This window comes from Schistocerca piceifrons, chromosome 9 (genome assembly GCF_021461385.2).
Source record: "Schistocerca piceifrons isolate TAMUIC-IGC-003096 chromosome 9, iqSchPice1.1, whole genome shotgun sequence".
NCBI classification, from domain to species: Eukaryota; Metazoa; Arthropoda; class Insecta; order Orthoptera; family Acrididae; genus Schistocerca; species Schistocerca piceifrons.
In genome coordinates this window covers 174,607,161-174,751,339 of record NC_060146.1, presented here as the reverse complement: position 1 = coordinate 174,751,339, position 144,179 = coordinate 174,607,161, and the positions used below count along the sequence as shown (strand labels likewise).

Genomic DNA, 144,179 nt, shown 5'->3' with positions numbered 1-144,179 from the left:
ACTTAATGAGCTCTGCAAGACGTGCACCAACTTCCCTAGGCAGCACGATCTCCGGACTTGTTACCAACTGAGCACTTGTGGGATATGATGGGATGAGAAATGACATGTGTGGCTCGTCAACCAACAACACTTACAGAACTACGCGACCAAGTCGAGCAGGCGTGGAATAACGTATCACAGGACTGTATTCGCCATCTGTACGATCGATTGGATGCCGCAGTCAGTGACAAGATTGCCAGCTGTGCGTGATCCAGCTGGGGTCGATACCTGGTACCTCAGAACCGTTTATGCTATTGACGTGTATAAGTGCTCATTTCACTTATTCCAACAACATGGTTGCAACAATAAATCTTCAGTGAATTGGAAACCTCTACAATAGTGTACTAATTTTTTTCCGGCTGTGTGTTAGGTAAACGTATATAAAATAATTATAGGGGAAATATGTATGAAAATCTAAATCATCGTTCACTTAAAATCTTAAATCTCCGAAAGCTCTTCACTGAATGGTTTCTAAATTACGACACAACGTTGCATTCTAATACGTGCTTATTTTTTGTCACTAATTATTTATAATTAAATATGTAATATGTAAAGGGGAAACACTAATAACAAAAATTTCGATAAATTCTTGACCGATTTAATTAAAATTTTTACACAATACTCTAGTGAATATATTGACGGTCATAAGCGATATACTTTTAATACAAAAGTATGTATATGTAATATGTAAAGCGGAAACATTCTAACCAAAAATCTCAAAAAAGTGCTCCAGTGATGTATTTTAAATATTTACTTGCAACTGTTATAAACGGTTGGAAACGGACAGGATATATATTTTGACACGCACAGACACACACACACACACACACACACACACACACACACACACACACACACACACGTATATATACACTATGTGATCAAAAGTATCCGGACACCTGGCCCAAACTGACTTACAAGTTCGTGGAGCCCTCCATCGTTAATGCTGGAATTCAGTATGGTGTTGGCCCACCCTTTGCCTTGATGACAACTTCCACTCTCGCAGGTATACGTTCAATCAGGTGCTAGATGGTTTCTTGGGGAATGGAAGCCTATTCTTCACGGAGTGCTGCACTGAGGAGAGGTATCGATGTCGGTCAGTGAGGTCTGGCACGAAGTCGGCGTTCCAAAACACCCCAGAGGTGTTCTATAGGATTCAGGCCACTCCATTATGGGGATGTTATTGTCGTGTAACCACTCCGCCACAGGCCGTGCCTTATTAACAGGAGCTCGATCGTGTTGAAAGATGCAGTCTCCATCCCCGAATTACTCTTCAACAGTGGGAAGCAAGAAGGTGCTTAAAACATCAATATATGCCTGTGCTGTGATTGCGCCACGCAAAACAACGAGGGGTGCAAGTCCCCTCCATGAAAAACGCGACCACACCATAACACCACCGCCTTCGAATTTTACTGTTGGCAGTACACACGCTGGCAGATGACGTTCACCGGGCATTCGCCACACCCACGCCCTGCCATCGGATCGCCACACTGCGTACCGTGATTCGTCACTCCACACAACGTTTTTTCACTGATCAATCGTCCAATGTTTACGCTCTTTACACCAAGCGAGGCGTCGTTTGGCATTTACCGGCGTGATGCGTGGCTTATGAGCAGCCACTCGACCATGAATTCCAAGTTTTCTCACCTCTTGCCTAACTGTCACAGTACTCGCAGTGGATCCTGATGCAGTTTGGAATTCCTGTGTGATGGCCTGGATATATGTCTGCCTATACACTTTACAGCCCTCTTCAACTGTCGGCGGTCTCTGTCAGTCAACAGACGAGGTCGGCCTGTACGCTTTTGTGCTGTACGTGTCCCTTCACGTTTCCACTTCACTATCACATCGGAAACAGTGTACCTAGGGATGTTTAGTAGTGTCGAAATCTCGTGTACAGACGTATGACACAAGTGACACCCAATCACTAAACCACTTTGGAAGTCCATGAGTTCCGCGCAGCGCCCCATTCGGCTGACTCACGATGACTAATGACTACTGAGGTCGCTGATATGGAGTACCCAGCAGTAGGGGGCAACACAATACACCTAATATGAAAAACGTATGCTTTTGGGCGGGTACCGGATACTTTTGTACGCGTAGTATATGTGCAGTGTTGTTAGCAAACTGGTAACTTGTACTTATCGCTTATCAGTTTATGATTACAAGCTATACAGAAACTGACTTTGCAGTAACATGGCTCAAACTCAGAGAGAAAAGGGAAGAGAAAATGGACATACAAAGCGGAAAGCAGCAGATGGACAGAGAGAGGAGGCAGTAGGAGATAGAGAGAAGGTGGAGGAGAATATGAACAGACAGAGGGGTGAGCATGTGATAGAGAGATCGGTGTGAGAGGAGGCAGTAGCAGATAGAGAGAAGGTGGAGGAGAATATGGGCAGAGAGAGGGGGGAGGAGGGGATTGACAGAGAGATGGGTGTGAGAGGGGGCAGGAGTAGATATAGAAAGAAGGTGGAGGAGAATACGGACAGAGAGAGGGTGGAGGAGGTGATGGACGGAGAGATGGGTCTGAGAGTAGGCAGGAGCAGATAGAAAGTGGAGGAGAGTATGGACAGAGAGAGGGCGAGGAGGTGAAGGACCGAGAGATGGGTGTGAGAGGGGGCAGGAGTAGATATAGAAAGAAGGTGGAGGAGAATGCGGACAGAGAGAGGGTGGAGGAGGTGATGGACGGAGAGATGGGTCTGAGAGTGGGCAGAAGCAGATAGAAAGTGGAGGAGAGTATGGATAGAGAGAGAGGGCGAGGAGGTGATGGACCGAGAGATGGGTGTGAGAGGGGGCAGGAGGAGATATAGAGAAGGTGAAGGAGAATATGGGCAGAGAGAGGGGGAGGAGGTGATGGAAAGAGAGGTGGGTGTGGGGGGAGCAGGAGGAGATAAAGATAATGTTGAGGAGAAAATTGACAGAGAGAGGGGGGAGGAGGTGATAGAGAGATCGGTGTGAGAGGAGGCAGTAGCAGATAGAGAGAAGGTGGAGGAGAATATGGGCAGAGAGAGGGTGGAGGAGGTGATGGACAGAGAGATGGGTGTGAGAGGGGGCAGGAGGAGATAGAAAGAGGTGGAGGAGAATATGGGCAGAGAGAGGGTGGAGGAGGTGATGGACCAAGAGATGGGTGTGAGAGGGGGCAGGAGGAGATAGAGAGAAGGTGAAGGAGAATATGGGGAGAGAGAGAGGGGGAGGAGGTGATGGAAAGAGAGGTGGGTGTGAGGGGGAGCAGGAGGAGTAGAGATAATGTTGAGGAGAAAATGGACAGAGAGAGGTGGGAGGAGGTGATAGAGAGATCGGTGTGAGAGGAGGCAGTAGCAGATAGAGAGAAGGTGGAAGAGAATATGGGCAGAGAGAGGGGGAGGAGGTGATGGACAGAGAGATGGGTGTGAGAGGGGGCAGGAGGAGATAGAAAGAGGTGGAGGAGAATATGGGCAGAGAGAGGGTGGAGGAGGTGATGGACAGAGAGATGGGTGTGAGAGGGGGCAGAAGGAGATAGAGAGAAGGTGGAGGAGAATATGAGCAGAGAGAGGGTGGAGGAGGTGATGGACGGAGAGATGGGTCTGAGAGTGGGCAGGAGCAGATAGAAAGTGGAGGAGAGTATGGATAGAGAGAGGGCGAGGAGGTGATGGACCGAGAGATGGGTGTGAGAGGGGGCAGGAGGAGAGATAGAGAAGGTGAAGGAGAATATGGGCAGAGCGAGGGGGAGGAGGTGATGGAAAGAGAGGTGGGTGTGAGGGGGAGCAGGAGGAGATAGAAAGTGGTGGAGGATATGGACAGAGAGAGGGGGGAGGAGATGATAGAGAGATGGGAGTGAGAGGAGGCAGTAGCAGACAGAGAGAAGGTGGAGGAGAATAAGGACAGAGAGAGGGGGAAGGATGTGATGGATAGAGAGATGGGTGTGAGAGGGGAGGACTAGATACAGAGAGATTGGGAAGGAGATTATGAAAAGGAAGGGTGGAGTAGGAGAGGGAGAGAGGGGGTAGGACGAGGAGGAGGACAAGGAGAGGGAGGAAGTGAAGATGGACAGAAAAATGGGAGGGGGGAGAAGAAGATTAGAAGTTATATCCAAGTCTCCGTATATTAAAGACGTCTGCCTTCTCTTTTCTTCATTTACCATTAGTGCAGACAGCCACCCAAACACGTGGCCGAGAACAGCTTGTTTCAAATAAAGTCGTAGCGAAAGATGAAAGGAAAATATTTTAATAAAGGTGAATTAACCACGTTGTGAAACAGGAGTAAAAAAACTAGAATATTCTGCTAATCCCATAATCTGTGGTTGTGAATTTTTAACAGTTATGGAAATGGAAATGCCGCGTGGCTAGGACCTGCCGTCGGGTAGACCGTTCGCCTGATGCAAGTATTTCGAGTTGACGCCACTTCGGCGACTTGGGTGTCGATAGGGATGGAATGATGATGATATAGACAACACAACACCCAATCCCTGAGTGGAGAAAATCTCCGATCTGGCTTGTAATCGAGCCCGGGCCGTTAGGTACGACATGCCGTCGCGAGACTACTCAGCTACCAGGGGCGGACCTTAACAGTTATGACAATACTTGTAAGACTTAAAACGTAAAATGCAGGAAGTAAGAGGTGAGCTATTCTTGCATCATTTAGTAAACAGTGCAATATTAAGGATGTGAACTTCTCATGCATCAACTATGTATTACACAGAGCACACATTTTTCGTTTTAAAGCTTACAGATGTTTTCATTGCTATTAGAATATCACAATCACAAATATTCAGGAATGTCTGTGAGGGGCTACGAATCTGTATGGGGCGAGGAGAAATTATTTCATACTTTTTAGTCCAATGTTAAAACCTGGTACATTATCAAATGATTTTTATTTTAATTATTAATTTCTGTTTTTAGTCTTGATTATCTCAAATTTTTCAAACGGTGTTACACACTTTGATGAGGTTAAAGAAATGTGGTAAATTTCAGATTTGTTTCAGTTTCTCTTCAACTGACTCAGCCAATATATTGCTCCCTCCTATGTATGTCTCCCAGAAAGCCCATGAAGGTAAAAATTAGAGAGATTCGACTACACAAGGAGGCTTATCAGCAATCGTTCTTCCAGTGAACCATTCGTGAATTGAACAAGAAAAGCGGAATTCGTAAAGGTAAATGAAGTTCCCTCTGAAACACCAGATAAGAAAACGAGTTAGTAATGCACTGTACTCCAGTTCTGAGCTGTGTTTAAACTTTCAGCTCTCCAAGTTTCTGGGAAGTGAAGCCTTCAATGATTACCATAGCAGAATATTGTCAAGTAATCTTTCACAAAACCCAAGTAAATTCTTGTCGTATGTAAAGGCTTATCTCACTAGGGGTAAGATAGATACTGCCCACAGGAAAATTAAAGAAACCTTTGGGGATAAGAGAACCACTTGTATGAACATCAAGAGCTCAAATGGAAACGCAGTTCTAAGCAAAGAAGGGAAAGCAGAAACGTGGAAGGAGTATATAGAGGGTCCATACAAGGGTGATGTACTTGAGAACAATATTATGGAAATGGAAGAGGATGTAGATGAAGATGAAATGGGAGATACGATACTGCGTGAAGAGTTTGACAGAGCACTGAAAGACCTGAGTCGAAACAAGGCCCCCGGAGTAGACAACATTCCATTGGAACTACTGACGGCCTTGGGAGAGCCAGTCCTGACAAAACTCTACCATCTGGTGAGCAAGATGTATGAAACAGGCGAAATACCCTCAGACTTCAAGAAGAATATAATAATTCCAATCCCAAAGAAAGCAGGTGTTGACAGATGTGAAAATTACCGAACAATCAGTTTAATAAGCCACAGCTGCAAAATACTAACACGAATTCTTTACAGACGAATGGAAAAACTAGTAGAAGCTGACCTCGGGGAAGATCAGTTTGGATTCCGTAGAAATACTGGAACACGTGTGGCAATACTGACCTTACGACTTATCTTAGAAGAAAGATTAAGGAAAGGCAAACATACGTTTCTAGCATCTGTAGACTTAGAGAAAGCTTTTGACAATGTTGACTGGAATACTCTCTTTCAAATTCTAAAGGTGGCAGGGGTAAAATACAGGGAGCGAAAGGCTATTTACAATTTGTACAGAAAGCAGATGGCAGTTATAAGAGTCGAGGGACATGAAAAGGAAGCAGTGGTTGGGGAGGGAGTGAGACAGGGTTGTAGCCTCTCCTCGATGTTATTCAATCTGTATATTGAGCAAGCAGTAAAGGAAACAAAAGAAAAATTCGGAGTAGGTATTAAAATCCATGGAGAAGAAATAAAAACTTTGAGGTTCGCCGATGACATTGTAATTCTGTCAGAGACAGCAAAGGACTTGGAAGAGCAGTTGAACGGAATGGATGGTGTCTTGAAGGGAGGATAATGGAATGAGTCGAATTAAGTCGGGTGATGTTGAGGGTATTAGATTAGGAAATGAGACACTTAAAGTTGTAAAGGAGTTTTGCTATTTGGGGAGCAAAATAACTGATGATGGACGAAGTAGAGAGGATATAAAATGTAGACTGGCAATGGCAAGGAAAGCGTTTCCGAAGAAGAGAAATTTGTTAACATCGAGTATAGATTTAAGTGTGAGGAAGTCATTTCTGAAAGTATTTGTATGGAGTGTAGCCACGTATGGAAGCGAAACATGGACGGTAAATAGTTTAGACAAGAAGAGAATAGAAGCTTTCGAAGTGTGGTGCTACAGAAGAATGCTGAAGATTAGATGGGTAGATCACATAACTAATGAGGAAGTATTGAATAGGATTGGGGAGAAGAGAAGTTTGTGGCACAACTTGACCAGAAGAAGGGATCGGTTGGTAGGACATGTTCTGAGGCATCAAGGGATCACCAATTTAGTATTGGAGGGCAGCGTGGAGGGTAAAAATCGTAGGGGGAGACCAGGAGATGAATACACTAAGCAGATTCAGAAGGATGTAGGTTGCAGTAGGTACTGGGAGATGAAGAAGCTTGCACAGGATAGAGGAGCATGGAGAGCTGCATCAAACCACTCTCAGGACTGAAGACCACAACAACAACAACATGTAAAGGCTGTTAGTGGCACCAAAGTTAGTGTCCAGCCCCTAGCGAATGAGACAGAAACTGAAATTGAAAGTAGCAACACTGTTTTCAAATGTTCCTTTACAAAGGAAAACTCTGGACAATTGTCTCAATTTAATCGTTGTCCCACTGGAAAGATGGGTGAAGTCAGTATTAGTATCACTGCTGTTGAGAAACAGCTGAAATCGTTAAAACTGTACAAAGCTACTGGGTCCGATAGAATCCCTATCAGATTCTATACTGAATTTGTGGTTGAGTTAGCGCTTCCTCTAACATAATCTATCGTACAATCCTCGAACAAGAAACCGTGCCCAGTACTTGAAAAAAGGCACAGGTCACACCTGTGTACAAGAAGCGTAGTAGAAATGATCCATAAAACTACTGTCCAAATTCCTTGAATTCGATCTGTTTTGGAATCTTAGAACATATTCTGAGCTCACACATAATGAGATATCTTCAGTAGAATGACTTTCTCCATGCCAGACAGCATGGATTCTGAAAAATATCGATCATGTGATACTCTACTCATATTTTTCTCACATGACATACCGAAAGCTTTGGATCAAGGCAGCCAGGTACATGCAGCGTTTCTTCATTTCCGAAAAGCATTTGACCCAGTGCTGCATCTACACTTATCGTTAAAACTTCAATCATCTGTTATATCAAGCGAAATTTGTGGCTGGATTGAGGACTTTCTGGTAGGGAGATCACAGCACGTTATCTTGGGTGGAGAGCCATCATCAGATGTAGATGGGATTCTTAGCCACATATGTAATAGCTCTCCGAAGCAGGGTTTTTTCCCAGATAGACTGAAGTATGCCATTGTTAAACCACTGCATAAAAAAGGGGATACGTCTGATGTCAACAACTACCGCTCAATTTCTCTTCTGACTGCCTTATCCAAAATTCTTGAAAAAGTAATGTATTGTAGAGTAGCTTCACACCTTTGTAAAAATAAAGTTTTAACAAAATGTCAGTTTGGTTTCCAGAAAGGTTTTTCAAAGGAAAATGCTATATATACTTTCACTAATGAAATATTAAATGCTCTGAGTAACCGGAAGTCATCCGTTGGGGTTTTTTGTGATCTTTCAAAGGCTTTTGATTGTGTAAATCATGGAATACTTCTAGATAAGCTCAAGTACTGTGGTATGAATGGGACAGCGCTCAAATGATTTAAATCATACCTAACTGGAAGAGTGCAGAAAACTGAAATAAGCAGTTCACATGATATACAAAAAACTGGTGATTTCGCAAACTGGGGAACAATCAAGAATGGGGTGCCGCAACGTTCGGTCTTGGGTCCTCTGCTGTTCTTAATATATATTAATGACTTGCCATTCTATATTCACGAAGATGCAAAGCTGGTACTTTTTGCAGATGATACAAGTATAGCTATCACACCCAACAGACAAGAATTAACTGGTGAAATTGTAAACGATCTTTTTCAGAAAATCATTAAGTGGTTCTCTGCAAATGGGCTCTCATTAAACTTTGACAAAACACAGCATATACAGTTCCACACAGTAAATGGAATGACACCATTAATAAATATAGACTTCGATCAGAAATCGGTAGCTAGGGTAGAATATTCAAAATTTCTAGGTGTATGCCTTGATGAGGGGTTGAACTGGAAAAAATACACTGAAGATCTGATGAAACGTTTGAGTTCAGCTACTTATGCTATTAGGGTCATTGCAAATTTTTGCGATATACATCTGAGTAAATTAGCTTACCACGCCTATTTTCATTCTCTGCTTTCGTATGGCATCATATTCTGGGGTAACTCATCATTGAGTAAAAGAGTGTTCATTGCACAAAAGCGTGTAATCAGAATAATTGCTGGAGCTCGCCCAACATCATCTTGCAGACACTTATTTAAAGAGCTAGGGATCTCCACTGTAGCCTCACAATATATATATTCAATTACGAAATTTGTTATTAACAATCTGAACGAATTCAAAAGTAATAACAGTATACATGGCTACAATACTAGGAGAAAGGATGATCTTCACTACTCAAGCTTAAATCTAACTTTGGCTCAGAAGGGGGTAAATTATGCTGCCACAAAACTATTTGGTCACTTACCTAATAGCATCAAAAGTCTGACAGATAGCCGTATAGCATTTAAAAGGAAATTAAAAGAATTTCTGAATGGCAACACCTCTTATTCATTAGACGAATTTTTGGACATAGCAAGTGGGTAATTTCCCCACCCCCCACCCAAAAAAAATTAAGTGTCATGTAATATTTTGTGTAATGTATTAACTTGTATAAACAACTTTTATTAACCTGACACGTTCCACATCATTACGAAGTGTCATATTCATGATCTATGGAAGAAGTAGTAATCTAATCTAATGTAATCTAGAAGTGTGTTAACTTTGGGTATGCCCCTGGGAAGTGTGTAGGGGCGTTTGCTGTTCCTGTTGTATATTAATGATCTTGGAGACAATATTCATAGTAACCTCAGACTGTTTGCAGATGATGCAGTTTTCTACAGTGAAGTACTGTCTGAAAGAAGCTGCATAAATATTCAGATTTTGCTAAGATTTCAAAGTGGTGCAGAGACTGGAAACTTGCTCTAAATGTTCAGAAATGTAAAATTGTGCACTTCACAAAAAGAAGGAACGTAGTATCTTATGACTGTGCTATCAATGAGTCACAGACGCAATCGGCCAACTCATACAAATACCTGGATGTCACACTTTGTAAGAATATGGAATGGAATGATCACATAGGCTCAGTGGTGCGTAAAGCAGATGATAGACTTCGGTTTATTGGTAGAATACTGATGAAGTGCAGTTAGTCTACAAAGGAGATCGTTTACAAATCATTTGTGCGACAGATTCTAGAACATTGCTCAAGTGTATGGGACCCGCACCAAATAGGACTAAGAGGGGATAGTGTACATACACACAGAAGGGCAGCACGAATGGCCACAGGTTTATCTGACCCGTGGGAAAGTGTTTCAGACATGCTGAAGAAACCTAACTGGCACACTCTTAAAAATAAACTATCCCGAGGAAGTCTACTAACGAAGTTTCAAGAACCGGTTTCAAATGATGATTCTATGAATATACTACAACCACCTACGTATCGCTCATATAGAGATCGCGAAGTCAAGATCAGAACAATTACAGCACACACATGAGCACTCAAACAATCATTCCTCCTGCGCTCCATACATAATGTAACTGGAAGAAACCCTAACAAGTGGTACAATGGAATAGACTCACAGCCACGCTCTTCACATTGGTGTGCTGAATATGAATTTAGATGTAGATGTAGAAGATACGAGGTTGAGCTGAAAAGTAGTGCCTCCAAATTTTTTATGTGAAATCTCTTTAAGCTCCTTAAATAGAACAAACGTTACTACACTACTGGCCATCAAAATTGCTACACCAAGAAGAAATGCAGATGATAAACGGGTATTCATTGGACAAATATATTATACTAGAACTGACATGTCATTACATTTGCACACAATTTGGGTGCATAGATCCTGAGACATCAGTACCTAGGATAACCAACTCTGGCCGTAATAACGGCCTTGATACGCCTGGGCATTAAGTCAAACAAAGCTTGGATGGCGTGTACAGGTACAGCCGCCCATGCAGCTTCAACACGATACGACAGTTCATCAAGAGTAGTGACTGGCGTATTGTAATGAGCAACTTGCTCAGGCGCAATTGATCAGACGTTTTCAATTGGTGAGAGATTTGGAGAATGTGCTGGCCAGGGCAGCAGTCGAAACTTTTCTGTATCCAGAAAGGTCCGTACAGGACCTGCAACATGCGGTCGTGGATTATCCTGCTGAAATGTAGGGTTTCGCAGGGATCGAATGAAGGGCAGAGCCACATCTGAAATGTAACGTCCACTGTTCAAAGTGCCGTCAATGCGAACAAGAGGTGACCGAGAAGTGTAACCAATAGCACCACACACCATCACGCCGCGTGATACTCCAGTATGGAGATTTTTTTGTGGTTTTAGGGCGCACAACTACAGTGGTCATTAGCGCCGGAGATGACGAATACACGCTTCCAATGTGCGTTCACGGCGATGTCGAGAAACACGGATGCGATCATCATGACGCTGTAAACAGAACCTGGATTCATCAGAAAAAATGACGTTTTGCCATTCGTGCACCCAGGTTCATCGTTGAGTACACCATCGTAGGCGCTCCTGTCTGTGATGCAGCGTCAAGGATAACCGCAGCCACGGTCTGTGAGCTGATAGTCCATGCTGCTGCAAACGTCGTCGAACTGTTCGTGCAGATGGTTGTTGTCTTGCAAACGTCCCCATCTGTTGACTCAGGGATCGAGACGTGGCTGCACGATCCGTTACAGCCATGCGGGTATGTCATTTCGAGTGCTAGTGATACGAGGCCGTTGGGATCCAGCACGGCGTTCCGTATTACCCTCCTGAACCCAACGATTCCATATTCTGCTAACAGTCATTTGATCTCGACGAACGCGAGCAGCAATGTCGCGATGTGATAAACCGCAATCGCGATAGGTTACAATCCGACCTTTATCAAAGTCGGAAACGTGATGGTACGCATTTCTCCTCCTTACACGAGGCATCACAACAACGTTTCACCGGGCAACGCCGGTCAACTGCTGTTTGTGTATGAAAAATCGGTTGGAAACTTTTCTCATGTCAGCACGTTGTAGGTGTCGTCACCGGCGCCAACCTTGTGTGAATGCTCTGAAAAGCTAATCATTTGCATATCACAGCATCTTCTTCCTGTCGGTTAAATTTCGTGTCTGTAGCAAGTCATCTTCGTGGTGTAGCAATTTTAATGGCCAGTAGTGTAGATGATTCGCCCTGTTAAGGACAGTCTCGGCCTCAGGGTCCCTGGAATTTATAATACCCCCTGTGAGTGTGGAAACAATTATATAGGTAAGGCCATTCGTATCGTTCACGACCGCTGTGCAGAACACCAACGGCATATTAAAAATAGAGAACTGAAGAAATCAGCCGGCCGGTGTGGACGAGCGGTTCCAGGCGCTTCAGTCCGGAACCACACGGCTGCTACGGTCGCAGGTTAGAATCCTGCCTCGGCCTGGATGAGTGTGATGTCCTTGGGTTAGTTAGGTTTACGTAGTTCTAAGTCTAGGGGACTGATGACCTCAGATGTTAAGTCCCATAGTGCCTCACGAACAAACATAAAATACTGTACTACGAAACAAAAGTTTTGTCCCATGCCTCCACATACTGGGATTCTGATATTAAGGAGGCTGTTGAAATAAGAATGGGCGAGAAGATCTTTAACTGTGATAGCGGATGCTATCTGAGTGGTGCATGGAAACGAGCGCTGTATGCAGAGAAGCAGCAGAGAGAATCGTAGGCGGGTTTACGGTCCCACGGAAGCGGTGGTGCCACCAGCGCAGACATTGACTCCGTCTCCGACAGCAGTACGTAATCGCCGACCAATTAAAAGCCGACCAATCAGAAGCCGTCCACGGACTATAAAAGACCACCACAGCAGCATTGAAGACAGTAATTTACTCCTGATGATGACGATGGAAGCTATCGTCGTAAGCTTGAGGTTTTGTCCCAAATCGATGAGGCAAGAAAAGTGACAATGTTTTCATATCACGGTCGACGCGAAAGACTTCTTTGTCATTTTTATTATTGTGAGACTTAGTCAAAAAATACGAGTTAAATGGGACGTAGGTCAACATAACACATTGATCATATTCTACCTCGTGTTAGTGAAGTAAGGTGTTTTGATAGACAGTTAACAATGTTGAACCAAGGGTGGTGACTTGGTTTTAGTTTTGCCTTTTAAAAAATGGATAATCTGATCCAACTGTGATTAGTACAAATGATAGTAGTTATGAACTCATAACACATATATGCACTTTGTGCCAAATATGACCTTAACATACAATAAGCGTTACCCTTCGTGAGGAATTTTGAGGTTTGACCGTTTGTTTACCTAATGGACAGAGGGTATCGAACATGAATTTCGTATGAATGGCAATTAATAGAAAGACTTTAATTTTGGAAATAATGAAAGTAGTGAAAGTTTTCGTGAATGAAGTAATAAACGGTCGCCAGCCTAGTTAGGCACAATAATTTTGAAACATAGAGTTCAATGAATTTAAATATAATTTTGCAAAAGAGATTTTCATTCTTTTTCTCTTTGTAAAGTGCAATAAACACACATGATTACCAGACGAACTAAACAATGTACAGCAGTAGTTAACATTTGCATAAATTGGCAATCACAGGAAGATAAATGGCATTTTACTTCTATTGATAATTACCTTCTCAATCATTAATTAATTCAACATCAAAATATTATCAAAGACTTCACGAGACTAAGTGAAACATGAGAAGAGTTCGCAGCTCGTGGTCGTGCGGTAGCGTTCTCGCTCCCCACGCCCGGGTTCCCGGGTTCGATTCCCGGCGGGGTCAGGGATTTTCTCTACCTCGTGATGACTGGGTGTTGTGTGATGTCCTTAGGTTAGTTAGGTTTAAGTAGTTCTAAGTTCTAGGGGACTGATGACCACAGATGTTAAGTCCCATAGTGCTCAGAGCCATGACAAGAGTCCTGGTTTAACTAACCCATAAACATCACAAATGGAATGAAATAACGCTGTACGAACACTTTTTCATACTCTCTCTTTTATGGAAATACTTCAGATTTCTTTAGCAAAAGCAATATTTAGTTTAACTTTCTCATTGTAGAGAAGAATATAGTGGGGTCCACAAAACTGTCATTTACTCTACAGGCAAATTCTGTAACTATTTCAGAGGCAAATTGCACTACATTAATGTGGATTTCTAACCTCACTTGAATTTGTTTACATTTTCAACACTATATAGCAATTTGCTCAAATGTTATTCTCAAATAAAACTTCACAAATTAGTTTATGGTAATGGTCAAGACAAAATCAAATTTCCTGTAAATCAAATTAAGTGCCTTTTTCATTACCTGTGATGCAGGTGGTTTAACTAGCCACGATTATACACTTTAACACTGAAACTTTGGCACATTCATATTACAAACAATTCAATGGTTATTCAGAAACAGGATAGGACCCTAAAACGGTTTTATGATCAGGACGATTTCAAAGTTCACACACATGTTTTTATCACTTGAGTTATTATTAAAAAAGCACACACACCAACTTATTGGTCCATACTAAGATACATATGTGATTTCGTGAAGTTGGCGATCAGTGGGCAATACTGGTGGCAAGTACGTGGCGGCTATCTGGCCTCACCTCTTGCAGTTTAAGTCTCTTTTCAAATTTCTTCTTGGCGACGTATTAATCATTTCAGAACCATTCCATAACACGAGAGCACCATATTACAGCCGAAACCACATCTCAGGCAATTTCAACATAAATCAGCTTCCGAATGCCTCACTTGGCATCTACAGTGTTGACTGTACAATCGCTGGCTACTGACTGCGTAATGTGCTCTATCTCTTGCCACCCAGATTGACCGCCAAATCCACCTTTTCCCGCGCGCCAAGCCCCTTCTGCAGTGGAGGGGGTTCCCTACACCTTTTCCTTATATAATATAACTTCCCTAAGTATGAACCAGAAAGTACAATTTCTCTTTTACGAGCATACATATTTTATAAAGTTTCATTATTTTTAAACGTTAGTAAATCTTTACAATATACAGGGTGTTACAAAAAGGTACGGCCAAACTTTCAGGAAACATTCCCCACACACAAAGAAAGAAAATATATTATGTGGCCATGTGTCCGGAAACGCTTACTTTCCGTGTTAGAGCTCATTTTATTACTTCTCTTCAAATCACATTAATCATGGAATGGAAGCACACAGCAAGAGAACGAACCAGCGTGACTTCAAACACTTTGTTCACTTTGTTACAGGAAATGTTCAAAATGTCCTCCGTTAGCGAGGATACATGCATCTACCCTCCGTCACATGGAATCTCCGATGCGCTGATGCAGCCCTGGAGAATGGCGTATTGTATCATAAGCCGTCCACAATACGAGCACGAAGAGTCTCTACATTCGGTACCGGGGTTGCGTAGACAAGAGCTTTCAAATGCCCCCATAAATGAAAGTCGAGAGGGTTGAGGTCAGGAGAGCGTGGAGGCCATGGAATTGGTCCGCCTCTACCAATCCATCGGTCACCGAATCTGTTGTTGAGAAGCGTACGAACACTTCGACTGAAATGTGCAGGAGCTCCATCGTGCATGAACCACGTGTTGTATCGTACTTGTAAAGGCACATGTTCTATCAGCACAGGTAGAGTATCCCCTATGAAATCATGATAACGTGCTCCATTGAGCGTAGGTGGAAGAACATGGGGCCCAATCAAGACATCACGAACAATGCCTGCCCAAACATTCACAGAAAATCTGTGTTGCTGACGTGATTGCAGAACTGCGTAGGGATTCTCGTCAGCCCACACATGTTGATTGTGAAAATTTACAATTTGATCATCAGAATCGAGGAGGTACGGTACATACTGACGAAACTAAAATGAGCTCTAACATGGAAATTAAGCGTTCCCGGACACATGTCTACATATCATCTTTTCTTTATTTGTGTGTGAGGCATGTTTCCTGAAAGTTTGGCCGTACCTTTTTGTAACACCCTGTATGCATCGCAAGCTTCCACTTTCCCTCTGACGATTCAAAGATCTTAACTAGTACAGAGAATTCACTCCATAGTTACATATACATAATAACACTGTATAAATTACTCACAGTCGATAATGGTGTCACAAACTGAACCCTGAAGCAAAGTACCATAATGCATTTAAATCGGACAACAACAGCTGCTACGGTGGGCATACATTAAAGTAGGAGAAATTAACTCTAAAGATTTCTTCTAGTGCTGGTGTTGCAAATCAGCATACACATGTAGGAAACTAGAAATGTAGCAGCCAGTTTGCTTCGGCGTCGGGTCAGGTGGCACTCTCTTCCTCTTGTCTAGATCCATCTCCGCTTTCACACTCCAAATCCAAAACCAAATCACCTCCTCAGTTCACGGCTAAAATTCAACCTCACACCTCTGCAGTTCACGTTCTGAACCTCTGCTCCTACGCGTCCGGCCATCCTGATTTAGGTTTTCCGTGATTTCCCTAAATCGCTCCAGGCAAATGCCGGGATGGTTCCTTTGAAAGGGCACGGCCGACTTCCTTCCCTGTCCTTCCCTAATCCGATGAGACCGATGACCTCGCTGTTTGGTCTCTTCCCCAAAAACGATCCAACCCTCTGCTCCTCACACTGTACGCAAGTCCTCAGAAAGCTCCTAGTGGAATTTTGCGCCAGGAAGCTTAAACTACCAAATGCGAATTTGGAAAGCACTCCCACACCGTTTGTGCATCGCTTCGTGTACGGTGCAGCCTCCCTCCAGAAGACAGGTAAAAACAATGGACTTGGGCAATTCCAGCAGGACAATGCGACACCCCACACAACCATAATTGTTACAGAGTGGGTCCAGGAACATTCTTCTGAGTTTAAAAGCTTCGCTGGCCGCTGAACCTATCAGACATGAATATTATTGAGCATATCTGGGATGCCTTGCAGCGTGCTATTCAGAAGAGTTCTTCTTCCCCTCCTACGGGTTTATGGACAGCCGTGCAGGATTGATGCTGTCAGTTACCTGCATCAGTACTTCAGACATTAGTCGAGTCCATACCATGCTGTGTTGCGGCACTTCTGCGAGCTCTTGGGGGCCCTACATGATATTAGGCAGGTCCACCAGTTTTTTTTTTTGCTCTCCAGCGCATGTGACGTTAGAGTGCTTTGCTAATAGATGTTTGTAACTTATATACAGAAATGTTTGAAACGTATAATTTACTAAATAATATTTTGCCATGAACTAATGAAATGAAAATGTTCGTGTTTGTAATTTTATATACACTCAGTCGCAAAAGTATTCACACAACGCGTAACGGCGCATAATTTTGCAGTTTGTCGCATGAACAAATACAGAAATTGCACTTTGTAATGTATTTGGGATTCTGGGTACGATGTCGCAACGTGAAACACGTGTCAAATACGAAGAATTGTTGTTGGACATGTGTCTGCTACGTAATATTTCCTGAAAACGGCATGGGAAGGTGCAACAAAAGTATTCGGACAAAGGCGGACAACGTGAGAGAACAGTTCATTCCGAGACGTACAGAGGGTGCAGTGTGTCCGACATTTCCGCGAGACGACAGCGATGATTAGCAAACACGTATCGCGAGCCTGTGCAGGTCGACGGTGGGACGCAGAGGGAAGTGTTCTACGTTCGAGCAAAGGCAACTTGTCGTTTATCGTCACGCGAAGGGGAAAACCTGCAGGGAAATTGTCGCAATAGTGAACGTGAAGAAAAGTACAGTTTACGACATTATTAAACGGTTCGAGAAAGAAGACCGATTGGAATTCCATTGCAGTACAGGACGGCCACGGACATTTTCACAGAGAGATGAACGTGTGATTGTGCGAAAGGTACAATAGAATCCGAAAATATCTGCCATACGAATTGCAAGTGAGGTGGAGGGAGACCTTGGTATAAAAGTTCATCCAGAAACCGTGCGGAGAGTACTACGACGATCGCAGTACCATGGTCGAGTGGCAAGGCGAAAGCCATTCATAAATGCAGTGAACCAGAAGAAACGTATGCAGTTTGCGAGGGAATACGCCGAATACGATAAGGCTTGGTGGAATCGGGTGATATTTTGCGACGAATGTAAATTTACACTATGGCAAAGCGACGGAAAGGCAAACGTGTGGCGAAAGACCAATGAAGAGCTGAATCCCAGGAACCTCAAACCAACAGTAAAGTTTGGAGGTGGGAGCATCATGGTGTGGGGATGCATGTCCGGCAATGGAGTGGGTGATTTAGTGTTCATTGATGATACGATGAACAAGGAAGCGTATTTGAATATACTGCGCCGGCCGCGGTGGTCGATCGGTTCTAGGCGCTTCGGTCCGGAACCGCGCGACTGCTACGGTCGCAGGTTCGAATCCTGCCTCGGGCATGGATGTGTGTGATGTCCTTAGGTTAGCTAGGTTTAAGTAGTTCCAAGTTCTAAGGGAATGATGACCTCAGATGTTAAGTCCCATAGTGCTCAGAGCCATTTGAACCATTTGAATATACTGCGAGGACATTTGAAGCAGAGTGCACGACATCTAGGTATTGCGAACAATTTTCATTTTTATCAGGATAATGATCCCAAGCATACCGCGTATATTGTACAAATGTGGTTGCTCTTCAATTGCCCGAAAGTATTGCACCCCCCTCCGCAATCACCAGACCTTAACCCAATCGAACATTTGTGGGATAAATTGAAACGGACGCTCCGTGCGGACAACATCTATACGAAGGAGACCTTGAAAGAGAAACTGCGCCAAGAATGGGCAAATATAGGCCCAGATTTCACGAAAAAACTCGTGGAAAGTGTGCCTAGTAGATTGGAGGAGGTATTGAAAATGAAAGGTGGACCCACAGGGTATTGACATTTTCGTCGTACAACTTATGAACATTTATTGGACAGTATCCGAATACTTTTGTAGCAGCAGGGTGTGCAGGTTGCTTCATTTTTGTTGTTAATTTTTCTGTTCAAAAATGGTTCAAATGGCTCTAAGCACTATGGGACTTAACTTCTGAGGTCATCAGTCCCATAGACTTAGAAACTACTTAAACCTAACTAACCTAAGGACATCACACACATCCATGCCCGAGGCAGGACTCGAACCTGCGACCGTAGCAGCAGCGCGGTTCCGGACTGAAGCGCCTAGAACCGCTCGGCCACAACGTCCGGCAATTTTTCTGTTATTTATGTTTTAGAAACGAAATAATACAATAATTCTTCTGTAGTTAATGTTGTTACGCATATATATTGCTAATAAATATGTTTGGGTTTCATAGTCAGTGTTTCTCGAGTGCTCATTGTGAAATTCCCCACTGTCCGAATAGTTTTGCGACTGAGTGTATTTGTGCACAGTGCCATTTGTGTAGAATGGTACACGCTTAGGAGGAATGTGTAGGATGTGTGTTATGTAAAAGATGGAGTGCTTCTGAACTGTACAGAAGTGACTGTCGGAATTGTAAAAGTGGCCTGTGTTTTTTTGGCGCGCTACTTGTAGAGCGCGCGGAACCGAGAAGACACAGTCCGTAGGCAGCAGTGGATAGGGGCAACACTTGTACGGAGCAGGCGATGCCTTACATAGATGTTGTCGCACAAGGGCCTCGGATGGCCACTACTGAATTATTACGTGTTTGGTACAGATTGGTAGGCTATGTTACGGACGTTAAAATGACGGCAAGAAGAATTAATTAGGCCATACCTCAAGGAACTTGTATGCCATATCATGGCTAGTGCAGCTGCCATTACTATCTGACACACCCAAAGCCTACAGCCAACAGGTTACGGACGGTACAATTAGAATTGTAAAAGCGTGAATCATTAATACAGAATTAACTTTTTTGAATAATTATTGTATTAAACATAAAATTTGCTTCACCCTGCTAACTTATTCCTAATCTTTCGCCTATACAGAGTCCTTTCCTGTACTTTGTTTATTCTGATTAAATCTACACGACTGGCCATTAAAATTGCTACATCACGAAGTTGACGTGCTACAGACGCAAAATTTAACCTCCAGGAAGAAGATGCTGTGATATGCAAATGATTAGCTTTTCAGAGCACTCACACAGGGTTGGCGACACCTACAACGTGCTGACATGAGGAAAGTTTCCAACCGATTTCTCATACACAAACAGCAGTTGACCGGCGTTGCCTGGTGAAACGTTGTTGTGATGCCTAGTGTAAGGAGGAGAAATGCATACCATCACGTTTACGACTTTGATAAAGGTCGGATTGTAGCGTGTCGCGGTTTCGGTTTACTGTACCGCGACATTGCTGCTCGCGTTGGTCGAGATCCAATGACTGTTAGCAGAATATGGAATCGGTGGGTTCAGGAGGGTAATGCGGAACGCCGTGCTGGATGCCAACGGCCTCGTATCACTAGCAGTCGAGATGACAGGCATCTTATCCGCATGTCTGTAACGGATCGTGCAGCCACGTCTCGAACCCTGAGTCAACAGATGGGGACGTTTTCAAGACAACAACAGTCTACACGAACAGTTCGACGACGTTTGCAGCAGCATTGACTATCAGCTCGGAGACCGAGGCTGCGGTTACCCTTGACGCTGCATCACAGAGAGGAGCGCCTGCGATGGTGTACTCAACGACGAACCTGGGTGCACGAATGGAAAAAAGTCGCTTTTTCGGATGAATCCAGGTTCTGTTTACGGCATCATGATGGTCGCATCCGAGTTTGGCGACATCGCGGTGAACGCACATTGGAAGAGTGTATTCGTCATCGCCATACTGGCATATCACCGGGCGTGATGGTATGGGGTGCCATTGGTTACACGTCTCGGTCACCTCTTGTTCGCATTGACGGTACTTTGAGCAGTGGACATTACATTTCAGATGTGTTACGACCCGTGGCTCTACCCTTCATTCGATCCCTGCGAAACCCTACGTTATAGCGGTATAATGCACGACCGCATGTTGCATGTCCTGTACAGGACTTTCTGGATACAGAAAATGTTCGACTGCTGCCCTGGCCATCACATTCTCCAGATCTCTCACCAATTGAAAACGTCTGGTCAATGGTGGCTGAGCAAATGGCTCGTCACAATACGCCAGTCACTACTCTTGATGATCTGTGGTATCGTGTTGAAGCTGCATGGGCAGCTGTACTTGCACACGCCATCCAAGCTCTGTTTGACTCAATGCCCAGGCGTATGAAGACCGTTATTACGGCCAGAGGTGGTTGTTGTGGGTACTGATTTCTCAGGATCTATGCACCCAAATTGCGTGAAAATGTAATCACATGCCAGTTGTAGTTTAATATACGTGTCCAATAAATACCCGTTGATCATCTGCATTTCTTCTAGATGTAGCAATTTTAATGGCCAGTAGTGTATTATAAAGCATTTGAAGTGTTGTATTCACTATCTATAAGCACTAATTTTCCTCTGTGAATAAATGTCTGAAAATAATTGTTGCAGTCTATAATTTAAAGTGCAAATAAAAGTACTGTATGATTTACGTAATAGAAATGCTGAAGTGAAATTTTGCTTGGATACTGAAGTAGATTTTTTCAGACAAATTTAAGGATTTTGATTATTTTACCCTCTTCGCGTTCGCCGCTCGTGGTCTCGCGGTAGCATTATCGCTTACCCAGCACGGGGTCACGGGTTCGATTCCCGGCAGGGTCGGGACGTTGTTGTGTCGTCTTCATCATCATCATTCATTCTCATTACGGTCGGAGGAAGGCAACAGCTAACCACCTCCATTAGGACCTGGCCTAGTACGGCGGAGCGGGTCTCCCGCATTGTTGCCCTACGCTCTGTCAAGAAGCATGCGACTTCGTTTCCATTTCCATGTGCCTCAGTAACACTGAAGTAGGGTTGCACAAAAATACTGAATGAGAAATAAAGTGACCTCATCTTACCATTGGCTTTTGACAGATCGTTTGTTAATTAATAAGTGATGGTACTGATTCCCCATGGTTCACAAAACGGGTCAGATCGTAGTTGCAGAAGCAACGGAAAAAACATGCCAAATTTAAAAGAACGCAAAATCCCCATGATTGGCAAAGTTTTACAGAAGTTCGAAATTTGGTGCGTACTTCGATGCGAGATGCTTTTAATAATTTCCACAACGAAATTCTGTCTCGAAATCTGGCAGAAAACCCAGATTCTGGTCATGCATAAAGCACACCAGTGGCAAGACGAATGAATACCTTCACTGACTGATAACAACGGTGAATTCACTGAGAACAGTGCCACTAAAGCAGACTTATTAAACACGGTTTTCCGAAACTCATTCACCAAAGAAGACGAAGTAAATACTCCTGAATTCCAATCAAGAACAACTGCCAAGATGAGAAACATAGAAGTAGATATCCTCGGAGTAACGAAGCAGCTTAAATCACTTAATAAAAGCAAGGCCTCTGGCCCAGATTGTATAACAGTCAGGTTCCTCTCAGAGTATGCTGACAAAATAGCACCATATTTATCAATTATATACGACCACTCGCTCACAGAAAGATCCGTGGCCGAACACTGAAAAACTGCTCAAGTCACACCAATACCCAAAAAGGGAACAAGGATCCGCTGAATTACAGGCCTACATCACCAACGTCGATTTGCAGTAGGGTTTTCGAACATATACTGTATTCGAACATTATGAAGTACCTCGAAGAAAACGATTTATTGACATATAGTCAGCACGGTTTCAGAAAATATCGTTCTTGTGAAACACAAGAAGTAATAAGTGCTATCGACAGGGGATGTCAAATTGATTCCATATTTTTAGATTTCCAGAATGCTTTCCACACCGTTGCTCACAAGTGTCTTCTAACCAAACCGCGTGCCTACAGAGTATCGCCTCAGTTGTGCGATTGGATTCGTGATTCCCTGTCAGAAAGGTCACAGTTCATAGTAATAGACGGAAAGTCATCGAGTAAAACAGAAGTAATATCCGGCGTTCCCCAAGGAAGTGTTGTAGGCCCTCTATTGTTCCTGATCTATATTAACAAAATAGGATACAGTCTGAGTAGCCGTCTTAGATTGTTTGCAGCTGATGCTGTCGTTTACCGTCTTGTAAAGTCATCAGATGATCAAAACGACTTGCAAAATGATTTAGAAAAGATATCTGTATGGTGCAAAAAGTGGCAGTTCACCCTGAATAAAGAAAAGTGTGAAGTTATTTACATGAGTACTAAAAGTAATCAGCTAAATTTCGATTACGCGATAAGTCACACAAATCTGAAGCTAAATACTTAGGGATTACAATTACAAATAACCTAAATTGGAACGATCACATAGATAATATTGTGGGTAGAGCAAACCGAAGACTGCGATTCATTGGCAGAACACTTAGAAGGTGCAACAGGTCTACTAAAGAGACTGCTTACACTACGCTTGTCCGCCATATTCTGAAGTACTGCTGTGCGGTGTGGGATCCGCATCAGGTGGGACTGACGGATGACATCCAAAAAGTACAAAAAAGGGCGGCTCGTTTTGTATTATCGCGAACTAGGGGAGATAGTGCCACAGACACGTGAATTGGAGTGTCAATCATTAAATAAAGGCGTTTTTCGTTGCGACGGGATCTTCTCATGACATTTAAAACACCAGTTTCTTCCTCCGATTGCGAAAACATTCTGTTGGCACCCACCTACGTAGAGAGATATGATTATCACTATAAAATAAGAGAAATCAGTGCTCGCACAGAAAAATGTAAGGGCTCGTTTTCCCCGCGTGCCGTTCGAGAGTGGAACAGTAGAGAGACAGCTTGAAGGTGGTTCATTGAACCCTCTGCCAGGCACTTTATTGTGAATAGCAGAGAAATCTCGTAGATGTAGATGTAGAAGAGAAAGGTATAAAAAAGTTTGTTAATAAATTTAAATGTTTGTATTATGGTATTAGAATATTTAAGTATCTAACTGGTTGGTCATACAAAATGCAAGCATACTTGAAGAAGTCCGCCATGGCCAATTTTTCTTAGCACATAGTGATGATTAAAGATTCGCGGCCTTTCTAGATCAAACTATATCTGTATGTAGATGTAATACCTAAAAGATTCCTGTGTCTTTCTCAGAACCACATCCTGAAAAGTTATTTTTATTCGTGACATTATGTTAGGGAACAGCAGGAAAGTAGGCCAAATTTACTTGTTCTGTTTTTCTGAAACTTAAGCATTTCTTTGTCTAGATAGGCTAACGACCGTAAATCCATTGGACAAACCATTTTATGAACTTGGTGCTATATTCAGTTTTATTCAGTTTTTACTGCGTTTCTTTCTAATAGCTAGAAAACTCTTACGAAAAGAACTGCTAGCTTGATTTCCACATCCATTAGCCATACATTAGTTCAAGTCCTTTAAAAAGGGGTAACATTACGCGACAGTTGTGGAAAGTAGGAACGTTTATGAAGTATGTACTAGATGCACAATTCTCATTATAATAGTGTTTTACGTGGTTGTTCCCGTAACAGGACTATTTGTTCCGTTGGGGTATAGTGTTATACACTTAGGTACAGTGGGTAGACAAAAATACGGGAACACCGAAAACGCTACACGTGGCCGTGCCTAATACGGTGTAGGAAAAGTGTTGGCATTAAAAATAATTCTCAGTCCTCTCGAACTGGGTAAATACTGGCCCTGCCTGGTTTTCCAGGGATTCATACGATTCTTCCTGCAATGTAGTGGTGACTTAGGTAGCTACAATGGAGGTAGACAGTGACTGTGCATGTCTCCAAAGTAGGCCACAAAAGCTCAACAATAATGAGATCTGGTGACTGTAGTTGTCAAGGCAGGTGCGACAGTTCATCCTCGTACTCGCAAAACTAGTCCAGCGTGATGCAAGGTGTGTGAACAGGGCCATCTTGTCTTGGAAACTTAGTGCTGTGCCTTTCTCCACCAGACATCACGGCGCCTAGAGTATCAGCAACCAAACTGACAGCCTGCGGCCGCGGGTTGCCCGCCTCGCAGGCACACCGAAGCACTACACAACCGACAGGCAATATTGATGAACGGCCACAGTAACAACCACAACAACAACAACAACAACAACAACACAGCAAAGGCACCAGCGGCCACCAGGAGCCACTACCGGTCCACATAAACGTAAGGAAGAGGTCGCTGCAGATCCAGGAACTGTTTTCACACGTCAAACCACGTGATGGAAAATAGTTCCAAGGTACTCATCCGCCGAAGCGCTACAAAGGCCGGCGCTCGGCCGCACATCGGCAGTTCAACGACCGCCAGCAGACTTGGATAGCTGCCGCGCCGGCAGCCCGGCTTGGATCTTCTCGCTGATCTCTGGATTAGGCTTGGAATATCGGAGAAGTCTCTGACGGAGACTAGTAGGAAATTATTTCAGTTGTTTTCTACCTTATTCTTGTATGTAGTTTTGATTCGAAGATGGATCACTGTTTTGTGTTGGTTTTATACTTGGAGAATTTGTTTTGGTTAATTGAACAGTCCAATAAATTGTTTTTGGACTCTGATCGTTAGTTTCTTCTGCTACGCAGACATGTCACTTAGCACCACAACTGGGGAACAAACACTGTATCATGGGATGGGCCTGATCAGCCAAAATGGTCTCACAAACTGTGGCTGTAATGCGACCTTGCATAGTAACTATGGGGCCCACAGAATACCACGATATGGCTTTCCAAGTCTTCTTTGGACGTAAACTGGGCCAAAAGTTTGAAACAGCGTGAAACAATACTCGACTTCGGCACCGCGTTTCCCTGTTACGGTCAGTTGTATCCCTGATGAGTGGTTCTGGAATTCCAGATCGCCCTGCATTTAGCTGTTTATGAAGCTTTGTTAGCTTTGATGCTGACAGGTTTCGCGAATGTGACATTCAGTTCTGCAGTGACTTTTGCAGTTGTCGTCCTCTTATTTTTCGTCGCGATCCTGTTCAATGACCATTCATCAAGATCACCCAAAAACAGACTTTCGTCCACGTTGTTACAAGATGTTTTTCCTCGTTTCCTGTATGCGGTACAACCCTTCGATGCGGTGCCTCTTGATACACCATACACTTCTACTACCTTGGTTACTGAGGCACCCACCGTCCGGACCACCAACAATTTGCGCACGGTCGAATGCACTTAGTTGCGACGTGTACACAGAACACTGCTATAACCACGACTGACGATTGCAACATAGTAAGAGCATTGCACAGATGTCCTTGGAGGTAAAGTACAATAGCGTCGCCTCGAGGCTTGGCTGTCATCTGCTTTTACACTAATGGCCATTAGAATTGCTAGGCTGCAGGAGTGGTCGTGCGGTTCTAGGCGCTACAGTCTGGAGCCGAGCGACCGCTACGGTCGCAGGTTCGAATCCTGCCTCGGGCATGGACGTGTGTGATGTCCTTAGGTAAGTTAGGCTTAAGTAGCTCTAAGTTCTAGGCGGCTGATGACCTCACAAGTTGAGTCGCATACTGCTTAGATCCATTTGAGCAATTTTTTAAAATTGCTACACCACGAAGATGACGTGCTACAGACGCGAAATATAACCGACAGGAAGAAGATCCTGTGATATGCAAATGATTAGTTTTTCAGAGTATTCACACAAGGTTGGCGCCGGTGGCGACACCTACAACGTGCTGACATGAGGAAAGTTTCCAACCGATTTCTCATACACAAACAGCAGTTGACCGGCGTTGCCTGGTGAAACGTTGTTGTGATGCCTCGTGTAAGGAGGAGAAATGCGTACCATCACGTTTACGACTCTCATGAAGGTCGGATTGTAGCCTATAGCGATTGCGGTTTATCGTATCGCGACATTGCTGCTCGCGTTGGTCGAGATCCAATGACTGTTAGCAGAATATGGAATCGGTGGGTTCAGGAGGGTAATACGGAACACCGTGCTGGATTCCAACGGCCTCGTATCACCAGCAGTCCAGATGACAGGCATCTTATTCGCATGGCTGTAACGGATCGTGCAGCCACGTCTCGATCTCTGAGTCAACAGATGGGGACGCTTGCAAGACAACAATCTGCACGAACAGTTTGACGACGTTTGCAGCAGCATGGACTATCAGCTCGGAGACCATGGCTGCGGTTACCCTTGACGCTGCATCAGACAGGAGCGCCTGCGATGGTGTGCTCAACGACGAACCTGGGTGCATGAACAACAAAATGTCATTTTTTCGCGTTAATCCAGGTTTTGTTTACAGCATCATGATGGTCGCATCCGTGTTTGGCGACATCGCAGTGAACGCACATTGGAGGCGTATATTCGTCCTCGCCATACTGGTGTATCACCCGGCGTGATGGTATGGGGTGCCATTGGTTACACGTCTCTGTCACCTCTTGTTCGCGTTGACGGCACTTTGAACAGTGGACGTTACATTTCAGATGTGTTACGACCCGTGGCTCTACCCTTTATTCGATCCCTGCGAAACCCTACATTTCAGCAGGATAATGCACGACCGCATGTTGCAGGTCCTGTACGGGCCTGTCTGGATACAGAAAATGTTCGACTGCTGCCCTGGCCGGCACATTCTGCAGATCTCTCACCAATGGAAAACGTCTGATCAATGGTGGCCGAGCAACTGGCTCGTCACAATACGCCAATCACTACTCTTGATGAACTGTGGTATCGTGTTGAAGCTGCATGGGCAGCTGTACCTGTACACGCCATCCAAGCTCTGTTTGACTCAATGCCCAGGCGTATGAAGACCGTTATTACGGCCAGAGGTGGTTGTTCTGGGTACTTATTTCTCAGGATCTGTGCACCCAAATTGCGTGAAAACGTAATGACACGTCTGTTCTAGTATAATATATTTGTCCAATGAGTACCCGTTTATCATCTGCATTTCTTCTTGGTGTAGCAATTTTAACGGCCAGTAGTGTATGTGCAAACAGGCATTTTTCTGTTTCTCCATATTTTTGCTCAATCGCCGCTCTCTGTATGAGTTGACAGGATTCTGTTGACTCGTTGATACCGGAGTCATAACGTGCTACGTTTTTGTTCTTTTTGTGCACAATTTTACCTTTCTGAACAGCTAACGCAGTGTCCCAATTCGAATCCTTATCACTATCTCACTGAATATTTGAGTATAATTTTTTAGAAAGCACTACGCTAAAGGTACCTTAATTGCATCGCATGCGAAAAGTGTGAAGTTACTGTTGTGTATTTTCAACTTGTCACGGCGTAATGAATAGTCCATTAAATTTCGGCCATGCAGCCGCGCAAATAGAATTTCCTCCGCTGATATTTCGTCCGTGTATAGTCCGGCCATTCTCAGAGTGAGTCACAAGACTGACGACAGGATGCCAAGCGCGGCCTTATATGCTCCACCGCAGCGGTACTGCGTGTGCGGGTCACAGATGCTGGTCGGGGGCAGAGAAATACGCTCACACGTGCGCCGCCTGTGGCGAAGGCGTACAGACATTCGATTCGCTTATCGATGTATGATAGGCGGCAGTGACACCATGACGACTTCTCACCACTTTAATTAGCCCAAGAGCCGGATTCCATTCTTTGTCCATTTTAAAACAATTATTTCTATTTATTAAATTAGTAGCTAATATAATCTCTATAGCTTCCTTGCAGACAGATTCCCAAAAGGAAGAGGTGGATGTTAAAATCTTTATATCACTGTAAATTATGGAATGCTCTGAATCAATACAATGTTCGGCCACAGCTGACCTGTCTGGCTGTGATAAGGGTGTGTATCTTCGTTGCCCCACACATCTCTCATGAACGGTGCGTGTTGTTTGACCTGTAAGGAATCTGTTGCTAGCGCACTCGAGCAGATGTAATTTCGATGGATTGCTCACGCGCTGCGTGCGATATGTAAGCTATAAGAGAATCTCAGACCAGAGAGCAGTGTTGTATGCAGTAGGAACTGTGTGGCAGTAGGACTAAGTAGCAGCTAGCAGTCGTGTGTATGAAGTTGGCTGGGCCGGTCGCGTGGAGCGATGGCGGTGCCTGAGCCATGTAGTATAAGGTAAAAGCAGCCTCGCGCATATGTAAAATTGTTATATCAAGTCCTATGTAAATGTTTTTAAAAAATATCTTAATAATAATCTTTCTTATAAAAAAATACACTTGGCCTCCCAACAGAAAAATTTCCGTAACCTACCAATAATACAATGTGACTAAACTCTCAATAAAATTGTGGCTTACTTATAACCTTTCAATAATTAACTGACTGCGAATCTAAACTGGTAAATTTGGGCGTCAGGAGTGCTGCATCATGGCCCTGAAAGATCCTACTGAATAAATTAAAATTCTTACCTCAATAAGGTCGCCGGATACCGCATATATATCTGCTCCTATAAGAAATTTTTCTGGCACAGCTCAGTGCAATGCTACCCGATGGATTTGTCATGTATAAAAAGAAACAACTGATTTTTCTTTACAATAATCGTGATGATCATGGATTGGAGAAATTAATAAAATCTTTAAATTGAGATGAATGATTGTCAAAAGTAATTTTTTTTATAAGAAAGATTATTATTAAGATATTTTTTAAAAACATTTACATGGGACTTGATATGTAAGTAGGCTGTTTATGTTTTCTTATTGGCAACGTTACGTAGCGCTCTGTATGAAAATCACTGGCTGTGCTGTGTGCAGTCTGTGGCTAGTTTGCATTGTTGTCTGCCATTGTAGTGTTGGGGAGCTGGATGTGAACAGCGCGTAGCGTTGCGCAGTTGGAGATGAGCCGCCAGCAGTGGTGGATGTGGGGAGAGAAATGGCGGAGTTTTGAAATTTGTAAGACTGGATGTCATGAACTGCTATGTATATTATGATTTTTCAACACTATTAAGGTAAATACATTGTTTGTTCTCTATCAAAATCTTTCATTTGCTAACTATGCCTATCAGTAGTTAGTGCCTTCAGTAGTTTGAATCTTTTATTTAGCTGGCAGTAGTGGCGCTCGCTGTATTGCAGTAGTTCGAGTAACGAAGATTTTTAGTGAGGTAAGTGATTTGTGAAAGGTATAGGTTAATGTTAGTCAGGGCCATTCTTTTGTAGGGATTTTTGAAAGTCAGATTGCGTTGCGCTAAAAATACTGTGTGTCAGTTTAAGCACAGTCATGTATAATTTTTCCAAGGGGACGTTTCAGATATAACAATTGTACATATGCGCGAGGCTGCTTTTACCTTATACTACATCGCTCAGGCACCGCCATCGCTCCACACGACTGGCCCAGCCAACTTCATACACACGACTCCTAGCTACCACTTACTCCTACTGCCATACAGTTCCTACTGCTGACAACACTGCTCTCTGGTCTGAGACTCTCTTATGGCTTACATATCGCAGGCAGCGCGTGAGCAATCCATCGAAATTACATCTGCTCGAGTGCGCTAGCAAAAAATTCCTTAGTCATGGACCTCTTACAGATCTATGTACGATTTCTCACAATTTCCGCAAGGAATCGCCTTTCGGAGCAATAAATCTCCTTTACAGAGCCGACGAGTAAAGTTGCAATCTTCGTGGAAGGCCAGAAGATCACCTTAAAATCGTGCTCCACGAGAATACGGCCTATCTTCGAGGGAAGAGTGCCCACATAGGGCAAAAACCCACTTGATCTGAAGGAATTACTGTCTTCTTCCCCATCACATATCTGCATTCTAGGTTTTGCATTGAATCCTCTACGAATCTGTTGCAGAGAAAATCCATTCGCTCTTGAGGTATGTGATCTCTTCTTGCAAATTATCTTTATCAGTATACAGTGCGCCCTGTGCACTAAGGTATTAAGGACACCTGTGATCAGTGAAGGGTGATGGCAGGTATTGGCATGTAGGTATAGATTTGTGTGTGTTGGCTTCCGATATACGGCATGTCCGCCGCGGTGGAGCATCTAAAGCCGCAGTTGGCATCTTGTCTTGTCCTGTGACACTCTCTGAGGATGGCCGGACGATACACGGCCGAAATATCAGTGGACTAAATTTTATTTGCGCGGCTACATGCCCGAAATTTAATGGACTACTGTTAACGTTGTCTGCAAAGTCAAGAACCGATAGCAGTATCGTATTTTTCAGTTTAGCCACAATCTATCTACTGTGAAAACAAATGTCGTCATTACTCACGTTCTCTGATCCGTCAAAGGAATGGTTTCGACGAATCCCCTTTCTAAGGTGAAACCTCTGAAAGGTTTAAACAACACGATGTCATTAGTGTAGGTGTCGTTCACAACGTACTGATAGGCTTGTTGGACAAGTCGGATCTGGATGTTGTACTTTGTGAAGACTCTGTCGGTTGAAAAGTCTATGTCGCCGCCGAAAATAACCCCTGTGGAAAAGGAAAAAGGATTATGAGAAAGCAACGTTACGTGGTAAAGAGTCATTCCATGAGAAATGGAAGATTTTGTTGCGCCTGTAACACTTGATGTTCCTTTCTTTAGTGGCAAATCAATACATCTCACGTCATCAAACCTCCACTGCAGGCAGGGTGTCTCAGAAACGTTGCGACAAACTACGAGAGGTTGTAGAGAGTGTCTTGAGGAACAAATCGAAAATAGGTACTCCTGTCCAGAAACGTCATACAACGACGCAACAGAGCTTCGAAGTTATAGAAACCGGCGAATTCCACTAGGTCATCACTTTGGAAACAAATATGTCTTTGTACAAGGTTGGTTTGAAAAGTTCTCTGAGCAGAATAGAAAAAAGTACTTACATCACTGAAGCTTTTTTAATTTTTTAATATAGTCTCCCTGTAGATTAATGCACTTGGTCCAACTATGTTCCAGTGCCTTGATCCCATCTCGAAAATGAGTATCCTCCAGGCCTGCAAAATAGTTGAAGTGAATCTTCGTCCACCACGGAAAATTTTCAGTTTTGGGAAGAGATGGAAGTCTGACGGAGCCATATCATTTGAATAAGGCGGGTGTGGCAACAATTAATACCGTGGTTCGTGTAATTTTGCCTTGGCGACGGCACTTGTGTGCGGAAGCGCATTGTCTTGATGAAATATGACTTTCCCCCTTGCCAAACCTGGCCTTTTTTCGCGTATCTTTTGTTGCAATTTGTCAAGGAGGTTAGCATAGTATTCTCCTGTAATTGTTTGCGCAGTGGGGAGACAATCAACAAACAGGATCCCCTTCGCATCCCAGAATACTGATGCCATGACCTTTCCCCCTGAAGGACTTGTCTTTGCTTTCTTTGCTGGCGGAGACTCAGCATGTTTCCACTGCTTTGACTGTTGTTTTGTCTCTGGGGTATAGTAGTGCACCCAAGTTTCATCTGTGGTAAGAAAACGGCGCAAAAAAATTCAGTTCGTTTCTCCTAAAACAGGCCAGACATTGTCCCGATATGTCCAGTCTCGTGCGTTTTTGATCCAGTGTCAAAGTCGCGGCACCATCTTGCAGATAATTTTTTTTCATTTCTAATTCTTCAGTTAAAATGTGATGTACCCTTTCAGATGACATCTGGCAAGCGTGAGCAATTTCACCCACTTTCAATTGGTGATCCTCCATGACCATTTTGTGTTCTTTTGCAGTGATTTCTGGAGTAGTGACACTTCTCGGCCGACCACTGCGCGGATCATCATCTAAGCTCTCCCGACCAAATTTAAATTCATTTGTGCACTTTGGCAACAGCTGAATGTGAAGGAGCTGAGTCCCCCAGTGTATTCTGGAAATCGGCGTGAATGTCCTTTGATTTCACACCTTTCTTTGCGAAGTACTTAATCACTGCTCGGATCTCGATTTTTTTTTCCCCTCTTCGCGAATCACTACGCGGGAACAACAGAGCCAGCCACATCGCCGCCACAGCTCTCTTCTAAGGGCACCGTCGTGGCACGTCTTTACAGGCAACAGTCCAATGTTTATCACGTGAACAACTCGTTGCGCTAGCACCGACCTCTCGTGGTGATTCCGAGAACTTTTCAAACCACCTACCTACGCTGACGCACCGCAGCCGGGGCGTCTCGCAATGTTGTTTGTTATTCAGTGATCGCGTCTGATTGCCACGATCGCCACTGGAGAAGATGGAGCTAGCTTAGACAGGCATTGTCCTCTACATCTACATCTACATTCATCTACATTGATACTCCGCAAGCCACCCAACGGTGTGTGGCGGAGGGCACTTTACGTGCCACTGTCATTACCTCCCTTTCCTGTTCCAGTCGCGTATGGTTCGCGGGAAGAACGACTGTCTGAAAGCCTCCGTGCGCGCTCAAATCTCTCTAATTTTACATTCGTGATCTCCTCGGGAGGTATAAGTAGGGGGAAGCAATATATTCGATACCTCATCCAGAAACGCACCCTCTCGAAACCTGGCGAGCAAGCTACACCGCGATGCAGAGCGCCTCTCTTGCAGAGTCTGCCACTTGAGTTTATTAAACATCTCCGTAACGCTATCACGGTTACCAAATAACCCTGTGACGAAACGCGCCGCTCTTCTTTGGATCTTCTCTATCTCCTCCGTCAGACCGATCTGGTACGGATCCCACACTGATGAGCAATACTCAAGTATAGGTCGAACGAGTGTTTTGTAAGCCACCTCCTTTGTTGATGGACTACATTTTCTAAGCACTCTCCCAATGAATCTCAACCTGGTACCCGCCTTACCAACAATTAATTTTATATGATCATTCCACTTCAAATCGTTCCGCACGCATACTCCCAGATATTTTACAGAAGTAACTGCTACCAGTGTTTGTTCCGCTATCATATAATCATACATTAAAGGATCCTTCTTTCTATGTATTCGCAATACATTACATTTTTTGTAATGTGGTGCTCTGTTTCATCGGTGGATGATGATTTCTGACACTGGCTTCTACCTGCAGTTTATTTTTCTCCTGTACGTCGAGAAACATCGTAGACTTTAGAGAGTTCAAGGAGAAAACCAAACTGCAGAAGGAACCTCTTGTCCGATACCTTCGTCCTCCGAGGTAACAGAGCATCAAATTCATAGGATGCAAGGCCTTTCCACACACTAGCGATTGCGGCAATCAGTGGTAATCACTCCATAACAAACATTTGCGAGACGTTACGCCTATGGTCCAGCAGCGCACAAAGTCACGTTTGCTGCCGAAGGGGTGGCTTAACACCAAAACCTCCAGATGTCAAAAACTCGGGTCGGTACCGAACTTTGTATGTCGATAGAGAATCAACCAAAACTCCGATTTAGTTCGTACTGTGCGCTGTCGTTCTGCATAACGGGAGTAAACGTTAATTAAAAGTACGAGGGTCATTCAATAATTAAAGAGACAAATTGGTCTGGAGAAAAAACTGTTGGTAGGGCAAGTTTGGTACATGGCTTTAAGTTGGCATCATTGGGATGAGCTCTGATTATTGTTTTGTTTTTAACCTCAAAAATACATTTCAAGATGGCGAGTCCGCTTGAAACGTCCACGTTAGTCGAACAACGTTTTGTTATTCGTTTTTTCCTTGCTGAAGGGGAGAAACCAGTGAATATATACTGTAGAATGTGTAAAGTCTATGGTGAAGGTTGTATGAATCGTGTAAACTTTTAGAAGTGGGTAGAGAAGTTTAAAAACGGCCGCGACTCTGTGACCGACGAACATCGTTCTGGCCCACCAGCTGCAGTTTCAACTCTCTTACTTAAAACTCAAATTGATGACATTATCCGTGCTGACCGCCGTGTGTCTGTGGAAATGTTATTTGATAAGCTTCAAGTTAGTACTGGTACAGTTCATAAAATTATCTGTGACAATCTGAAGTGCTGCAAAACTTGAGCAAGATGGGTCCCAATGGAGTTGACACGGCTACACAAGGAAAAAAGGTTTAGAGTGTGTGCAGAGCTAAAGGAACGTTATGAAAGAGAAGGTGAGCACTTTCTCAACAAAATTTTAACTTTTGATGAAACTTGGGTTCACTGTTATGAGCCAGAATCAAAAACACAAAGCATGGAGTGGAAGCACAGCAACTCACCTGCCAAGAAAAAAATTCAAAACCCAAGCATCAGCAAGAAAAGTCATGTTGACGGTGTTTTGGGATGCTGAAGGTCCAGTTTTTTGAGATTATCTGGAAGAACAGCGTACAATGAACAGCCAGTACTACTCGGATTTGCTATTAAATAAGGTGAAACCAGCCATGAGAGAGAGATGTCGTGAATCTCAGAGGAGAGGTGTGATCTCCAGCAAGACAACGCATGTCCTCATATTGCTCAACTAACTCATGGAACCATCGACAAGATGGGCTGGGAAGTACTGCCCCATCCCCCTTACAGTCCTGATTTAGCATCTAGTGATTTACATTTGTTTCGCGCACAGAAGCAGGCATTATGTGGCAAGAGGCCTGCGGACGTGAAAAAGTTTATGGGAAATTGGTTCAAACATCAAGATAGAGAGATCTTTGGAGCCGGAATAACAAAGCTTGTAGTCCGTTGGAACAAGTGTGTAAATGTTTAAGGGGCTTATGCTGAAAAGCAGAAAAAGTATTGTTTTGTAAAAATAAACGCTCTTTTCTCTAGACCAATTTCTCTCTTTAATTACTGAATGACCCTCGTAATTCCAGAAATACGGACCAAAGAAAAAGCATAACTATGAGGAGCTAATACGTATAGCTTCCGTGGCGAAGTTAGTAGAGCGTTTAAGCGTCGTACCAAGAGACCTGGATTCAAATCCCAATGATGATTTTTTTTACTGTATTACGAGTCAAACTATTATGTGGACGTGTGATGCAGTTGTTTTTTTATTCTACTGCTCCAATGCTTATGATTATTCTGTCAGACTCAAATGCACTAGCTGCTTCATCACGAGTAGTGTCTGTTCTGTCGCACATGTTCGACAGAACACCGCACCTATCTACACAAATGTACTCTATACACTACTGGCCATTAAAATTGCTACACCACGAAAATAACGTGCTACAGACGCGAAATTTAACAGACAGGAAGAAGATGCTATGATATGCAAATGATTAGCTTTTCAGAGCATTCACACAAGGTTGGCACCGGTGGCGACACCTACAACGTGCAACGTGCTGACATGAGGAAAGTTTCCAACCGATTTCTCATACACAAACAGCAGTTGACCGGCGTTTCCTGGTGAAACGTTGTTGTGATGCCTCGTGTAAGGAGGAGAAATGCGTACCATCACGTTTCCGACTTTTATAAAGATCGGATTGCAGCGTATCGCGATTGCGGTTTATTGTACCGCGACATTGCTGCTCGCGTTGGTCGAGATCCAATGACTGTTAGCAGAATATGGAATCGGTGGGTTCAGGAGGGTAATGCGGAACGCCGTGCTGGATCCCAACGGCCTCGTATCACCAGCAGTCGAGATGACAGTCATCTTATCCATATGGCAGTAACGGATCGTGCAGCCATGACTCGATCCCTGAGTCAACAGATGGGGACGTTTTCAAGACAACAACAGTCTACACGAACAGTTCGACGACATTTGCAACAGCATGGACTATCAGCTCGGAGACCACGGCTGCGGTTACCCTTGACGCTGCATCACAGACAGGAGCGCCTGCGAAGGTATACTCAACGACGAACCTGGGTGCACAAATGGCAAAACGTCATTTTTTTCGGATGAATCCAGGTTCTGTTTACAGCATCATGATGGTCGTATCCGTGTTTGGCGACATCGCGGTGAACGCACATTGGAAGCCTGTATTCGTCATCGCCATACTGGTGTATCACCCAGCGTGATGGTGTGGGATGCCATTGGTTACACGTCTCGGTCACCGCTTGTTCGCATTGACGGCACTTTGAACAGTGGACGTTACATTTCAGATGTGTCACGACCCGTGGCTCTACCCTTCATTCGATCCCTGCGAAACCCTACATTTCAGCAGGATAATGCACGACCGCATGTTGCATGTCCTATACAGGCCTTTCTGGATACAGAAATCGTTCGACTGCTGCCCTGGCCAGCACATTCTCCAGATCTCTCACCAATGGAAAACGTCTGGTCAATGGTGGCCGAGCAATTGGCTCGTCACAATACGCCAGTCACTACTCTTGATGAACTGTGGTATCGTGTTGAAGCTGCATGGGCAGCTGTACCTGTACAGTTCCTCCAAGCTCTGTTTGACTCAATGCCCAGGCGTATCAAGGCCGTTATTACGGCCAGAGGTGGCTGTTCTGGGTACTTATTTCTCAGGATCTGTGCACCCAAATTGCGTTAAAATGTAATGACATGTCAGTTCTAGTATAATATATTTGTCCAATGAATACCCGTTTATCATCTGCATTTCTTCATGGTGTAGCAATTTTAATGGCCAGTAGTGTGTAATGTTTGGTACAGATGTGAGTGTCTGATGACCGCTACGGTCACAGGTTCGAATCCTGCCTCGGGCATGGATGTGTGTGATCTCCCTAGGTTAGGTAGGTTTAAGTAGTTCTAAGTTCTAGGGGACTGATGACCACAGATGTTAAGTCCCATAGTGCTCAGAGCCATTTGAACCAACCATTTTTGAGTATCTGACATCTAAAGGTTTCTGTATTAGGGGCAAGCGCTGGCGCCCATGTCTTCGGGTCTCAGTAATGTCATTAGACGTTTCCAGACATGGATTCCTATTTCCAGTTTGTTCCTCAAGAGACTCTCTTCCACCACTGGAAGTTCGTCGAAAGATTTCTGGGACATCCTGTATAGTGCCATATTCAGGTCTATCTGTTTCATTATCTTCGTGTTAATACTGCAGTGTAAATTACACAAATGTTTCATACTTAACCATGGAATGATCCTAAAGCTTATTCTAGGCTTTCACTCACTATCAGTAAAAAGTCGTAAGTCATAGCTTACAGATTAGCTTTTTCAGGTCTTTAGTTAGAGGTTTTGGAGTAAAAAAGTTAGCGCCTACGTGCAAAAGGCGTGAATCGTATGTTGCAAAAAGAGCACTTTTCCACTTTTTGACACTATATGGATATTTCATATTTTCCTGATTATGAAGGCAATACCTACAGTTTTATGTAGAAAGAACCCTCTACGATATATACCTGGCCCACAGGAATGGGACTTCTCCTGGAAAGGTACCGTTCCAGCTCTAATTTTGCGCGTGACATATCGGTATGGGAAGCATTCTGCTGGAGCCACCTCTCCATTACTCACAACATGGGAGGGCAAGACCGCAAAATTATAGATATATCATGTGGGGGAGGCTAAAAAAAGTCCGATGAAGTTTTTTTTTTCTTAGATGACAGTAATAGCGAGTTACCAAGTACCTACACATACACTGTAGCTCCAAAGAAACTGGTATTCCAACATTGTGGCCTCCCCTTGTTAGCGGTCAGAACATTGCCTAGTGAGCACGAGGTCTGGGTTCGAATCCCTGTCTGGCACAAATTTTCAGCTTTCCTCTTTGATTTAAATGAATGCCCATCCGAAACCAATGTCCGTAATCCCTTTTTGTCTACGTTTGTGCTCAGGCGACGAATCCCAGTGCCTGTTACAAAACTGTTGCCTCCCACTACATGGGTCATGAGTCTGCCAGCCAATAGCCTGAAGCTCACACTTCTTTCAGAAGGTTTTATGGAAATTTCCATTTGCCCTCTCTAACATTCTGCATGGTGACTGTTCTAAGTCGTGTCTCCCTACCACTTCCGCGCAACAACACTCTGAGCGTGTTTTTTAGGGAATTGACTAGTTTGAACCTGGGACCTGTTGCTGGTAAGGAGACGCCAGACCACACATGACATGTAGAATTCAGAAGAGTTCAGTGAGACTAGCGATGATATAATCAAATACTTAATGATTTCAGCGTCAGCTCCACTGCACTCCCTGTGAAAGAATCTTAATACTAACTAAGTTTAGCGGAAGGGGTTCAAGGCTTTCCTATTTTTAGTTAGCTGGTAAAATAACGTCGAAAAAGCAGTTAAATTTACCATTGGAATTTTTATTCTACTCACAAAACATTGTTTATAAATTGCGCTCTTAAACTGCGCTATTGATGAAAGGAAATATTTTAATACAGGACGATAAAAACCAACTACGTTCAACAAAAATGTGAACGAATGTTCCCTGAATGGGTTTTCAAGTTCTACAATGAATCGAAGGATGACCTATGCCATATCACATCTATAATCTAGGTTTAAATTAAGTTTCATAAAAGATAAAACTATCAAAAATGGTCTGCAGTGACCCTCAATTATCTTTAATTACATTGTCATAAATTACAGTGGCTGATGTGGCTTCTCAGTAATTATATAACAGAAAAATCATCGCGTTCCATATTTTAACTTCTAATAGCAAATGTGAATACCACGAAGTTTAATTGACGATCTACACTAGTATTACGTAAAAAGGGGGTGTAACAGACGAGACTTCTGCAGTTCTGAGTGAAGCTTTATGCGCTCTTATGTGGCATCACATGCGTTCATTACCTTGTCGGTAGTTAGGCAGCGTCAGGGGTGGCTGGCGGCTCAGCTCCACACACCTCGCTGTCTCAGTAGCAACTGTCTTGAACTCATCCTTAATGCTGTTTATCGAAGTTGGTTTAAGAAACAGGTATCTGGCTGTGCTTACAACTGACCAGTTAGCGTCTCAATGTTAACCTTAAGCTCCGCCTACAAAAATTCTGTCTATCGAATGAGAAACATTATACTTTTTGTGGTGGGGCAATGTTTTTAATGTTTGCTACTTAACAGAGATGCGTATAGTCTCACGCTAAAACCTGCAGCTGGTGTGGCACTTTTAGTGTTATCGTAAGATCTATACTGTTCTTCTTGAGGGCTCTATCTTTTAACATGGGTTGAGGTCGGCCGGCGATGCGGGTGTCTCATTGTCCCACTCTTATCGTAGGGCCTTCTAGCCTACACAGCTCTGCTCTCGGCTTCTGTTCTCGTTTCTCCTCTCAGAACTGCGTCTGTTTCATGGTGGGAAGGTATGACATGCATTTAGACGTTCTTGTGTTAGTTTGTGGTATTCCATTTGCTCACTCGTTGATCGTATTACTTTGGTTAATTTAATTTCAGGATTTATTCGGAGCTATGTGACATATTGCCGGATTTGCTATCATGTCAGGGTTTTCATGGAAGGTGTTGGATTTGCCTGACACATTACACCTCATGGTGTGGGTTCCTGTAGTCATGTCCTAGTTCATGAACCACGGGCAACATATGAGTGGCCAAGTAAGTGGTCCCGACAGTCGGGATACCAGTTATTTTGGAATAAGGCTGGGCATCTCGGACATATTCTGAGTCGTGGTCACCTTTGTGCTCATACGGCAAAGACTACCAAATCCACCGGTTAGTCCCTCAGCCGTTAGGGGTAAAACCCAATGGGACTCGGGGCAAGTAAGGCTAGCAACCTGCTTCCCTGATACTTTAAATATGATGCTGGCAACAATCAGAGCAAAATGCCTCGGACCTTTGGAGGTGACGGAGTCGCACCTCTAACTGACAAACCAGGGACTCCTAAGATACGACTTGGCAAACAAATGGTAATGAGATGGGGAGCTATTAATATCAATGGGGGCTACTCTTGGAAGAAGGTAGAGCTGGCAGAGGCTGCAAGTAAGATGGGGCTGGACGTTTTAGCTGTTAGTGACATTCGGGTAAGGGGTGAGAAAGAAGAAGAAGTGGGAGAATACAAGGTCTACTTGTCAGGAGTCAAAGCAGGAATAGCACAATGGGGTGTAGGGCTTTACATCAGGAAAGAAATGGAACCCAGCGTAGTTGCAATAAGGTATGTAAACGAACGACTGTTGTGGATAGATTTGACAGTGTCTAGCAAGAAAATTAGGATTGTGTCAGTATATTCACATTGTGAAGGGACTGATCAAGATAAGATGGATAGTTTTTATGAGGCACTCAGTGATGTAGTTGTTAGAGTAAAGGACAAGGACAGTGTTCTGCTCATGGGTGATTTTAACGCCAGGATTGGAAATCGAACGGAAGGGTATGAAAAGGTTATGGGTAAATTTGGAGAGGATATGGAGGCCAACAGGAACGGGCAGCAACTCTTGGATTTCTGTGCCAGTATGGGCTTAGTAATCACAAACTCCTTTTTTAAACATAAGAACATTCACCGGTATACTTGGGAAAGCAGGGGAACCAGATCTGTCATTGACTATATAATAACAGATCAGGAATTCAGGAAGGCTGTGAGGGACACACGTGTATTCAGGGGATTCTTTGATGACACTGATCATTATTTAATCTGCAGTGAAATTGGGATTGCGAGGCCGAAAGTGCAGGAGGTCAGGTCCATATGTAGGAGGATAAGAGTGGAGAAACTTCAGGATAAGGAAATCAGGCACAAGTACATAACAGCGATCTCAGAAAGGTACCAGTTAGTTGAATGTAGTCAATTACAGTCATTGGAAAAGGAATGGACAAGGTACAGGGACACAGTACTAGAAGTGGCTAAAGAATGTCTTGGAACAGTAGTGTGTAAAAGTAGGAGGAAGCAAACAGCTTGGTGGAATGACACAGTCAAGGCAGCCTGTAAAAGGAAAAAGAAGGCGTATAAAAAATGGCTACATACTAGAACTCAGGTAGACAGAGAAAGTTATGTTGAAGAAAGAAACAAAGCCAAACAGATAATTGCAGCATCCAAGAAGAAATCTTGGGAAGACTTTGGAAACAGGTTGGAGACATTGGGTCAAGCTGCTGGAAAACCATTCTGGAGTGTAATTAGCAGTCTTCGAAAGGGAGGTAAGAAGGAAATGACAAGTATTTTGGACAGGTCAGGAAAACTGGTGGTGAATCCTGTGGATGCCTTGGGCAGATGGAGGGAATATTTTGAAGAGTTGCTCAATGTAGGTGAAAATACGATCAGTAATGTTTCAGATTTCGAGGTAGAATGGGATAGGAATGATGATGGAAATAGGATCACGTTTGAGGAAGTGGAGAAAATGGTCAATAGATTGCAGTGCAATAAAGCAGCTGGGGTGGATGAAAATAAGTCGGAACTCATCAAGTACAGTGGAATGTCAGGTCTTAAATGGCTACACAGGATAATTGAAATGGCCTGGGAGTCGGGACAGGTTCCATCAGACTGGACAAAAGCAGTAATCACACCAATCTTTAAACATGGAAACAGAAAAGATTGTAACAACTACAGAGGTATCTCTTTAATCAGCGTTGTGGGTAAAATCTTCTCAGGTATTGTTGAAAGGAAAGTGCGAGTATTAGTTGAGGACCAATTGGATGAAAATCAGTGTGGGTTTAGGCCTCTTAGAGGTTGTCAGGACCAGATCTTTAGCTTACGGCAAATAATGGAGAAGTGTTATGAGTGGAACAGGGAATTGTATCTATGCTTTATAGATCTAGAAAAGGCATATGACCGGGTTCCTAGGAGGAAGTTATTGTCTGTTCTACGAGATTATGGAATAGGAGGCAGACTTCTGCAAGCAATTAAAGGTCTTTACATGGATAGTCAGGCAGCAGTTAGAGTTGACGGTAAACTGAGTTCATGGTTCAGAGTAGTTTCAGGGGTAAGACAAGGCTGCAACCTGTCTCCACTGTTGTTCATATAATTTATGGATCATATGTTGAAAACAATAGACTGGCTGGGTGAGATTAAGATATGTGAACACAAAATAAGCAGTCTTGCATATGCGGATGACTTAGTTGTGATGGCAGATTCGAATGAAAGTTTGCAGAGTAATATTTCAGAGCTAGATTAGAAATGTAAGGACTATGGTATGAAGATTAGCATCTCCAAAACGAAAGTAATGTCAGTGGGAAAGAAATATGGTATGAAGATTAGCATCTCCAAAACGAAAGTAATGTCAGTGGGAAAGAAATATAAACGGATTGAGTGCCAAATAGGAGAAACAAAGTTAGAACAGGTGTACTGTTTCAAGTACTTAGGATGCATATTCTCGCAGGATGGCAACATAGTGAAAGAACTGGAAGCGAGGTGTAGCAAGGCTAATGCAGTGAGCGCTCAGCTACGATCTACTCTCTTCTGCAAGAAGGAAGTCAGTACCAAGACTAAGTTATCTGTGCACCGTTCAATCTTTCGACCAACTTTGTTGTATGGGAGCGAAAGCTGGGTGGATTCAGGTTACCTTATCAATAAGGTTGAGGTTACGGATATGAAAGTAGCTAGGATGATTGCAGGTACTAGTAGATGGGAACAATGGCAGGAGGGTGTCCACAATGAGGAAATCAAAGAAAAACTGGGAATGAACTCTATAGATGTAGCAGTCAGGGCGAACAGGCTTAGATGGTGGGGTCATGTTACACGCATGGGAGAAGCAAGGTTACCCAAGAGACTCATGGGTTCAGCAGTAGAGGGTAGGAGGAGTCGGGGCAGACCAAGGAGAAGGTACCTGGATTCGGTTAAGAATGATTTTGAAGTAATAGGTTTAACATCAGAAGAGGCACCATTGTTAGCACTGAATAGGGGATCATGGAGGAATTTTATAAGGGGGGCTATGCTCCAGACTGAACGCTGAAAGGCATAATCAGTCTTAAATGATGATGATGATGATGATGATGATGATGATGATGATGATGATGATTACACCTCCTACATCCAAGCAAATATGAGTCTCTGCTTTTCAGTGGGAAGCATGCCTAGGCGATTTCTGTGAGAAGATTCTTCGGAGGTCAGCTCGTGACCACCGTCTGTGATACCGCGCATTCCTTCAGTCTAAAAGGTATGTCTTTTCACCTTACCCTGCACCCGGTGCTCTTCAGTCAGGAACGCTGTTTTGAAATTTTTTTTCTGTCCCACCAGAGTACAACCTCCCACCCACACTGTCTGCACTATGAGGTTCCTGCGGCCTGTAGTGTTGCGAACCACTGCCCTCTCGCTCTGTTCTCTCTCACAGCAGTAAATGTCTGCCCCTGCATAACGTGACAACTGCCAACTCTCTTACCAGTCTGCCAAAACTCAAAAGAAATTGCGCCTGACCATTTCTGTATATACAGGAAATTATTTGCAAAGCCCGACACCAACCACAACGACATGTAATGCACCTGAACGTGGCAAGAATTACGGTTGGTACTAATCGATGGGGCCGTTGGGGAAGGGTATACACAAATCAGGTTTGGAATCCAGTAGGTGCAGTGTACAGAAACCAGATGGCAGTTATAAGAGTCGAGGGGCACGAAAGGGAAGCAGTGATTGGGAAGGGAGTGACACAAGTTGTAGCCTCTCCCCGATGTTATTCAATCTGTATATTGAACAAGCAGTAAAGGAAACTAAAGAAAAATTCGGAGTAGGTATTAAAATCCATGGAGAAGAAATAGAAACTTTGAGGTTCACTGATGACATTGTAGTTCTGTCAGAGACAGCAAAGGACTTGGAAGAGCAGTTGAACGGAATGGACAGTGTCTTGAAAGGAGGGTATAAGATGAACATCAACAAAAGCAAAACGAGGATAATGGAATGTAGTCGAATTAAGTCGGGTGATGCTGAGGGAATTAGACTAGGAAATGAGACACTTAAAGTAGTAAAGGAGTTTTGCTATTTGGGGAGCAAAATAACTGATGATGGTTGAAGTAGAGAGGACATAAAATGTAGACTGGCAATGCCAAAGAAAGCGTTTCTGAAGAGGGGCAATTTGTTAACATCGAGTATAGATTTAAGTGTCAGGAAGACGTTTCTGAAAGTATTTGTATGGAGTGTAGCAATGTATGGAAGTGAAACATGGACGATAACTAGTTTGGACAAGAAGTGAATAGAAGCTTTCGAAATGTGATGCCACAGAAGAATGCTGAAGATTAGATGGGTAGATCACATAATTCAAGAGGAGGTATTGAACAGAATTGGGGAGAAGAGGAGTTTGTGCCACAACTTGACAAGAAGAAGGGATCGGTTGGTAGGACATGTTCTGAGTCAAATTTAGTATTGGAGGGCAGAGTGGAGGGTAAAAATCGTAGAGGGAGACCAAGAGATGAATACACTAAGTAGATTCAGAAGGATGTAGGTTGCAGTAAGTACTGGGAGATGAAGAACCTTGCACAGGACAGAGTAGCATGGAGAGCTGCATCAAACCAGTCTTAGGAGTGAAGACCACAACAACAACAACAACAGCAACAACAGGTGCAGTGGCGTGAAACAATTCGCGTTTACGACATGCAAAAGGCTTCTTGAAAAATTTTCAGCATTTCGCGGCCCTGTCAGCAACTGTATAAATATTAATTTTAATTTTAATAACCAACAGACTCAGTTGCACCGTTTACCTAGAATTTACCTAGGTTTCAGTCGGGATAACCCAACCTTCTTCAGAATAAAAGTAACTACCGTTTGTTCATAGTGGACATCGTCAAGCTAAAACTACAAATCCATAAATTATCGTCAGACTGTAAAAACTTATCTGAAACTGTGTCGGCCCCACTTCGCGATTGCGATGCGGCAGCCACGAGTGCTGTAATGGGACAAAGCTTCTTTAAAAGGTGACCAGTGAAAACGATCGTATGCCATTTCTGTGTTCATAGTGTGTAAGTGCACATGTTTTATAGGAGACTCACTGTAATCGCTGTATAACGATTAAGACACTAGATAATGTACCACGCTGACGACATTTAGAAAATAAAAAACAAATCCATCTCGACCTAGGATGGAACCCTTAACCTTGTGGATGCTAGCCCGAAACACTATCCATTGCACCAACTACACAGCAGTACCACTCGTTGTTAACACAGGTAGTCACAGTACATCTGATAATAGTGTTGCCAGATTGCCAGCCTTACCGTCTATTTACTGCCGGGGACGAAATTTTGTGGGGGACTTTTGTGTTGCTACTATGTGAGTAATCGGGCTGCGAAGTCCGAGTGTGTTATATATACATATATAAACACACACACACATATCATGAATGACGTGATGAGCAATATATATATATATATATATATATATATATATATATATTGCTCATCACGTCATTCATGATGTGTGTGTGTTTGTGTGTGATATATATATATATATATGTTGCTCATCACGTCATTCATGTGAAATATATATATATTTATTTATTTTTTTATAAAGGTAACGAATTCGTATGTTTTCGACATGAGGACGTATCGGCACCTAAGTGCCTATACCATGCTTTATGATATACTAAAAGTTCGTTTCATGGTTCCATATATCATAACGATGTGGAACAAGTCATTTTATATTAACATATTTTTTTATAAATAGACCGTGCTGATCATTTGTTTTTTAATTAAACACAGATTTTAGTCAATAATTCCTATCCATCGACGTTTACACGTTATTTTAATGGACAGACTTCTGCAAAATAGGAGTTGTCAAAAAGAAATGTTTTCAGTTTAGTTTAAAATTTTACGTTTTAGACCTTTCAGGCATTTATGTCACTGGGAAAGTGATTAAAACTTTTGGTTGCAGCGTTATAAAACCCTGTTTGTGCTACAGTCAACCTTAACGTGGCTTAATGAATGTCATTTTTCTCTGCTGGTATTGTAATTATATGCTTCACTTTTGTTATTGAAGTGCAGTGAATTGTTTGCAACAAACTTCGTGAGGAAATAACTGTACTGTGAAGCGGATATATGCCAGTCACACGCCGAGCAGAAAGCAGGCACGACGAAAAGAGTGTTCATTAAGTTTTCGGCTAAAGTCTTCTTCAGAAAGGAAGCGAAGCACACACACACACACACACACACACACAAATTCATGTAACCATACACACAAAACTCTCTCACACACACACTCATTAGCCCTGTCTGTGGCTGTTCTAACCAGAACGAGGAATGTGAACAATGAATAATTATCGGCGGTAGGTGTTTAGGGCATGAGATGGTGAACCAACTGTCAGCGCGGTGTTGTGTGGGGACGAGATTATTGATACAGTGTGACTCGGATGTCCGAGCGTTTGCGGTTTGTATAAAAAAAAAGTAAACAGCGTAACCATAATTCACGTACAAGGGATTAGCAAAATAATGTGGACAGTGGTAATAATGGGATGGTTGTATCTGACGATCAACAACGCAGGTAAGACACGTATCGCGTTGGAGTGTGCGTGTTCAGTACGGACTAGGCATCAGTGCAGGTTGTTTACAAGTAGTGCACACACTTCGTATTTGCATTAAGAGGCCGAAATCGACGTGCAATGAAAGACCTAACAGAGTTCCAAAGAGGGCAGATTGTGGAGGCCCGATTAGCTGGAGCGTCAGTAACCAAGACAACCAACTTATTGAATGTTTCAAGAGCAACTGTTTCAACAGTAATGACAGCCTACACAAAACACTGAAAGACGTCATCGTGTAAACGTAATGATGACCGCAAATTAAGACTAAATGACAGAAATCGTCGTACGCTAACACGAATTCTGACAAACGACACAAAACTACGTCTATCGACACTGTCCGCCGAGAACTTCACAAAGCGAATATTCATGTACGAGCTGCTATACCGAAACCATTAGTGACGGCAACCAACGCATATCTTGCGAACCATGGATGTAGGGTATCAGACGGATGCCATATTCCTTGACTTCCGGAAAGCGTTTGACTCGGTGCCCCACTGCAGACTCCTAACTAAGGTACGAGCATATGGGATTGGTTCCCAAGTATGTGAGTGGCTTGAAGACTTCTTAAATAATAGAACCCAGTACGTTTTCCTCGATGGAGAGTGTTCATCGGAGGTGAGGGTATCATCTGGAGTGCCCCAGGGAAGTGTGGTAGGTCCGCTGTTGTTTTCTATCTACATAAATGATCTTTTGGATAGGGTGGATAGCAATGTGCGGCTGTTTGCTGATGATGCTGTGGTGTACGGGAAGGTGTCGTCATTGAGTGACTGTAGGAGGATACAAGATGACTTGGACAGGATTTGTGATTGATGTAAATAATGGCAGCTAACTCTAAATATAGATAAATGTGAATTAATGCAAATGACTAGGAAAAAGAATCATGTAATGTTTGAATACTCCATTAGTAGTGTAGCGCTTGACATAGTCACGTCGATTAAATATTTGGGCGTAACATTGCAGAGCGATATGAAGTGGGACAAGCATGTAATGGCAGTTGTGGGGAAGGCGGATAGTCGTCTTCGGTTCATTGGTAGAATTTTGGGAAGATGTGGTTCATCTGTAAAGGAGACCGCTTATAAAACACTAATACGACCTATTCTTGAGTACTGCTCGAGCTTTTGGAATTCCTATCAGGTCGGATTGAGGGAGGACATACAAGCAATTCAGAGGCGGGCTGCTAGATTTGTTACTGGAAGGTTTGATCATCACGCGAGTATTACGGAAATGCTTCAGGAACTCGGTTGGGAGTCTCTAGAGGAAAGGAGGCGTTCTTTTCGTGAATCGCTACTGAGGAAATTTAGAGAACCAGCATTTGAGGCTGACTGCAGTACAATTTTACTGCCGCCAACTTACATTTCGCGGAAAGACCACAAAGATAAGAGAGATTAGGGCTCGTACAGAGGCATATAGGCAGTCATTTTTCCCTCGTTCTGTTTGGGAGTGGAACAGGGAGAGAAGATGCTAGTTATGGTACGAGGTACCCTCCGCCACGCAACGTATGATGGATTGTGGAGTATGTATGTAGATGTAGATGCGTAAAACATGGTGTGAGGGGCATAAATTCTGGACGGCTGATCAGTGGAAACACGTCATATGACCCGACGAGTCAACGTTTTCGTTATTTGCAACACCAGGCCGGGTATACGTCTGGAGAACGCCAAAAGAAGCCAACACTCCTGATTGCTAGATTCCAACGATTAAGCATGGAGGTGGAAGTGTGATGGTGTGGGTAACCATATCATGGTACTGATGAATTCTTTTCCGGTTATCAGCCGAGTGGTGGCGTCGTCGTGTCTCAACGTTTCAATGAGTTTCGTACCCATCATCTTCTGGCGAGGTTTGTCAACTCCCTCCCATCTTCGCCAGAAGAGGATGGGTACGAAACTCATTGAAACTTTGCGACAAGACGACGCCACGACTCGGCTGATAACCAGCGAAGAATTCATCAGTGAAATACGTCGAGAAAGACTGCAATCGCACATATCATGGTATTCCGCTGGTCCCATCACTACTCTCAACGGCCGTGTTATAGCCAACGATTATGTGAACATTTTAAGTGATCAGGTGCTTCTCATGATTCAAATGTTGCTTCCCGACAATGATGCCCTAATTCATGAGAATAATGCACCCATTCATACAGTCAGGACAGTGCAATCGTGGTATGAGGAGCATGCAACTGAATTGCAGCGTCTTCTCTGGCCGGCACAGTCTTTGGACATGAACATTATCGAACCGTTGTGGGCGGGGTTATTTTCAAGAATGACTGCCTGTCGAAGTCGCGGGTACAAACGATACATATCGAACGTGCGATCGTAAATCGATCGTGCAACTCTGGTGGCGGGTGTTGTGATCAATTATTTGTGATCATCATTTTTATCTGCTTTCCGTTGTTCCCGTAGATGCTCTAAATTACATACCTCCGCGAATTACACTACTGGCCATTAAAATTGCTACACCAAGAAGTAATGCAGATGATAAACGGGTATTCATTGGACAAATATATTATACTACAACTGACATGTCATTACATTATCACGCAATTTGGATGAATAGATCCTGAGAAATCAGTAGCCAGAACAACCACCTCTGGCCGTAATAACGACCTTCATGCGCATGGGCATTGAGTCAAACAGAGCTTGGATGGCGTGTACAGGTACAGCTGCCCATGCAGCTTCAACATGATACCACAGTTCATCAAGAGTAGTGATTGGCGTATTGTGACAGACCAGTTGCTCGGCCACCATTGACAAGACGTTTTCCATTGGTGAGAGATCTGGAGAATGTGCTGGCCGGGGCAGCAGTCAAACATTTTCTGTATCCAGAACGGCCCGTACAGGACCTGCAACATGCGGTCGTGTCTTATCCTGCTGAAATGAAGGGTTTCACAGGGATCGAATGAAGGGTAGAGCCACGGGTCGTAACACATCAGAAATGTAACGTCCACTGTTCAAAGTGCCGTCAATGCGAGCAAGAGTTCCCCGAGACGTGTAACCAATGGCACCCGTACCATCACGCCGGGTGATACGCCAGTATGGCGATGACGAATACACGCTTCCAATGTGCGTTCTCCGCGATGTCGCCAAACACGGATGCGACCTTCATGATGCTGTAAACAGAACCTGGATTCATCCGAAAAAATGACGTTTTGCCATTTGTACACCCAGGTTCGTCGTTGAGTACACCATCGCAGGTGCTCCTGTCTGTGGTGCAGCGTCAAGGCAAACCGCAACCATGGTCTCCAGGCTGATAGTCCATGCTGCTGTAAACGTCGTCGAACTGTTCGTGCAGATGGTTGTCGTCTTGCAAACGTCCCCATCTGTTGACTCAGAGATCGAGACGTGGCTGCACGATCCGTTACAGACATGCGGATAAGATGCCTGTCATCTCGACTGCTAGTGATAACAGGCCGTTGGGATCTAGCACGGCGTTCCGTATTACCCTCCTGAACCCACCGATTCCATATTCTGCTAACAGTCATTGGATCTCGACCAACGAGAGCAGCAATGGTGCGATACGATAAACTGCAATCGCGATACGCTACAATCCGACCTTTATCAATGTCGGAAACGTTATGGTACGCATTTCTCCTCCTTACACTAGGCATCACAACAACGTTTCACCAGGCAACGTCGGTCAACTGCTGTTTGTGTATGAGAAATCGGTTGGAAACTCTCCTCATGTCAGCACGTTGTAGATGTCGCTATCGGCGCCCACCTTGTGTGAATGCTGTGAAAAGGTAATCATTTACATATCACAGCATCTTCTTCCTGTCGGTTAAATTTCGCGTCTGTAGCACCTCATCTTCGTGGTGTAGCAATTTTAATGGCCAGTAGTGTATTTGTGAGTTGCTAGGGAAGCCCTGACGAATTATATCGTTAATGAGTGGGATGTCTGGTGTTCTTGATGTTTCTTCGGCGTATTCTTCACATTGGAAAATTTAATTCTATGTTTATCCAGCGCAGATAATTGTTTGACCCTTTGTCGCAAATATGGAGTACTACCAGACGAGGGAAGAAAGGACTGTGTAGACTGTGGTGGTGCGAAGTGTGTAAAACTCCGTAAGAACAGTTTCGATGCTGAAATACTGTTACAATTTCAATGCGGACAGTGCGGAAAACGAACGAGTATCAGGAAGAATACATGGTTCGACTCTTCCAAATTATCCATACAGACCACCGTAATGGACTTTCACATGAAGACAACACCGACGACGAGTAAGGTAAGTCGTCTCCTTTGCAATTGCAGGTATTTTTGCAACGCACTTCTTTTGTCATTGCTGTACTGACCACGGTAAACATACTCATAACGCCCGCCACCGTAGTTGTATGATTGTCTTACGATCTCACGTTCGATATGTATCGTTTGGACCCCACGTCTCGATAGGTAATCATTCTTGGAAATTACCGTCAATACAGGAGGCAGAAGAGGCTCTGATCGAATAATGGCATAACATTCCATTGGGGACTGTACAATCGTTGTATGACAGTATTCCAAGAAGAATCATAGCTGTATTATGGGCAAACGGGGTTCCAACCACTTATTAATAAACCATTCCCAAGTAAGTATAAGTGTTCACATTGTTTTCCCTGTCCCCTGTATATTAAAGAAAATATTGCTTCAACGGTTCCACTTACGAATGAAATATGATATCTTTAAACATTAGATTACGGCTGGATTGATTAGCACACCTGTAAACGAAGCACCCACGATTTTTTGGTGAAACAACTACGTCTCCACATAAAGCACCGGATGTTGTTTGGGATACGACCAAAAAAGTCATCAGATATCGCCAACGGTGAAACTTGTCACGGCACGTCAGAGTGACATCACGGAGAAGTATCACTGCGGTGAACCACGCGTTGAATCTAATGTTTTGATCTATTCAGACAGCCCTGAAATCATTGGCAGCTCCTGCAACAAGATCTAAGATTGCTGCAGACTGCCACAGGGCTCTGGTGGAGCTAGGGGGAAGCAATAGGGTGAACCTAGTGTGGGTCCCTGGCCACTCAGGGATCTGTGGCAATGAACAAGCCGATAGATTGACTAGGATGGGGGCAACAACTCCATTTGTTGGACCGGAACCTGTCCTGACAATCACCAAGGCTATGATCAAATTATAACTACAGAACTGGCTTAGGAAACAGCGCGTAGGGTATTGGCCCTAGGTCCATAAACAAAAACATGGTAAGGTAGTGATGCCCAAGCCATGGGATTGAACAGGAAAGAGATCAAACTCATGATTGGACTGATGACCGGCCGTGGGAATTTCAAAAAACACCTACAAATGGTTCAAATGGCTCTGAGCACTATGGGACTTAACTTCTGAGGTCATCAGTCCCCTAGAACTTAAAGCTACTTAAACCTAACTAACCTAATGACATCACACACATCCATGTCCGAGGCAGGATTCGAACCTGCAACCGTAGCGGTCGCTCGGTTCCAGACTGTAGCGCCTAGAACCGCTCGGCCACTCCGGCCGCTAAAATACCTACACACAATGAGCATAACGGAAGAGGACCCTAGATGTAGGATCTGTGATGAGGGTGAAGAAACTGCATCACACCTAAGCTTCGAATGCATGGCATTGGAGAGTAAAAGATAAGAATCTTCGGGAGAACTAGACCTGAAAAAATTGTGTCTAACAAAAAACTGGTAGAGGGACTCCTTGCACTATTTAAGGGCACTGCTTGGCTTTACTAGATATACAGGGAGCGATACCGCACAACAAACCTAGTTTCGGTGCGGGCAGTGGCGGGTCAGACCTAAGCTGTTCTAGCTCCCCTGTTAAAATCAATTAATCAATCAATCAATATTTTGAGCTATATAAGACGGCGGACGTTGGCTTCAAGTTTGAGACATAATGACAATTCCCTCATTTTCTTAGCTCCGTGCTAAAATAGCACCTCTATCTCGCGTCTTGGGATGAGGTATGACGTCATTGATTAAAGCCGACGAGTGGAATCGGGCACTGGAATTTATTAGCCAACTTGACAGATGAAAGATCAGCTGTGTGCTGCGATCAGTACAGTTTGGAGAATTTAGGGTAATTTCCAAGAATGATTGCCTATCGAAGTTGGAGCGCTCCAAGCGATACATATCGAAGTTGCGGTAGTAAATCGATTATGGAGGTCTCGTGGCGCGCGTTATGATAAATTACTTGTGATCGTCATTTGTATCAGTTTTGCGTTGTTTCTTCAGTTTCAGTAAATTACGTTCCGGCCATAATTGATTGTGACATTTTCCCTTCATAGCGAGTGTAATGAGTGCTGCTTCTCAAGTTTCGTCTGCGGATTACCTCACATGGAGAACTCTCATCCAATGCATAAGCAGTGTAGACAAATGTTTGACTTTTTCCCGCAAATATAGATTTCTGCCCGACGAAGTCACGAGAGATTGTACTGACTGTGGTGCTGCCAAGTCTGTGTAACTGCGTAAGAGGAGTGCGGACACAGAGATCCCATTGCAATTTCATTGCAGGCTTTGTGGAAAGCGAACCAGCATCAGGAAAAATACGTGGTTCGAGTCCTCTAAATTATCGATTGAGACGAGCATAAATCTCGTGTCGTGCTGGATTCGTGATTACACTCCGCAAGCCACAGCATCAGAAACTGGGCTATCGGCGAATACCGTCTGTGATTACTTCGGATTTTGCCGAGAAGTGAGCTACGTCATACGAGGTGCATTCAAGTTCTAAGGCCTCCGATTTTTTTTCTCCGGACTGGAAAGAGATAGAAACATGCGCATTGTTTTAAAATGAGGCCGCGTTCATTGTCAATATGTCCCAGAGATGGCAGCACCGTACGGCAGATGGAATTTTACCGCCAGTGGCGATAATGAGAACTGTTTGAAATATTTAAAATGGCGACGTTTTCCTTACTTGAACAGCGTGCAATCATTCGTTTTCTGAATTTGCTTGGTGTGAAACCAATTGAAATTCATCGACAGTTGAAGGAGACATGTGGTGATGGAGTTATGGATGTGTCGAAAGTGCGTTCGTGGGTGCGACAGTTTAATGAAGGCAGAACAACGTGTGACAACAAACCGAAACAACCTCGGGCTCGCACAAGCCGGTCTGACGATACGATCGAGAAAGTGGAGAGAATTGTTTTGGGGGATCGCCGAATGACTGTTGAACAGATCGCCTCCAGAGTTGGCATTTCTGTGGGTTCTGTGCACACAATCCTGCATGACGACCTGAAAATGCGAAAAGTGTCATCCAGGTGGGTGCCACGAATGCTGACGGACGACCACATGGCTGCCCGTGTGGCATGTTGCCGAGCAATGTTGACGCGCAACGACAGCATGAATGGGGCTTTCTTTTCGTCGGTTGTGACAATGGATGAGACGTGGATGCCATTTTTCAATCCAGAAACAAAGCGGCAGTCAGCTCAATGGAAGCACACAGATTCACCGCCACCAAAAAAATTTCGGGTAACCGCCAGTGCTGAAAAAATGATGGTGCCCATGTTCTGGGACAGCGAGGGCGTGATTCTTACCCATTGCGTTCCAAAGGGCTCTACGGTAACAGGTGCATTCTACGAAAATGTTTTGAAGAATAAATTCCTTCCTGCACTGCAACAAAAACGTCCGGGAAGGGCTGCACGTGTGCTGTTTCACCAAGACAACGCACCCTCACATCGAGCTAACGTTACGCAACAGTTTATTCGTGATAACAACTTTGAAGTGATCCCTCATGCTCCCTACTCACCTGACCTGGCTCCTAGTGACTTTTGAAAGACACTCTCCGTGGCCGCACATTCACCAGCCGTGCTGCTATTGCCTCAGCGATTTTCCAGTGCTCAAAACAGACTCCTAAAGAAGCCTTCGCCGCTGCCATGGAATCATGGCGTCAGCGTTGTGAAAAATGTGTACGTCTGCAGGGCGATTACGTCGAGAAGTAACGCCAGTTTCATCGATTTCGGGCGAGTAGTTAATTAGAAAAAAAATCGGAGGTCTTAGAACTTAAATGCACCTCGTAGTGAGAAACAACAGTGTGCCAATTGGTGGACTGCGTAAAATAGTGGAAGTAGGCGAGTCTCACATTGCTAGGCGAAAGAATCGGAGAGGGCGGCCTACTAAAACTGAAGTAGATCATATTTGAGTTCTTGGTGGCATAGAAAGGGAGTCATGCAAATGTTTCGCTGTCAGGATATTGTCGCGAGGTAAGGGGACTCTAGTGGGTCTTATAAAGCATTTCATATTGACAGGAACAAAAGTCATCACCGACGGGTTTCAGTCATACCAGAGTCTCAAAGCTGAAGGATGCGAGCACGAATTTGTGAACCACTCTGTCGAGTTTGTCTCTTTAGATGATGCCAGTGTCCATACCCAGAACATAGAACGCCTGTGGAAGTCTGTCAAGTCAACCATAAAAAGAGAAGGCCGTCCAGTACCCATACTTTCACAACTTGCGTCTCCAGGGGAAAGTCGACGCATGCGACACTCTGCCGATATTCCTACGCACTATTGGCAGAGTATACCCCGGGTATGGCAAAAAAGTAATTGTCCCTGCAGCTTATACATCGAGCGGACTCTCACAAGACGATAACACCGACGGCGACTAAGTCGGTTCCTTTCAATTTACCAGTGCTTCTCTAACGCTTTTCTTTTGTCGTTCTCTAGCGACAACTTGAAACATACTCGTAACGCGCGCCACGAGGCCTCCATAATCGATTTACTACCGCAACTTCGATATGTATCGTTTGGAGCGTTCCAGTTTCGATAGGCCATCATTCTTGGAAATTACCGAATTTGGGCAAATATTCGGGTCTAGTTTAGCAGGGGATACAACCTGTCAGCTTTGACGAATGATGTCGGAATTGGACAGAGACCATGGATTACAAAGATGAAAGAGCTGAGAAGAATGTTCAGAAACAAAGGAATGCAAGAGAGATAAACTGTACTTCACATATATAAGGACCAGAAGTATTTTCACGTTAACGATATCGCGTGTTCGTATCTTAGTATTTCTCCACAAAATACAACGGAAAGAAATAAATGAAATATATTACTAGCAAAGAATACATCACGTTACATGTATGTCAGTTGTATCTCGAAACTCTTTAGAACTGTATTGCATAAGTGCAGTACGGGATACAAGTTCAGCGTACGTCGATTTCTTAGTTTCAACTAGCATTGCTGTCCTGTCGTTCACCTGAACTATGTATCCCCTGCTTCACTAAACCGTAAATGAAACACCGGATACAAATTAAAAGCTCACTTGAAGGGTGTTGCTTAAGTACAGTACGGAATACGAGTTTGTCGTAAGTCGATTTCTTCGTTTTCACTAGCATTACTGTCCTGTTCTTCACTTGGACGATGTATCCTCCGCTTCACTAAACCGAAAGTGGAGCACGAGATACAAATTGTAGATGTGTTGTTTATTTCGTCTCCGCTATTGCTAACAGTCCTTTCTTACATACATATCAGTACTACTGATGACAGAAGGACCTATGAATGTAATATATGTATACCAGACTTCCGTTGACCTCTATATATGTACACTGGTAACGAAAAGGTGGAAATAGGCTCTAAGTTACATTTGCGACCTGTACCACAACTGAGTCTACATGGAGACAAGAAGACGACACATGTAGAATTTGTATCCCGTACTTCACTATGGGGTACAGTTTTCTTGTTGCCTCGGACGCTAATAGTATCCCATTCGTTACTTGAGCTATATAGCTATACGCAACATTTGTATCTTGCTCGCCAATTACATATATAGTGTCAGTGTAAAGGCGAAGTGAAGGACGGGATACAAATTTTAGCTGTGTAGTGTAAAGGCGAAGTGAAGGACGGGATACATATTTTATTTGGCATTCGAAAATGTCGTACTGATACTAGTGCTGGGAAACGGAAGAAGATCGACAGCTGAGAAATTTCTATTACATACTTCACAACACGAAAATATACATATTGGTGGACTAAGAAAGTGAAATGTGTCAAAATAGTGAAATACAGTGAAAGAAGCAAATGGAAAAGTGAACTTACCACACGGAAATATCGGGGAATAACCGAAGCTGGCCTAGACAGACAGTAACTAAAATTACATACCCACAAACAGACAAATCCATTCCTATAAACGAAAATAAGACAGTATAAATTATGCTACAATAACAAACTAATACTCCAAATTACCTCAATCTCATTGCAAATAATTTTAATGTACAATGATAGCGCTTATCCGGAACACACAACTGTTTTATTATCTATGCCTCGAAGTGAAGACATTACTATCTATGACTAATGTATGACGTCATCGGTCAAACCGGCGGGTTGTATCCCCTGCTTCACTAGACCCAAATATTCTTTCTGGGTATAAAGGTGCGTCTAGAGGAGTACTCACCATACCAATATTGCGAGAGGCCCATGCAGTGCGCCGCGGTTAGGATCCACTGGGGCGCCAATACACTGCCCGAGCATTCCCAGGTCCTGCCAGGCTCCATGCCTATGATGAAGACGGCAAAGGGGTAGGTGCCGACGTGGGGCGCGAATCCGCCGAACAGCTTGTCACCAGGCCAAGCGGCGTCTTTCTTCGTGGAGCGCCAGCTTTCGATGGCTTGCCTCCCCACCCGCAGTTCCTCCGGCGTGTTAAGGCCGCACCGGATCAACGCGACGACAGAGCTCCACACGACAACCCGATGCACTAACTCCATGCCGCCACATGTATGGCGCACGATACCTTTTGTCCGGATATTACGGCAAGTTTCGTTCTCGGACGACCGACAAAAACATTAAAAAGCCACCATTGGCTTCAACCGATGCTATTTTTATAGAGACTGCCACGTATAAATTGCATTCGACGTCACTCTAAAATTTTATGATCGATGCGCTTTCCAAATTGAATATATGAGCAGACTCGCCGATACGATTTATCTCACCCTTCTCCACAAAACCACAAACTTATTGCCGGCATAAGCGCTACACAGAATTTTCGAAATATCGGAGGCAACACCACGTTATTTATTGTTTACTCTCTGTCTGATGCCAGCATTGCATTCTACAGAGTATCATCTCTGGCATGGCAGCATGTAACATCTTTGGTCCTGGTCCCATTCACGGGTAGGAATTTCTATGGAGTGAGCATAGTTTTTATTTATTTATTTACCAATTTTCGCTTTTGGCCTTAAGATCATATATAGCCATTTCTCAATATTTTGGCGATTTACAGATTAAGATTGCATTTATCAATGAATTTAATAATTAGTTTTAAAACTGCGATATTATTTTGATGAAGGGGAGTTGGTATAGGAGTTAGTTCAAAATGGTTCAAATGGCTCTGAGCACTATGGGACTTAATTTCTGAGGTCATCAGTCCCCTAGAACTTAGAACTACTTAAACCTAACTAACCTAAGGACATCACACACATCCATGCCCGAGGTAGGATTCGGACCTGCGACCGTAGCGGTCGCGCGGTTCCAGACTGTAGCGCTAAGGAGTTAGTGATGGTTGCTGATGACATTATATTAGTTGATGTGTGAAAACGATTATCTAGTTTGGATACAATTTACATTCAGAAAGTATGTGATTGATTTCCCCTATTATTAGTCGATCATCACAATAAGGGTTATCTCGAACGTTGATGACTATGGCTTAGACCATAATGATACAGGCCGCACAAGACGTCATTATATTGAAAGCAAAATCTCGATCAGCTGACTGCATCCACTGACAGGCGATCACTGGAATACTGTTCAATTTATGGCAGTCATTTAACGTTCCTTTATTGCAATTGTGAAGCCTTGTGCAGCATTTGATTGCAGTGAAAGATAGACAAACGGGTCCTTTGCCTTTCGTGGGCAAGAGCTCTGCCAAGAGCTTCTGTGAAGTTTGGAAGTAGGAGACGAGGTACAGGCAGAATTGAAGCTGTGGGGACGGGGCATGAGTCGTACTTGGGTAGCTCAAATGGTACAGCACTTGCCCGCGATAGGCAAAGGTCCCGAGTTCGAGTCTCGGTCCCGCACACAGTTTTAATCTGCCAGGAGGTTTCAAAGTAATATTTCGTTCCGAAACTAAAGGTGTTTTAAAAAAAACACACACATACACACACACACACACACACACACACAAAGAAAAGAAATATGCAAACACATTTTTCAGAGTAAACAAGTGAACATACAAATGGCTCTGATCACTATGGGACATAATATCTGTGGTCATCAGTCCCCTAGAATTTCGAACTACTTGAACCTAACTAACCTAAGGACATCACACACATTCATGCCCGAGGCAGGACTCGAACCTGCTTCAATACTGAAGCGCCTAGAACCGCTCGGCCACAATGGCCGGCAAGTGAACTTACAGGCTGAAGCTGTTGAGTGATATCGTTACCAAGCAGATGCGAAAAGTCTTGTGTTTGAAAGTGTTTATTTATCTCCAAATATTACACGATGAATGATGTGTCGTTATATACATATCATGTAAAAATATATTGGCCCTCAGATCCAAAACACGATGAATGACGAAAATTTTGCGACAACAGGGTATTAATACAATGACGGAAAAAAATTGCAACATCAAGAAGGAGTTGTGAAATAAAAAAGAAAGTTAATAGACGTGTTTCTACACGTGAAAAATTTCATACACGAGGATCACTCCAAAAGAAATGCACACTATTTTTGTAAAAACACAGTTTTCATTCTGCATGTGTGAAAGTCTTGCAGTGTGTAGATACATCATTTCCTCTTGTTTTCAAACTTAGTTCAACCTGTTCCCGTGAGTGGCGCCGTCACAGCATGTCTTCAGGATGGCTGCTACACTTGACGTTCGTCAGAAGCAACGTGCTGTCATAGAATTCCTGTGCTGTGAAAACGAGACAGTGTGAAATACCCATAAGAGGTTGAAAAAGGTGTACGGAGATGCTGCTGTCGATCGCAGTACAGTTAGTCGGTGGGCAAGCAGGTTACGTGACGAAAGCGGGCACGGCAATATTGAGGATTGTCCTCGCAGCGGCAGGCCTCGTGCTGCACACACTCCAGACAATGTGCAGAGAGTTAACGAATTGGTGACTGTTGACAGATGCGTCACAGTGAACGAATTGTCACGCTACGTTGGGATAGGGGAAGGAAGTGTTTGCAGAATACTGAAAGTGTTGGCGTTAAAAAAGTTTTGTGCCAGGCGGGTTCTCAGGATGTTGACAGTGGCTCACAAAGAAACAAGAAAAACGGTTTGCAGCGAACTTTTGGAACAGTACGAGAATGGTACAGATGAATTTCTTGGAAGAATTGTGACAGGTGATGAAACATGGCTCCAATATTTTTCACCGGAGACGAAGAGGCAATCAATGGAGTGGCATCATGCAAATTTACCCAAGAAAAAAATTCAAAACCACACCTTCTGCTGGAAAAGTCATGGCTACAGTGTTTTTCGACTCCGAAGGACTCTTGCTTGTGGACATCATGCCAAGTGGAACCACCATAAATTCTGATGCATATGTGACGAGACCGAAGAAAGTTCAAGCTCGACTGAGTCGTGTTCGACCACATCGGCAAAAACAGGATTTTTTGCTGTTGCACAACAATGCACGGCCACATGTCAGTCAAAAAACCATGGGAGCTATCACAAATCTCGGATGGACAACAATGAACCTGGTTCCATGTGACTATCATCTCTTTGGGAAACTGAAAGACTCTCTTCGTGGAACAAAGTTTTAAGACGATGACTCCATTGTGCACGCTGCCAAACAGTGGCTCCAAGAGGTTGGTCCAGAATTTTACCGTGCGGGTATACAGGCGCTGGTTCCAAGATGGCGTAATGCACTTGAGAGGGATGGAAATTATGTGGAGAAATGAAAATATTGTTCCTAAAGGATGCATCTACACACAGTAAAACTTTCAAACATGTAGAATAAAATGACGGCAAGCGCGGCGGGACCCACGGAGAGGCCCGCGAACAACAACACAACGGGAGTGGACGGACACGACCAACGGAGGACAGAACGAACAACAACAAGATCACAAGGAAACCTAACAAACACGTCCACTCGTACACAGGACAAGAAAGTAAGTAAGCTGTCTAACGTGGGGCGATGTGTCCACAGACGTACGCGAGATTAACAGGCGATAAAATCGGTGACTTAAATGGTATAATGGCGGAAAATAGTGGAACTTAAAACATAAAACAAAGGATTGATGATGCTAATAAAATACATATGATGCAAACAGGTAAAGGAATAGACATACAATTAAAAAAACACGGCGACAGTCTGGTTTCTGTTCGCAAGAGATATAAAATTTACACCCAGCGACGGCTTGGTTTCTGTTCGCAACACTTTGGAAAGACGGACAACATTGAACATTCACTTGAACACTGCACCAAAAAATTTTGACAAATATGATATACCACAGCCGAGGGCATATGGGGGGGGGGGACCTGGACAGAGGATGGGAAAGGAAAGGGGGGGAAGGAGAGGAAGAAACGGTGTGGGGAGGGGGGAAAGGAGCTGATAGAGGACGAGGACCCAAAAGAGGGTGGGGGGGGGGCGATTGCTGGGCAGACACGACAGGGAATGGGGAAAGGCAGAGGATGGGTATTCTAAAGGACTTGGGGGGGGGGGGGGGGAGGCAGAGAGAGGTTGGGTGGGGAGAAAACAGAATGGAAGGGGGGGGAGAGGGAGCCTGGGGAAAGGACAGGAAAGGAAGGGTGTGACGATCAGAGTTGATAGGAGGGATAAATGGAGGGAGAGAGGGCATCATATGGGAAGGGGAGTTGACGGAAGCCACCTTGGCAAAGGAGATGAAGGGTTTAGAGATGGAGTGTAGGGGGGACAAAACATTAAAAGCGTGGCAGAGGCCGGGGATTGGAGAGCAGAGAAGCAACCAGGGAGTGAGTGGGATCAAGGCGGCGGGAGGTGTAGAGTATGCTGATATGTTCGAGGAAAAGCAGCAGATGGGAGAAAGGAATGAGATCGTAGACTATCTGCATGGAGGACAGGAGGCGTATACGGAAAGCGAGGCGGAGTGCGTGGCACTCGAGGATCTGGAGGGACTTATAAAATTTGGGGTTGAGGAGGCGGATATACAGGCTTCACTGGCATAATAGAGGATGGGACGGATTAAGGATTTGTAGGTGTGGAGGGTGGTAGAGGGGTGCAACCCCCATGTCCAACCAGAGACGAGTTTGAGGAGTCGGAGGCGATTGTGGGCTTTGGATTGGATGGAGTGGAGATGAGAGATCCAGGTGAGGTGACGGTCAATGGTGAGGCCAGGAGCCACTAGTGACACCATGCGGCAAAAGGGTCAAGGTGATTCTGGAGAAGGCGTTGGGACCGTTGGAGGGTAGGAGCGAGGGCAAGGAATGAGGTGTCATCGGCATACTGCAGGAGGTGTACTGGAGGTGTAGAGGAGGTGAGGAGGTAGAGGAAAGGGCAGATGACAGACCCCTGGGGCACACCTGCAGAGGGGTAGAAGGTGTGGGAATTGGCATTATGGATGGTAACATAGGAGGGGCGGCGGGAGAGGAAGGAGGCCATCAGACGGATTTAGTTGACAGGAAGGGCGTAGGTTTGGAGTTTAAACAGGAGACCGGGATGGCAGACACGGTCGTAGGCCTTTTCGAGGTCGAAGGAGACAAAAATGGCGGAGCGACGGGAGTTAAGCTGGAGGGAGAGGAGATGAGTGAGGCGGAGGAGTTGGTCATCGCCAGTGAAGGAAGGTCGAAAGCCACAGTGGGTGTTGGGGACAAGGTGGTTTCGGCGGAGGTGGTGCTGGCTGAGCGAGAGGCAGGTGCTTAAGTACTCTATCAGGGGCGTCGCTATTGGTCGCTGGAACCACGTGTTCCACTGTGGCGCCCTCACACCAAAGCGGGACAGCAGACGCGCGCCGCCGCAGTTTACGGCGCGATGGTGCAGAGACCTCTAGGAGTCTTCGATATCCATGACGTCTGGAGCGGATTCAAATATCGCGGCGCGCGGTTCCAGAATACCCACTCATCCATGCTGTTGAAAAGTTGGAGGGACGTCAGTGCTTAAAAGACTCGCATAGCATTTACCAGTGACGATAGAAGTAACAGGACCCGCAGCACTCATCTCCTCGATAAAATACGGCCCTACGATAAACGATGCCATCAGTTCGCACCACACAGTCGTCTTTGAAGAATGAAGTAGTACTGTTTGATGTGCGTGCGTGTTTTCCGCTGCATTTATCAAGCAGTTATGAGTGTTCGGATGAAAATCGGTCTTCGTCTGTCCGCAGAATGTTCCATGACCATTCATTGTCCATTTCCATACGAGCAAGATATTCCAGATGCTGGCAGCTGTGCAGGATGGATCTCCGGAACACGGGTGACTTTATGTGAATAGCAATGTAGGATATTTCGTAGGATTTTAGGCACTGTGCTCGCAAGCACCGCTCGATGACTCCTGCACTGCTGTGGCCACATCTTCGACAGACGTCAGATCAACTGCATTCCTCCGTCTGCCATATTGGACTTCTGCCTGTCTTTTCGAATTCTGTTTTCATTTTCTCGAGATCCTTAGCAGACATAGGACCAATGACTTATTTCATACCTTTGGGTGACTGGAAATTCTGCAGGTATACTGGCTCACCGTCAGCGTTCTTGTAAGAGAGCTTTACTAGCAGCGCGGGATTCTTTATGGAGACTGCCATGTTAGGCGTCTCGGACACAAACTGAGGAACAGCCGTGTGCCGCCCGCCCTTTGGTGTGCATATTCTGACCTTAAAGCGCCATATATGGCAGAATTTTTGTTAAAATTATTTTCCATGATGTGTCCCACTGCGTCAACAATATGCAACGAAGAAACATGCCAATTTTAAACGGACGTGAAAACTCCAAGATTGGCGATCCTTTACAGAAACTCGAAATTTAGCGCGGACTTCAGTGCGAGATGCCTGTAATACAGTACTGGCCATTAAAATTGCTGCACCAAGAAGAAATACAGATGATAAACGGGTATTCATTGGACAATTACATTATACTAGAACTGACACGTGATTACATTTTCACGCAATTTGGATGCATAGATCGTGAGAAAGCAGTACCCAAAAAAACCACCTCTGGCCGTAATAACGGCCTTGATACGCCTGGGCATTTAGTCAAACTGAGCTTGGATGGCGTGTACAGGTACAGCTGCCCATGCAGCTTCAACACGATACCACAGTTCATCAAGAGTAGTGATTGGCGTATTGTGACAGACCAGTTGCTCGGCCACCATTGACCAGACGTTTTCCATTGGTGAGAGATCTGCAGAATATGCCGGCCACGGCAGCGGACGAACATTTTCTGTATCCAGAAAGGCCTGTACAGGACCTGCAACATGCGGTCGTGCATTATCCTGCTGAAATGTACAGTTTCGCAGGCATCGAATGAAGGGTAGAGCCACGGGTCGTAACACATCTGAAATGTAACGTCCACTGTTCAAAGTGCCGTCAGTGCGAACAATAGGTGACCGAGACGTGTAACCAATGGCACCCCATACCATCACGCCCGGTGATACGGCAGTATGGCGATGACGAATACACGCTTCCAATGTGCGTTCACCGCGATATCGCCAAACACGGATGCGACCATCATGATGCTGTAAACAGAACCTGGATTCATCCGAAAAAACGGTGTTTTGCCATTCGTGCACCCATGTTCGTCGTTGAGTACACCATCGTAGTCTGTGATGCAGCCATGGTCTCCGAGCTGATAGTCCGTGCTGCTGCAAACGTCGTCGAACTGTTCGTGCAGATTGTTGTTGTCTTGCAAACGTCCCCATCTGTTGACTCAGGGATCGAGACGCGGCTGCTCGATCCGTTACAGCCGTGCGGATAAGATGCCTGTCATCTCGAATGCTAGTGATACGAGGCCGTTGGCATCCAGCACGGCGTTCCGTATTACCCCCCTGAACCCACCGATTCCTTATTCTGCTAACAGTCATTGTATCTCGACCAACGAGAGCAGCAATGGTGCGATACGATAAACCGCAATCGCGATAGGGTACAATTAGACCTTTATCAAAGTCGGAAACGTGATGGTACGGATTTCGCCTCCTTGCACGATGCATCACAACAACGTTTCACCAGGCAACGCCTGTCAACTGCTGTTTGTGTATGAGAAATCGGTTGGAAACTTTCCTCATGTAAGCACGTTGTAGGTATCGCCAACGGCGCCAACCGTGTGTGAATGCTCTGAAGAGCTAATCATTTGCATATCACAGCATCTTCTTCCTGTCTGTTAAATTTCGCGTCTGTAGTACGTCACCTTCGTGGTGTAGCAATTTTAATGGCCAATAGTGTATGCTAGCGACAAGACACAATCAATGCCCTTTCTCCGAGATAGCAACGGAAGTTCTATCGATGACAGTGCTGCCAAAGCAGAGTTAATAAATACAGCCTTCCGAAATTCCTTCACCAAGGACTACGAAGTAAATGACCCAAAATCCGAATCAAGAACAGCTGCCAACATGAGTAACATAGAAGTAGATATCCTTGCAGTAGTAAATCAACTTAGATCACTTAACAAAAGCGAGTCTCCCGGTCCAGACTGAATACCAGTCAGGTTCCTTTCAGAATATGCTAAAACAATAACTCCATACTTAACAATGATGCACAACAATTCACTCGACAAAACATCCGTACCCAAAGACTGGAAAGTTGCACAGGTCACACCAGTATTCAAGACACGTAGTAGGAGTAATCGAGTAAATTACAGGCTCATTTCATTAACGTCGATATGCAGCAGGATTTTGGAACATATATTGTGTTCGAACATTATGAATTACCTCCAAGAGAACGGTCTATTGACACACAGTCAACATTAATTTAGAAAACATCGCTCTCGTGAAACACAGCTTGCTCTTTTCTCACATGAAGTGTTCCGTGCTATTGACAAGATATTTCAAATTCATTCCGTATTTCTAGATTTCAAAAATGGTTCAAATGGCTCTGAGCGTTATGGGACTTAACATCTGAGGTCATCAGTCCCCTAGAACTCAGAACTACTTAAACCTAACTAACCTAAGGACATCACACACATCCATGCCCGAGGCAGGATTCGAACCTGCGACCGTAGCGATCACGCGGTACCAGGCTGAAGCGCCTAGAACCGCTCGGCCACCTCGGCCGGCCATTTCTAGATTTCTGGAACGCTTTTGACACTGTAACACACAAGCGGCTTGTAGAGAAATTAAGTGCTTATGGAACGTTTCAATTATGTGACTGGGTTCCTGATTTCCTATTAGAGAGGTCACAGTTCGTAGTAACTGACGGAAAGCGAGTAAAACAGAAGTGATTTCTGGCTTTTCCCAAAAAAAGTGTTATAGACCCTTTGCTGTTCCTTATCTATATAAACGATAATATGAGAGGCCGTCTTAGGTTGTTTACAGATGATGCCGTCGTTTATCGTCTAGTCACGTCATCATAAAATCAAAACAAATTGCTAAACAATTTCGAAAAGACATCTGTGTGGTGCAAAAATAGGCACTTGACCCTATATAATGAAAAGTGTGAGGTCATCCACGTGAATGCTAAATGGAATCCGGTAAACTTCTGTTGCATGATAAATCAGTCAAATCTAAAGACCGTAAATTCAACTAAATACCTAGGAATTACAATTACGTTCCTTCAAATTTATGAAGGAACGCATAGAAAATGTTGTGGGGAAGGCAAACCAAAGACTGCGTTTTATTGGCAGAACACTTAGAAAATGTAACAGATCTACTAAAGTGACCGCCTACACTACGCTTGTCCGTCCTCTTTTGGATTAATGCTGAGCGGTGTGGGATCCTTATCTCTGCAAAAGAGGCGCTCTGCATCGCGGTGTAGCTTGCTCGCCAGGTTTCGAGAGGGTGCGTTTCTGGATGAGGTATCGAATATATTGCTTCCTCCTACTTATACCTCCCGAGGAGATCACGAATGTAAAATTAGAGAGATTAGAGCGCGCACGGAGGCTTTCAGACAGTCGTTCTTCCCGCGAACCATACGCGACTGGAACAGGAAAGGGAGGTAATGACAGTGGCACGTAAAGTGCCCTCCGCCACACACCGTTGGGTGGCTTGCGGAGTATAAATGTAGATGTAGATGTAGATGGGATTGTGGAGTACATCAAGAAAGTTCAAGGAAGGGCAGCATGTTCTGTACTATCGCAAAATAGGGGAGAGAGTGTCACTGAAATGATTCAGGATTGGAGTGGCATTGTTAACACGAAGGCGTTTTTCGTTGCGGCGGAAAAAAATGAAATGATCGTATGGCATTGTCGGCCGGGAGGCCCTATGGGGGGAAGTTCGGCCGCCGTATTGCAAGTCCTTTTTAGTTGACGCCACTTCGGCGACTTGCGAGTCAATGATGATGAAGAATACACAAAACCCAGTCATCACGAGGCTGACCCCGCCGGTAATCGAACCCGGGACCACCTGCGCAGGAAGCGAGAACGCTACCGCAAGACCACGAGCTACGGACGTTGCGACCGAATCTTCTCACGAAATTTCAGTCACCAGTTTCTCCTACGAATGCGAAAATATTTTGTTGATGCGACCTACGTAGGGAGAAACGATCATCAAAATAAATAATGGAAATCCAAGCTCACACTGAAAGATATAGGAGTTCGTTTTTTCCCCGCGCTGTGCGAGTTTGGAATAATAGTGAATTATTGTGAAGGTGGTTTGATGAACCCTCTACCAGGCACTTAAATGTGATTTGCAGAGTATCGATGTAGATGTAGATTCTGAGCAGTGGTTCTCTTTATACAGAGTTTTAAAACTGGAACTTCAATTATGGACACCCTATATATCGGCTTTGACCGGACATAAAACGAAATAATCATGCAAGCTACAACTATGAAGATGTTACTCCCTCCACTGTTACGTTAATTATTTTATGACGGTCAAGTACTCCATATTTAATAATTTCAAGACTCCTCTGATCATGATTTTAAAAAAATTACAGTTACAGAATTAATTTTAGTTTTCGCACCAAAGATACTCTCTCATCGCTTAGCGCAGATATTGCTTTGTATGATCGCCAAAGATTAAACTTCGCAGTAAGCGACAGTGATGCATCTGACGATCGATTAACAACTAAGGATATGCGATGGCAGTGTTGTCTGCACCGTAAACAAAATCCCACGTCTCTTCAAAAGATTAACTGTTACATTAAACAGTACGACATGCTGTCAGGTTTTCATTCTAAATTCAGCTTCACATATAAAAGCAGTTCGAGTTAAAATGCTACTTTAGACTCATGTGAGACGAAATTATATTACGACAATATTTGATGGTGCCTCTGCGCGGGAGGTACCACTGGTAATTTCCCAATGAAGCTTCGAGCAGCACACCATTGGAACACGGTGCAAGTGTGCTGGTTGGCCGCGTGGTGCGCTATCGTCGCGTTGGTTCACTGCGGTCTCAACACGCCGGAGGAAATACGGAAGGGCAAGGAAGCATGGGAGCGGTGGCGTCGCGCGAGGAAGAGCGACAGACATCCGGAGTGCAGAATATTTGGAGGCTTCCAGACGCACATCGGCGTGTACCCCTTCGCCATTTACATGCAGGTCAGGGAACATACCGATGTCTGGCACTGTTCCGGCAGCATCGTGGGCAAGGAGTGGGTTCTATCAGCGCGCCACTGTGGGGGATATGACATATGGGAAGGTGAGGAGCCATGATGTATATATCGCAATTTGGTAAACGTGTACTTGTCCTGTCCACAGATCTTCCATTGTGTGCCACTGTCGGTAATTATTCGCGTGATGAATTACGATAAGTGAACACCACAAATCGTTAGTCGTATGTGGATAGCCCATTACACTATTCGTTCGTTATCTCTGATGCTTCGTAAATAAACTTAGGTGATATTTTGTGCTGTCAGGCCCCTAGATAGCAACATTTTCGGAAATTTTGTCAAATTCGGAAGTAAGATACTATAATCCGTTCATCATAAGAATAAACCTGATGTAAACAAACAAACGCGATGCTTGGTCAGAAACCATATCACACATACACTGATGTTGTTACGCCCTTGGAAGTAGGTCCTACTTATGTATTAGATACCTTGTTACTGACTTACGTTAAATGAAACGTTAAGATATTCAAATGTATAATCAGCCATCAACGTTTTTCTGGAGACTGGGTGGTGCAAAGTGTGTAAAACTCCGTAAGAACAGTTTCGATGCTGAAATACCGTTTACAGTTTCATTGCGGACAGTGCGGGAAACGAACGAGTATTAGGAAGAATACATGGTTCCGTAATTTCCAAGAATGATTGCCTGTCGAAGTTGCGGTGCCCAAACGATACATATCGAATGTGCGATTGTAAATTATCGTGCGACTCTGGTGGCAGACGTTATGAGATTAGATTAGACTAGTTTTTCGTTCCATAGATCCGTGCTGAGGAGATCCTCATGGATGTGGAACATGTCAATATTTTTTTAAAGCTGAAATAACAATACTAATAGTATGAATATATACATCATTTGTTGCTATTAAAAAATTCGTCAGTGGAGTAGAAGGAGTTGGCCACTAGTAAGTCTTTCCGGCTCCTTTTAAACTGATCTTTATTTGTAACTAAATTTTTTATGTTTGCTGCCAAATTATTGACGATGAGTGTTCCTGAGTAGTGGACCCCTTTTTGAACTAAAGTAAGTGCTTTTAAGTCCTTGTGCATATCATTTTTGTTCCTGATATTGTATGCATGATCTGAGCTGTTTGTTGGAAAAAGAGATACATTACTTAGGACAAATTTCATTAAGGAGTAAATATATTGAGAGGCAGTAGTTAGTGTACCCAGTTCTTTGGAGAGGTTTCTACAGGACATCCGTGAATTTACTCCACAAATAATACGTATTACACGCTTTTGGACTCTGAAATCTTTTATTTTGACTTGAAAAGTTACCCCAAAATATTATACCATATGACATTATGGAATGAAAGTAGGCAAAGTATGCAAGCTGTTTCATTTTTATGTCGCCTATGTCTTCTAACACTCGAATTGCAAATACAGGTTTCTTATGGCGTTTCTGCAGTTCTGTGGTGTGCTCCTCCCAACTGAATTAACTATGAAGTTGTAATCCCAGGAATTTAAGACTGTCAACCTCTTCTATCTGCTCTCCTTCATACTTTATGTATATGCTGGGTGGAAACCTCTTATAGGTTCTGAATTGCATATAGTGAGTCTTTTGGAAGTTTAATTTCAGTCAGTTGGCTTTAAGCCATTTATTTTTATTTATTTATTTATTGTTCCGTGGGACGAAATTAAGGAGAAGTCTCCATGGTCATGGAACGAGTCAATACATGAAATTATAACACGATATTAGTAGTATTAGTAGTATTAACTGAGTGAAAGCTGCTAACTCTTGGGAATAGGCTAATATTGCTAACAACAAACGACATTAAAGAAAATATATACTGTGAGGGCAATGTCAGAATTCCCAGACTATTGAATAGGGGTCGACAAGAGGTTCTCGAACTTACACCACATATAGCTCGAACAGCCCGTTTTTGAGCCAAAAATACCCATTTTGAATCAGAAGACTTACGCCAAAAAAAAAATACCATACGACATAAGCGTATTAAAATATGCGAAGTAGACTACTTTTCGTGTTGAAGTGTCACTTATTTCAGATACTGTTCTAATGGTAAATAAAGCAGCATTTAGCTTCTGAACAAGATCCTGGACATGGGCTTTCCACAACAGCTTACTATCTATCCGAACGCCTAGGAACTTGAACTGTTCCGTCTCGCTTACAATATGCCTATTCTGTCTGATCAAAATATCTATTCTTGTTGAATTGTGAGTTAGAAACTGTAAAAACTGAGTCTTAATGTGATTTAGTATCAAATTATTTTCCACAAGCCACGAACTTATTTCATGAACTACATTATTTGTTACTGTTTCAATATTACACACAAGATCCTTCACTATCAAGCTGGTGTCATCAGGAAACAGAAATATTTTTGAATCACCTGTAATACTAGAAGGCATATTATTTATATAAATAAGAAACAGCAGTGGCCCCAGCACCGACCCTTGGGGAACGCCCCACTTAACAGTGCCCCATTGGGACTGAACACCACTACCACTCTCAATATTGCGGAGAATTACCCTTGCTTTCTGTTCTTAAAGTAAGAGGCGAACCAATTGTAAGCTACTCCCCTTACTCCATAATGGTCCAACTTCTGCAGTAATATTTTGTGGTCAACACAATCAAAAGCCTTCGTTAAATCAAAGAAAACACCTAGCGTTCGCAACCTTTTATTTAATCCGTCCAAAACTTCACAGAGAAAAGAGAATATAGCATTTTCAGTTGTTAAGCCATTTCTAAAACCAAACTGAACATTTGACAGCAAATTATGTGAATTTAAATGCTCCAGTAACCTTGTATATACAATCTTCTCGATAACTTTAGCAAACACCGATGGCATAGAAATAGGTCTAAAATTGTCAACATTATCAATATCTCCCTTTTTATAAAGTGGCTTCGCTACCGAGTACTTTAATCGGTCAGGAAGCCGACCACTCCTAAAGGAAAAGTTACAGATATGGCTGAGAACTGGGCTAACATACATAGAACAATACTTCAGTATTCTGCTAGATACCCCGTCATATCCATGAGAGTTCTTGGTCTTTAGTGATTTAATTATTAACTCAATCTCCCTCTTGTCAGTATCATAGAGGAGTATTTCAGGTAACAGTCTTGGAACACTTTTTTCTAAGAGCGCTATATGATTCCCTGTTGGGACTAGGTTTCTATTTAGTTCACCTGCTATATTCAGAAAGTGATTATTAAATACTGTACATATATGTGACTTATCAGTAACACAGACATTCCCACTACGCACTGATTCTATATCCTCGACCTGTCTCTGCAGACCAGCAACTTCCTTTACGACTGACCATATGGTTTTAATTTTATCCTGAGACTTAGCTATTGTGTCTACATACCTATACTTTTTGCCTTCCTAATAACATTTTCAAGCACCTTACAATACTGTTTGTAATGGGCTGCTGCATTTAGATTTTGACTGTTTTTAACATTTTGATATAATTGCCACATTGTTCTACAAGATATTCTTATCCCTCTAGTCAGCCACCCAGGCTGCCTGTTTGTGCTAGTACCCTGTTTTAAACGTTCTAACAGAAAGCAACTGTCAAAGAGCATGAGAAAAGTCTTGAGAAAAGCATTATATTTATCGTCTACTGTATCAGCGCTATAAACATCTTGCCACTCTTGTTCCTTTATAAGGTTTACAAAGGTCTCTACAGCAACTGGATCAGCTTTCCTGAACAGCTGATGACTATATTTAACACGTGTTGCAGCACAAAAATCTTGTAAAGTTAAAATTTGTGCATCATGATCTGAAAGGCCATTCACCTTTTTGCTAACAGAATGCCCTTCTAGTAATGAGGAATGAACAAAAATGTTGTCTATAGTTGTTCTACTGTTCCCTTGCACTCTCGTTGGAAAGAATACGGTTTGCATAAGATTATATGAATTAAAGAGGTCTACCAGCATCCTCTTCCTTGCACAATCACTTATACAATTAATATTGAAGTCACCACATATAACTAACTTTTTGTATTTCCTATAAAGTGAACCAAGAACCTCCTCTAACTTTAACAAAAATGTTGTGAAATCGGAGTCTGGGAATCTATAAATAACAACAGTTAGAAGTTTAGCTCCGTTAAATTTAGCGACACCTGCACAACATTCAAACATCTTTTCAGTGCAGTATTTCATATCATATCATCAGCAGATCATTCTAGAACTACACTCGACATACTATTTATAGCAATACTTGTGTCATCTGCAAACAAAACGAACTCTGCTTCTGGCAGTGTAACTGATGAGAGATCATTAATGTACACAAGAAAAAGCAATGGCCCTAAGATGGATCCTTGTGGGATACCACATGTAATTTCTTCCCATTCTGATGATGACTGATGACTTATTTCACTAGTCCCTTGCTCTGCCACCCTCTGTTTCCTGTTAGCGAGGTATGACTTGAACCATTTTCCAGCACTGCACATGACGCCATAGAATTCTAATTTATTTAAAAGGATGTTGTGGTTCACACAATCAAATGCCTTTGATAAATCACAGAATATACCTGCTGCTTGTAACTTGTTATTTAATGAATTAAGTACATTTCCACTGTAGGTGTAAATAGCGTTCTCGATATCAGAACCCTTCAGAAATCCAAACTGTGTTTTGATGATATGCTATTTGTGGTCAGATGGTTGAGAAGCTGCCTGTACATTACTTTTTCTAAAATTTTTGAGAATGCTGGCAAAAGTGGAATCGGCCTGTAGTTTGATGGTATCTCTTTATCCCCCTTCTTGAATAGAGGCTTGACATCTGCATATTTTAGCCAGTCAGGAAATGTCCTAGTTATAATTGACTGGTTACACAAGTAACTCAGAATTGTACTAAACTCACGAGAACATGCCTTAATTAACTTTGTTGATATTTCGTTGTAACCACTAGAATGCTTTGTTTTTAAAGATTTTATTATGGAAATTATTTCATTTGGTGACGTGAGTGACATATTCATGTACCTGAAGCTATTTGTAAAGGCTATTATTTACTGATCTTGACAGTCCTATTCTATCAGTAACGGATATAAAGTACTTGTTAAATAGATTTGCCACACTATGCCCATTGGTTACTAAAGTGTCATCTGCCCTTAGTTAGTTTACGGTGGTCGCTACAGCAACGACAAAAGAAAAGCATTACAAAAATACTTGTAATTTCAAAGGAGACACCTTACTTGTCGTTGGTGTTGTCATCATGTGAAAGTCCATTACGGTGGTGTGGATGGATAATCTGGAAGAACCATAGGTAATTTCCAAGAGTGATTGCCTATCGAAGTTGCGGTGTCCAAACGATACATATCGAACGTGCGATCGTAAATCGATCATGCGACCCTGGTGGCGGGCGTTGTGATCAATTATTTGTGATCGTCATTTTTATCTGTTTTCCGTCGTTCCCTTACTTGCTCTAAATTACATGCCTCCGCGAATTATTTGTGAGCTGTTAGGGAATCCCAGACGATTTATGTCTTTAGTGAGTGGAATGTCTGCTGTTCTTGAGGACACTTCGACGGATTCTCTCACATGGAAAAATCTACTTCCATGTTTATCCAGCGTAGAAAATTGTTCGACTTTTTGTCGCAAATATAGATTACTACCGGATGAGAAAAAGAAGGGACTGTGTAGACTGTGGTGGTGCGAAGTGTGTAAAACTCCGTAAGAACAGTTTCGATGCTGAAATACCGTTTACAATTTCATTGCGGACTGTGTGGGAAACGAACGAGTATCAGGAAGAATACATGCTTCTTCCAGACTATCCATCCAGACCACTGTAATGGACATTCACATGATGACAACACCAACGACGAGTAAGGTAAGTCGTCTCCTTTTCAATTATAAGTATTTTTTGCACCGCTCTTCTTTTGTCGCTGCTGTAGCGACCACCCTAAACTAACTCATAACGCCTGCCACCAGAGTCACATGATCGATTTACGACCGCACGTTCGATATGTATCGTTTGGACGCTGCAACATGGATTGGCAATCATTCTTGGAAGTTACTTTTTTCTCAATCTCGCTTTAGCTACGTAGATTTTATTTCAAAAGGCATGTACGGTCACTGCTTTGCAGCCTTGTGCTCTCATTGTCGGACTGTTATCCGCAGTATGAAAATGACTGAGGCTGTTTTTTGTTCCGTAATGAAACACGCGCGTGGAACATGGTTAAAAGTGTAGAGAAATAGGTAGTTCTTAATGTTTTTTATAGATTTACGGACATAATCGGCTTTGAAGTTTTCCCAAGCGTTGTATATAACGTCCTGCGACCACCCGGTAAAAAAAAAGTCTCGCAACTGTATGTGCCTTCCAAACTCACCTAAACGACAAACTACATACAGCTCAGCCCATAACCACAACTTTGAGTTGAAAATGAAAACGAAAACAAAGGTAGATCATTATTCACTTTATATGAACTTCCGTTGATGATAAAAGTCCGAACGTGAAGACTTTTATGACCACGCAGAATTCGAGATTATATTTTCGTCCGTATCTAACATGACAACTAAAAAAAAAGCTGCATAATACTACGGTCACCGAAAGTACGATTAAGCCGATGGCGCGCTTTTTTGCCGCTAGATGTACTAGTGATACTACAACCATTGGACAGAAGTACTTTCATACCTGTGAATGTCGGGACTATTCACGTCATATTGTACGTTCAGTTAAGATGAAATTACAGTGTCAACGGTACTGGCCATTCGTTTAAGTTGGTCATAGCCAATCGGGTGATAGTATACGGTACCCACTGGGAATCGCTGAATCAAACGATTCTTTGAGCGGAAGATACAAAATGGTTCCTTTTGTTTTCGATATGGAGAACACTAGATTAACTACGCTACTGGCCATTAAAATTGCTACACCACGAAGATGACGTGCTACAGACGAGAAATTTTACCGACAGGAAGAAGATGCTGTGATACGCAAATGATTAGCTTTTCAGGGCATTCACACACAGTTGGCACCGGTGGCGACACCTACAACGTGCTGACATGAGGAAAGTTTCCTACCGATTTCTCATACACAAACAGCAGTTGACCGGCGTTGCCTGGTGATACGTTGTTGTGATACCTCGTGTAAGTAGGAGAAATGCGTACCATCGCGTTTACGACTTTGATAAAGGTCGGATTGTAGCCTATCGCGATTGCGGTTTATCGTATCGCTCCATTACTGCTCGCGTTGGTCGAGATCCAATGACTATTAGCAGAATATGTAATCGGTGGGTTCAGGAGGGTAATACGGAACGCCGTGCTGAATCCCAACGGCCTCGTATCACTAGCAGTCGAGATGACAGGCATATTACCCGCATGGCTGTAACGGATCGTGCAGCCACGTCTCGATCCCTGAGTCAACAGATAGGGACGTTTGCGAGACAACAACTGATGTGTCGACAGAAGTGCCGACACAGTGTTATTTTGAGGGGGCCGATAGGCACGCTATCTAACGCAGACGGGCGTGAATTCTGGAACAGGATAACTATTGAATGGTAGCAAGAAAAGTACGTAGCTGCTTTATACTTAACTTTTATTATGTGATGAATACAGCGTTCTTCTTGAGACATTTATACTATAACTCTCAAACTATGTAAGGCTAATGGCGCCTTGCTAGGTCGTAGCCATGGACTTAGCAGAAGGCTATTCTAAGTGTCTCTCGGCAAATGAGAGGAAGGCTTCGTCCGTATTGTCGCTAGCAATGTCGTCGTACAACTGGGCGAGTGCTCGTCCGTATCTCGAGACCTGCCTTGTGGTGGCGCTAGGTCTGCGATCACACAGTGGCGACACGCGGGTCCGACATGTACTAAATGGACCGCGGCCGATTTAAGCTACCACCTAGCAAGTGTGGTGTCTGGCGGTGACACCACATTCCTCCCCCGCAAATCGGCGAACGGTCGTGAGATAAGGCTTCCGCCCGCCGTGGGGAGGACCCCATGTTGACGTATGCGATGAGGTGGGGAGCCTAACAACAGGCGAGGCTGTGCCACCCGCACCCGGCCATTCGGTCCGAGGGGAGCTAGGAAACGCCTGAAAACCTAGTCCAGGGTGCACGTCAACATGCGGTGTATGCGCCCGTAAAGAGACAGGAGGGGCCGAAGGGTCGACCTCCATTGCGTCGGGGTAGCCGACGCGCGATGACGTCATGTGGTCCGGAGCGGGCGGGAGTTCCATGGCGGAGGACAGCTGGTCACGGGAAGCGATCGGTGGCGCGTGACCCTGGGAGGCGCTTGGCGGCTGCAGCGAAGCGTCGAATGCGGGCGGCGGCGGCGGGAGAACAGGCGACGGCGGCGGCTGCGGCGGCGCGTCGCCATGGGGCAAAATGGAAGGCATCGTCGGGAACACCTGGGGATGAGGCGAGCCAGTAGATGGGTCCCCAGGGCGCTGACCGGACGGCACCGTCGCTGAAAGCAGACGGGGAGCGGCAGAACCCGTGCGACGACAGAGGCGCAGCTGATTGAGATGCCGACGCACCTCACCAGAGGCCCCCAAAACCAAATACATCGCGCGGCCGAGGCAGCGAAGAATGCGCCCTGCGAGCCAACGCCGTGAACCTCGATAGTTGCGATAAAATACAACGTCGCCTGGAGCAAAAGCAGGAGTCTGCCGCTGCATAGGAACCTGATGCGGCGGATGCAGCAAAGACATCAAGGTGCGATGAGGACGACCGTGGAGCAACTCAGCCGGCGAGCTACCCTCTCGGGGCTGAGAGCGATACGATGACAAAAAGAGCAACAATGCGTCCTCCCGAGAATGCGACTCTTTCAATTTCAACATCTGTGACTTGAAAGTCCGGACCAATCGTTCAGCGGCACCGTTTGACTGAGGCGAAAACGGCGCGGATGTCAGATGTTGAATACCATTGGCCTGGCAGAATGACTGAAATTCTGCGGACATGAATTGTGGGCCATTGTCGGAAACAATAGTCTGCGGAAGACCTTCAATGCAAAAGATAGCAGACAATGCTTGGATGGTGGCGGAGGACGTCGTGGAAGACATCCGGACAACAAAAGGAAAATTACTGAAGGCGTCGACCAGAACCAACCATCGAGCATTCCAGAATGGACCAGTAAAATCAATGTGCAAGCGTTGCCAAGGAAAAGTGGCTTTTGGCCATGCAAAGACTTTCCGCGGCGGTGCGGATTGTTGTTCGGCACACGCCATGCAAGAAGAACACATATTCGTAATCGCAGCATCGATTCCGAACCAAGTACAGTGCTGAAGAGCAAGTTGTTTCGTTCGCACTATACCCCAATGTCCTTGGTGAAGAAGCCGTAAGACAGAGGACTGTAACGAACGTGGGACCACGACTCTGGACTGATCATTATCAGAACGCAACAACAAAACACCACGTCGAACAAAAAGTCCCTCCTTGTGAGCAAAAAATCGGCGAACCAACGGATCCGCAATCCGAGACTTTGACAAAGGCCATTGCGTAGCAACAAAACGCAAAACAGTAGCAAGGACAGGGTCAGCAGTTGTGGCGGTAGCGACACGACGAAAATCAATCGGAAACGATTCGACTACTTCATCGGTTTCCGAATCAATGAACAGGCAAGCAAGTTCAGAAGAATCGAATGCTTGATCCTCAGCAACAGGCAAACGGGACAACGCATCGGCGTTTCCGTGCTTAGCAGTGGACCGATACAAGATATCGTAGCGGTACTGCGAGAGAAAAATAGACCAGCGAATGAATTTCTGCGCTGTACGCGAAGGTACAGGCTTGTTCGGATGAAAAAGCGATGTCAAAGGTTTGTGGTCTGTGATGATGGTAAAGTGACGACCATACAAGAAATCATGGAACTTAGTAACACCAAACACGAGAGCCAAAGCTTCTTTCTCTATCTGTGAGTAATTTCTTTGCGCAGACGAGAGCAATTTGGACGCAAAGGCAATAGGGCGATCATGCGAGCCAACTTTGTGCGCAAGCACAGCACCGATCCCGAAATCCGATGCATCTACCATCAACAAAAGGGGTTTCTGGGGATCGAATGGCGTAAGGCAAGTATTAGAAAGCAACGCCGATTTCAACTGGCGAAAGGCGCGTTCGCATTCCGTCGTCCAGACGAACGGAACACCTGCACGGCGTACGCGATGAAGCGGAGCTGAAAGAGAAGAGGCATTGCGCACATTCACTCACACCTTGTGATTCTAAATCGTGGAATGTTCTTGCGACCTCATGACGCAATGCGTGAGGAACATTGCGCGCTCTGAAAAATTTCGGTTGCGCGTTGACCTTCAGTTCCAAATGTGCTTCATAGTTTTTAGCGCAACCTAAGCCCGGTGCAATAATGTCTGCAAATTCTTCACATACACTAGAAACACTGTCCGTGGGCACAGCTTGATTCACTGATAGGACCTGATTTACAATAGACATGTTAAACAACTGAAATAAATCTAAACCAAACAAGTTCACTGCAGAAGAAGAACGAAGAACGTAAAATGACATAAGTTTTGTTTGTCCTTTATATGTTGCAAAAAGAGTGCACTGTCCTAACACAGGAATTGTCTGTCCGGAATATGTAGTTAGCTTAACATTTGCGACACGCAACGGAGGTGTGCCCAGTTGTTTGTACGTGTCGTGATTGAGCAATGAAACTGCAGCTCCGGTATCGAGCTGGAACGGTATGACCTTGCCATTAAAGTCCAAATCTACAAAAAGTTTATTGTCCTGCTGACAACAAGAGCGACTGTTTTGTGCAATGTGAACAGACACTTGTACAGAATCACTTGCTGATTGACGTGATTTCCGGCGACGTCGACGCACAGTTTTTGTGGGACGAACACAGTCACTGTTAGAGAAAGTGGCACTGGACGAATCGGAATTAACTACATGAATGTCCATAGGCGAAGGTCCACGATCCCGAGTGTCCTTGGTTCGATTCCGGCGCGAAGCAAAGGGCCTGGAATGATTGTGATTGTCTGATCGGAGCTTTTTCTGGCAAACACTTTGAACATGTCCTTTCCTATTACAGAAAAAGCAAATAGCTCGGCGTGACGGGCAATGTTCACGCGAATGTCTAGTAGCACACCGCGGACAGGATTTCACTGCATTTGTGGGCTGGCGCGGCACACCTGGTTTAGAGCGCGGCGGCAGCTGCGTTTGTGTGCGTGAGGGCAGTTGACCGGGCCGCGCAGCTCGCCCGGCGGGCCGGTTAATGTTACACACTGCTGGCAAAGTTTGAAAAGATTCCTGAGCACAGTCAAGTGTGTCTTGTCTATCCAATATGTCTATCACTTGTTGAAGGGAGGGATTAACTAGTTTCAAAATGTGCTCCCATATGCGAACATCAGAAACGTTCTGTGCTATTGCATCACGTACCATTGTATCTAAATAAGAAAGGCCACAGTCACAGTCAAAGGCACAGTCCCTAGTAAGTCCTTGCAATGTTGCTACCCACTCCCTATTAGTTTGACCGGCCGTACGTTTTGTACGAAAAAACGTATACCGTTTTGCAACCACATTAACTGTTTCTTTGAAATAGGCATCTAAAGCAGACAAAATTTCCTCGTAGGACAGATTTGCTACGTCGCGCCGGGGAAACAATTTCACTATCACGCGGTATGTGGACACACCGACACAAGAAAACAAAAACGGCTGCCGCTCATTACCTTGAATTTTGTAGGCGGCTAGATGGAAGCCGAACTGTCGGGACCATTCTGGCCACGACTCGTGCGCCGCATTAAAACTACGAAACGGCGGTGCAACGGCATGTTGTGGCTGCGGTAGCGGTGAAGCGGCGGCTGCCGCATCGGTTTGAATGGCACGTTGACCCTGGACGAGCTGTCCAAGGGCATCCAATAATGCCTGCGTCTGCTGATTCTGCAAGCGATAAAATTCGGACAGTACATCTGGAGATTGTGGCGAAGCCATGACACAAATAAATCAGAGCAAAGCAATGAGTAAGAACACGATCCTTTAAGCCTCGGCGCCAAATGATGTGTCGACAGAAGTGCCGACACAGTGTTATTTTGAGGGGGCCGATAGGCACGCTATCTAACGCAGACGGGCGTGAATTCTGGAACAGGATAACTATTGAATGGTAGCAAGAAAAGTACATAGCTGCTTTATACTTAACTTTTATTATGTGATGAATACAGTGTTCTTCTTGAGACATTTATACTATAACTCTCAAACTATGTAAGGCTAATGGCGCCTTGCTAGGTCGTAGCCATGGACTTAGCAGAAGGCTATTCTAACTGTCTCTCGGCAAATGAGAGGAAGGCTTCGTCCGTATTGTCGCTAGCAATGTCGTCGTACAACTGGGCGAGTGCTCGTCCGTATCTCGAGACCTGCCTTGTGGTGGCGCTAGGTCTGCGATCACACAGTGGCGACACACGGGTCCGACATGTACTAAATGGACCGCGGCCGATTTAAGCTACCACCTAGGAATTGTGGTGTCTGGCGGTGACACCACAACTACCATCTGCACGAACAGTTCGACGATGTTTGCAGCAGCATGGACTAGCAGCTCGGAGACCATGGCTGCGATTACCCTTGATGCTGAATCACAGAACGGAGCGCCAGCGATGGTGTACTCAACGACGAAACTGGGTGCATGAATGGCAAAACGTCATTTTTTCCGATAAATCCAGGTTCTGTTTACAGCATCATGATGGTCGCATCCGTGTTTGTTGACATCGCGGTTAACGCACATTGGAAGCGTGTATTCGTCATCGCCATACTGGCGTATCACCCGGCGTGCGGGTGTGGGGTGCCATTGGTTACACGTCTTGGTCACCTCTTGTTCGCATTGTCGGCACTTTGAAATGTGGACGTTACATTTCAGATGTATTACGACCCGTGGCTCTACCCTTCATTCGATCCCTGCGAAATCCTACATTTCAGCAGAGTGATGCACGACCGCATGTTGCAAGTCCTGTACAGGCCTTTCTGGATACAGAAAACGTTCGACTGCTGCCCTGGCCAGCACATTCTCCAGATCTCACACCAATTGAAAACGTCTGGTCAATGGTGGCCGAGCAACTGGCTCGTCACAATACGCCAGTCACTACTCTTGATAAACTGTGGTATCGTGTTGAAGTTGCATGGGCAGCTGTACCTGTACACGCCATCCAAGCTCTGTTTGGCTCAATGCCCAGGCGTATCAAGGCCGTTATTACGGCCAGAGGTGGTTATTCTGGGTACTGATTTCTCAGGATCTATGCACCCAAATTGTGTGAAAATGTAATCACATATCAGTTCTAGTATAATATATTTGTCTAATGAATACCCGTTTATCATCTGCACTTCTTCTTTGTGTAGCAATTTTTATGGCCAGTAGTGTATTAATAATTTAGTTATAATGAATTTTATGGTTGGTTACTGATTTTTTTTTTTTTCGAATAGAACAGTAAAATTTGTATCCTGTACTTCAGTTGACTATGCAGATCAGCTGAAGTATTGGACATTAGTGTTAACAAAGGCGAAAAACTCGACACGTGTAAAATTTATATCTCATTGATCAGTTGACCTATATGGGTCAACTGAAGAATAGGATACTACTACTACGAATATATATAACATTGGCATCCTGTACTTGAATTGAACTACGAAGGTAGTATCCTGCTCTTCAGTTGACCTCTAGAAGTCGACCGAAGAAAAGGGTACTGGTGTTAGCGAAGTGAAGAAAGTGACATACTGAAAATTTGTATCCTATTGCTCAGCTGACCTATATAGGTCGACTGCTACTAGTGCTAGCGAAAACTAAAAACAGCGACATGTATTTGTATCCCGTACTTAAGTCAACCTATATAAGTCAACTGAAGAACAGGATACTATCTTCGTAGTTCAACTGAGGTGCATGATGCTGATATCACGTATAGCTGATTTCATTGTTGGCAACATTTTCTTAATATTCAGTGTATGACACTAAGATGATATATCAGCTTTGAAACTTACTGGCAGATTAAAACTGTGTGCGGGACCAAGACTCGAAGTCGGGACCTTTGCCTTTCGTATGCCCCTACCAACTGAGCTACCCAAACACAATTCATAACTTGTTATCACAGCTTAAATTCCGCCAGTACCTCGTCTCCTACCATCCAAACTTCACAGAAGCTCTCCTGCAGACCTTGCAGAACTAGCACTCCTGGGAGAAGGGATATCCCTTCTTCCAGGAGTGCTGGTTCGGCAAGGTCTGCAGGAGAGCTTCTGTGAAATTTGAAAGGTAGGAGACGAGTTACCGGAGGAGTTAAAGCTGTGAAACCGGCTCGTGAGTTGTGCTTAGGTAGCTCAGGTGGTTGCCAGCACGGTAACTCAGCTGCCCTCTGCAATAAAAAAACTGAGTGAATGGATCATTGGAACTTGAACGGGTGTCCTGAGACGTCACCTCCGAACAAATGCAATGAACAATATCGAATAAAATGAGTTTAAATAAATGATAGAGCACTTGTCCGCGAAAGGTAAAGGTCCCGAGTTCGAGTCTGGGTCCGGCAGGCACATAGTTTTAATCTGCCTGGAAGTCTCATTACAGCGCACACTCCGCTGCAGAGTGAAAATTTCAGCTTTGCTTTGTAACACATTCTGCCGCCTTTAATTTCGTAAGTAATCGACTGTTGCACACATGTTTTTTTATTTTATGCGTTATTCTTGTTGTGTGAATTAAACGGCTTTTTGGTACTGCAATATTATTATGAAATTTTCTTGCCACAATTATTAAGGGAGGATTTTTGGTTATTTTTGGCCTGGGGTGAGAATATCCCAGTATCTTATTAAATGACACTGGTTGAAGGACTCCCTTTCATTTCTGTCATAAAAATTTGACTCGCATTCACGTCGAAAATCCGAGTTTTCTTTTTCTCTAAACTTTTTTGTTCGTATACAACATGATACGAAACACTTCATTAGCGATGTAGCAATATCTTAACGATAGATGACAGTAGAACTAAAATGATTTTTACTGGAAGAACTGTCTGTTTACTTGACCTCGAGACAACTGGAAAAGCTAAAAATTACTAAAAATTCATTGAAGACCCTTTTCATTTTTTGCAGCTGTCAGTTTTCTGATTGGTTTGATGCGGGCCACCATGAATTCCCCTACTGTCCCAGCATTTTCGTTTCAGAGTAGCGCTTGTTACCTACGTTCTCCATTATTAGTTGTATGTATTTTTTACTCTCTATAGCCCTCTTTAGAACCACGGAAGTTATTTCCAGATTCTCCCTTCTGCTTGTCAGTGTTCTCCATATGTTCCTTTCTTCGCTGATTCTGCGGAGCACCTCCTCATTCATTATCTTATCAGTCCAACTTATCAGTCCAACTGTCAACACCCGTCTATAATGCAAAATTCAAATGCTTCGATTCTCTTCTTTTCTGCCTTTCCAACAGCTGGTGATTCACTACAATACAATACTGTGCTCCATATGTAAATTCTCACCCCTGTGGGTCTGGGGGTTAGAATAGGCCCATATGCCTCCCTGTCATAAGACACGAGTAAAAGGAGTCTCACACTTTTTGGCCCCATAAGTTTAGGTCCCATTTTATGGTTTGACCTGCCATTTTTCAACTTCTACAGAAGTGTGGGCCATATGGGGAAGAACGCCTTATGTGGTGCATGAGTTGTCCATAGTGCCCTTAGATTCGATCTCCTCAACTTCTTGTCATGGCTTTGCATCTCCACTTGCAATTCAACTATTTGGGTGAGGACACTTTCCGGGGTATTTCATCTTCTTCTGTTGTCTCCTGTCCTCTTTCGCACCCATGACACTACCGGATTTCTGTGCGCCCAATATCCAGCATGGTAGCCAGTCCATTGTGGTGGGGCCGTCATGTATCCATTTGGTGCTAGTCTCCTGACACCACATAGATCCCACTGTCGAGGTAGAGATGTCGAAATTTTCCTGTCTCAACTGGACCTCTGCCTCTTAAATACTCGGGCCCCCACACATTTCAGTGTGGCTCATGGCACTTATTGGCCATTGATTTATCCCTTTGTAGCCCAGGACTTCTCCCATCTGTCACTGGAGAGCCCACAATCAGTTGTGTGGTAGTGACCACTGTCCCATCTTCCTCACACTCCCCCAACACCATTCCCCTGGACGTCTACCAAGCTGGGCTTTAAACAAGGCAGACTGGGTAGCTTTCACCTCTGCTGTCACCGTTGAATCTGCCGCACATGGTACCATCGATGTGGTAGTTGAGTGGGTCACTAGAACGATTGTTTTTGCGTTGGAAAACACAGTCCCTGTTCTTCAGTATGCCCCCAGTGAAAGTGATTATCTTGGTGGTCGCCGAAAATCGCTGAGGCGATTAGAGAGCGTCGGCGAGTTCTACAGCGACATTAGCAGCACCCTTCCCTAGAGCACCTAATAGCTTTTGAACGACTCTGTGCCCGCGTTCGCCAGCTTATAAAAAGACGGAAACATGAATGTTGGGAGAGGTACATCTGTACCATTTGGTGGCATACGTCACCTACCCAAGTCTGGACGAAGATCAGACGTGTTTGTGAGTACCAGACCCCGACAGGGGTCACTGGCATTAACATTAATAATGTGTTATCTACCAACGCAAACACAATTGCCGAGGACTTTGCTGAGCGCTATACTCGAGCCTCTGCATCGGAGAATTATCCCCTAGCATCTCACACCCTCAAATGGCGGATGGAAAGGAAAGCCCTCTAGTTCACTGAACGTCACATTAAACCCTATAATGCTCCATATACAAAGTGGGAGCTCCTCAGCGTCCTTGCACATTGCCCTGACACTGCTCCTGGGTCAGATCGGATCCACAGTCAAATGATCAAACATCTCTTGTCCGACTACAAGTGACATCTCCTCGTCATCTTCAACCGGACCTGGCGCGATGGCGTCTTTCCATCGCAGTGACGAGAGAGCACCATCATTCCAGTATTCGAACCAGGCAAATATCTGCCTCATGTGGATAGCTATCGGCCCATCAGTCTCACCAGCGTTCTTCGTAAGCTGTTATTGTCCTGGAGTCACATGGCCTACTGGCTCCATGCCAGGGCGGTATCCGCCAGGGTCGTTCTACCACTGATAATCTGGTTTCCCTCGAGACTGCCATCCGAACAGCCTTTTCCAGACGCCAACACCTGTTTGCCGTCTTTTTTGATTTACGAAAAGCTTACGACACGAACTGGTGACATCATATCCGTGCCACATTATATGAGTGGCGTCTCTGGGCGTGCTCCCGATTTTTATACAAAATTTCCTATCGCTGTGTACTTTCCATGTCCAAGTTGGTGCCTCCCATAATACTCCATTTATCCAGGAGAATGAGGTCCCGCAGGGCTCTGTATTGAGTGTATCTCTATTTTTAGTGGCCATTAACGGTCAAGCGCAGACGACTTCTGCATTTCGTACTTCCCCTCCAGTACTGGTGTTGCTGAGTGGCGCCTACAAAGAGCCATCCACAAGGTGCAGTCATGGGCTCTAGTTCATGGCTTCCAGTTTTCAGCTGCGAAGTCGAGTATCATGCACTTCTGTCGGCATCGTACCGTTCTCCGGAATCAGCACTTTACCTTAATAATGATCCACTCACTGTAGTGGAGGCATATCGATTCTTAGGACTGGTTTTCGACGCCCGATTGACGTGGCTTCCTCATTTTCGTCAGCTGAAGCGGAAGTGCTGTCAGCACCTCACTAGGGTGCAGATTTCTCTACGCCGCTGCAGATCTACAGAGCCCTTGTTCAATCCTGCCTTGACTATGGGAGTCTGGTTTATGGTTCGGCGGCGCCCTCAGCATTACTTTTACTCGACCCAGTGCACCACTGTGGCGTCATACTGGCAACGGGAGCTTTTAGGACGAGTCCGATGACCAGCGTCGTGGTGGAGGCCGGAGTCCTTCCATTGAAGGTTAGACATGCGCAACTGCTCGGCAGTTACGTTGCACATATTGGTAGTTCTCCTGAGCAACCGAATTATTGTCTCCTTTTCTTATCCACGGCGGTTCATCTCCCACATCGGAGGCCAAGGTCAGGGTTTATGATTGGGGTTCGTGTCCAATCTCTTCTGTTCAAATGGTTCAAATGGTTTTGAGCACTATGGGACTTAACTTCCGAGGTCATCAGTCCCCTAGAACTTAGAACTACTTAAACCTAACTAACCTAAGGACATCACACACACCCATGCCTGAGCCAGGATTCGAACCTGCGACCATAGCGGTCGTGCAGTTCCAGACTGTAGTGCCTAGAACCACTCAGCCACCCCAGACAGCTCACTTCTGTCTGAAGTGGAGTCATTGCCTTTATCATACTCAAGGTCCATATACGTACACCTCCATGGTGTACACCTAGGCTGAAGCTTCGCCTGGACCTTTCACATGGTCCTAAGGACTCAGTTAACCTCACAGCTCTCTGCTGTCACTTCCTCTCGATTCTTGACATGTACCAGGACTATGAAGTAGTTTACACCGATGGCTCGATGGCTGATGCTCGCGTTGGCTTTTAGTATGTTCATGGGGGACATACTGAACAGCACTCTTGCCAGATGGCTGCAGTGTTTTCACTGCACAGCTGGCGGCTATTTCTCGTGCTCTTGAGCACATCCGCTCATGCCCTGAGAGTCGTTTTTTCTCTGTACTGACTGTTTGAGCAGTCTACAAGCTATCGACCAGTACTGTCCCCATCATCCTTTGATAGCGACCATCCAGGAGTCCACCTATGACCTGGAACGGTCCAGTCTTTCCGTCGTGTTTGTGTGGACCCCATGCCACGTCGGAATCCCAGGAAATGAACTTGTCGACAGGCTGGCCAAACAGGCTACACGGAAACCGCTTCTGGAGATCATTATCCCCGTATCTGATCTGCGATCATTATTACGCCGCAAGGTTTTTCAGGTTTGGGAGACGGAATGGTGTAATCTCAGTACACCCAACAAATTACCAGCCATTAAGGAGACTACGAACGTGTGGAAGTCTTCCATGCGGGCCTGTCGCAGGGACTGTGGTTCTCTGCCAGCTCTGCATTGGCCATAGGCGGCTAACACATGGCTACCTCCTCCATCACGAGTACCCACCTCGGTGTCACTCTGGCTCACATATGACTGTCGTCCACTTGTAGCCCCTCTGCGGCGGACTTTTAACCTTCCCAGCACCCTACCTTCGGTGTTGCGCGACAATGTCTCAACAGCAGATTTAGTTTCGCGTTTTATTCGTGAGTTTTTTTTTACTGTATCATATAAGGGTGGGCATTTAGCCTTCTCTTCGAGGTCGCCGCTTTCCCTCCATTTTAACTCTGTTGTCCGCCACTCGTGCTCTTGCGGTAACGTCCTCTCTTCCCGCGCACAGGGTCACGGGTTCGATTCCCGGCGGAGTAAGGGATTTTCTCTGCCTCTAAGTGGCTGGGTGTTGTGTGCCCATCATCATTTCATCATCATTGACGAAAGCAAGTCGCCGAAGTGGCGTCAACTAAAAAGAACTTGCAATACGGCGGCCGAACTGCCCCGCATGGGGCGTCCCGGCCAACAGTGCCATACGATCATTTCATTAACTCTGTTGCACTTTCTTTGCGTTTGTTTGTCTTGGTGTCCGTCTTTTCCCTAGATGTGTTCAATTCGCCTTGTCTTTTTGAGGTGGACATTTTAATGTGTTGCAGACTGGCTGGCTCATCATCTTTTATTTTTGTGATCAACCAGCCCAGACTATCTGCTCTATGGTTTTAATACTTTCTTCTACTTTTCTTTGTGGTGTTTGTTTTCCCCGTTCTTTGTCCGTTCCATTCGTTTTCTTTTTAGGTGTAGTTCCCCATTCCTTTCACCCCTTTTACTTTCTCAAACGTACTTTTGGTGTTTTTGTGCCTTGAGCCTTGCTTGCGTCAGCAAGAATGGACTGATGACCCTGTAGTTTGGACCCTTTATACCCCAAATCAACCAATGTACATTCTCAGAAATTTCTTCCTCAAAATAAGGCCAATGGTTGATACTTGTAGACTTCTTTTGGCCATGAATGCCCTCGTTGTCTGTACTACACTACTTTTTATGGTCTCCTTGCATCGTCCATCACGAGTTACTTCCAAGTTTGCAGAATTCTTTGACTTTGGCCACTTCTTGAGCACCAATTTCGTTTCTGCTAGTGGTCATTACCTTCAGTTCATATTGTCTGTGCACTGGACTGTTCATTCTATTCAACAGGTCTTGTAAGTCTTCTTCATTAGACATCGCAGAGTTTTATCATTCATACCCTTGCATTTTGCATTTTAATCTAATGCCTGAACTTTTCTTTTATTCCCGTCATTGCTTCTTCGATGTTTAGCTTGGACCGTAGTCTTAAGCCTCAATTCCATTATCAAGCGTGACGTCAGAAATGCATCTTGGTGCATTCCTTAACGCCAAACTGAACGTCATATAACAGATCCCCAGTTTTCTTTTTCATTCTTCTGTACACCCTTCTTGTTGGTAACTTTGATGCATGAACTGATAAGATGATTGTGCGACAGTTCGGGACTATGCGGATGTACTCGTAATTTTTGCCCAAGTCCGATGATATGTTGCCAGTCTCATAGATTCTACTAAACATCCTGAATATTTACTTGCTTGCCACTTCCCTCATTAATTTGTAAATTCCGAAGGAGTAGTATCTATGTCTTGCTCCTTCTTTGCAAACGCACCTCATAATTCTTCAGTACTTCCGTATCCCACTTCTTTCCTCATTTGTTCCTCCAAACGATTCTTTTAAACTTCAGTCTGCTCTTTACCATAACTAACTTGTGATCTGAATCTACATCTGCTCCTGGGTACGCCTTCGAAACCAGTATCTGATTTCGGAATCTCTTCATGGCTGTAATGTAATCCAACAGTAATCTTCCCAGAGTCCAGGCCGTTTCTCCAGTATACCTGTTTCTCTCCTGATTTTTGGACATTGCATTCGAAATTTTCGCAGTACTGAAGGAATCTTTCTCCTCTTTCATTGCTACTACCGAGCTCATATTCTCCAGTTCTCTGTCTTCTGTCTGCTTCCACTGATCACAGTAAATTGCTCTCTACGCTTCCTTCCGATTCAATTCTAATCCAACTGTCGTTACAACATTTTCTGGTGTTGTTAATGTAACCGTACACTCGACAGTCCACAAATTCTCATCCTCCTTCCACTTCAATGTCACTCACTATATCTAGACTGAATCCTTGCATTTCCAGTTTCAAGTTTTCAAGCTTCTGTATCACGTTCAGACTTCTAACATTCAACGCCGCGAGTCGTGGAGCTTACCCTTTCGTTGGTTAATCAGCCTTATTCTCGTGGTCACTTACTCCGTGAAAGTCCTCACACTCTCTGAGGTCCGTTTGGGGGACTAATCCGGTATCTTTTGCCAATGGAGAGGTAATTGTGATACATTTTTTCATTTACTCATCACCTGTCCCGGGGAAACAAATTATGTCTCATTATTGGAGTCGTTTCCATCGTTCTCTGCGTCTTCATGCCGTTTATCATTGCTGATATTTCCACCTTTTAGGAGCAGTTTCCCTCCTCAAGCGCAAGAGAGTGCTCTGAACCTCTGTCTGCTCTTCCATCCTCTTTCATAACATCGTTGGAAGAACAAAGGTGTGTGCTTATACCGGAAGTCTTTGCTCGCCGTATTGCTGATGATATTTATTTAGAACTGAACTACTGGCTGGGTTCGAATTCGGGTCCAATTCATTTTGGCCAACTACTTGGCTGAGCGGTCAGCGTGGCTGAATGCATGCAGCAGGCTTGGGTTCGGTCCCTAGTCGGGTCGGCGAATTTCTCCATTTGGGGACTGGGCGTTTGGGCGTTGTGTTGTGCTCCCCATTGTTTCATCATCATCGCTCAATGTGACGTCAAATGAAAAGACTTGCAGCTGGGCGGTTGAACGTCCCCAGGTGCGGGGTCATGGTCATCAGTGCCATACGGTCATCATCACCAGCCAAAGATGGTACCAATAGAGCACTATAAAAAGGCTAATTATATATATATATATATATATATATATATATATATATATGTGTGTGTGTGTGTGTGTGTGTGTGTGTGTGTGTGTGTGTGTGTGTGTGTGTGTGTGTGTGTGTGTGTCTGTGTCTGTGTGTGTGAGAGAGAGAGAGAGAGACAGAGAGAGAGAGAGAGAGAGAAAGAAATCACTTGCTGATATTGCAGCAATTAGTAAACATTCAGTCACTAAACAAATAATTATGTAGTTGATGCAGTAAATAGGTACACTTTTATTTCCTCCTTGGGGGCACTGGCACAATTCGCTGCTCTTCAGCCAGGGGATTACATAAAATATCACAGGAGAACGGTACATATATAAAATACGCGGATAAAAGATGAAAATTACACATGAGAAGGAGGAACAGTTAGAATTAAAATATACAAAAAAGGGATAGTTTGATGAGGCACATTTACACAAAATCCACATATAGTAAAAATGGCACCCGATGAAGGCGTAGCACATAAACATCGGCAGCATGAAGAGCACAACAATTAAAAACAGAATTCACAATATGGGACTACGACACTGAACACACACTGCACTTACATACATGGCGAGCACCAAAACGTGATAAAGTAACTGCATTAAAATTTGAAGATCATGCCAAAGGAAGTGAGATCAGAGAGGAGGGAGAGACGAATGAGAGATGGGGGCAGGGGGTTGACGGAGGAGGGGGCAGGAAGGGGGGAAGGGGTGGAGTCAGCAGAAGATGAGGAGGGAGGGCAAGGAATAGGAAAGGAGAAGTGGGAAGGACAGTGGGGAGGAGGGAGGAAACGGCAGAGGCGTAGAGGGGAAGGAGAGAAAGCCCAAGGGAAGGGAGAAGGGGAAGAGGAGGATCAGAGTTGGAAGGAAGGATAAATATTGGGGCGAAGTACATAATCAAGGATGGGGAGACATTGGAAGTTCCTTTGAGAGAAGAGATGGAGGGTGTGGAGATGGAGAGAGAGTGGGACACATCGGTAAAGGTGCAGCAGCAAGTGGGGAGTGGAGAGGAAAGGAGACACCAAGGTGTGAGGGGAATCGAGGTGGCGGTTGATGTAGAGGATACAGATGTGTTCAAGGAAAAGGAGGAAATGTGGGAACTGGATGAGGTCATAGAGTATCCGCATGGGGGATGAGAGACAGATAAGAAGAGTGAGGTGGAATGCGAGTGCATGGCGTTCAAGGATTCAGAGGGCTTTATAGAATTTAGGAGGGGCAGAGATCTAGGCAAAATTGGAGAAAACAAAGTATGGGACAGATCAATGATTTGTGGGTATGAGGGATGGTTGAAGGAATGGCTACACCAACAAAATTGTTATTTATCACGGCTTTCAACAATGTCACTATTGAGCTGTAGAAGAGAATCTTTGGTGAGACCTCGGATGTCGTGAAATCCCTGAAACATTTCATTGGCGCAACTGACTGACGTCTCCAATTGTGGCTAACATACTGCTGAGGCTGTGACCGAAGAGTTCTATTACGTGAGTATGTTAGAAGGAACTGCGAAGGCGTCAACGCACCAGATTCAGTGACCAACAGCACACATATGCTGATAGATAGTGGGAGAGAGAGCTACGCCACATGTCGAATGGTGACTCAACAGCTTTGATTCATGGGCAGGTGCTGTCAGTCATACCGTGTGCTGCCATCGGCCACCCCAGTGCCCTCTTTCGGGAGCCTCAAATCGATATACCCGTCACCACTGGCGTGCGACCATCCTCGTCGTTGTCATCTGAAAATCTGTGTCGCCGCACAGGCGTCATCCCTTGTATGTTGCTACTTGTATGTGAAGATGGTATGCTGTGTCTCTATTCAGCATATACACTGAACCGACAAAAGTCATTGGACAGCGATATGCACATCCACAAATGGCAGCAGTGTGTTGTAGACAAGGTATAAAAGGGTAGATCCTACCAGACCCAAGAGATGCCTACCACCCAACCCTCGTCAGGGCTCCCTTCCCCTCAAATCCTCTCCACTCACTTCCTAAGTCTTGGTTCAGAACTTCATCCTTCTCCAATCTTCATCCAGTCCTCCTCCAAACGTCCACCTACAACCCCTCATCTATGCACTACCTTTAAATACTATTCTCCCCAGTACCATTCTCCCTGGCAGTCTACATCACAATCTACATCCATACTCCGCAATCCAGCAATCCACCATACGGTGCGTGGCGGAGGGTACCTCGTACCACAACTAGCATCTTCTCTACCCGTTCCACTCCCAAACAGAACGAGGGAAAAATTTCTGCCTATATGCCTGTGTTTGAGCCCTAATCTCTCTTATCTTATCTTTGTGGTCTTTCCGCGAAATGTAAGTTGGCAGCAGTAAAATTGTACTGCAGTCAGCCTCAAATGCTGGTTCTCTAAATTTCATCAGTAGCGATTCACGAAAAGAACGCCGCCCTTCCTCTAGAGACTCCCAACCGAGTTCCTGAAGCATTTCCGTAACACTCCCGTGATGATCAAACCTACCAGTAACAAATCTAGCAGCCCACCTCTGTATTGCTTCTATGCCCTCCCTCAATCCGACCTGATAGGGATCCCAAACGCTCGAGCAGTACTCAAGAATAGGTCGTATTAGTGCTTTATAAGCGGTCTCCTTTACAGATGAACCACATCTTCCCAAAATTCTACCAATGAACCGAAGACGACTATCCGCCTTCCCCACAACTGCCATTACATGCTTGTCCCACTTCATATCGCTCTGCAATGTTACGCCGAAATATTTAATCGACGTGACTGTGTCAAGCGCTATACTACTAATGGAGTATTCAAACATTACAGGATTCTTTTTCCTATTCATCTGCGTTAATTTACATTTATCTATATTTAGAGTTAGCTGCCATTCTTTACACCAATCACAAATCCTGTCCAAGTCATCTTGTATCCTCCTACAGTCACTCAACGACGACACCTTCCCGTACACTGCAGCATCATCAGCGAACAGCCGCACATTGCTATCCACCCTATCCAAAAGATCATTTACGTAGATAGAAAACAACAGCGGCCCTACCACACTTCCCTGGGGCATGATACCCTCACCTCCGATGAACACTCACCATCGAGGACAACGTACTGGGTTCTATTACTTAAGAAGTCTTCGAGAAACTCACATACTTGGGAACCAATCCCATATGCTCGTACCTTAGTTAGGAGTCTGCAGTGGGGCACCGAGTCAAACGCTTTCCGGAAGTCAAGGAATATGGCATTCGCCTGATACACTTCATCCATGGTTCGCAAAATATCATGTGAAAAAAGGGCGAGTTGCGTTTCGCAGGAGCGATGCTTTCTAAAGCCGTGCTGATGCATAGACAGCAACGTCTCTGTCTCAAGGAAATTCATTATATTCGAACTGAGAATATGTTCGAGAATCCTGCAACAAACTGATGTTAAGGATATTGGTCTGTAATTTTGAGGATCCGTCCTTCTACCCTTCTTATATACAGGCGTCACCTGCGCTTTTTTCCAGTCGCTCGGGACTTTACGTTGGGCAAGAGATTCGCGATAAATGCAAGCTAAGTAAGGAGCCAATGCAGTAGAGTACTCTCTGTAAAACCGAATTGGAATCCCATCAGGACCTGTCGATTTATTTATTTTCAACCCATTCAGCTGCTTCACAACCCCAGGGATGTCTATCACTATGTCCTCCATACGGGAATCTGTACGAGACTCAAACGGCGGTATGTTTGTACGATCCTCCTGCGTGAAAGATTTCTCAAACGCAAAATTTAAAATTTCAGCTTTCGTTTTGCTGTCTTTTGTTGCCAGGCCAGACTGATCAGTGAGTGACTGGATGGAAGCCTCCGACCCGCTTACCAATTTTACGTAAGACTAGAATTTCCTTGGGTTTTCAGAAAGATCTTTTGCTAAGGTATAACGGTGGTGGTGGTTGAATGCTTCGCGCATCGCTCTTTTTACAGCAGCACGGATCTCTACTAACTTTTGCCTGTCCTCATTCTCCCGATCTTTCTTGTACCGCGAGTGCAACTGCCTTTGCTTCCTGAGCATTCTCCGAATTGCTCTGTTAATCCACGGTGGGTGTTTTCCGTCCGTAACCCACTTTTTCGGCACATACTTGTCCAATGCGTGATTTACAATGTGTTTAAAATTTGCCCATAATCCTTCCACGTCCATCGTACCGGAAGTAAATGAAGTCGATTCATTTACTAAGTGGGATGCTAACAACTGCTTATCTGCTCTTTCTAGTAAGAATACTCTCCTAGCCTTCTTCACCGACTTTTTAACTTTCGTAACCATAGTCGTAATGACAACATCATGATCACTAATCCCTGTCTCAACACTGACACCTTCGATGAGGTCTGGTCTGTTCGTGGCTACCAGATCTAAAATATTTCCATTACGCGTTGGCTGTCGATTTAGCTGCTCAAGACAGTTTTCTGATAACGTGTTCAAAAGTAATTCACGCGACGGCTTGTCTGTGCCACCTGTAACGAATCCATAGACATCCCAGTCTATACTAGGTAGGTTGAAGTCGCCTCCGACTAATATAGCATGATCCGGGTACTTCTGCGATACAGAATGTAGACTCCCTTTGAATGATTCTAGAACTGTCACGGTGGAACCTGGTGGCCTGTAATAACACCCCACAATTAACTTTATTTCCCCTAGCCCTGTTAAACGTGTCCAGATAACTTCACAATCACACTCTACTTAGACCTCAGCAGACACAATATTTTTGTCAACTGCATAAAAGACACCACCTTCTACGGTGTCTAATCTGTCTTTCCGATACACGCTCCAACCCTCACTAAATGTTTCAGAACTTTCTGTCTCAAGGTTCAGCCAGGTCTCAGTCCCGAGAATAATTTGCGCGCCACGTGCTTCCTGGAGGGCAGTGAATTCAGGAATTTTATTCCGGACACTCTGAAAATTTACTGCTAATATCTTGATAGCTGAAGAGTCTTTACACTGAGCGCGTCCTGATTTCCCTGCCTGCACGTCGACTGGTGAGTGTTCGTCAGGACACCTCGCACTACTGCCTAGTCTATTTCCACTCACGTGTTCATTAATCTACTTATCTCTTTTACTGTCACGCATTGGTCTTTCCCTTTTACTCTATGCACTGTCTATCTGTTTTTATACCTTCATGTGCGACCCTCTATTTTCCACTCATCTGAGTCTATTTTTTACTTAACCACCGAAGCAACCTTTTATATTTTTAACTATGCATAGCAGCAGCGTCCGACATGTGAAATTACAAGTCATTCCACCACTAACTCTGTAAACAGCACATCTGTCAGGAAAATCTATGCACAGGGATCGCAGTGCCTCACAAATACCTAACGGTAACTTACAAGGGAACCTCCCCATCGCACCCCTCTCAGATTTAGTTATAAGTTGGCACAGTTGATAGGCCTTGAAAAACTGAACACAGATCAATCGAGAAAACAGGAAGAAGTTGTGTGGAACTATGAAAAAATAAGCAAAATATACAAAATGAGTAGTCCATGCGAAGATAGGTGGCAACATCAAGGATGATCTGAACTCAGGAGCGCCGTGCTCCCGTGGTTAGCGTGTGCAGCTGCGAAATGAGAGGTCCTTCGTTCAAGGCTCCCCTCAAGTGAAAAATTTTTCTTTATTTTCGCAAAGTTATGATCTGTCCATTCGTTCATTGACGTCTCTATTCACTGTAATAAGTTTAGTGTCTGTGTTTTGCGACCGCACCGCAAAACCGTGCGATTAGTAGACGAAAGGACGTGCCTCTCCAATGGGATCCGAAAACATTTGATCGCAAGGCCATAGGTCAACCGATTCCTCCACAGGAAAACACTCCTGATATATTCTATACGACACTGGTGACGGCATGTGCGTCACATGACAGGAGTATGTTGTCGACCCACCTAACTTGTACACTTGGCGAATGGGTAAAAAGATTCTTCTACATTGCCCGATCTAGGTTTTTTTGTGGATGTGAGAATTACTCCCAAAAAACTGATGAAAACATAAGAGTTTGTGACATAAACTGCAACAAATGAATCCAACAGTTTCACAGTCGCACAATTTTCCCTGTGCTCTATCATAAGATGTTTTCAACGTTTTCAAATTTTTCCGTATGTAGACCGTCAAATTCTGCATATGTCCAAGCAAATCTGAACATGTTCTGGAATTTTGGAGAGCGAATTTGATTATGTGTGAGTGCCTGAACTTTGATAATTGTCTGAAAATAAAAAATAAAATTTTACGCTCGAAGGAAGACTTGAAGCAAGGACCTCTCGTTCCGCAGCTGCTTACGCTAACCACGGGACCACGGAGCTCCTGAGCTTGGATCATCCTTGATGTTGCCTAACTTCGCATGGACTACTCAGTTCGTATATTTTGCTTATTTTTTTCATAGTTCCACACAACTTCTTCCTGTTTTCTCGATTGATCTGTGTTCAGTTTTTCAAGGGCTATCCACTGTGCCAACTTATAACTAAATCTGAGGGGGCTGCGATGGGGAGGTTCCCTTGTTAGAATTATCTCAGTTATTAAGCTGAAGTCTCCATTTTACACCCAAGATACGACAGGGGGATGGAGTACATCGCACAAATCATCGTTTAGAGGAATGTGTCACGTTTCATCACACATGAGATGGAAGTCCTCTGATGACCGACAGTTTTGCCGTTAACGATCGCGAGTAGACAGTGCTCTAAATCACATACAGGACACGTGGTTGTATACAAGTCGAACGCTGGCTATGTCACGCGACTGATGCATCCTGCAGCAACTTCTCCCTCTCTAGAATGCGTCATCAGTCTACCATTAAATCGTACCTCGTTACAGCTCCATCTCATTTGCTCACTCAGTCGACTCTCTGTCATCCTTTAATGCAGATGTATGTAAGTTTAGAGGTGGATGGTTCTCCGTCTCCCTGAAAATCGTCAAATACCAGTTTCATACCACGCTCCTTAGTCGAATCACTCTCAAAATTCGGTAATTTTATTACGCGGTTGCACCATTGGCGATGTGTCAGTGCAATGTCGGTCTGATACTATACACTCCGGCGATCAATGCCTATATTCAGTGTCACGGTATTTGTCTGAAAAAAAAACCTCTTCATTCAGAGGTAATGCCATACCTCGATTTGTGAAGCGGGTATAGCTTTTAACATGGATACTTGTATGCACCTGTAGAATAAAGACCGCCTGTGATGGTAATATGGTTTTTTGTTTTTTTTAACATCTCGCTGTCTGTAATATGATTACGCCTCTCTTTCTAGGACACAGTGGTACCACTCGCAAGAAAACGTATGAGGAATGTCCACGCATCGTCGATTTTCGGTCAGTATTATTTCACATCGCTGGCAATCAGTTACTGACGAAGTAGTATAGTTAGTAGTAGGGAATGTGTGATAGTTTCGCCTTGAGCATCACGCTTATAAGGTATGTGTTTGTGTTCCGACATGTGCAAAGGAAATGACTATGTCCAGTCATAAGGAAGGTATGGATTTGACGTGGAATAGTGCGATAGCAAAGGGAGAAGTATGTCGTCATAAGAATGGTACAGATATCTCTATTTCCAGAGCCACAACCGTCAGCAAGGTGTATTTCCGATGCTTCGCTCATTGTCGAATGTCGTTCAATTGAGACCGCGATCGTAAAATTTAATTTTAAGTCATCATCATCATCATCATCATTTAAGACTGATTATGCCTTTCAGCGTTCAGTCTGGAGCATAGCCCCCCTTATACAGTTCCTCCATGATCCCCTATTCAGTGCTAACATTGGTGCCTCTTCTGATGTTAAACCCATTACTTCAAAATCATTCTTAACCGAATCCAGGTACCTTCTCCTCGCTCTGCCCAGACTCCTCCTACCCTATACTGCTGAATCCATGAGTCTCTTGGGTAACCGTGCTTCTCCCATGCGTGTAACATGACCCCCACCATCTAAGCCTGTTCGCCCTGACTGCTACATCTATAGAGTTCATTCCCAGTTTTTCTTTGATTTCCTCACTGTGGACACCCTCCTGCCATTGTTCCCATCTACTAGTACCTGCAATCATCCTAGCTACTTTCATATCCGTAACCTCAACCTTGTTGATAAGGTAACCTGAATCCACCCAGCTTTCGCTCCCATACAACAAAGTTGGTCGAAAGATTGAACGGTGGACAGATAACTTAGTCTTGGTACTGACTTCCTTCTTGCAGAAGAGAGTAGATCGTAGCTGAGCGCTCACTGCATTAGCTTTGCTACACCTCGCTTCCAGTTCTTTCACTATGTTGCCATCCTGTGAGAATATGCATCCTAAGTACTTGAAACCGTCCACCTGTTCTAACTTTGTTCCTCCTATTTGGCACTCAATCCGTTTATATCTCTTTCCCACTGACATTACTTTCGTTTTGGAGATGCTAATCTTCATACCATAGTCCTTACATTTCTGATCTAGCTCTGAAATATTACTTCGCAAACTTTCAATCGAATCTGCCATCACAACTAAGTCATCCGCATATGCAAGACTGCTCATTTTGTGTTCACATATCTTAATCTCACCCAGCCAGTCTATTGTTTTCAACATATGATCCATAAATTATATGAACAACAGTGGAGACAGGTTGCAGCCTTGTCTTACCCCTGAAACTAATCTGAACCATGAACTCAATTTACCGTCAACTCGAACTGCTGCCTGACTATCCATGTAAAGACCTTTAATTGCTTGCAAAAGTTTGCCTCCTATTCCATAATCTTGTAGAACAGACAATAACTTCCTCCTAGGAACCCGGTCATATGCCTTTTCTAGATCTATAAAGCATAGATACAATTCCCTGTTCCACTCATAACACTTCTCCATTATTTGTCGTAAGCTAAAGATCTGGTCCTGACAACCTCTAAGAGGCCTAAACCCACACTGATTTTCATCCAATTGGTCCTCAACTAATACTCGCACTTTCCTTTCAACAATACCTGCGAAGATTTTACCCACAACGCTGATTAAAGAGATACCTCTGTAGTTGTTACAATCTTTTCTGTTTCCATGTTTAAAGATTGGTGTGATTACTGCTTTTGTCCAGTCTGATGGAACCTGTCCCAACTCCCAGGCCATTTCAATCATCCTGTGTAGCCATTTAAGACCTGACATTCCACTGTATTTGATGAGTTCCGACTTAATTTCATCCACCCCAGCCGCTTTATTGCACTGCAATCTATTGACCATTTTTTCCACTTCCTCAAATGTGATCCTATTTCCATCATCATTCCTATCCCATTCTACCTCGAAATCTGAAACATTACTGATCGCATTTTCACCTACATTGAGCAACTCTTCAAAATATTCCCTCCATCTGCCCAAGGCATCCACAGGATTCACCAGCAGTTTTCCTGACCTGTCCAAGATACTTGTCATTTCCTTCTTACCTCCCTTTCGAAGACTGCTAATTACACTCCAGAATGGTTTTCCAGCAGCTTGACCCATAGTCTCCAACCTGTTTCCAATAATTTTAAGTATAATGATAAAATGTGACCGGTTTTCTGGCATAATTCCGTGTATGCATGGCCTGTGGTGGGAATGATTCACCTTTCCCATTAACGGCAGCAACTGTTCGAATGCAGAGGCCTGTTGGAGTGTAGGAATGTATCTCAGTTAACTTTTCCCTCTTCTAGACGACCAAATGGCGAACTAATACTTACTATGTGTTGGGTGGCTTTCGTGATCATGTGGAAATTTAAGAAGATTGTGCATTTGCGCTTATTCCCTCCCACGTAAATTCTTCAATTGACTGCTTGTGCACATTTCGCGCTTTTATTTAGTTGAGAGAAGATCGATTGTGGTGTGTGGAAGACACATTTGCCTGTTCTCTAGACATCAGAAAGAGCTTAGTTGACTTGTAAATTGTATGGGTGATTTGGAATATGTTACATCACCTACTTCGGTATTCGAGAGTGGAAATATCAGTTTCCTCTATTTGTTTCTAGCTACTCAGTGGTTTACAGCATGCTGCACCTCGCTAAAGTTTGGAACTTGTAGATAAATAATTTCCAGGCTATATCTTGGGAATTAAGTTGCGGTATCCATAGGTAGGACACCACCTAGTGCTTGATATCGAGAAGTACCGCGAAAATGGTATAATACTATGGCGAAAATACCTGTGTTCTTGTAATCCCCGAGTCTGGAAATGTCTGTAGAAAAGCTAGCAAGCAAGGAGCAGAAACAGTAACGCGTTTGTGCGGAGGGGAAACGATCTCGAATTTGTAGAAGAGTTCTGAGAGTGACTTCAGTCCGCTGAGGGTGCTCTGATGTAAAAGGGATGATTTTGTATGGCGCTGAATGTCACGTCTGTAGAAAGAAAGAACATGCTGACGGTGCTTTCCTAGGACTGGGGAGCATCGTGACATATAGCATGTGTGAGTGCAGGTACACCATAATTTTTTCGGGTGCTGTACAGATATAAAAGATAACTGCACTGTTTGTGTAAAATGTCTGTACATTGCATTGGAAAGTTACTGTGGCTTATCTTGTGGTGAATGTGTATATATTGCATTGTAAATTTAATATGGTTTATGCTGTGGCATGACTAGAGAGGATGACTGTGTGTCCTATCGTGAGGGATGTACGAGGTGCATTCAAGTTCTAAGGCCTCCGATTTTTTTTCTCCAGACTGGAAGGAGACAGAAACATGCGCATTGTTTTAAAATGAGGCCGCGTTCATTGTCAATACGTCCCAGAGATGGCAGCACCGTACAGCAGATGGAATTTTACCGCCAGCGGCGAGAATGAGAACTGTTTTAAATACTTAAAATGGCGACGTTTTCCTTACTTGAACAGCATGCAATCATTCGTTTTCTGAATTTGCGTGGTGTGAAACCAATTGAAATTCATCGACAGCTGAAGGAGACATGTGGTGATGGAGTTATGGATGTGTCGAAAGTGCGTTCTTGGGTGCGACAGTTTATTGAAGGCAGAACATCGTGTGACAACAAACTGTAACAACCTCGGGTTCGCACGAGCCGGTCTGACGACATGATCGAGAAAGTGGAGAGAATTGTTTTGGGGGATTGCTGAATGACTGTTGAACAGATCGCCTCCAGAATTGGCATTTCTGTGGGTTCTGTACACACAATCCTGCATGACGACCTGAAAATGCGAAAAGTGTCATCCAGGTGGGTGCCACGAATGCTGATGGACGACCACATGGCTGCCCGTGTGGCATGTTGCCTAACAATGTTGACGTGCAACGACAGCATGAATGGGACTTTCATTTCGTCGGTTGTGACAATGGATGAGACGTGGATGACATTTTTCAATCGAGAAACAAAGCGCCAGTCAGCTCAATGGAAGCACACAGATTCACCGCCACCAAAAAAATTTCGGGTAACCGCCAGTGCTGAAAAAATGATGGTGTCCATGTTCTGGGACGGCGAGGGCGTAATCCTTACCCATTGCGTTCCAAATGGCACTACGGTAACAGGTGCATCCTACGAAAATGTTTTGAAGAACAAATTCCTTCCTGCACTGCAACAAAAACGTCCGGGAAGGGCTGCGCGTGTGGTGTTTCACCAAGACAATGCATCCGCACATCGAGCTAACGTTACGCAACAGTTTCTTCGCGATAACAACTTTGAAGTGATTCCTCATGCTCCCTACTCACCTGACCTGGCTCAGATTGACTTTCGGCTTTTTCCAACAATGAAAGACACTCTCCGTGGCAGCACATTCACCAGCCGTGCTGCTATTGCCTCAGCGATTTTCCAGTGGTCAAAACAGACTCCTAAAGAAGCCTTCGCCGCTGCCATGGAATCATGGCGTCAGCGTTGTGAAAAATGTGTACGTCTGCAGGGCGATTACGTCGAGAAGTAACGCCAGTGTCATCGATTTCGGGTGAGTAGTTAATCAGAAAAAAAATCGGAGGCCTTAGAACTTGAATGCACCTCATATAGATTCAGCACATCGATAGCCACGAGAGATTTTTTATCTGGGAAATTACGTGTGCTATAGATAATGAAATTGGTTCCAGAAGCACCGCTGTCAAGAGGAGACATTAACTGTACAACGATTGGTGTCAGACTGTAGCAGCAATCGTTATATTTAATTGCAGTTACACTGGTAGATATGTTCCCGGCTTCCAATACCCTTGTGAGTGTCGTATGTATTTGATGATCTATAGAAAAGTTTATGCGTTTGACTGTCAATGCATTTTAACGATGTGTGCAAAATAATTTTACCAATGAAAGTCCGAGAAAGAAGAGATCAACAGTGCTTCGATACCGGCGGCATCAGTAATTCGATGGGTAAATTCGATAGGAGCCAATCATAATGCTCGATTCATTCACGTCCTTTGTGCTGGGATATAGGAGCCTCTACATAGCAGTGCGATCATTTGCTTATGTTGAGAGCAGGATGGGTAGCACGTTAGGTCCACGAGGAAGACTGCATTCGGCGTTATTTTCGTAAACAGGTTCTGTTAGGGTAAGAATTTTCGTGCATACAAGCTGAGACATCAAGAAAGCGAGCGTTATCTATTTCTGGGACACTATACAATTCCCGAGAGGTCGACTTGGCTGTTATTTTTTACAAAGCCATGTGACGTGAGAACAACATTGAGAACGTTTTAGATGGTGAGTCGCCACGTGGACGTTTTGTGGCGAGGTGAGGTGTGAGACATTCTGGGGCAGGTATGCATGGCTGAACACGTCACGCATGGTCCATTACAAACGCTAAGGGGAAAGCAGCCTGTGCTATTCTGTCATCAGTGGTACAGACAAAGTGATGCCTTGAGGTGCCTCGAGTATGGGACAGACGTGAATGTACCTTGAAGTTCTGTGACGTCATTCTAACCATGACTGCATACTCGGATATAGAGACAAATTTCCCCTGTGTCCAGTGGCGGGTTGCGGCTGTGACAGTGCATGCAGTCCTGAACGGACGTCTGTGTGTGCTGTGACAGCTGATGGCCGCATCACTTCACGGGGGCTGTGGCACGTGTTGAATGCCTGTCTGTTGCATTATTTTGCGAGCAGGCCTGTAGGCTGTTGTATGTGCTATTTGGACAGGTTACGAGTTGAGTTCGTGTCTGCACATCTGTGTACTGGATTGTTTAGGAACAGTTTACTGGTCTGTACTGAAATTATTCCGGAAAACTAGGAGTTGTTTGCGAGTCTGCGTACTATTTATTGTGTCCCCAAGCACATCAGGGCTAGTGTTTTCAGTCAGTGTGATAAATATACTCATTCCCTAAATAAATTGTTTCAAAATAAATAGAGTGCTCTCCTTCCTTACTCTATACAGCAGCCCAGCACTGGCTGAGTCCTTTTCGCCCCATTTTCGCCCTACAGGCCACCATCTGGGATTTGGTCACAGGAGGGATGATGGTACCCTCTGGTGGTAGTAATGTGTACTAGGACAGTTGGAGCCTAGATCTCGTGGTGGAGACATTGCTTGAAAAATAATAAAGGGGTCCGTCATAAAGAGAGTTGTTTTCCCACCACCTTGGATGATGTCATGCGCTGTGCACATTAGTACACTTTAATTCATGTTAGTGCACTTTAGTGTATGGTAGCCTGACAACATTGGTCGGCAAAGGGGTGTGGCGGTCGGTTGAGGAACGTGGTGGGGACTTTAATTATTTCCTTCCAAGTACACGTGGGCATTGCATTAGCGAAAATTCATTCCAAGTCCACAGTAGCGCTCTCTGGTGGTGTCAATATGTACTAGGCTTCGTGTTGAACACATTGTATGCCGCCATCTTGAATAATGGTAGTCATGTCATCAGATGACATTGCAGACGACAGCACGCTCTGGTGCTGTTACTGTGTACTAAGTCAGTTGGAGTCTGGAGCTCTTTGTGAACACACTTTTTGTCGCCATCTTGGATAGCGGTACTTGCGTCATCATCTGATGTCACAGTAGCGCCCTCTGACAGTGACAATGTGTACTAAGTCAGTTGGGCTCTGGACCGTGTGGTGAACACACAGGGTATCGCCATCTTGGATTACATCACAGACGAGAGTGGCCTCTGGTGGTTGCGATGTGCGGACCTGGATGGCCACACTGCATGGAATTGTTTAAATAAAGACTTATGTCCAAGTCCTTTTCTGACAAATCCTTAGGAGGAGGTGGCGTTCGGGTGACTGAGGTTAGTCCAAATGTCTTTTCTTTCGCGCTATTTTCTTAGCTTAGTAGATATATGCGAACTGACTTCTGTTTATGGCCAAAATTCAAACTTGGCGCCAGTTCATTGGAAGAAGTGGCGATTGGGTGACTTAGGTTACTGGAGGTAGGCCAAGTGAGCTATTTTCCTGCAATTTTCTTTGCTTAGTAGAGATATCCAGGGAGTGATGCATTATCCTGTTGGAATTTGAACTTCGCTGCACTTTTCTGAGAGGAGAGGAGGGGAGGAGGGTGTGGCACTTTCCCACCAAAATTCAAACTTCCCATCAAACTCTGTCATCTTGAATGACGTCACAGCCTCCATCTTAGATGATGTCATCCATTGTTGCCAAGTCTACACTCATACATCTTGGATGACATCATCGACATCATCTTGGATACCTTTGGCAACAATGCAGAGTGGGCCAGAACACACATTGTCCTAACACTCAGCATTTTTACAGACACCATATTTAACTAAGCTAGCGAATCCCTTTCAGACCTTAACATATAAAAATGACAGTGCAAGACAGTTTCCGAAGTTCTGTTTCTGCCTTTCGGAAGATGTCCCTCATGTAAACGTAGTATGTATTGGCCCCCAGGATACGTTAATACGATGTTTTGTTTTCTACTGCTGGCAACATCAACAACCTAGCAGTTGTGGCATTGTAACTGTCCGGTATGCGTGTGTTACGGCAAATGATCGATCTGCAGCATTTAAACACGAATATCCCTAGAATGCGATTCACGCAATTTTACTTTAGCGTGTAATTTCTACTACATAGAGCCCCTAATCCATATGCACGCTGAAAGCTGATAAAAGTGTGAGAGACGGGAAAACGTTTCTCATGTGTGCGTATCTGCTTCCTCTTACTCTTTGAGCGGCTATGGATGTAACGTAATAATGATTTTTTTTGTACACATCTATGACACAATCGAAAGGTACACCCTTTGGTGTGTACGTTTCGAATTGTGTAAATTTCATCAGCCTCCTTTGTTTAATTAATATTATAAACTAGGTACTACAATTTTCAATGTTCACAATTTTGCTGTTGTTGTGGTCTTAAGTCCAGAGACTGGTTTGATGCAGCTCTCCATGCTACCTCTGCAAGCGTCATCATCGCCATGCAGGTAGCGGCGTGGTCTCAGACACATTGTCACTGTCCATGCGGCTCCCCACATCGGAGGTTCGAGTCCTCCTTCAGGCATGGGTGTGTGTGTCGTCCATAACATTCGTTAGTTTAAATTAGATTAAGTAGTGTGTAGGCTTAGGGACCGATGACCTCTGCAGATTGATCTGCTAAGACCTTACGACCACCTCACCATCTCCGAGTAACTACTGCAACCTACATCCTTCTGAATCTGCTTAGTGTATTCATCTCTTGGTCTCCCTCTACGATTTTTACCCTCCACGCTGCCCTCAAGTACTAAATTGGTGATCCCTTGATGCCTCAAAACATGTCCTACCAACCGATCCCTTGTTCTAGTCAAGTTGTGCCACAAACTTTTCTTCTCCCCAATCCTATTCAATACCTCCTCATTAGTTATGTGATCTACCCACCTTATCTTCAGCATTCTTCTGTAGCACCACATTTCGAAAGCTTCTATTCTCTTCTTGTCCAAACTAGTTATCGTCCATGTTTCACTTCCATACATGGCTACACTCCATACGAATACTTTCAGAAATGACTTCCTAACACTTAAATCAATACTGGATGTAAACAAATTTCTCTTCTTCAGAAACGCTTTCCTTGCCATTACCAGCCTACATTTTATATCCTCTCTACTTCGACCATCATCAGTTATTTTGCTTCTGAAATAGCAAATCTCATTTACTACTTTAAGTTACTCATTTCCTAATCTAATTCCCTCGGAATCACCTAACTTAATTCGACTACATTCCATTGTCCTCATTTTGTTTTCGTTGACGTTCATGTTATATCCCTCTTTCAAGACATTGTCCATTCCGTTGAACTTGTCTTCCATGTCCTTTACTGTCTCTGACAGAATTACAATGTCATCGGCAAACCTCAACGTTCTTACTTCTTGTCCATGGATTTTAATTACTACGTAAAATTTTTTCTTTTGTTTGCTTTACTGCTTGTTCTATATGCAGATTGAACAATATCAGGGATGGGCTACAACCCTGTCTCACTCCCTGCCCAACCACTGCTTCCCTTTCGTGCCCCTAGATTCTTATAACTACCATCTGGTTTCTGTACAAATTGTAAATAGCCTTTCGCTCCCTGTATTTTACCCCTGTCACCTTCAGAATTTGAAAGAGAATATTCCAGTCAAGTTCAAATATTTACATTATGATTATGTGTGTGTTTCATTGGTCTCTGCTTGCCTTTTTTTCGCACATTAGTAGACAGCCAATATAGAGCTTGACGCTGTCTCTGCGCCAAGCAACTCTGTGCTTTGCCCCTGCGTGTTTCTTTTTGAAGCAGCCACGCTGTCTCTTCTTTCACAGGCGTGATATTCGCTGGTGACGTGGACTTCACGACAGACAAGGTGTTCACAAAGTACTACGTCCAGATACGCATTGTCAGGGATGCGAAGAGTTACATACCTCCGACTCCTGACCACAAGGACCACGACATCATGATGGTGCATGTGTGGAGGGGCTTCACTTCCGTCGTTGGTTACGTCACAGTTATTCCCATCACTGAGGAGAGGACGTAAGTAACGACTGGATATATTTATACGAGATGGAGATTAAGAAAACAAACTGCAGGGACGGATTCTCGACTGCAAACGGAGGAAAAAAGGTCCTACATCATGTGTCCGGAAGTGCATCACTGCCACAGTAGATGGCGCGGGCAATAGCATTTCCTCTGACCATGTGCCGTGTGTTCCTTGTGTTTGCAAGCTGTGTGATTGACGCAGAGTGCTGTAAGCAGCAGAATGGTCCGGTGTTCATATCGGGAACAATCTGAGACGGTGTTTGTGCACGGTCAGGCAGATGGAAATGGTCGAGAAGCAGCACGGCTATACCGGAACAAGTATCCTCACAGACACCAACCACATGACACAACATTTCAAGCCCTTTTTGAGCATTTGTGTGATCGTGGGTCCTTTCAGAAAGACGAACGCGCATTAATGCTGGGGACTGTGCATACACCACATTGGGAAGACCGGGTTCTACAGGATACTGAGAAGAACCCTAGTACAAGCTCTGGGAAATTGACCCACGTACATGGTGTAACGCTTTTTTTCCCTTTATTGTATTTCAGTTCCAGATTGGGGAGGGCTGGCAGCAGCATATCTACTGCTATTCAATTGAAAGACATAGAGCAAACAATAGAAGACATTTAAAAATATCAAAGGAGAAAACATGGTGAACATACACTCCTGGAAATGGAAAAAAGAACACATTGACACCGGTGTGTCAGACCCACCATACTTGCTCCGGACACTGTGAGAGGGCTGTACAAGCAATGATCACACGCACGGCACAGCGGACACACCAGGAACCGCGGTGTTGGCCGTCGAATGGCGCTAGCTGCGCAGCATTTGTGCACCTCCGCCGTCAGTGTCAGCCAGTTTGCCGTGGCATACGGAGCTCCATCGCAGTCTTTAACACTGGTAGCATGCCGCGACAGTGTGGACGTGAACCGTATGTGCAGTTGACGAACTTTGAGCGAGGGCGTATAGTGGGCATGCGGGAGGCCGGGTGGACGTACCGCCGAATTGCTCAACACGTGGGGCGTGAGGTCTCCACAGTACATCGATGTTGTCGCCAGTGGTCGGCGGAAGGTGCACGTGCCCGTCGACCTGGGACCGGACCGCAGCGATGCACGGATGCACGCCAAGACCATAGGATCCTACGCAGTGCTGTAGGGGACCGCACCGCCACTTCCCAGCAAATTAGGGACACTGTTGCTCCTGGGGTATCGGCGAGGACCATTCGCAACCGTCTCCATGAAGCTGGGCTACGGTCCCCCACACCGTTAGGCCATCTTCCGCTCACGCCCCAACATCGTGCAGCCCGCCTCCAGTGGTGTCGCGACAGGCGTGAATGGAGGGACGAATGGAGACGTGTCGTCTTCAGCGATGAGAGTCGCTTCTGCCTTGGTGCCAATGATGGTCGTATGCGTGTTTGGCGCCGTGCAGGTGAGCGCCACAATCAGGACTGCATACGACCGAGGCACACAGGGCCAACACCCGGCATCATGGTGTGGGGAGCGATCTCCTACACTGGCCGTACACCACTGGTGATCGTCGAGGGGACACTGAATAGTGCACGGTACATCCAAACCGTCATCGAACCCATCCTTCTACCATTCCTAGACCGGCAAGGGAACTTGCTGTTCCAACAGGACAATGCACGTCCGGATGTATCCCGTGCCACCCAACGTGCTCTAGAAGGTGTAAGTCAACTACCCTGGCCAGCAAGATCTCCGGATCTGTCCCCCATTGAGCATGTTTGGGACTGGATGAAGCGTCGTCTCACGCGGTCCGCACGTCCAGCACGAACGCTGGTCCAACTGAGGCGCCAGGTGGAAATGGCATGGCAAGCCGTTCCACAGGACTACATCCAGCATCTCTACGATCGTCTCCATGGGAGAATAGCAGCCTGCATTGCTGCGAAAGGTGGATATACACTGTACTAGTGCCGACATTGTGCATGCTCTGTTGCCTGTGTCTATGTGCCTGTGGTTCTGTCAGTGTGATCATGTGATGTATCTGACCCCAGGAATGTGTCAATAAAGTTTCCCCTTCCTGGGTCAATGAATTCACGGTGTTCTTATTTCAATTTCCAGGAGTGTAGATATAAAAAAGGGGGGACGTCGTGGAAGACAATAGACAAAAAAGGGGCGACTGTAAAATGGCTATAAAAACCGTAAAAAAGTAGCACACACAAAAACTACACACTGGGACAATTAAAAGAACACAAGGCGCAGTATGACCGGAGCATAAAAGTCTCGTTGGATGGTGTAGCACATAACAAACACTGAAAGTAACACTAAGTACCAGGCCAGCACACAAATAAAGGCACACCTCTCGATGCACAAGAGAAACAGCACTAAACACAACACTGACGTGGCACACTGGCGATGATCAAAGTGGAGGATCTGCCAGGCGCAAGGAGATGAGGGAGACCGGAAGAAGGGAGGGAGGGAGGGGTAGAGAGGGGGGAGATGAGTGGGGGCGCTCTGAAGACGGCCAGGTAGGGAGGGATGTGGGAAGGAAAGAGGCAAGGATGGGGTGCAAGGGCTCAGGGGGAGGGGGGAAGGAGGAAAATCCGCTCTGGGAGAAGGAGGGGAGAGGAGAAGGGGAGCCCTGGGGAGGGAGGGGAACAAGGCCAGGTTATAGTTGGAAGGAAGGGTAGATGTCACTTCGAAGTTCATCAACCGGGAGGGGGAGGCACTGGAAATTGCCCTGATGATGGTGATGGAGGGTGTGGAGGTGGAGAGAGGGAGGGATACAGCAATAGAGGCACAGCAAAGGGGGGGGGGGTGGTCAGGGGGGGCGGTGAACGCTTTTTTTTTTCTTTGTCATTTTGCACCTCATACAAGGTGGGCTGGCAGCGGCAACTTTACTCCGCTCTTCAGCCACAAGCAGTACAATAAGAGAGAAAAAAAATGAAGGCACAAAAGTAACATAACAGTGTTTAAAAAACAGTAGACATAGTAATTCAAAAACATGAAGCTGTTCACATGCAAAGAAAAACAAGAAAACTGTCAGCACTGTACACAAACGCTGATGATTTAGATAACACACGTGAACGAAGGAGCGTGGGCGCCAAAGACACTGAAGCACAAACACAACGGCACACACACAAAACCGATGGCGATGATCTCTGGCACAGTAATGTCCACTTAACGTGTGCGAGTCCGGGGACCTGCCGAAAGGGGAGAAACGTGGGGGAGGAGGGAGAGGGGAGAGTGGGGATGCCAGTGGCAGAGGAGATGGGGGGAGTAAAGAAGGTATGGGGGGTAGGGGAAGCCGGGGGAGGAAGAGGAGGAGGGAGAGAAGGGAGAGAGGGTGCCCTGAGGGAAAAAAACCACAGGAAGAGGAGGATCAAAGTTGATAGGAGGGGTAGATGGAGGGGATGAGAGCATCATCAGGGAGGGGGAGCTGGTGGAAGCCTCCTTGGGGGAGGGTAAGGAGAGTGGAGATGGAGAGCAGGTAGGACGTGGAAATACAGGCGCGGCAGTGGACGGGGGTGGGAGAGGATGGGAGAGACAAGCGGGTGAGGGGGATCTAGATTATGGGAGGTGTAGAGGATTCATATACGTTCGAGGGAAAGGAGGAGGTGGGGCAATGGGATAAGGCCATACAGGATCCGCGTGGGGGAGGGGAGACGGATATGATAGGCTACGCGAAGAGCATGGCATTCTAGGATCTGAAGGGATTTGTAAAAGGTAGGGAGAGCGGAGATCCAGGCAGGGTGGGCGTAACAGAGGATAGGGCGGATGAGGGATTTGTAGGTGTCGAGGATGGTGTAGGGGTCCAGACCCCATGTACAGCCAGAAAGGAGCTTGAGGAGACGGAGTCGGGAGCGTACCTTGGCTTGGATTGTCCGGAGATGGGGGGGTCCAGGAGAGGCGACGGTCAAGGGTGACGCCAAGGTACTTAAGGGTGGGGGTGAGGGTGATAGGACGGCCATAGCGGTGTAACGTGAAGTACGATGATATTTATTCTACTATCCCTATCACCTCCAATGAGTGCAAGGATTACTAGCGGTGGATTTGTCTCTACAGGAACGATTGTGTTGATGGTTTTTGCACCAGACAATCTCAATGATAGGAATTCTGTCCTCACTCCTCTTTACAGAACCCTGCGTCAATCACACAGCCTGCAGCACACAAGGAACACACAGCACGTGGTCAGAGGAAAGTTCATTCGTCAGTGCCATCTGTTGTGGCAACGATGCATCAGGACCCGTCCCTGCAGTTTGTCGGTTTCCCTGTAGTTTGTCGGTTTCCTTAATGTTCACCCTATACTTATGTTTTACTGGACAAATCCAGCTTTAGTTCTAGTCCTGGTGTGAGCTTAGCTTGCCCAAACCATAATGTAATTTAGCATTCAATTACAAGGATGGCATATTATGTTATTCCGTGGTGTAACTATGGCAAGCGGTAACAAAAAATGCGTTCAAAGATGCTCACAGTAGCCAGTGCCTAAGAAAATGGCGGCCGAATATGCTTCCAAGATATTAAGTTATTGCAAGAAAATTGGTTCTAAAATACGGAGCCGGCCGGAGTGGCCGTGCGGTTCTAGGCGCTACAGTCTGGAACCGAGCGACCGCTACGATCGCAGGTTCGAATCCTGCCTCGGGCATGGATGTGTGTGATGTCCTTAGATTAGTTCTAGGCGACTGATGACCTCAGAAGTTAAGTCGCATAGTGCTCAGAGCCATTTTTTTAAAATACGGAATCGGCAGAGACTACAAATCTGTGCGTGTGCGTCTTCTCCAGAGAACAAGAATTTTTTTGCGGGTTAATAATATCGTTTCTCGAAATTGCCCTTTCGACATAGATCGATATATAGGTGACAGAAATAAAGCCGTTACACACTGAATCGCCAAAGGAACTGGTAACGCATGCGTATTAAAATACAGGGATATATGAACGGGCACAACACGGCGCTGCTGTCGGCAACACCTGTATAAGACAACAAGTGTCTAGCGCAGTTGTTAGATCGGTTACTGCTGCTGCAATGGCACGTTATCAAGATTTAAGTGAGTTTCAACGTGGTACTATAGTCGGCCCTCAAGCCATGGGACACAGCATCTCTGAGGTAGCGATGAAGTGGGGATTCCCCCGTACTACCATTTCACGAGTGCACAGTGAACATCAGGAATCCGGTAAAACACCAAACCTCCGACATCGCTGCGGCCGGAAAAAGGTCCTGCGAGAATGGGACCAATGACGACTGACGAGAATTGTTCAATGTGACAGAAGTGCAACCTTTCCGCATATTGCTGTAGATTTCAATGCTGGGCCACCGAAAAGTGTCAGCGTGCGAACCATTCAACGAAACGTTATCGATATGGGCTTTCGGAGCAGAAGGTGCGCTCGTGTGCACTTGATGACTGCATGACACAAAGCCTTACGCCTCGCCTGGGCCCGTCAACACGGACATTGGACTGCTAATGGCTGGAAACATGTTACCTGGTCGAACGAATCTCGTTTCGTATTGTAGTGAGTGGACGGACGTGTACGGGTATGAAGACAACCTCATGAATCCATGGACCCTGCATTTCAGCAGGGGACTGTTCAAGCTGGTGGAGCCTCTGTAATGATGTGGAGCGAGTGCAGTTGGAGTGATATGGGACCCCCGATACTTCAAGATACGACTCTGACAGGTGGCATGTACGTAAGCATCCTGTCTGATCACCTGCATCCATTCATGTCCATTGTGCATTCCGACGGACTTGGGCAATTCAAGCAGGACAATGCTACACCCCACGCGTCCAGAACTGCTACAGAGTGGCTCCAGGAACACTTTTCTGAGTTTAAACACTTCCGCTGCCCACCAAACTCTACAGACATGAACGTTGAGCATATCCGGGATGCCTTGCAAACGTGATGCTCTACCCCCTCGTACTCGTACAGATTTGTGGACAGCTCTGCAGGATTCATGGTGTCAATTCGTTCTACCAGTATTTCAGACAATAGTCGAACCCATGCCACGTCGTGTTGCGGCACTTCTGCGTGCTCGCGGGGACCCTACACGATATTAGGCAGATGTATCAGTTTCTTTGAGTCTTCATATATAATGTGTAAAACATACATTAGGCTATGGAAATAGGGTACTAAGGTGTACGAGAACCACTAGTGAATGATGTATGATGAAATTAGACATGAATTTTTTTATTGCATAGAGCGAGCTTACAGAACTGCCACGCCGTTACAACGTCAAGAACGCACTGTTCATCTCCGCCTTTTTGGGTTCGATTCCCGACGGGGTCGGAGTTTATCTCCGCTCGGGAACTGGGTGTTTCCGTTGTCCCATCATCTCATCATCATCTTATCATCATTCGAGACGTCGCGAGACTGGACATGGAAAGATTGGGAACTCGTACGAGCGCTGATGACCATGATGTTGAGCTCCCCACAAACCAACATCATCATCATCTCCGCTTTTACTCCCCAAAGGATCCTGTCCCTGGTGTCAGAGATGTTTCGACCTCTTGAAGCTCTTGATATTCCATAATGCTATTTATATCCTGTGGCTGTCAAAACGAAATCAGCCTCAACTTTATATTGATAGAGCAGATCATAAGTAACTACGGGATGTTGTGGCAATGTGTATTTTGAATTTTTTGCCTTTAATATAACTGCTAAACTTTGCATTCGGATAAAAAAAGCAGCTGTTGTTCCTTAGCATTTTGCTGTTAAATGTGTCTTTGTCCTTTCTTTTACATTTAAAGCGATCACAAGGCACCAATAAAACGTCGTTAGTTTTAAGTTTTGAAAAACTGTCTCGTATGATACGCTATTCATATACTGTGTTGTGCCTTTGTAACAGAGTTTACATAATGTTTCTCAAATTTATTGGTGAATTCTGTTGTTGTTTCACTGCTCTGGGTCACACGCACTTTTCACTGTACATTTATGTTGAGAGTTGCAATTCAGATCTCTCCACACAACTATTAATTTTTTGGAGTATTTTCCTTTTTCCTTTTTTATTCTGTTGTTGATATGTGTTTTGTTACAGTTTCTTGGGATTATTGAGAAGTAAATAGAAGTTTTTTGAAGGTAATCTGATAAATCGTTATTAATGCCAGTAAACTGATAATTCGTGTGCCTGAGGTATGCCCACAGCTCTCTAGATTTATAACGTTATGGGCCCAAGGCTGTGCTGATTTACAGGACACATAACTCACTTGTATAATATAAAGGATGCTACTTCACTGTTGATCATGGTTGATGAGGTGGAGAAATATAAAATTCCGCTGTTCGATGGAACCAATTTTAGAAACTGGGAATTTAGAACTGGGGTACTTTGCATGAGATGGATCTGATGGAATTCATCACAATAAAATATCCTGGAATGGTCGTATTTGAAGAGAATGATAAGGCAGAAGTACGCGCAAAGAAAAACGCGCAGTTGGCAATTTGGAACAACCTGCGACATGGTAACGAATGGAACAGTGACCCCAAAATGTAGACTAAATTTGTTTTATTTCACGTCTATGGTCAAAACTTGTAGGTCCCCAGACTACCTGTTTCGGTCAGCAATGACCATCAACAAAAGCAAAACAAGAATAATGGAATGTAGTCGAATTAACTCAGGTGATGCTGAGGGAATTTGATTAGGAAATGAGACACTTAATGTAGTAAAGGAGTTTTGCTATTTGGGGAGCAAAATACCTGATGATGGTCGAAGTAGAGATGATAGAAAATGTAGACTGGCAATGGCAAGGAAAGTGTTTCTGAAGAAGAGAAATTTGTTAACATTGAGTATAGATTTAAGTGCCAAGAAGTCGTTTCTGAAAGTATTTGTATGGAGTGTAGCCATGTATGGAAGTGAAACATGGACGATAAATAGTTTGGACAAGAAGAGAATAGAAGCTTTCGAAATGTGGTGCTACAGAAGAATGTGAAGATTAGACGGGTAGATCACATAACTAATGAGGAGGTATTGAATAGAATTGGGGAGAAGAGGAGTTTGTGGCACAACTTGACAAGAAGAAGGGGTCAGTTGGTAGGGCACATTCTGAGGCATCAAGGGATTACAAATTTAGCACTGGAGGGCAGCGTGGAGGGTAAAAATCGTAGAGGGAGACCAAGAGATGAGTACACTAAGCAGATTCAGATGGATGTAGTTCACAGTAAATACTGGGAGATGAAGAAGCTTGCACAGGATACAGGAGCATGGAGAGCTGCATCAAACCAGTCTCAGGACTGAAGACCACAACAACAACAACAACAGCATGACCATATTCAGGTCTGTTTTTATAAAAATGTGTCCTATGTATTCACATTTGTTTTTTTTTTTTTAATAAAGCAGACCTGAAGATGGTCATTGGTGACCGAAACCGGTAGTCTGGGGACCTACAAGTTTGTGACCAAAGACGTGAAGTAAAATAAACTTATTCCAGCAATTTTGAGGAAATGTGACAAAAAAATGTATGTCACAAATCATACAGAGAATTGCGGATAATTATCTGGAATATGTCAAAGACAAAGATACTCCGTTTGATCTATGGCTGTCGCTGGACATTGTTTACGAGGCAAGAGGAACGGCAAGTCAGTTGTTAATTTGGAAAACTTTTGCTACTGACGAAATTTGACTCAACAAGTAACTTGCTTACTGATCATTTTAATCAATTCGACAATTTAATTAGAGAGTTACGATCATCTGGAGCAAGACTAGAAGAAACCGTTGTTGTTTGTCATCTGTTGTTGACATTGCCGGCGGATATGATAAAAATACTATCACCAGACGAGTTAACTCTAAATTTCGTGAAGAATGGACTTTTGGATAAGAGAAGAAAAAGAAAGATGTTCCCAAGGGAGACTATATTAACTTGCCGACGTTTTTTTGTCGCATTTAGGACAGAAATCGAAGTCTGGTAACAGAATTCAATCAGACAGCAAAGGTACTAACGTTTTATTTTTCGATTCTATAACTGTACATTGAATATACATAAAAAAACGTCAGATTGTCTAAAATAAAAAAAGCATAGAAAAAACCTATAAGAGCAGCTTCTAATGATCAAGATGGAGAAGAGAATAATTACTGTTTGTCAGCAACTAGTTATGAAAATTCGTCACCACTGGCTCAAATTAAATGGCATTTGTATTCCGGAGCCACAGAACATTTAAAAAATAGCAACATGCAATTGAAATACATGAGAACGTTGCCGTATTCAATTAAAATCAATGTTACTAAATCTGGAATCTTTCTATATGTTACGTGTGTCGGTGAAATTGAAGTTATGAGTTGTGTAAATGGTACGATTACAAATATTTTGTCAGTTCCAAACCTCAGCAAACCTGCTGTCCGTGCGTAAACTTGGATCAAAAGGTTTGCTAGCAGTTTTTGTATTTTTCAGAACGACAATGTGCTCTTGTCATTGCACAAAGGAGTGAGTCAAACATGTACACACTAAATTGTATACAAAGGGACTTAAATGTCATGTAGTTTCACCAACACAGACGTTTTTAATTATGGGATGAATAGTTGGTTCATCTGAGTTACGATAATAGTCGTAAGTTGCAGAAGCAAGCCGACGGAATGAACTTTAAATCTAACACGTCAGATTAAAATTTTTGTCATACATGTATTGAAGGGAAACAGACGTCTCATCCACATAAAACATGAAAAGTAAAAGCGACCAAACCACTAGAATTTATTCAGTTATGTAGTTGGACCAATTATTCGAAACTGATAGGATATTAAAAGGTATGTTTAGACATTTATTGACGACTTTACTCATTTTACTTGCGTGTATTTTCTAGAAGCAAAGCCAGAAGTGCCAAATTTTTTCAAAAATTTGAAGCAATGTTTACAGCTCATTTCAATTTGAAAGTAAGTCATCTCCGTTGTGATAATGGGCAAGAGTATGTATCGAATGAGCTGAAGACTTCCTACCGTACATTTGCGTTACGCATAAGCTATTGCCAATCATTTGCTTCGCTGTCTTGTTGACGATTGTCAGCTGAGAAGTTTGAATTCCATTGAGTATTGTTTATTTGTGGGTATGTGTGTGTGTTAGTGTTTATTTGTGGGTAGGTGGTGTGTTTATTGAGTGTTGTTTGATAATTCGCCTACAGTGCTGAAAATATTTTGTTGCAGAGCCCTGTTTGGCCATTGATGAATTTTTTTGACCTGTGTAATAGTTTTTTGGATGCGGAGAGTTTCTTCTATTTTTAATAAATGGTAGATACTGTGTGTATGTACTTCAGGATCTGAAGATCAGTTTATGTGCCTCCTGTGGTGTTGTTTGTTTTCAGTGAGGTATTCTGCAAATGTGGAATGTGTAGTATCACTTTTCCATGGGCTTAAATGTTCAGAATCACATCGAGGAAGGTGTAAGGTTGTGTTTTACCCACTCCTCGATGTTTTTCAGTCTGTCAATCATTAAAACAGTGAAGAAAAAGGAGAAGAAATTTGGAAAGGGAATCAAAGCTCAGGGAGGTGCAACGAAAACTTCACGGTTCACATGTAATACTGTCAGACGGAAAATGACTTGGAAGTGCACTTTAGCGCAATGGGCAGTACGCACAAAATACATTATACGATGAACATCAACAAAAGTGAAACAGGGGTAATTAAATGTAGTCGAATTAAAGCAGGCAGTGTGGAAGAAATTAGTTTAGGAAATCAGACACTAAAAGCGGTAAACGAATTTTGCTATTTAGGCAGCAAAATAACGACGATGGGTGAAGTACTAAGAAGAAAAACATTTTTGAAAGAGGGAGAGGAATCTGTTAACGTAGAATACAAACTTAAGTGTCAGGAGGTCTCTTAAGAACCAAAGCCAGTTAGTCAGTTAATTAGTTATTAGTTACATGTTCCATGGATCATTTTGTACGATGCATCGTAATGATATGGAAATAGTAATTTTCCCTTCACTTCGTAAATGAGTTTGTACATATTGCTACATTCTGAATATTTCTAAGTTTTTTTTTATATAACAAAAAAAAAGATATACACATGTGAGACAGTAATTCCTATTCACTACTTCTTACACGTTACATCAATATAAATTCCTCTAAAGAATAGAAGTTTTCAAGTAGAAACTTTCTGAGTTTGTTTTCAAATTTTACTTTTCTGTCTTTCAGATGCTTTGTATCACTGGGTAAGTGAAAAAAACTTTCTATTGCAGCATTGTACACCCGTTTTTGTGCTAAAGACAACCTTAATGTGGAGTAATGAAAGTCATTTTTGCTTCTGGTATTATAATTCTACAAATCATTTTTCTTTTGAACTTTAGAGGACTGCTTACGGCAAACATCATGAGGGAATAAACATACAGTGAAGCAGTCAGAATGCCCAACTCCTTAAACAGGTATCCACAATATGATCGTGGGTGAGAATGAAATATTATTCTTACAGCAGGTTTCTGTGCAATGAAAACTTTCTTAAAGATCCGTTACCTCAGAGCATTATTTCATATGACATTAATGAATGAAAATACGCATAATATGTCAGCTAAATGATTTGTCTCTCCCAAAGATTTGCAAGGAGTGTGATTCTAAGCGCAAATGTCGCTGAACTAATTTGTTTAGGAGTTCCAAAAGGTGTTTTTTTTCAGTTAATATTCTCATCAATAGGAACACCTAAGAATTTTGAAGTTTCCACCATATTTATTATTTCGTCACGACGTATTACACTTATCGTAAGTCAAGTACCCCTAACTGTGCAGCACTGAATAGGTTGTGCCTTTTTAAAATTGAGGGTAAAACCATTCGCAGAAATGGGTACTTTTAAGAACCTTGTTTACTGTTTTTCTGTTTGGTGTATGTGTGCTTGGACTGATTACAATACTAGCGTCCTCCGCAAAAAGAATTTTGCTTGCTGTATATTAGAGAAAATATCGTTTACATATATTTGAAGGACAATAGTGGACCCAAGACTGAGCCCTGGGGAACCCCATTCGTGATCTCTCCCCCCACCCCCTCTCCCAGTCAGCATTATCTCTGTAGACTACATGAGTTGAATTACTAAGTAAAACTTCCTGCATTCTTTTGCTTAGATGTGACATTATCCACTAGCTGAATGTACCGTCAATCTCCAAATGTTTGGATTGTAACCTAACACCATAAAATTTGGACGAAAAATATTTCAGATGAGAAAATAACAGCAGTTTTTGAATCATAGTGCTACAGGGGAGGTCAGAAGATAGTTAGATGAAGAGATCGAATGACTAATGAAGTGATACAGAACTGAATTGGGGAGAGAGAACTTCAGAATGCAACTTAACTAAAAGAAGGGATCAGTTGATAGGGTACATTCTGAGATTCCAAGGAATAGCTAATTTGGCGATCGAATGAAGTGTGGGGGCTTGGAGGAAAATTAAAGGGAGGAGGGGAGAGAGAGACAACAAGTCTATACTACAAAAAAAAGGTTCAAATAGTCCATAGACTATCGTGAAGATTTGCATGAAACCAGTCTTTGGACTGAAGACCAGAACACCACCACCTGAAGATTTGTCACACAGTGAATGTCCACTTTATTGCAGGCTAGATCCAGGGTTCAAGCAGCTTTGCACCGTAGTGGGCTTCGGACGACGTGGGAGGAACCTGATACCAGATACAGGACTCCTGAGGGGGGCCAGCTTCCTCATGGAGCATGGCAGCAAGTGTGGCTACAGCGGCATCACTGACGTGAGTATCATCTACTCTCTGGTCGATGTTCTTTACGTCCAGCTCGATACCCTAAAGATTTGCAAGAAAATACGAATACACAGTTGCTGAGGTTGGTGTAGCCATCTCAGATAATAGAGAGCACGACCAAGTTTCTGTCAAAGTACTGATGAATCACATAGTAGCCGAAGATCAGTCAGGCTTTCGCAAACATCAGAACACATTTGTTTTAATAAGATGATAACAGTTTCTGAAAATGTAAAGTGAACCATTTATAGGTAAGAGTTGACTATCATTTACTTATCAGACTAAGCATCCCGACTCTCTCTCCATGTGCCATGAAAGTTTTCGTTCATACATGACACACTGCTAACAATGGGTTATGTCTGGGCCGACATAGTCGTAATGAAAACATGTAGTCACAGGCATATCCTACTGTACAGAATTCAGACCAATACTCTTCTCATTGTATGTTGTGGGGTGACATCTGTTCTGTCCTGCTGTAAATACTACTTATATGCTGATGTCCCCCAGTTATGGTTATTGCATAAGCAATTAACTTCATTAAAACTATTGAGAATCTCACCGGTGACTTGTGTACATTACCGAAATGGCACAAAATATTAGGTGGTAGGTGTCTATAAACAGCGTATCCGAAAAGTTCCAATACCCCTTTTAACTATATATAATATACGAAATAAATAACTGTTTTCTTCGTAACCCTGCTTTGTAGTTGACAAAAAGCGTTGTTGTCAGTATTATATGAAATGATTTAGATTAATGTTTCTGATTGACAATGACATAGAGCAGCTAGTTGCAACCCACCGTGCTTTGTAGGTACATTTCCAAATGGCACATCCCACATAAGAATGTTATTTTCTGATGAGTGTGAGATATGTTGCGATTCATACACAAGGCTAAAAGTCTGTTAATAATAGCAATGCATGCAGAGTTGCTGCTTATTATATGTGAGTCCAGCAAGGCGTTAGTCAAGTAGTCATGAAACAACGCACGACAAACTTTAATACTAGTGGAAATCGACAAAGTTTTTCGTTGTCAATAAACAGATTTACAGTCAAACAAGATGAGCGAGTGCAGTGCTTGTTACTTTTAATGTAAAATAAGAGATTGATGATTAACGATATTGCTTGTGTTGTTAAGGGGGCTAGGACGTCGAACGGGCCAACTTGGAGCAGGAGAGGCACCACAGGACATTTTAATTTCCACTGTCTATAGTTACACAAATAAATTCATAAAACTTTGTCAGCATGACCAAGAAGGACTCAGGATTCACAATAATAACAGTGGAAGTTCAAAAACATAACAAAATAATTTTTTTCATGTGAAATTTGATCATTTTTTCACTTACTATTGGCTGCATTTGTTGCTATAGGTACACATTTCTTCATAAGTAAGAAAGATTCTTCGATGAATTTGGTACAGCATACAAGCCGTACTTGCAGGTGTATGAAACTCTAGAATTTTTTGCATTAAGTAGTTTGAGTTTAATAAGCATACCAAGTTTAAAGTAATAAGATCTTTATTTTGGCTATTACATGTTCCTAATTACATAATTTTGTGTTCTTTTAAAACTGTCGAGCAACATAGGCAGATTCTTTTTCACTTTCTAAATCAGTTTCCTTCCTTTTCACATTCCTATGTTGCACTCTCCTTGATTTTATCACCTGCAAAAATGGTTTACCTGATTTCAGTACAAGCTCTCTATCACAAACAAAGCTTCGATGCGGTCCACTCTGGGCTTAATTCCCATTTTCTCTAAAACGTATTTCCTGCTTTCACACCAGCATCAAAACATTAAACTGCATCATAAACTCCAATAGAAAGCGCATTTCTCCTAACAAAAATGGTTTTTGGCAATCTTTCCCATAAACCTTGGTTAAAACCTCCTTTTGGGTTTTGGGTACCGCCATGAAGGGATTTCTTCAATAAGTTTTCATTTGCAAGATCCCTGATTAGAGGTTTGATGGCTTCCGTTACAGCAGCTGGTAGGGAATTCCTGTGAGAATCTTCTTCACCATCAGCACTTGACCTTTGGTAGCCACACCATGATTCACTTCCTTTTGACACTGCATCTTGGTAAACTTACGACCAAATAACGTGCCTTATAATCACTCAAATATATATGTTTTATACATCAAAGTATTCAGGAAGATGTGCTCTACAAAATAGGCATATTTTTGAAAAATCGAATATTTCTAAATTTTTGACGTCCTTCCCTCCTCAAGAAAATGATGTCATTTTCCGGACATGCTTCTTGCATGTCCGATGGAACAGGCACTGCAGCTACTGCAGCTGTCATGAAATACGTGAAATGTATTAGCAGCTGTGAATATGAACAACCATCAGTTTTATAAGTGAATGACGACAGTGAAAATTTGTGCGAGTCTGGGACTCGAACCTGCATTTACCACTTTACACAATAGGCCACCTCAACCGCTTTGGCTATTCGTGATCGACCCACAGTCAGACCCATAGTTCCATATGAAGTCGTTCTGGCGTTGCGACGTGTATTCGTGCACACATTATGTAATTCTCGTGCAAGGGAGGACAGTTTAACTGAAAGTGGCTGCCCGGTGATGACTGACGGGACTGAGTTTGACCAACGACCACAAGACTACGCTGCCACAGTGAAAACAACAAGCTTAGTTCTGCACCAGGTTATATTTATCATTCGTGGGTCGCCTGACCATGGAAAAATTGTAGAGCAATTTAAAGGCTCTTGAAATCTAAGTCAGGTTGAAGTTACCAGAGGTCTATTTGCTACAATGACTGACATCAATCATAATAAAATTACTAGAGGACAAAGTTCTCTAAAACTCAAATCCAACAAAATATCCCTGACACTTTGGGGATGTGCCAAAAAGTACGGAAGACTGTATGGTAAAAGCACTACATGGTCTGCTCATCTGGGCATCTCGCAAAAAGTATGTAACAAGAAGCCCAAACTGTAAAAAAAAAAAAAAAAAAAAAAATACCACTAAGCGACCCAAGTTGAGTGGTAAAGTAAGCAAACAACAAAATGTTGAGAAATGGATCGTGCTGCTACCATTGCAACACTTACATTTCCCCAAAATCAGCAAACTGTGTGCCTATCAGCACCAAATGACTGCCAAGAACGAATAACCCTCATGGCGGGAAGCGATTAATGACTGCGAAACTACATGTGTTACCATTTTGCTTTTGAATATAAACTTCATTGTCAATACAATCTGAAAGGAATATACACTACAATGAAGAGCCGTCCATGGAGTTTTGTTCTAACTCAGCACATGCTCAATATGTCCACCATTTCGTTTCCTAACTTCCTTCAAACGAACACTGAAGTTAGTGATTACCCTATGGCACATGTCTTCCGTAATTTCACTGCATGCTTGAAGAATAAGTCTTCTGAGGTTCATTAAATCACATGGAAGTTTCGGGAAAATTTGTTCCTTTAGGTACCCCCCCAAAAAGAAAGTCACATGGATTGAGGTCTGGACTATTGGGGGGCCAATTTTGTCCGTCATTGAAGCGACCTGGAAACCTGAGTGAAATGATCCGCATGTCGAAACGCTCGTGTTAAAACTCCAACACCGTGTTTGCAGTATGTGGCCTTGCTCCATCTTGCATGAACCACTGCGTGTTGAAGGGCAAGGCAGTAGCAAGACGCTGTGGAATGAAGCTATTGCGAAGCATGCTCAAATAACGCTCGCTGTTCACTGTTTCTTTAAAGAAAAAAGGTCCAATAAGTCCGTGACTGGAAACTGTTGCCTACGCTGTAAGCTTCGTAGCATAATGTTGTCGTTCATGAAGCGCTTGTGGGTTTTCAGTGGCCCAAAAGCATACATTTTGTTTGTTAACCACACCATCTAAATGAAAATGCGCCTCGTCTGAAAACCATACGTTGTTGAGAGTTTCTTCCCTGTCCTCCACCCACTGAGCAAACAGTAGTCTCTGCTGCTTGTGTTCTTCAGTGAGCTTCTGTGCACAGGTCATCTTGTATGGGTACATATGGAGGTCACTTTTAAGAATGCGTAGAACTGAGCGTCTGAATATTCCCAGTTGCGCTGCTGCCTTTCTACTCGATTTCCCGGGACTTCTCTGTACAGCAGCTCGTACCGCTTCAATATTCTCCGGCGAACAAACGGGCTTAGGCAGAGGTCGCTTCGCTTCCAATACTCTTCCTTCCTGTTCAAATTTATCGTACAACCTGTGGATGGTCTTCTTGCAAGAGACCCATCGTGTGTTAAACTGTTGTTGAAAGCGCCTCTGAGCCACAACAAGGCTTTTCGTTTCATGAAAAAGTAACACAATTGCCGATCGTTGCTGTGTCGTCAGTCTTCCATTGTCAGCCATTGCTGCTTACTAGTCTCCTAGCTGAAGTATCGTGAATTACACGCCATTTCGTAACTCATTTGTTTTTCCAAGCTCTGCCGGTACTGCTGTAGAGATCCCAGCGGGGTATCTAATGTGCGTCGTAAATTGTGAAAGAAACAATTGGTAACACATTTCGTGCGCCACCCTGTAGATCTTCCTTCACAAGTCTCTAATTCCAAAAAAATCTCCGCATGGAAGAGGCAGCTCAATGCTGGTACCAACGTGACACGCGAGAATACCGCTTATTTCACGAAAAGACAAGGATATGCACCAAAGCTTTCCACTCTTCATGTACACAACAGACATTAAGAAAGACAAGGGTAGTACTGGATGGGAGCACGTTGTCCTCAGTTGACTACGTCTTCATGCCAAGCATGGTGGTGGTGCGACTCATTCTGATCGGATGACAAAAATTTTGGAGCAGAAGTACTTGTTTTTCTTATGCTGGCTTGGTGGCACCATAGTGCATCGAACTTTGAGGTTCATGCAGGAAAATCGAAAGTGTCATACCCAATTATTCTGTGCTGACTGTAGTGGCGGCATAGTATCCTCTGCAGTCAGCTCGACCATGTGTCACCTCTGCTGACCAAAGTCCAAAACAGGGTGCAACTTCACTTCTGACGAAACTGCCCATTTCCCTGGGAAGGTTCGCCTCTCATAATGAGATTGACTGAGTGCCTTCTGCAAACAACAGGGCCCTGAGACCACTTCCAGAGTGAATCTTGCCAGTGTGAGCAAAGCATTTTCTCCCAAGCCCCAAATGTCCAGTATTCTCAATAAAATAACCACCAAATAGTTGCAGAGAACGAAATAATATCACTGAGTGATGTGTGACAATAATGTCACATCAACGAAAATTCGAGAATGGTCGACTTACAGTATGTATGCAATGTGAACGCTTATTACATCTGAATACTGCAACGTTGTTAGGCACATTATTGGGAAACAACACACAGCGAACTTATAATCTGGTAGGAAATCGACACAGCTCTCCCTGATTAATAAAAAGATTTACAGTCGAACAAGACGAGTGAGGGCAATGTTTGTTACCTATACTAAATACACCTGGTTGAAAATGACTTACAAGTTCTTCGCGCACTCCAACGGTAACGCTGTAATTTAATATTGTGTTGGCCCACCCTTAGCCTTGATGGCAGTTTCCACTCTTCCAGGCATACGTTCGGTCAGGTATTGGAAGGTTTCTTGGGGGTTGGCAGTCCATTTTTCACGGAGTGCTGCACTGAGGAGAGGCATCGATGTCGGTCGCTGAGGCCTGGCACGAAATCTGCGTTCCAAAACATCCCAAAGGTGTTCTACAGGATTCAGGTCAGGACTCTGTGCAGGCTGGTCCATTACAGGGATGTTATTTTCGTGTAACCACTCCGCCAAAGGCTGTGCATTATGCACAGGTTCTCGATCGTGTTGGAAAAGGCAATCGCCATCCCCGGACTGCTTTTCAACAGTTGGAAGCAAGAACGTGCTTAAAACATGAATGTAGGCCAGTGCTGTGATAGTGCCACGCATAAAAAAGGGGTGCAAGCTCTCTCCATGAAAAATACGACCGCACCATAACACCACCGTCTCCGAATTTTACTGTTGGCACTACACGCGCTGGCAGATGACGTTCACCGGACATTCGCCACACCCACACTCTGCCACTGGATCGCCACATTGTGTACCGTGGTTCGTCACTCCACACAACGTTTTTCCACTGTTCAGTCGTCCAATGTTTACGCTCCTTACACCAAGCGAGGCGTCGCTTGGCACTTACCGGCGTGATGTCTGGTTTATGAGCAGCCGCTCGACCATGAAATCCAAGCTTTCTCAACTCCCACCTAACCGTAATAGTACTTGCAGTGGATCCTGATGCAGTTTGGAATTCCTGTCTGATGGTCTGGACAGATGTCTGCCTACTACATATTACATGTTTTTGGGGGTGTCCGGATACTTTTGATCACATAGTGTAATATGAGAATGATTGTTGAGTCTGTACAACTACAACGCTGTCACACTGAGAACAGCATATTTAGTTATATTTATCATTATTGGGTCACATAACCGTGGAAAATTGTAGGACAGTTTAAAGGCTCTTGAAACCTAAGTCAAGACTAAGATTACGCGATATTTATTTGCTCTAATGACTCACATAAATCATAAGAAAATTGCCAGAGGACAAAGTTCTCTAAAACTCAAATGAAATTACAAAATGACGTTAACACTGTGTGGAGGTACCAAAAAGTGTGGGAGAGTGTATGAAGAAATTGCAACAAACTCTGCTATTCTGGGCGACTCCTAGAGTCAAAGATTACATTACCACAACAGGCTACGGATTATAACCAAATTAAGCAATGAAAGTTGCATAGAAAACTAAGCAAGTAACGAACTGCTCAGAATTGGGATCACACTCCAGCAACTGTGTGACATGTTTCTCACACAACAGCTAGCATGAACGAAGAGAAGGCGATGGCAGCCCTGAGATGGAATGCCCACAGTGGTCCAGAACGGAATCGCCCAGAACAATAGTTACAGCCCTAATCTATCTGATGTTTTTAAAAAAGTACTGCATGCGGGGGACGATTCATTACTATTGCTAATTGATGGATGAAAATATCACTTGTTTTATGAAAAAATAGCTGGAGTATGCAGCAGAAACATCCCACTCTTCGTGTTGTCCTTGCTGTGGTCTCCAGTCCAGAGACTCGTTTGATGCAGCTCTCTAAAGCTGCATGCCCTCGGGAAAAATTACGGCTGTAGTTTCCCCTTGCTTTCAGCCATGTGCAGTACCAGCACAGCAAGGCTGTTTTGGTCAGTGTTACAAGGCCAGATCAGTCAATCATCCAGACTGCTGCCCCTGCAACTACTGAAAAGGCTGCTGCCCCTCTTCAGGGACCACACCACACGTTTGTCTCGTCTCTCAACAGATTCCCCCCCCCCCCCCCCCCATTGTGGTTGTACCTACGGTACGGCCATCTGTATCGCTGAGGCACGCAAGCCTCCCCACCAACGGCAAGGTCCATGGTTCATTGGGGGGGGGGGAGGGGCGGGGGGGGGGGGACTCTTCGTGTACAAAATGCAAATTAACAAGCACAGGGTCATTACTGGGCTCTTACAGTGTCTAACTGTTTGCTCAGCTTCTTCTCAACGAACATGGTGTTGGCATGACTCAGTTAGACTGGATGATCAACATGTTGGAGTAAAACAACCATTTTTCTCATGTTGGCCGAGTAGCATGGTGGCATGACAACCTTTGAAGATCGTGCAGAAAAGGCCAAAATTTGTGTGGTGTGCGTACTGTAAGACCTTCAGTACACACACCATCAGATTATTTGACTTGTCGCTCTAACGAAGTAGGCAAATGTCAGCAATATGTCTCTTGGTCTTATCATGGCGTGTTTATCTTCTGCCGTTAGGTCAGATGATAGAAATGCTACCTGCACGCTTAGAGTAGCGGATTGACAGTGACCAACTTTAAACAGAACTTGATTAATTTTCACACACATTTATTAAAATAATAACAAGCATAAAAATTACTTAACTTGGTTCTGGATGCTATTTACAATTGACAATATAAAGTTCCTTTGGTATTGGTACGTTAATCTTATTCTCACATATATCTCTGATACTTGACAAAAGTGCCCATACTTTTATCTTCATGGCTATGTACAGGAATATGGTAATCTTATTAGGCGCAGACTGAATCTTGACTATAGACTGGTACAGACAAATGTAGAACTCGTACAGACTGGTACAGACTAATGCAGAGTGGTACAGACTGGTGCAGACAAATGCAGACTGGTACAGACTGGTGCAGACAAATGCAGACTGACTAATTGGAGGTCTGTACACTTGTTATAATACCTCGCGCATTCATGTATCACTGCGCGAGTGTGATCTGCAAGGAGAAAAGGTTCTACGTTAGCAGCAATCTCATTGGCTGTGTTACATATTAATACGCGGATTGGCGGAAGCAGAATTTGGTCTGTCTCTATGGCAGCGCCATCCCGTAGTGCGGAGACGGACGAGCGCTGCGCCTTCGCTGTTGTGCTTAGCGGGGCGCGCTCTAGTGGGAAAATTGTGTATGCGCTGACTACGCGGAACTATGTACACAACAATTTGTAACTCAGTTAGGTCAGCTGCCAGTTCTGCATATAGAAGGCCAAAGCAGTGTCTATTAACGTGTGTCTGAATATATATTGAAGATTCAAAGAAACTGATACACCTGCTTAATATTGTATAGGGCCCCTGTGAGCGCATGGAAGTGCTGCAACACGACGTGGTGTGGACTCGACTAATGTCTGAAGTAGTGCTGAACAATATGAATCCTGCAGGGTTGTCCATAAATTGGTAAGCATACGAGAGGGTTGTGATCTCTTTTTAACAGTATGTTGCAAGGCGTCGCAGATATGCCCAATAATGTTCATGCCTGGGGAGTTTGGTCGCCAGCGGAAGTGTTTAAACTGAGAAGAGTGTTCCCGGTGCCAAACTGTAGCAATTCTGGACGTGTGGGTTGCCGCATCGTCGTGCTGGAATTGCCCAAATCAGCCGAACGCACAATGGACAATAATGGATGCAGGTGATCAGGCAGCATCGTTAGGTACGTGTAGTCTGTCAGAGTCGTATCTAGACGTGTCATGGGTCCCATATCACTCCAACTGCACATGCCCCGCACCACCATAGACCTTCCACGAGCTTGAACAGTCCCCTGCTGACATGCAGGGTTCATGGATTCATGAGGTTGTTTCCATAACTGTACACGTCCATACCTTCGCTAGAATTTGAAACGATACTCGTCCGATCGGACAGCATGTTTCCAGTCATCGACAGTCCAATGTCGGTGTTGATGGGCCCATGCGGGGGGTGAAGCTTTGCGTCGTGCAATCATCAAGGGTACTCGAGTTGGCGTTCGGCTTCGAAAGCCCATAACGATAAAGTTTCGTTGAATGATTCGCACGCTGACACTTGTTGATGGCCCAGCACTGAAATCTGCAGCAATTTGCGAAAGAGTTGCACTTCTGTCACGCTGAACGATTCTCTTCAGTCGTCGTTAGTCCCGTATTTGCAAGATCTTTTCCCGGCCGCAGCGATGTCGGAGATTTGATGTTTTATCCGATTCCTGGTATTCACGGTACACTCGTGAAATGGTCGTACGGGAAAATCCCCACTTCTATGCTACTTTGGAGATGCTGTGTCCCATCGATCGTGCGCCGACTAAACACCACGTTCAAACTCACCTAATTTCTCACCAGCACCTTCTGGTCGGGGTAGAAGAAAAGCTGCTTCACGTTCTTTGCTCTTGCAGTGCTTCTTTCCTGATGCTGGCAGTAATCTCCGCAATGACCTGCCTGTGCTGAGTCAGCAGCTGCAATGGCAACGCAACCATTTCTCTAATCCTGTCCTCTGGTTCCTGATTTATTAACCCTCGAACAGTCGCGCCATTTTTCGTAACACGATTGGGCGTGTAGTGTACTTTGTACATGCGTAAAGAATAGCTGTCTTTAAGTTGCCAAGGTAAACATGTATGAGCAAAGTCACATTTAATCTTAGTTTAATTAAACAATGACATAATAAAATTACGTTACATGAGATGTATCACTGTTTAATTAAACAATAACGAAATAAGCTTTTCATAATGTTATGCTGGTGCCGCATGCAAATGTCACCCCGCCATTATGTCCCACTACAGGCATTAAACAGAACAGTTGCGTTAAATACCTGCCAACTGCTTATTTTTGATCACTAATTATCTCATAAATAATTGCCTCATTGTGGGACTGTGCTGCTAGCTCGGAATCTGGGTCATTTTTTTGTACACACCTCAACTTTTTTTTCTCAACTAGCTCGCTGTTCATCTGCTGCTCTCTTGAGCACATGAAAACACAACTAATTACTGTGTTTCCAGAATGAGATTTTCACTCTGCAGCGGAGTGTGCGCTGATATGAAACTTCCGGGTAGATTAAAACTGTGTGCCGGTCCGAGACTCGAACTCGGGACCTTTGCCTTTCGCGGGCAAGTGCTCTACCAACTGAGCTACCCAAGCACGACTCACGCCCCGTCCTCACAGCTTTACTTCCGCCAGTACTTCGTCTCCTACCTTCCAAACTTTACAGAAGCAGAAGAGTCGTGCTTGGTAGAGCACTTGCCCGCAAAAGGCAAAGGTCACGAGTTCGAGTCTCGGTGCGGCACACAGTTTTAATCTACCACGAAGTTTCAGTTACTGTGTTAACTGAAGCAGTAATGAAGGAACAGGTACGGGATGGCAATTTTAAAACAAGAAAAGAAGAGAATGTTTTTTCTTTTTGGTGCACATTATACATAGGCGAGCCCACTCGAGGGTTAAAATTTTGTTTGGAGGCTTCTCGTTTAAATCGTGAGAAAAGTGAACTCGAATTCCTTGACATACTCATCCCAATTGCCATGTCTTTTACTACAGTAGGTCAGACAAAGTTGACTAGTGACACGTGAATCTCTCCGCTGGATTTGGTTGGGATGGCGCTCACCGGTCTAACTCCCTTTATTCCTCTTCTTCGTAGCATTCCCTTCCACATCTTAATTAGTACGTCTCCGTCTGTGGTATAAGAGAGAAAATAAGTGATAAAACTGCTCAGCGAGAAGAAGTGCTTGTCCTCGAAGTTCTGTCCGCTGTTGGGTGCAGATCCTGGTGCCGCATGAGACTCCTTCGGAGTGGCCCTATCTTACACCTCTGACAGTGCGGTATTAGGATCCAAACTCTGACAAATATGCCGCTTATTACTGATACTCAGACTATTCTCTGCTACAGGAATTAATGACTCCATGACTTACGGTTGCTCAGTTTCTCCCCTTGGATTCTCTACATCGTGTCCCATCGAGACAAACTCTTCAGTTTCTGAGAATCCAACAGGTTCCATAACTTTATATCCAGTTTGGTCTTCCAGTACCTACATTCTCTGGGATACTGAGGTATTTGTTTACTCCGCAGTCTGCATTGTTTCAGAAAGTGAGGCGTTTCTTTCCTTCACTTTCTTTAAATTGGACTCGACCTGGTACAGCATTGTCACATTTCTTTCTATCGTTTTTGAATCCCTTTCCCATGAGCCATGGACCTTGCCGTTGGTGGGGAGGCTTGCGTGCCTCAGCGATACAGATGGCCGTACCGTAGGTGCAACCACAACGGAGGGGTATCTGTTGAGAGGCCAGACAAACGTGTGGTTCCTGAAGAGGGGCAGCAGCCTTTTCAGTAGTTGCAGGGGCAACAGTCTGGATGATTGACTGATCTGGCCTTGCAACACTAACCAAAACGGCCTTGCTATGCTGGTACTGTGAACGGCTGAAAGCAAGGGGAAACTACAGCCGTAATTATTCCCGAGGGCATGCAGCTTTACTGTATGGTTAAATGATAATGGCGTCCTCTTGGGTAAAATATTCCGGAGGTAAAATAGTCCCCCATCCGGATCTCTGGGCGGGGACTACTCAGGAGGACGTTGTTATCAGGAGAAAGAAAACTGGCGTTCTATGGATCGGAGCGTGGAATGTCAGATCCCTTAATCGGGCAGCTAGGTTAGAAAATTTAAAAAGGGAAATGGATATGTTGAAGTTAGATATAGTGGGAATTAGTGAAGTTCGGTGGCAGGAGGAACAAGACTTCTGGTCAGGTGACTACAGGGTTATAAACACAAAATCAAATAGGGGTAATGCAGGAGTAGGTTTAATAATGAATAGGAAAATAGGAATGCAGGTAAGCTACTACAAACAGCATAGTGAACGCATTATTGTGGCCAAGATAGATACGAAGCCCACACCTACTACAGTAGTACAAGTTGATATGCCAACTAGCTCTGCAGATGACGAAGAAATTGAAGAAATGTATGATGAAATAAAAGAAATTATTCAGTTTGTGAAGGGAGACGAAAATTTAATAGTCATGGGTGACTGGAATTCGAGTGTAGGAAAAGGGAGAGAAGGAAACATAGTAGGTGAATATGGATTGGGGCTAAGAAATGAAAGAGGAAGCCGCCTGGTAGAATTTTGCACAGAGCACAACATAATCATAACTAACACTTGGTTTAAGAATCATGAAAGAAGGTTGTATACATGGAAGAACCCTGGAGATACTAAAAGGTTTCAGATAGATTATATAATGGTAAGACAGAGATTTAGGAACCAGATTTTAAATTGTAAGACATTTCCAGGGGCAGATGTGGACTCTGACCACAATCTATTGGTTATGAACTGTAGATTAAAACTGAAGAAACTGCAAAAAGGTGGGAATTTAAGGAGATGGAACCTGGATAAACTGACTAAACCAGAGGTTGTACAGAGTTTCAGGGAGGGCATAAGGGGACAATTGACAGGAATGGGGGAAAGAAATACAGTAGAAGAAGAATGGGTAGCTCTGAGGGATGAAGTAGTGAAAGCAGCAGATGATCAATTAGGTAAAAAGACGAGGGCTAGTAGAAATCCTTGGATAACAGAAGAAATATTGAATTTAATTGATGAAAGGAGAAAATATAAAAATGCAGTAAATGAAGCAGGCGAAAGGGAATACAAACGTTTCAAAAAATGAGATCGACAAGAAGTGCAAAATGGCTAAGCAGGGATGGTTAGAGGACAAATGTAAGGATGTAGAGGCTTATCTCACTAGCGGTAAGATAGATACTGCCTACAGGATAATTAAAGAGACCTTTGGAGAAAAGAGAGCCACTTGTATGAATATCAAGAGCTCAGATGGAAACCCAGTTCTAAGCAAAGAAGGGAAAGCAGAAAGGTGGAAGGAGTATACAGAGGGTCTATACAAGGGCAATGTACTTGAGGACAATATTATGGAAATGGAAGAGGATGTAGAAGAAGATGAAATTGGAGATACGATACTGCGTGAAGAGTTTGACAGAGCACTGAAAGACCAGAGCCGATACAAGGCCCTGGGAGTAGACAACATTTCATTGGAACTACTGACGGCCTTGGGAGAGCCAGATGTATGAGACAAGCGAAATACCCTCAGACTTCAAGAAGAATATAATAATTCCAATCCCAAAGAAAGCAGGTGTTGACAGATGTGAAAATTACCAAACTATCAGTTTAATAAGTCACAGCTGCAAAATACTAACGCGTACTCCTCGCAGACGAATGGAAAAACTGGTAGAAGCCGACCTCGGCGAAGATCAGTTTGGATTCCGCAGAAATGTTGGAACACGCGAGGTAATACTGACCCTACGACTTATCTTAGAAAATAGATTAAGGAAAGGCAAACCTACATTTCTAGCATTTGTAGACTTAGAGCAATCTTTTGACAATGTTGACTGGAATACTCTTTCAAATTCTAAAAGTGGCAGGGGTAAAATACAGGGAGCGAAAGGCTATTTACAATTTCTACAGAAACCTGATGGCAGTTATAAGAGTCGAGGGGCATGAAAGAGAAGCAGCGGTTGGGAAGGGAGTGACACAGGGCTGTAGCCTGTCCCCGATGTTATTCAATCTGTATATTGAGCAAGCAGTTAAGGAAACAAAAGAAAAATTCGGAGTGGGTATTAAAGTCCATGGAGAAGAAATAAAAACTTTGAGGTTCGCCGATGACATTGTAATTCTGTCAGAGACAGCAAAGGACTTGGAAGAGTAGTTGAACGGAATGGATAGTGTCTTGAAAGGAAGATATAAGATGAACATCAAAAAAGCAAAACAAGGATGATGGAATGTAGTCAAATTAAGTCGGGTGATGCTGAGGGAATTAGATTAGGAATTGAGACGGTTAAAGTATTAAAGGAGTTTTGCTATTTGGGAAGCAAAATAACTGGTGATGGTCGAAGTAGAGAGGATATAAAATGTAGACTAGAGAGGATATAAAATGTAGACTGGCAATGGCAAGGAAAGCGTTTCTGAAGAAGACAAATTTGTTAACATCGAGTATAGATTTAAGTGTCAGGAAGTTGTTTCTGAAAGTATTTGTATGGAGTGTAGCCATGTATGAAAGTAAAACATGGACGATAAATAGTTTGGACAAGAAGAGAATAGAAGCTTTCGAAATGTGGTGCTACAGAAGAATTCTGAAGATTAGACGGGTAGATCACATAACTAATGAGGAGGTACTGAACAGAGTTGGGGAGAAGATGAGTTTGTGGCACAACTTGACCAGAAGAAGGGACCGGTTGGTAGGACATGTTCTGAGTCATCAAGGGATCACAAATTTAGCATAGGAGGGCAGCGTGGAGGGTAAAAATCGTAGAGGGAGACGAAGAGATGAATGCACTAAGCAGATTCAGAAGGATGTAGGTTGCAGTAAGTACTGGGAGATGAAGAAGCTTGAACAGGATAGAGTAGCATGGAGAGCTGCATCAAACCAGTCTCAGGACTGAAGACAACAACAACAATCTAGCGTTTGCCCACTGATTTGAGTAGGTGATCGGATTCTCCACATAGTGCTGCTATCTCTCCCTGAATTCTTTTTCTGTTCTCCAGCACTTCTTTCCTGTTTGCGTCTACTCTCATTCGATCTGCTTTGACCTCCGGGTCTCTGTCCTGTGCTGCTTTCCTACCTGCCTTCGCTTGTCTGTTCGACTTGTTTCGCGCCTGTTTCCAATTCTCCACCTCTCCCCTGTGTGCTTCTGCTTTCTCTAGAATTTTTTTCACCCACAATGGAATATCTCCCATGATCAGAAGTGTGAGCTGCTACACGCAATGGTCTACTCCGTTTCGTAAATCACCCTAGGTTCACTCACTTCGGCTGTCTGGATTTCAGGCACTGCAACAGCTGCTGACGTCTCTCCCTCAGAGAATTCCGATACGAGTTCCTGTGTTTCCATTGAATATGCCTCTCTACATCATACTCGACTAATCCTATCTATATATAAAAGGGAAAAACAAAATCTACTACGCAGTGGACTATGACTAGACGAATTTACTATGAGTGAATAATCCAGAGCACAAAAATATATTCACATATAATACAAAAAAGTCTTCATACGCAGTGTTAAGTTTACTCAATAAAATCCCCCAGAAATAAAGGTATATATAAAAGAAACAAATTGTAAATAATGTATAGTCCGCATGCTCCAAACCAGTATATGCTGCAGATACAGTATAATGTGCAAGCTACAAACTAGGACACAAATGGTTGCTACAACTTTTCGCAGTCGAAAGATGTATCTCACTGTGCTGTCCTAACTGCAGAATATCAAGGGAAACCAAAAGTAAGATCCTGCGTTATTTATGATGGACGTTTGTACGCAACATTGCTTATTACGTATGAATACTGGAAGTTTTTTAGTCAAATGGTATGAAAAAGCGTACAGAAAACTTATAATCCTAGGGGAATTCAACACAGCTCTCCCTAGTCAATAAACATGATAAAATATTGACAATTTAGTAATCATGCTTTGACTTATTTTCTCTTTGTTTTCTATATGAGCTTTTCATTGTGTTTTTCCCCTTTGTATCTGTATCTCGGCTTCATGGTTTACTATGGCTGTAATTGTAATTGTGATAAATAATAAACTCATCTAAATACTTACCTAAATACCTGGTAATTAACAACAGGTTTGGGCCTAGCTGCCAAGTTTTACAGCACAACAAGCAAAGGTACAATAACTAATTAATTAATTTAATATATAATTCACAGTCATGGCACATGAGATGGAAAAGTACAGGATACCATTGCTTGATGGCATGAAATTTAACAACTGGAAATTTAGGACTGAACACAATTAGGTGATCTGGCATTATTGAGTTTTGCGGAAAAGCCCTACTTCGAAGTGAGAGAGATTACTCAGCATAACTCAACTGAACAACATGCACAGGTGAAAGCACTTCGTAAGCGATAAGAAGTGTGTCTCAAATAATCCAAAGAATTTCAGACAGTTAATCGGAGTATGTCAAGGACAAGGAGCTGCCTAAGATTTCTAGAATTTATGAACTCAAACTTTTGAGGGGAAAACTATGGTTAATCTACATTTATTAAGAAAGACTCTCTTGACCATGAGGTGTAATGGAAATGACGATACTCTGAGAATATTTTTTTTTTTTAATTTGATAAGTTAATATGTGATTTGGAAGCAACGGGTGTTAATATTGAAGAAGCCGATGTAATGTGCAGTTTGTTACTAACAATGCCTCCAACATACCAGGTTGTTTTACTGCTCAGGAAACCTTGTCAAGTGAACAATTGTAACTCAGTTTCGTAAAGGGTAAACTATTAGACGGAGAAGCAAAGCGTAATAATGCTAAAGGTAACAAAACGTCATTAATTGAACTGTGTCCATCGATAGCCTTTGTCTTGCAGCAAGGTCAAAGGAAGTATCAAGTGAGAACCAAGTCTTAAGGTATGAATGATACAATCAAAGACCAGGCATAATTGCATCACTTAAATATTTTAATAGACGTAAAAATAAAGCAGTAGAATTCCAATGGAAAGTTTGAAACAAATTCTTCGGTACTTTAAAGTAACACTTGTTGTTGATCTGTGTAACAAAAAGGAAAATTCAAATGATCTTCTCTGCTATGCTGATTGTGACTGAGGAAGTCAAGAAAACAGAAGATCGATTTTTTTTTTTTTTTGGAAACACTGTTTATTGCGCTACAAGGAGACAGATAAATCTTTCACTCTCTTCAACGGAAGCAAAATATCTTGCTTTGGCAACAGCTACAACAAATACCCTTGCCTGTAGAATCTTCTAAAGGAATTTAAAATATTTTCGAAAACTCTAACAGTTAATGAAGATAATCGGTCACGCACATGCCTATTACAGAAGTGGGAATATAGACCACTGAAGCATATGGATATTAAATACAGTATCTTACACCAGTTGTGTACTGAAGGACTTCTGAATGTTCTAGACATTAGCTCTGAGGAACAAGTGACAAATATTTTAACAAAAGCAGCTCCAACTGTACAGTTTAGTAAACTGTGTACGAGGATGTGGATAATGAAATTTCTGGATACACACTGAAATTATTAATTATTAATAAATAAATTAATAATCAAGTCCCATATGGATCGACGTAGGTAAAAGGCTGCTGAAGAATTGTGCAAAAGAGCAGAGAAAATATTTCAAAGGAGACCTCCAGTAATCTGCACAAGATGTAGAAGAGGAAATGGAGATGCATAGATGTCTGTTTAAGGCGCGATGGTGCACACGCAGAACCGTTGCATACCTGGTGTTTATTTGTAAGTACTGCAATATACAATGTAGTTTATGAGAGCACACTTTTTGCAGTCTGTCGATCGCGGTTTTATTACAGCAGAATTACCAGTTTTGATTAGTATCGCCCGTCTTGATCTCTGTTAAAAAAATAAAAGTAAACGACAACTGGGCTGTAATATTGTGTTTACAGTATTAAAAAACTAAACAAAAATTATCATCTACAAATGGCGGCAGCATCGCATACACAAGATATAAAAGACGAGTGCATTGGCGGAGCTGTCATTTGCACTTAGGTGATACATATGAAAAGGTTGCCTACGTGATTATGGTCACATGACGGGAACTGACAGACTTTGAGCTAGGAGTGATACTTGAACCTAGACGCATGGAGCATTTCGTTTCGGAAATGGTTAGAAAATTCAATATTCCGTGATCCACAATATCAAGAGTGTGCAGAGAATGCCAAATTTCAGGCATTTCCTCTCGCCATGGATAACGCAATAGGCAACAGCCTTCACTTAACGACCAAGAGCAGCGATCCACAATATCAAGAGTGTGCAGAGAATGCCAAATTTCAGGCATTTCCTCTCGCCATGGATAACGCAATGGGCAACAGCCTTCACTTAACGACCAAGAGCAGCGGCATATACGTAGAGTTGTCAGTGCTAACAGACAACAGCATGGAAAATAACCGAAGAAATCAGTGCGAGATGTACGATGAACGTATGAGGGTGAGACAAATGAAAACCTCAAATATTTTTTTAAATATTATTTATTGTGCAGAAGTGGTACAAACCTGTATCACTTTCAACATAATCTCCCCCACGTTCAATGCAAGTCCTCCAGCCCTTACAAAGTGCATAAATTCCTTTAGAAAAAAATTCTTTTGGTGGTCCGCGCAACCACTCATGCACCGCGTGGCGTACCTCTTCATCAGAACGGAACTTCTTTCCTCCCATTGCACCTTTGAGTCGTCCAAACGTATGGAAATCACTTGGGGGCAAGGTCTGGTGAGTATGGCGGATGAGGAAGACACTCAAAATGCAGGTCTGTGATTGGTGGAACTGCTGTACGGGCAGTGTGGGGCCTTGCATTGTCATGTTGCAAAAGGACACCTGCTAACAGCAATCCACGACGCTCTGATTTGATTTCAGGCCGCAGATGATTTTTTAGGGGTTCTGTGTATGATGCACTGGTGACAGTGGTACCTCTAGACATGTAATAATCCAAAATGACGCCTTTTTCGTCCCAAAAGAGAGTCAGCATAACCTTCCCTGCTGACGGTTCTGTTCGAAACTTCTTTGGTTTCGTGATGAGGAATGGCGCCATTCCTTGCTCGCTTTCTTCTTTTCTGCTTGGTGGAAGTGAAGCCAGGTTTCATCCCCAGTAACGATTCTTGCAAGGAAGCCATCACCTTCTTTTTCAAAGTGCCGAAGGAGTTCTTCACAAGCATCAACACGTCGTTCTCTCATTTCAGGAGTCAGCTGCCGTGGCCCCCATCTTACAGACACTTTGTGAAACTGACCCATGACTAATCTGCAACCGCGTGGGATTAGCCGAGCGGTCTAAGGCGCTTCAGTCATGGACTGTGTGGCTGGTCCCGGCGGAGGTTCGAGTCCTCCCTCGGGCATGTGTGTGTGTGTTTCTCCATAGGATGATTTAGGTTAAGTAGTGTCTATGCTTACGGACTGATGACCTCAGCAGTTAAGTCCCATAAGATTTCACGCACATTTGAACATTTGAACTAATCTGTAAACATGCTGCAATGTCATTCAGTGTCACTCGGCGGTTTTCCTTCACTATGGCTTCAACTGCTGCAATGTTCTGTGGAGTCTCAACTCGTTGTGCCTGACCTCAACGAGGAGCATCTTCCACTCAAGTCACACCATTTTCAAACTTCCTACTCCATTCGTGGACTTGCTGCTGTGACAAACATGCATCACCGTACTGAACCTTCATTCGTCGATGAATTTCAAAGTTTCACACCTTCACTACGCAAAAACCTAATAACAGAACGCTGTTCTTCCCTGGTGCAAGACGCAAGTGGGGCGGCCATTTTTATACTGATACTGCGACGATATGTGTGCATCTGCACCATGCTGCCACCTAGGGGCCATTCTCCACGCTGTTTGTAGCACGCTTACCAGCTTACAGGATAACGTCGCGAAATTTCGATTTGTTATTACAAATTTAAGGTTTTCATTTGACTCACCCTCGTACTTAACTTACTGTATTACATCTCTAACGTAATATTACATCTGATAATGAATGCATTATGACAGAATATTAAATTATTAAATTGAATCAATAATTATGTGAAATAGTGAAAGTCAAGTTTTTGCTGCCCCTGGGAGCCGTAGGATAGGCTAGCTGCATCAGAAATGAGGTGTCCGCTTAGGCACTTATAGTTCAATTCTTTTATCTTGGCGGCTCGCGCATGCCCGCCCAGACGCGGGAGACTGCTGTGTTGCCAGTTGCACGCGCCCAGAGAAGCAGCGCCATAGTATAGAATAGTTCGCAAGCTTACGTTAGGGGGACGGTGGGCGGGGGGGGGGGGGGGGGCAAGCTCGCTTTTTATGAAGTAAAGCCACCACGGCCGCATTAACCCTTTCGCTGCTACAGAGACGTGCTTCCCGCATTCCGCGCTGTGAGCGATTGTCATCACTGCACTGCGCGCCTGTGCTGACACATGGTGTTCTGACTGCTTTACACACTTATCATTCGATTTCACAAAAACTATTTGGCCCAAAAATTTGATTTTTACACATCTTCTTGACTGATACCTTCCCCCCATAAATGACTTAATTTTGTTTCGATGTTCAACGCAGTTATTGTGCACCATTAAATGTAATAAATCATTGCGCGAAATTTTGAAGAGTTTCCAGAGGTAAAAGTCCATAGCGTATACTTTCTGTATGGTCGATTTTAGTTGCCACAATGTTGAGAATGAAATGTGGACAAGATACCTAAATTTACTGTATAAAAATATCTCATTTAATTTAAGTACCAGATAGGTTTCGTATGTAATATTGAGAAATATTCCGTCTTTCGCGACTGTAATAAAAGTTTTATTTATACCAGAGTCATTTCGCTTTTTTCTAAAAAGTTCTGATTAAAACAAAATTGGCAAAGTACACAAAACTGAATTGTGGACGTAATAAAACATAGAAATTAAAATATGTTGTCAGTGAGGCGCAATGCGCAAAAAATTTGTGTTCGTCACAACGGACAGCAAGTATTTACCAAAACATAGATCAGTTGACGAAAACATTGAATATGACGATGTTGCCAAAGCAGCGAAGCAAAGAATTGCGTCAGACAATCAAGTAGCTCGGCAACGTACGAGCCGAAATTCTGCTCTAAATAATATTTTTAATACTGTCGCGAAGAATATATCTCAATATGAATAGTAAAACAGCGACTGCAGAAGAGAAGATATACAAACAAAACAGATAATATGAATATTGTATCTGTGCCTTTTCATTTTTTTTAATTGCTGTGAAAAGAAACTTTAGAGGACAAAATTAGAAAAACTGAAAACTTATTATGATTGTAATGAAGAGACAAAGCACTAGAAATTTCAAAAAATTACATTCAAACGAATAAAATTCATGAAGTAAGACACTACAATATTGTTTTTAAATAAAGAAAATATTATGCACCAAACAAGGTTTGAACACAGAACCTCTCCCTTAGCAGTCAAACACCTTAACCATTACACTAACACAGATCATCATTCAAATGTTTTGCCGGAGGACTATAAAACATCACGCAAATTACCGACAAACACTGTTGGTATGACTTTGAATTATTCACGTTTCGTCGAAGTACAATAGGAAATGAACAATTACCACTGTTCTTTATTGCGAAAAAGCAGTTTGTGAGAATGGTACAAGCACCTTTCCTTGCTATTGCCTGAATTAGCAGGCTTATTGCTTGTTTGGTTTAATTAATTAATAGAATATGAAGCAATTGGTATAAAGAACGCTTTTTCCAAATTTTCTATAAAAGAAAGTCTGCTATCAAGAAATTGCTTTTGTTCAATTATTTTATTTATGACTCAACATTTCTAAATCTGAAGCCACTCGTCCGTGCTCTGCACTGCAGTCGAGCTCTGGCAACGTCGTTCTCTGTTCATTGGCTGACTGTGTTTTGTGATTTCAGTTGCACAGAACGAACCTAAACTCGGCCGCCGTCATAAATGACACGCACTATAGCTGCATCTGAAATGTGGAGTCTGCTTAGGCACTTAGTAACGTTGTAACATTATGTGATTGCCTTATCATTTTAAATCATTCACTAATCGACCAGTCGCCCGGCAACAGCTACAGTTAGCAAATAATGTTGCGAGAATGTAAAAGGTGAACGACCTGTGACGTAACTTGTTTATTGTCGAAGCGCCGTCAGAGATGCAGTGAGTTATTGACTTTGAAAACCGCGGCGCGAAAAACGGACAGAAGAAGAACACTTTTACACTTTTTTTTCTTTTGATGTACGAGATATTCTCGATGAACAGTTACTCATTCTTCTCTTGTCTCTTGTAACTTGTGTCGGACGCGCATGTCTTGCCGCCGTATTATTATCGTTAAAAATAATATTGTTTTAGTGTAAAAAAAATGTGTAATACTAAAAGTGCCTAGCAGTAGATTTATTGTGCGACGTGTATGTGAAAACGTCAAAGGAATTGTTTTCATTACGAGAAGTGCCAGTCAAAACGGCATCCACGTTAAATCATTCATTGCAGTGTAAGTTCGTCTATTAATTGCCATAAATTCAGAGTTAAATGGAACTGGTGTATGGACTATTTATTTAATATAGAATCTATGTCTCACTCCTTCATGAAGTTATTTAATTTTCTTTGTGTTTCTGCCAAATAGAGAGTTCACAGTCACGAATTCTTTCGTCGAGTTCGGACGGAAGTTGCATGCGGCGAAATATTTTCTACGCGCCATATTCTACTGGTAAAAGCATGATAAACTACAGTCCCTTAGGAAATTCATGTTGAGCTATCCAAAAATAATTATATTTTGAATAGGCATTTACTCTCCTCTGCAATGCAACTTCGCCGGCCGAAGTGGCCGTGCGGTTAAAGGCGCTGCAGTCTGGAACCGCAAGACCGCTACGGTCGCAGGTTCAAATCCTGCCTCGGGCATGGATGTTTGTGATGTCCTTAGGTTAGTTAGGTTTAACTTGTTCTAAGTTCTAGGGGACTAATGACCTCAGCAGTTGAGTCCCATAGTGCTCAGAGCCATTTGAACCATTTGAACCAATGCAACTTCCGAGTGATCAGACGATCCAACAAGAGACAGCCGCACACGGTCGGCGTTCGCAAATATGTTTCCACCGCCGATTATAGCTTTATGTTTATGTATACACATTACGTAAACATATCGTTATAACGTACATGGGAGATGTGTAATAGGATGGTCTGCAGCAGGGAGTGTCGTATGCGGCCCTTGCAACTGTGCTTGCTTTGTCGTCCACAGAACGGCTTGTGCACTTTCGACGTCAAGAAGAAGTCTGCGTGTTTCGGCGACTCTGGAGGGCCCATCTTGTGCAACAACGTGCGGGTCCAGTTCGGCATGGTGGTGGCGGCCCTGTACGAAAACTGCACCATCGACTACTGCGGGGCCCCGGTCACTTTCAACATACACCTGTTCCTCGGCTTCTACCGCGAGTGGATCATGAGGTTCGTCAACCCGCCTGTGGCGCCGGGGCGCCGGGACGCCGCCTCCCACGCAGCGTCTGCACCGACCCTCGCGCTGTCTTCCGGACTCGCTCTCTCCCTGCTCAGATCCTTACCAGACTCTCTCCTGGCTGCATGAGCCGGCCGATGCGTGTCAGACCGACTCATTCTGAGATTCCCCGACCACATTCCTGTACAAGAGGCCCAGGGCAGGCAGCGTATGGGGCAGTATTCAGAGTTTCCCTTTCCATCACTAGCGACCTCGTAATATGTACCCTTGTCTATATTTGCCATGTATCCTAAAAATTTGAGGGCACAGCAGCATTTTCAGAAAAAAACAAAGTTATATCGGAAAAAATGTTTGTGACAACCTGCCCTGACTGTGGATTGCTCACCATGGACATTGGGGCACAGTGTCACAGATTGTTTGGATACGAAAAAATAAATTATTTATTCACAAAGAAGTTGTATTTAAAAAAGAAAAATCAAACTATGATATTCAAGTAACTTCTGGGAATTCAGCCAAGTAACACTTTCAGCGACCGCTGGAGAACACCCCGCCATTTTCAAGGCAAACTGCAACGGACAGCCGGCCGTGGTGGCCGTGCGGTTCTAGGCGCTTCAGTCCGGAACCGCGGGACTGCTACGGTCGCAGGTTCGAATCCTGCCTCGAGCACGGATGTGCGTGATGTCCTTAGGTTAGTTACGTTTAAGTAGTTCTAAGTTCTAGAGGACTGATGACCACAGATGTTAAGTCCCATAGTGCTCAGAGCCATGTGAACCATTTGCAACGGACAGGCGGCGTACATGCAAATTTAAAACCTCGGTTCTCGGACTGAAGCAGGAAAGATAAAACATGGTAGGGAGAATTTGAATGTCTTTCTAGAACATCGGAACTCGATCCACCCGAACATTCGTTTTACGATGGAGGTGGAAGAGGATGGTTGCCTTCCCTTTCTCGACATGTTGGTTAGGACGAAGGATGATGGCTCATTGGGACATTCAGTCTACAGGAAACGTACTCACACCGACTTGTACTGACAGGCTAATAGTTGTCACCATCCGGCTCAGCGTGAAGGGGTACTTTGTACCTTGGTACACAGGGCACATGTCGTTTCTGACGCTGAGACTTTGCCAGCTGAGCTGTCCCATCTTGAAGTTACATTTCATCAAAATGGTTATAGTGATAGACAGATTGAACGTGCGTTGCGCTATCGACCAACTGTCCATCGTGTGAGGCCGTGCGGTTCTAGGCGCTACAGTCTGGAGCCGCGTGACCGCTACGGCCGCAGGTTCGAATCCTGCTTCGGGCATAGATGTATGTGATGTCCTTACGTTAGTTAGGTTTAAGTAGTTCTAAGTTCTAGGGGATTGATGACCACAGCAGTTAAGTCCCATAGTGCTCAGAGCCATTTTTACATCGTGTGATTAATGATAATTCTGAGTCAACACCCAAGTCTACTGCCTTTTTGCCTTACGTAGGAAACATGTCCAACATGATCGGTCGTATTTTACGGAAATAAGATGTGAAATGTGTTTTCCGACCTACATCTAAAATTAGAGCACTTTTGAGTTCCGTTAAGGATGATCATGGACTGCGTAAGGCGGGTGTATATCGTATTCCTTGTAGCTACGGCATGGCGTATATTGGTCAAACTATCAGGACCGTGGAGGACCGATGTACTGAGCACAAACGGCGCACACGATTACAGCAGCCAAATAGATGTGCTATTGCCGAACATTGCTTGGGTACTGGTCACCCCACGTTATATAATAAGATATTGGCATGCAAGTCCAGCTATTGGGACAG

General features: G+C 43.9%; 1 protein-coding gene across 1 annotated transcript; it reads left to right on the top strand.

The window, feature by feature from the left end:
• Nucleotides 1-67,700: 67,700 nt before the first annotated feature.
• Nucleotides 67,701-142,508, top strand: LOC124716825 (mast cell protease 1A-like). Its single transcript, XM_047243378.1, has 4 exons — nt 67,701-68,037; nt 106,398-106,605; nt 119,073-119,217; nt 142,170-142,508. The coding sequence occupies exons 1-4, from the start codon at nt 67,701-67,703 to the stop codon at nt 142,506-142,508; spliced, it is 1,029 nt and encodes a 342-aa protein (XP_047099334.1).
• Nucleotides 142,509-144,179: the final 1,671 nt, after the last annotated feature.

Coding starts and splice junctions, on each gene's coding strand:
- LOC124716825 (XM_047243378.1), top strand. CDS start 67,701: ATGAAGCTTCGAGCAGCACACCATTGGAACACGGTGCAAGTGTGCTGG. Junction 106,606..119,072: donor CCCATCACTGAGGAGAGGAC/GTAAGTAACGAC, acceptor ACTTTATTGCAG/GCTAGATCCAGGGTTCAAGC. Junction 119,218..142,169: donor GCTACAGCGGCATCACTGAC/GTGAGTATCATC, acceptor TGTCGTCCACAG/AACGGCTTGTGCACTTTCGA.